This window comes from Acipenser ruthenus, chromosome 5, assembly GCF_902713425.1.
Source record: "Acipenser ruthenus chromosome 5, fAciRut3.2 maternal haplotype, whole genome shotgun sequence".
Lineage (NCBI taxonomy): Eukaryota > Metazoa > Chordata > Actinopteri > Acipenseriformes > Acipenseridae > Acipenser > Acipenser ruthenus.
Window position 1 is genome coordinate 11,496,495 of NC_081193.1, and position 144,179 is coordinate 11,640,673.

At 38.3% G+C, this 144,179-nt stretch overlaps 1 protein-coding gene across 14 annotated transcripts; it reads right to left on the reverse strand.

The window, feature by feature from the left end:
- Window positions 1-26,769: 26,769 nt before the first annotated feature.
- On the reverse strand, window positions 26,770-102,898 carry LOC117402956 (CYFIP-related Rac1 interactor A-like). 14 transcript variants are annotated; one of them, XM_059023637.1, is made up of 14 exons: window positions 102,798-102,898; window positions 102,567-102,654; window positions 58,799-58,854; window positions 47,291-47,370; window positions 47,031-47,110; window positions 43,263-43,384; window positions 38,181-38,286; window positions 37,813-37,949; window positions 36,699-36,776; window positions 36,492-36,608; window positions 36,317-36,396; window positions 30,447-30,573; window positions 29,303-29,373; window positions 26,770-28,849 (listed from the first exon to the last, which is right to left on the reverse strand). In XM_059023637.1, exons 5-14 carry the CDS (start codon window positions 47,101-47,103, stop codon window positions 28,786-28,788), a joined length of 975 nt encoding a protein of 324 aa, XP_058879620.1. In that variant the 5' UTR covers window positions 47,104-47,110; window positions 47,291-47,370; window positions 58,799-58,854; window positions 102,567-102,654; window positions 102,798-102,898; the 3' UTR covers window positions 26,770-28,785. The 14 variants fall into 14 exon arrangements, with proteins under 14 accessions (XP_058879620.1, XP_033860572.1, XP_058879622.1 ...); XM_034004681.3 differs by lacking the exon at window positions 102,567-102,654; XM_059023639.1 differs by lacking the exon at window positions 47,291-47,370.
- Between the last annotated feature and the right edge of the window lie 41,281 nt (window positions 102,899-144,179).

The window sequence follows — 144,179 nt, forward strand, 5'->3', positions numbered from 1 at the left end:
ATTAAGATCATGAAACGGTACTTTAGTGTGGACGCTTTGAGCTAGATTAATTAAACCGTTTTTGAGTATGGTTCTCGAGATCGGTTATATCGTGTGGACAGGACCAAAGCTACATTCTTTAAGATGTAAAACCGAGATCCTATTGTAAGTCACTCTGCAGCAGCAGCAGTTGTTGATGCATAGTACACCCCGTAGTCTCTGTAAGTCGCTTCCTCTAAATTAATGAATTAATTCATTACAGGACTAACAGGTGCTGACTTAGTATCGACAAATACAACTTCCTTCTGTCTTCATACAGTTTTATAACTTATAATTTGGACACACAGCAGCCATTATTTTCTGGCTCCCCCTAATCCTACTGTTTTCCTCTTGCTGCTGATGCCTCCTGTCAGTTTGTCCCGCCTCCTAAGCCCCCCCCCCCCCCCCCCCCCCGATTCCCCTTAATCAGCATAGAGCCAGCTGCTGTCACAGCAGGAAAAATGATAGGATCTGCAATGCAGATGAATCACCAGAGCCAGATTAGCTGCTGATGCTGATGATGAGCTGTCCCCCCCAGGGTGACTGTTCTCTGCAGTTTCTTTTGTCTGCACTGTCTGTGTTTGTGGCAGTCAGATGGTTTCAGCTGGTGCCAGCCAGTTCCATTCCACTCGTAGATGTGATACTGTAGCACCACCCAGAGGCAGGCTGTGGGATAGCCTTGCCTCAGGTGTTACAAAAAGGGGGATGGAACAATGGGGACATTGTTGGAAGAAACAACCAACCAACTGGATGGAATACATTGTTACGGCACACATAACAGGGAGTATAGGAAAAAAGCTGAATGACTGCCAAGGGTTTGACAAGGGTCCCAAATTTAAGAATTTTATTCATACTACATGGGATTTCAAAAAAGAACAGTATGATGAAAAATAAAAAAACAGGTTATATTCTTGACACTGGTCATACTGCCAGACCAATACCCACCCCAAGTAAAATGAGCGACCCAACTAACATTCATTTTCTAGCTGGAGTAGGAGTTTCTTTAATTTCTAACATCTGATAATGCACCTTCGTGGTAGGTGAGATTGGCTTGATCTGATTATAGAGATTTTTGTAATATACATAAACTGGAACGTAAACCAAAGTTGAAGAGCTGACTGCAGGAGGACGAGTAGAATATCCTGTGTAGAATAACTAGGTTTATCTTTGTTTCTGTCTTTGAGAGTTACACAGGTAGGAAGATTAAAGACATTACTGTAGTTGTAGTAATGATTAGTGCTAGCAATCAGTAACAGTGCTTTACAAAGTTGTTAACTCAGAACATGGAAAAGCAGTTTCCATTGAGTTTATTGCACATTATGAATGTGTTTTACCTTCTGTACACTGAACATTAGTGCAGTAGAAATGGAGTGCCTTTTGAAGTCACTTTCTTGATTAATTATCACATCTTGCAGCTTCAGTCATTCTGTCACCATGGGAGCTGTTAGCTGTTTTTAGCACTTACTCTGAATAAAAATAAAATATGTATGACTTAAATTATATATATATATATATATATATATATATATATATATATATATATATATATATATATATATATATATATATATATATATACTGTGCATTCAGGATATATAGGGCTGAAAAAATGATGACAGTTATGATGATAAATCAGGAAATATGCTGGGTTATCTGGGAGGATTCACTTATTTTAATATTTGACAAAACCACAGATATATGCCCATGGGGAATTATTCCTTCTACTGACCAATAAACTGTTTCCTCCTTGCATGTGATAATGAGTTGTACACATCAACGGGTATTATTATTATTATTTATCTCTCAGCAGACGCCCTTATCCAGGGTGACTTATAATTGTTACAAGATATCACATTATTTTTACATACAATTACCCATTTATACAGTTGGGTTTTTACTGGAACAATCTAGGTAAAGTACCTTGCTCAAGGGTACAGCAGCAGTGTCCCCCACCTGGGATTGAACCCACGACCCTCCGGTCAAGAGTCCAGAGCCCTAACCACTACTCCACACTGTATGCACTTTCTTGCTTGTGATAGTGAGTTGTACACCTCAACGGGTATGCACGTTCTTGCTTGTGATAAGGAATTGTACACCTCGACGGGTATGTACTTTCTTGCATGTGAAAATGTAAATAAGTGGTAGATATAGCAGAAGACCATGGGGAAGAGGGTGTTGCTGCATCATGCAAACCAGACCACCCTCTTTATCTGGGCTACAGTGCAGTTTATTGTAACATTTTGCATAATACACTTTATTTTCATGTTATCATTCATTTGGGTTATTATGAAACATGGTGAATAAGGGTGAAACACAATTTAAGTGTAAGGGAAAAGGCAGATTTACTGAAAGGAATACAATGTATAATGGTGTGAAAGCAGGAAAAACAGCTCAGATGCATTCAGTTACAGGTACATTATTCTTCTCAGACATTCCTTGCTAGGTGTGCACAGTTTTCAAATAACTGACAGGGTTGTAATAGAAATATGTTTCTTAAACTGGTAATGCTGTTTTGCAGAGGTGTCAGGTAACACTAACACAACTTTCCTGTCTAGATTATCTCACTTACCGGTACTCATCCACTTGTAAGGTTTATTACACACTTACACAATCACCACACCTAATCATGAATAGGTTTCTTAAAAGTACATTATCTCTGTGTCTTGAAAGCAAACACGACGTTGTAGATACTAGAGACAGGTGCACTGATTAAAAAGGTAAAACAATCCTTTTCAGTTTTGCAGTCGACTGACCTTCATGTTGAGAAATTGTTCTTTTGGGAAAGATTAACCAAAGAAAGGGAAACGTGACATAGTGGATGAATATAATAGGCGCAAAGCATGACAGGTCTATTACACTGAACAAGGGGTTGGAAAATAAATAGGACTATTATGCACAATTGACCCCTCTGAATACTACTAAACCTGATACTTCTATATGTTACAAGACACTTCGGCCATTGGCAGTTTAACTGCAATAAATCAGCCTTTCTTTTACAATAACTTCTGTGGGCCATTGAAAGGCAGCAGCATTTCTTAAACAAAACAATTAACATAAACCCAATGAGTGTGGTAGACATGTACTTTTAACTGGTTACAAGCACAAACAATAATACCATTCTGATGGATGTGTAAGTAGAGTACTAAAGAACACTATATAGGATGTACTGTAAAAAGATATGTATCCATATTTTAATAACGTCCAATACAACTTAGAATCTTAAATAACCTTGAACTAGGATATTGTACAATGCACAGTTCAGGTTTTAAACTTCATATTCTGATATTTCAGAGTTTTTCCTTTACAGTCCCTCCTGACTTCCAAATGATTTTATGTAGTTGGGGAAAGCAATAGTGAGAGTTAATTAAGTTGATTAAACATATACAATTGAAATACGTACACATTATCTAGAGTACTGAATCTGTTATTTAATAATGTAAGCTCTGTTTGTATTAAGGCTTTACCAGAGAGGATAAACAAATCATTATGCCTTTCAAGGGAAACCACTGGCCTATACATAGAACAACAATGTATTTTTATATGCTTCAGATTCAGCCTAATATCATCATTGAATACTAGCAAAGTGCCTGTGTTCATGCTTATTCGTTTTTTTTAGTACTATATGTTGTGCCCTGGTTGGCGGCTTATTTGAGAGGTATTATTTAAATGTGTCTGTCCTCTCCTTAACAAGAATTGAAATTGACAGACACAGGCCATGGGGAAGCTCCCAATTACTCAAATCCCAGCCGTGGAACAATAGAGCCATCGCTTTACAATATTGCTATTGTGTTGCCAACTAGTAGCACATTATTGCCAGTGATTCGCTCTTTTAAAACGGTATCCAAGCATGTTTAATATACAGATCATATGCCCATTAAAACTTACGTTACTTAAGTAACTTGTTCAGTGATTAGCACTCCAGATAACTGTTGAGAAGATCCCTACTAAATGCCCCTTAGAATCTCTCCCATCAAGAGCAGCCAAGCTTGGTTGCCAAAATAACTGCAAAAGAAATGTATGAGGCCTCGTAATGCATTTATTAACACATAGTCCTACTTTAATTTTTTTCCTCATGGACAAAATTGTAGACAAACTGTCTCTATAATACATGTATTGCATGGGCAATTTTCCTGGTCCAGCAGCAAATGTCCGGTCACATCCCTCCAGAGGGAGCACTCAAACACAAACCCCTATAGCCTGGCATCACTGCCAACTTCCACACAGGGTGGCATGCTACAATATCAAACCATGTACAAGAAGACTGTAATCTATATAATAATACAAAAGAGATAACTGCACCCGCTATCTGGCATGACTCTTCATCACGTTGCATGGAAATGACCTTGCAATGGCTCAACTGTGTTATTTATAAACAACTTTAGAGCAAACAGGGTGGAGTTTAACCATTTTAATCTCCTGTTTGATATGATTTTATTTGGTTTAAACAGTGTGACATCTGGTCTGAAGGTTTATCAAAGCCCAGACAGCTTAGCGCACTTTTGATTAAATCAATGGGAATAAGCAAACCCATGCAAACAATGGTAGAATAACATTATTATTATTATTATTATTATTATTATTATTATTATTATTATTATTATTATTATGATTATTATTATTATTATCATCTTACAGGTAAAGATTACCGCTCACATTATTTACACTGTATATTATATTAATTATATTATATTATTATATTATATTATATTATATTATATTATTTCCCGTGTCAGGGCCAAACAATTCTATGGCTGTAAAATGTAGTATAAAGGCTCAAACTACCATTTTTTTTTGTTTGTTTTTTTTGTTTGTTTTATCCACTGTTATTCATTGTGTTGTTGATTTCCATAGCTTTAGACTACTTTCAGCAGCCACTAATGCATTAGCCGGTCTGTAAGCAGTGGGATTTATATGATTATTTATGAGGATTTTGTTAGATGGGTCAGAGAAACAGGATGCAGTTAACAAAATTGGATAAGCTTTTACAAATATTTATTTCTTTTTTTCTGGCTTTCCCTTTTTTGTGTGCTTTCTCGTATCCAAAAGAAAATATAATTTGGATTCCTCATTAATAGCACAGCTGTTGGTCCTGGCAGTACACTGCTTGATGTCAGCTCGCTGTTTGGGAAATGTAGAAACTATATATCTGGATACAGTAGAGGTTCTGGCACATTGCAGTTCCCAGGACAGTAATCCATAGGTTAAATGAGGCAGCAGCTCAGTTCTACTGTATCAGCAGCAGTGATAGGCAGATATTGTCACAACGTATCATGTCTGATCTTTCAGTCAAGTTCAAAGTGTCTAGCCTGTTATGAAACACTTTTGCTTAAATTGTTTTGAAAGCCAGAGGGGATTGCAACATGCACTTACTGATTAGTTTTTTTCTGTAGTTAATGGTAGTACAGTATTACCCTCCAGTAAAAAATAAGTGATAAACAGATTGCTGGTGTGCTGTAAACTAGAACATACCCCAAGACTAGAATTTATACCCAAGTCCTATTTGGTGTCTTAGCACCAGCTATGTTATATCATTAAGACAAATAGTCATTCAGGACAAGCTCTTGCTTGTCATAGTAAGTGTTTTATTCAGTTGAATCCTAGAGGAACACAATGAATTGCTTTAACAGGTGACAATATCATTTTCTGCCTTCAGGCAGCAGAAGCCTTCAAAGATAAAATAAAGGAACATTTTATACTTTGTAATTAGCTGGCCATTCAGAGAAATGACTGTGACAAATCTCATAATAAGACAACTCATCAATACAAAATTATTTCTAGGTGATCTGGCAAGTGAGGTCCTGCATGAAGCTCAAAATGGTTTACATTTGAATCAGTGAGACTTTTTGAGACGCTCTCAGACAAGCTAATATCCTGTTGGTCGGACTTTTGCTTAAGGTTTCACAATGTGATATACTGCCACTAATTATTAGAAACCATCCCATGACCTCTCCTGGGCTAGGTTTTATTTCTAGGCATAGCAATTAGATAAGTTTAATCAATTATTGATTCACACAGGAATGTATTTATACACACCTCGTCCGCTCTCACCTCACCCTCTCTCAACAGGAGTCCCCCAAGGGTCAGCCTTGGGTCCTCTCCTGTTCTTTTTCTCTACACCCGCTCCCTGGGCCCTCTCATCGCATCCTATGGTTTCTCATACCATTTCTATGCTGATGATGCTCAGATTTCCCTCTCCTTCCCCACCTCTGACTCCACCATCCCCTCCCATATCCCTACCTGTCTGTCTGCTATCTCCTCCTGGATGCACTCGCATCACCTCAAACTCAACCTCTCTAAATCTGACCTCCTTTTCTTTCCCTCCTCCTCCCCCTCCTCTGATCTCTCTATCTCCATTCCTCTGGAATCTACCACTCTCACCCCGCAGTGGTGGAATGACCTTCCTACAGATGTCAGGACTGCCCAGTCCCTGACCACCTTCTGGCGCCTCCTCAAGACTCACCTCTTCAGACAGCACCTGTAGAACTCCTCTTTTCCCCCTGGACACTTTATCACTCTTCCTTAATGCGCTTTACTTGCTCTTATCTGCTCCCTATTTTACTGCATTTAATCCTGTACTTTACAGAGTACTGTAATCTGTCACAAGTGTTATTTAATCTGTAATATTTTGTACTTAATTATATGCTGATGTAACTATCACTGACACTTATCTGCTCTGTTATTGAATCGTATTTTGTCATACACTTGTACTTGCTAGAACCGAAGTCATTGTATTTTATCTTGCTCTTAATTGTATTAATTCTTGTACTGTGATTCTTGAAATGTATTTTTGTTTACGACTGTAAGTCGCCCTGGATAAGGGTGTCTGCTAAGAAATAAGTAATAATAATAATACAGTAGCGCTTGAAATGTACTTGAAGTTGGGACTTTAGTTATGACTTTAGCTGTGACATCCACTGTGTTTTAAATGTGTTAAAACAGCATTTTTGTGTTTAGTAAAATGCTTAAAAAGTCAAAGTTAATTGCTGCTAATGTTGCTCAAATGACCATCTGATTCTTGCTCAGTGTTCAGTTAGAAGCCCCCCCCCCCAGGTAATCAGTTAATCAGTTAATCAGTTAATCATTCTTTAACTGTTCTCACTTTTAGGGACTCACTATTCCGCTAATACTGAATAATTAACCATTACACACACACACACACACACACACACACACAATGTGAAACTAATGGGCAGTGAACCGTGCCTTATGCATCTTACATTGTTTACTGTGAAACTGATATGAAAGTGTTCAATAAATTTCCGGTTCAGGCTCTGAACTCAATGAGCCATGGATCTGCATAATGCAGAGAAACTGGATTAGTATAAAACAATTAATTAAATGTATTGTAATTTTCCTTTTTTCGTGGCGCCTTTGTTTCTTATATCTTTATGCATTGCCACAGACGTAATACATTTACTGCATGTGGGCTGATAAACAGACAATATTCAAAATGGCAAGAACAGAGTAAGTGTTCCAAGCTGTGCAAATATGTCACCATAAACACTGTTCCTGCTTTAACAAAACCCTTAGGCTTGTGGATAGGGAACCATCTTTCAACACTGTGGTGTGCTATTGTGTGGGCAGAAATGCTGCTCTCTGATTGGTCAATCACACATTCCACCAATTGAAAATGTTCACAATATCACCACGGCTTAAGCCTCATCACAAAATAGTGATGATTAAATATGACTCCTCCAGCAGTTAAACAAAAAGGAAAGGCGCCGTGCCACATAACGCCCTGTTGTGATATTTCAGCATATCACATTACCATAACTTTGAACTATAATATGGTTTTCTATGACATCCTACACAATTTACATTTATGTTTACAGTATATTTAAAATTCATTACAATGTCCAAATGTATTTGGATATATTTTCAGAGATTACATTTGGATGCATATTTAATATATTTATTCATCTATAATGTAATGAGGCAATCTTTACACTCTCTGCACTTCATGCAGGGTGACACCTGAAGACACCAAAAAGTTGAGGGTCTCATAACGACCCATATAGGCCTGTGTGTTTAAGATTCAGTTTAGCCTTATTTTGTCATGAACAGGTTTTTTTGCAGCACTGGGGGGGGTTAAACCTTTCAGTAATAAATAATTCTTAAGATCACATTTCACTTCAGATTAGAATTCCCATCTAGTCAATGTACATAGTGTACTGTATATACATAGTATTCATTCATTTTAATAGCTGTGGATTCCAGCCCATTACCCTTAACTATGGTTGTGTAATTTCCTTCAGAGTTTAGACCACATTGCACAAACCTTTTTAAATGGTTCTTCCTCTCAGGAACTCATTTGAAAGGATGTATAGCCACTTGGATTCTTAAATCCGTCCGTCTCAATTTCTCTCACTCACTCAACCTCTGATTCTTTTTATATTATAAAACCATTAGGTTTGAATATTCTATCAAGCAGGGGAACTGAGTGTAAAATAAAAACATTGGGATTAAAAGGTATTTGATTTCCACATGTAATTTCTGTTTGAGAAGGCGTGGCTCAGAGCTCGTCCTGAGAGACTCAATTTGACTGGAATCTGGGGGGTAGAACCGACACTGAATATTCATAGGTAAAAAGACATTTGTATTTCAATACTGTAGGAATAAGAGTGCTTTATGTGGTCTAATCTTGTACCCTGCCTCTCACTTTCCTATTTTTTATTTCCTTTCCTGTTTCAATGTACAGGGTATAGATGGGCCTCACAGCATGGCCACCACAGAGCACACTGGTCATATGAAACTGTCAGCACTCCACAGGACTTTACCATTACATCAGTGCAAGGCTGCTCCTGTGGATTTTTGTAAATGAACCTTTATGTGCTGCATGCCAAAAGCTGTCCTACTGAAGGTATGAAACTGGTGGCTTATTGTGTAGTCTGTGTCAGAAACACCTCCTGTCCTTTACTTAACCCTCACTATCTTCAAAACCCTGTGCGATTCCGTTTGGTGCTCTTTTGAACTTGCAGATATTTTACAATCTTCATAATACAGTGATCTTGCTTGAACAATCCAGGTTTTAATAAGAAGAGCACACAAAGTGTGATCAATCAAATGATCAAATCAGACTTACAGCTATGGCCAAAAGTTTAGCATCACATAGAACTTTAGGATTGAGGCATAATGTGTGTATAATATATATATATATATATATATATATATATATATATATATATATATATACAGTGCCTTGCGAAAGTATTCGGCCCCCTTGAACTTTGTGACCTTTTGCCACATTTCAGGCTTCAAACATAAAGATATGAAACTGTAATTTTTTGTGAAGAATCAACAACAAGTGGGACACAATCATGAAGTGGAACGAAATTTATTGGATATTTCAAACTTTTTTAACAAATAAAAAACTGAAAAATTGGGCGTGCAAAATTATTCAGCCCCCTTAAGTTAATACTTTGTAGCGCCACCTTTTGCTGCGATTACAGCTGTAAGTCGCTTGGGGTATGTCTCTATCAGTTTTGCACATCGGGAGACTGAAATTTTTGCCCATTCCTCCTTGCAAAACAGCTCGAGCTCAGTGAGGTTGGATGGAGAGCATTTGTGAACAGCAGTTTTCAGTTCTTTCCACAGATTCTCGATTGGATTCAGGTCTGGACTTTGACTTGGCCATTCTAACACCTGGATATGTTTATTTGTGAACCATTCCATTGTAGATTTTGCTTTATGTTTTGGATCATTGTCTTGTTGGAAGACAAATCTCCGTCCCAGTCTCAGGTCTTTTGCAGACTCCATCAGGTTTTCTTCCATCCATCTTCCCATCAATTTTAACCATCTTCCCTGTCCCTGCTGAAGAAAAGCAGGCCCAAACCATGATGCTGCCACCACCATGTTTGACAGTGGGGATGGTGTGTTCAGGGTGATGAGCTGTGTTGCTTTTACGCCAAACATAACGTTTTGCATTGTTGCCAAAAAGTTCGATTTTGGTTTCATCTGACCAGAGCACCTTCTTCCACATGTTTGGTGTGTCTCCCAGGTGGCTTGTGGCAAACTGTAAACGACACTTTTTATGGATATCTTTAAGAAATGGCTTTCTTCTTGCCACTCTTCCATAAAGGCCAGATTTGTGCAGTATACGACTGATTGTTGTCCTATGGACAGAGTCTCCCACCTCAGCTGTAGATCTCTGCAGTTCATCCAGAGTGATCATGGGCCTCTTGGCTGCATCTCTGATCAGTCTTCTCCTTGTATGAGCTGAAAGTTTAGAGGGACGGCCAGGTCTTGGTAGATTTGCAGTGGTCTGATACTCCTTCCATTTCAATATTATCGCTTGCACAGTGCTCCTTGGGATGTTTAAAGCTTGGGAAATCTTTTTGTATCCAAATCCGGCTTTAAACTTCTCCACAACAGTATCTCGGACCTGCCTGGTGTGTTCCTTGTTCTTCATGATGCTCTCTGCGCTTTAAACGGACCTCTGAGACTATCACAGTGCAGGTGCATTTATACGGAGACTTGATTACACACAGGTGGATTCTATTTATCATCATTAGTCATTTAGGTCAACATTGGATCATTCAGAGATCCTCACTGAACTTCTGGAGAGAGTTTGCTGCACTGAAAGTAAAGGGGCTGAATAATTTTGCACGCCCAATTTTTCAGTTTTTTATTTGTTAAAAAAGTTTGAAATATCCAATAAATTTCGTTCCACTTCATGATTGTGTCCCACTTGTTGTTGATTCTTCACAAAAAATTACAGTTTCATATCTTTATGTTTGAAGCCTGAAATGTGGCAAAAGGTCGCAAAGTTCAAGGGGGCCTGTGGCAAAGCGCCCCGCCCCTGTGTGCATTTGTGTTATGTGTTGTATGTTGCGTGCGTGTGTGTGTTAATGTTGGTGTATAGTCATTGGTACACGGGATATAAACGGGTCTGTGTTTCACGTGTATTTAAAAAGTGTATATTTGTATTTAGGCACGGGATTGCACATCACGCACGTGCATTTAAAATATAATATGTGAACACGGGGTTTCACGTAATTAATTCACGTGCTGGGATTCAAGTGAATAATTAATTAGTAATTGAATCCCAGCACAACAGTATATATAGATGCACGTTTCTTGCACTAAGGGTTGGGTGTTCGGAAGAGGAGAACGGGTGAGAGAGAGAGGAGAAACTAAATAGTGGAAGATCATAAAGATTAGTGTTATCTGCTCACCGTGTTTGTCCGTTTGTCTGTTCACTGTTTAGTCCGTTTTGTTTATATGTTTCTTTGGGCGTCAAGTGCCGTGTCCTGTTTTTTGTACTGTTAAACCCTTTTATTTGTTAAATAAACGCTGAGTGCAGCCATTGCACTCAGCTCCTCATCACCACCGTCTCTGTCTGTGTATTCCTGTCTGGTCTGACGCCACCCACTCTGGCCGTCTTTGTGACACGTGGTGTCATCGTGGGATAACCGCGCCTCCAAGCGTCAGACCAGGAGGGGTTTTGTTTAGAAAAAAAAAAAAAAAAAAAAAAAAAAAAGAGGCAATGGCAGAAGACGCCATCAAACTGCGGGGCTGGTTCCTGGAGAATGCTGGGCTGGAGGCCCAGTCTCTGCCCATGGTCGTCCGGGCTCTGTGGATGATGGACTGTGAGAGATGGGAGGCATATCAGGAGGAACACACCCCAAACACCTTGGAGGAAGGTGTGGAGTTTGTCCTCAGCTACCTGGAGGCAACCATCAACGGAACAGCAGCCCAGGTAGCAGGACCACCAGCAGAGGAGTACCTGCTGTCCCCATCTCCACCAGCAGAGGGTGAGTACCTGCTGTCCCCATCCCCACCAGCAGAGGGTGAATGCCTGCTGGTTTTGCCTCCACAGCCCAAGTGGGAGGAGCCTGAGCGTCCACAGCCCGAGCGGGAGGAGCCTGAGCGTCCACAGCCCAAATGGGAGGAGCCTGAGCGTCCACAGCCCAAACGGGAGGAGCCTGAGCGTCCACAGCCCAAGCGGGAGGAGCCCGAGTGTCCTACGCCTGAGTGGGAGGAGCCCGAGTGTCCTACGCCTGAGTGGGAGGAGCCCGAACGTCCTACGCCTGAGTGGGAGGAGCCCGAACGTCCTACGCCTGAGTGGGGGGAGCCCGAACGTCCACAGCCCAAAAGGGAGGAGTCGGTGCGTCCACAGCCCAAAAGGGAGGAGTCGGTGCGTCCACAGCCCAAAAGGGAGGAGTCGGTGCGTCCACAGCCCAAAAGGGAGGAGTCGGTGCGTCCACAGCCCAAAGGGAGGCAAGTCGGGGCTTCCACAGCTCTGGGACCCAAGCCACCAGCAGAGGGGAAATGCCTGCTGGTTCAGCCCCAAGAGCCGGAAGGGGAGGGGTTACAGGCTCAACCCCCTGAAAATTTTTGGGGGGGAGAAGGGCAGGATGCTGGTGTCCCCCAGCAGCCTCTCGCTATGCTGCTGAAGGCAGCACGGCGCGCACATGCCCAGCCGCCACAGCAGAGGGAGCCAGCACCGCCAGGAGCAGAGGAGCTGGAGCTGCCTCTGCCTCCACCACCTCCAGGAGCAGAGGAGCAGGAGCTGCCTCTGCCTCCGCCACCACCACCGCAAGGAGCAGAGGAGCAGGAGCTGCCTCTGCCTCCGCCACCACCACCGCAAGGAGCAGAGGAGCAGGAGCTGCCTCTGCCTCCGCCACCACCACCGCCAGGAGCAGAGGAGCTGGAGCTGCCTCTGCCTCCACCACCGCCAGGAGCAGAGGAGCTGGAGCTGCCTCTGCCTCCACCACCGCCAGGAGCAGAGGAGCTGGAGCTGCCTCTGCCTCCACCACCGCCCAGAGCAGAGGAGCAGGAGCTGCCTCTGCTGCCCGTACCTCCGCAGGGAGTACGGTGGCCGGAGCCCCAGAAAGGGGAGCTGCCGGCCACGAAGAAGGGGGAGGAGGTCTGGAGACCACTTTCCCCAGCAGCAGTTTCGCTGCAGGAGTTCTTGTGGCCGGAGCCCCACAGGAGGGAGCTGCCGGCTACGAAGAAGGGGGAGGTCGGGGGACCACCTGCCCCCGCAGCTTTTTCGCTGCAGGACGGGACCAACAGGCTGTCGGCCGTGCCACTACCGGCAGGGGTGCTGACAGCATGGCCAGCCATGGGCCCACTGAAGCCTCCCTTCCCAGCCCGAGACTTTGTCCTGGACTGCTGGGTTTTTAAGGGGGGAGGTGGCCGTTGAGGCCATGTGTGCTGCGCACAAGGGGGGGTATATGTGGCAAAGCGCCCCGCCCCTGTGTGCATTTGTGTTATGTGTTGTATGTTGCGTGCGTGTGTGTGTTAATGTTGGTGTATAGTCATTGGTACACGGGATATAAACGGGTCTGTGTTTCACGTGTATTTAAAAAGTGTATATTTGTATTTAGGCACGGGATTGCACATCACGCACGTGCATTTAAAATATAATATGTGAACACGGGGTTTCACGTAATTAATTCACGTGCTGGGATTCAAGTGAATAATTAATTAGTAATTGAATCCCAGCACAACAGTATATATAGATGCACGTTTCTTGCACTAAGGGTTGGGTGTTCGGAAGAGGAGAACGGGTGAGAGAGAGAGGAGAAACTAAATAGTGGAAGATCATAAAGATTAGTGTTATCTGCTCACCGTGTTTGTCCGTTTGTCTGTTCACTGTTTAGTCCGTTTTGTTTATATGTTTCTTTGGGCGTCAAGTGCCGTGTCCTGTTTTTTGTACTGTTAAACCCTTTTATTTGTTAAATAAACGCTGAGTGCAGCCATTGCACTCAGCTCCTCATCACCACCGTCTCTGTCTGTGTATTCCTGTCTGGTCTGACGCCACCCACTCTGGCCGTCTTTGTGACAGGGCCGAATACTTTCGCAAGGCACTGTATATATATATATATATATATAGTAACCGACCGGCACTCACTCGGGTTCGTGCCCCTTTAAAATTACGACCCAGAAACACATAAATGGAGTTTTCAGCGCTGTCGCGCTATTATTTTAATAAATACAAAATTAAAACAAATACAAAACAAACACCTAACTCCGTTTGGAGCGCTTACTAAACAGGTTTTTCCCTCACTAACTTGCAGGACGGCTAAGCCGTTTACCTGCTAACACAAACACAAACTGGTTTAACACCGCACTTACTATTAGGACTGCTCGGAAACAGAGCACGTCTTCTGTCTCCTTCTACTCAGCAGCCACGTACAGCCAAGCTGCACGTCTTATATACCCTGCACCTGACATTAATTTACAATATATATCTGGTGCGGGTGATAATTAAACAATAAACAATTAAACAAAATAATAAAACAATTAAACAAAATGTGCATTCCGCACATGTTTCTCTCGCAGGGAGGTTTTAACCCCCTCCCTGCTGTCTCTCATAACCCGCTATCTCACAATATATATATATATATTGTAACACATCAGGGAGGAGGTTAGTATCCTCCCTGAAGAAAACATGTGTGTATGCACATTTTGTTTAATTGTTTTATTGTTTTGGTAATTTGTTTATTGTTTAATTATCACCCGCACCTGATATATTGTGAATTAATGCCAGGTGCAGGGTATTTGAGACGTGCAACTTGTCTGCACAGGGCTGCTGAGTAGAAGGAGGCAGAAGGTGCGCTCTGCTTCCGAGCAGTCAAAGTGCTGAATTAAACGTGTGTGGTTTCCAGTGTTTTTATGACAGGTAAATGGCTTAGCCGTCCTGCGAGCTAGTCAGGGACCTGCATAAAATGTTTAGTTAGTGCTCAAAACGGAGCTAGGTGTTTTGTTTTGTTTATTTATGTATATTAAAATTAGCGCGTAAGCGCTTGAAAATCCATTTCTTGTGTCCTGGGTCCTGCTTTTAAAGGGGCAACGAACGACCGTGAGTGCCGGCCGGTTACATATATATATATATGTATATATATATATATATATATATATATATATATATATATATATATATATATATATATATATATATATATATACAGTACTGTGCAAAGGTTTTAGGCAGGTGTGAAAAAATGCTGTAAAGTAAGAATGTTTTCAAAAATAGACATGTTAATAGATTATATTTATCAATTAACTAAATGCAAAGTGAGTGAACAGAAGAAAAATCTAAATCAAATCCATATCTGGTGTGACCACCCTTTGCCTTCAAAACAGCATCAATTCTTCTAGGTACACTTGCACAAAGTCAGGGATTTTGTAGGCATATAGTCAGGTGTATGATTAAACAATTATGCAAAACAGGTGCTAATGATCATCAATTCAATATGTAGGTTGAAACACAATCATTAACTGAAACAGAAAAAGCTGTGTAGGAGGAATAAAACTGGGTGAGGAACAGCCAAACTCAGCTAACAAGGTGAGGTTGCTGAAGACAGTTTACTGCCAAGTCATACACCATTGCAAGACTGAGCACAGCAACAAGACACAAGGTAGTTATACTGCATCAGCAAGGTCTCTCCCAGGCAGAAATTTCAAGGCAGACAGGGGTTTCCAGATGTGCTGTCCAAGCTCTTTTGAAGAAGCACAAAGAAACGGGCAACGTTGAGGACCGTAGACGCAGTGGTCGGCCAAGGAAACTTACTGCAGCAGATGAAAGACACATCATGCTTACTTCCCTTTGCAATCGGAAGATGTCCTGCAGTGCCATCAGCTCAGAATTGGCAGAAAACAGTGGGACCCTGGTACACCCATCTACTGTCCGGAGAAGTCTGGTCAGAAGTGGCCTTCATGAAAGACTTGCGGCCAAAAAGCCATACCTCCGACGTGGAAACAAGGCCAAGCGACTCAACTATGCACGAAAACACAGGAACTGGGGTGCAGAAAAATGGCAGCAGGTGCTCTGGACTGATGAGTCAAAATTTGAAATATTTGGCTGTAGGAGAAGGCAGTTTGTTCGCCGAAGGGCTGGAGAGCGGTACACGAATGAGTGTCTGCAGGCAACAGTGAAGCATGGTGGAGGTTCCTTGCAAGTTTGGGGCTGCATTTCTGCAAATTAATGGTCTCCTCAATGCTGAGAAGTACAGGCAGATACTTATCCATCATGCAATACCATCAGGGAGGCATCTGATTGGCCCCAAATTTATTCTGCAGCATGACAACGACCCCAAACATACAGCGAAAGTCATTAAGAACTATGTTCAGCGTAAAGAAGAACAAGGAGTCCTGGAAGTGATGGTATGGCCCCCACAGAGCCCTGATCTCAACATCATCGAGTCTGTCTGGGATTACATGAAGAGAGAGAAGCAACTGAGGCTGTCTAAATCCACGGAAGAACTGTGGTTAGTTCTCCAAGATGTTTGGGCCAACCTACCTGCCGAGTTCCTTCAAAAACTGTGTGCAAGTGTACCTAGAAGAATTGATGCTGTTTTGAAGGCAAAGGGTGGTCACACTAAATATTGATTTGATGTAGATTTTTCTTCTGTTCACTCACTTTGCATTTTGTTAATTGATAAATATAAACTATTAACATGTCTATTTTTGAAAGCATTCTTACTTTACAGCATTTTTTCACACCTGCCTAAAACTTTTGCACAGTACAGTATATATATATATACAGTGCCGTGAAAAAGTATTTGCCCCCTGTCTGATTTTCTGCATTTTTCACATTGTATTGGTCAGATTTTTTTGTAGGTTTTAGCAGTATAGAGAGGGAGTCTGAGAGAAAAAATGACACCAAAGTTTGGTGCTTCTTTCATTTGTTTGGTGTGCAAGGTAATCAAACATGCAATCTTCAGGTGTGAAAAAGTGATTCCCCCCCCCCCCCCCCCCCTAGTTAACTCAACCCAATTAAAGGGATAATTAGGGTCAGCTGTTTGAGTACTTTGGTTAACAACCAGGTCTGATTTGGGCCAGCCCTGCTCAATATAAATCTGACTAACTTTGGCTCTTACCATCAGAGTGAAGTTGTCAGCACACAGGTTCTAGAGGCACATCATGCCACAAACAAAAGAAATTCCTGAAGACCTCCGGAAAAAAAGTTGTTAATGCCTATCAGTCTGGAAAGGGTTAAAAAGCCATTTCTAAGGCTCTGGGGCTCCACTGAACCACAGTCAGAGCCATATTGTCCAAATGGAGAAAGTTTGAGACAGTAGTGAATCTTCCCAGGAGTGGCCGTCCTGCCAAAATCTCTCCAAGAGCAAGGCGTAAAATCGTCCAGGAAGTCACAAAGAACCCTAGAACAACATCCAGGGATCTGCAGGCCTCTCTTGCCTCAGCTAAGGTCAGTGTTCATGACTCCACCATCAGAAAGGCACTGGGCAAAAATGGGTTTCATGGCAGAGTAGCAAGGGGGAAACCATTACTCACTAAGAAGAACATGAATGCTCGTCTCAAGTTTGCCAAAAAGCACCTAGATGATCCTCAAGGGTTCTGGAACAATGTTCTATGGACAGATGAATCAAAAGTAGAACTTTTTGGCCGACATGGGCCCCGTTATGTCTGGCGAAAATCAAACACTGCATCCCACAGTAAGAACCTCATACGGTCAAGCATGGTGGTGGTAGTGTCATGGTTTGGGGACGCCTTGCCATCATTGAAGGAACCATGAATTCTGCTCTGTATCAGAGAATTCTACAGGAGAATGTCAGGCCATCCGTCCATGAGCTGAAGCTGAAGCGCAGCTGGGTCATGCAGCAAGACAATGATCCAAAACACACAAGCAAGTCTACATCAGAATGGTTGAAGAACAAGAAATTTTTGGACTGGCTTAGTCAAAGTCCAGACTTAAACCCCATTGAGATGTTGTGGCAGGACCTGAAACGAGCAGTTCATGCTCAAAAACCCACAAATGTCACTGAGTTGAAGCAGTTCTGCATGGAGGAGTGGGCCAAGATTCCTCCACGGCGCTGTGAGAGACTAATCAATAACTACAGGAAGCGTTTGGTTGCAGTTATTGCTGCTAAAGGTGGTGACACCAGTTATTGAGTCTAAGGGGGCGGTTACTTTTTCACACGGGTACATTGGGTGTTGCATAACTTTCTTTAATAAATAAATGAAATATGTATCAAATTTTTGTGTTATTTGTTCACTCAGGGTCCCTTTTATCTAATATTAGGTTTTGGTTGAAGATTATTGTTATTATTTATTTCTTAGCAGACGCCCTTATCCAGGGCAACTTACAATGGTTACAAGATATCACATTATTTTTACATACAATTACCCATTTATACAGTTGGGTTTTTACTGGAGCAATCTAGGTAAAGTACCTTGCTCAAGGGTACAGCAGCAGTGTCCCCACCGGGGATTGAACCCACGACCCTCCGCTCAAGAGTCCAGAGCCCTAACCACTACTCCACAGAGATCTGATAATATTCAGTGTCAAAAATATGCAAAAATGCAGAAAATCAGACAGACTGTGTGTGTGTGTATATATATATATATATATATATATATATAAATTAGATCTTTTATTTATCATCATGTAATCAAAGAAACTACAAAATGATATTGCAAAAGTCTATGAGAAGCCATGATAACAGTACAGTATTTCATGTTAGATTTAGAAATTTTTCCATTTTGTCAGTTTTTCATTGTGTAATAACGTAACATTATTCAGCAGGCTTCATTCAACTTTATGAAGCACGAGTAGTGAATTCTCTAGGGTGATGCAAAACGTGTGGCCATAGCTGTAGAGGAAGCAGGTGTTCTTGTCAGAGACTGGAGATTACTCAAAATGTATAGCATTAAAACTACGTCACGTTTTACTTGCTTAAGCATGTTACTACCATTTAAAAACCATGCAAGCTGTATTATTAACATGATGCCTACAGTCAGCTAAAATGTAAAACTACTTGTGTTTTCATTTTCATTTCATTATTTTGTAATGAATGTAGTGGAACTCATTTGTATTTCCACTGCATATACTGTATAATGTGGCACACTCAGCAACATGTGTTTTTCATGTTCTTTAAATCTTTATTCTAGTGGGAGTAAAGATGTGCCTAATTATCTTGTGGTTTTGTGAAGGGTCATCACGCAGCTGAAGTGACAGAGGTGAGTATAGTATGTTCTTACTAAAACCCAATATCCATATTCATGCCATAACAAGCAACTTTAACTTCATTATGAAATCACAACAAAAGCACTTTTCCATGGTGGCTTAAGCAATTGCACAAGTATAGTTTATGTAGTTGTGTAAAATATGTTAATGAAGACATCTGTGGCCTGATCTGGCATTGTAATGTCAGCAAACAAAGACAAATGCTGATCAAGACATTACACAATGTTACACAATGTGGTTTTCTGGTTCTTACTTTAAAGAAGGGCACCTTATGATAACAAACATTATACCACATTTAAATTGGTTGAACATTTTGAAAAAAAAGCTGGAACTCTGTAAATTATTTCTAATATTATTATTGTAATTCTTAATAATAATCGCATTAGCATACCTCACTGCAGTGAAAAAATAGCTACAGTATAATACTGACCAGTTCCATCTGCCATTATCTGGAGGATCATGGGGACATCTTTGCTTCTTCTCTTTGTTATTCTGTGGCATTAATTGTAGTTTACACACAACAATATAGCTTCAATAGTTGCAGTTTCAGTGATTGTACTCTCTTGTATTTCTGTGGAAACATGTGTTCTCTCTAGCTAAATGTGGATCTGAATTTCAAATACAAATAATGAGAACCAGAGCAGTTGAGGGAGTGCATTCCATTAACCTGATGTAAAGGAACGGAATTAAAAATATGCATTCCACTTGGAACAGTTTCAATGCATTACATTTAGGAAATGTATTTCAACAACCATCTTAAGATTGCTAACCGGAGGGAAAAAAATCACCTCCAATTAAACATATAATATATGATTGAACTAAAATAACAATGTTTTTCTAATTTGATTCCAACTGGGCTTTAATAGTGCAGGGTGTGAGTAAAAAATGTTTTTAACCAAGAACCTCCAAGGCTACTATACTGAGTATCCTACCACATGCACTGTACCAGTTCAAAATCACTTTTGAAAAAGGGTCTTCAAACAAAGGATTTTTGAGAACCATGAAGTGCTTGGATTCATATTTCTTTAAAAGAACAGCTCAAGAATAACAATCTGCTGAAAAAAAAGGTTACAATCAAATTAAATTATCATGCTGTAACCATAGCAGTAGAATATAAATGAACATAATAAAAAAACATAAATAAACCAAGCATGTGCAGTTATGTTGGGTAAAGTATCTAATGTCCCTGTTCAGTTCTTTGTACACTGGGCCTTGAACACTGAACTATAGAATGGTCAATCCAAGAGTAATACAATCCCAGATACAAACATGAAGATAATCAGCACACGTATCAGCACTTCTTTGTTGGGCACCCACTACAGATAAGTAGGGGTGAGGGATCGAAGTACCAGTGATCTAAATACCAAACATACTGTAGGTTTCTGAGAGCCAAGTGCGACAATGGAAGGGCAGCCCCCCTGTTGTGCATCATGGTGGAATGCAAACATTCGATTATTTTTATTGGAGTCTTGCTTCAAGATGGAACAGCTTATATGTGAACATGATTAATGACTCTTACAACACAAGGGATTTGTTTGTTCTCACTGATAAATGAGGAATCATGTCACACATACTTCCCAGTATTTCCACAAGGCTCTCTTCACCTTGAACGTTCGGTTGGTTGGCTGACATTTTGAATAAAACTATTCTGTATATATTTGTGTGATGGCAATTTGAGCGTGCAAGTCGTTTTGCAGACTAGCAGTTAATCCCAAACATCACCACTAAAAAAATCACATACTTGCAAACCTCCCTTTTATTTAACCCTTGACACTGACATGTGTTTCCGGGAACCTTCCAAAAGTGGTAATTAGACAAAATGCAAAGTCTATTACAGTACACAAGATTCTGGACAAATATCAATATAGTGTAGGGTATGCATTATAATTCCAGAACATTCTAAAACCAATACATTAAATTAATACATAATTCCCTACAATATATTGATTTGCTGCAAGGTTATTGTACCTTATAAATCCAAATTTAAATCAGTCATATTAAAATGAAAATTAACAACAATTCATACTTCTTGAATGTTGCAAGACAAATTAGCTTTAGATGTCTAATAGTTTCTTTTTTTTTTTTTTTTTTTTTTTATATATTGATGAAAGATCAGTTTGTCATTGGTGTCAGATAAAAAAATAAATAAAAAGTCTCGTCTACAGCCCTGTGATTGATTCTAGGCTATTAGGATTCTGTAACCTAAAGGAAAGTGATGCTATTGATCTGAAAAGTGAGAAGGATCATCTTTCTCATGATCAGCATTTGGGATGAAAGGTAATGAATCTGAGAAAGCACTGTCTACTTGAAATGAATCAATGGCAGAGCACTTTTGTTACCATTAGAAATTAGTCAATGCTTTTCAGCTTTAACAAAGTATATTTATTACCATCAAAATATGGTTGAAACTGTAACAATGATCATGTCTAGTTTGCACTGAATAACAGTAGCAATATTTAACTATTTATTCTAATAATATTAACATTATAGTCTTACATTTCAGTTGATTTTATTAATGGACAGTAAATGTGTTTTAAATATGCCACTAATTTGCTCATGTACTGTATATGGGTTTAGATATTTTCTATATCCAGTTCATAAAGTCATACCCATGATGTTTTCTGATAATTTGTAATTGTCAATTATATGTATTTGATATCAAAATTGGATTGTTACCGATAGAACTAGCTTATCCTTATAGTGAAAAAATAAATCATAAGTGGAATAATATCTAATAATGCCAAGCTTCCAATGACTCAGTCAAACAGTTGCCAGTACCTTGAAAAAGTTAGTTGCCTTCACCAACATGAATAGTGCAGTGTTAAAAAAACATTTTGTAACACATAGCTTCCCAAGTGTTCAAATTTTGGTAAGTGATTCCTTAGAAATACTGTTTGTTTACACAGGATTTTCAGAATCTCAAGCAATATTTAATGTTAATACCAAGTTTAATCAAACATATAGACAGATGTTAAAACCTTACAACACCTTTAAAGTCCTCTAGGAGCCATTCCAGTAAGCATTTGGAATACCATTTTTGGACTGTTTTTCAAATCAGATATTGAATAGTTCAATTAAGTAATTGAGAACTCAGTTGGAATGAAAACCAGCAGACAAAGGGGTTCCCCAGGACCAGGGTTGGGAAACCCTGCACTTAATATACAGTATATGTCCTAAAGTTTCAAAGCATTCTGAAATGTGTTCGTATAGACGTCATATTATACCGAAGATGTGGATATTTTGATAATCCTTGGCCTGAAAGTCACATTATGGATATGTAGCTATCAATATCATTTGCTGACCTTGTGATCTGACTGCCCGGCAGTAAATAGAGTAGCTGCCCCCATAGGCCCCTGTGAGTATGTAGACCATTCATTTCTGAAAGGTCACATGGGTGAGAGTCATTCTCTGCTGCTGTTAGTCTTTTCATAAACCAGGCCTCCTTCAGCTTTCATTGACATGTAAGAATGTGTTGGAAGAACAGCTCAACACTTGTTGTGATGTACAGTGTGTAGGAAAAAAAAAAAACCAACAAAGCCTTGTGAAAGGACAGCACACCCCTGAAGGTGACCTTCTGGTTATTTACAGTGAGAAAGATGCCTCAGACAGTATACTATAGACAATGTAAATGACTGATTCCACATGTCCAAATGCCTACCGATGCTTCCCTTAAGGTACATTAGGTAGAAAATCGGAAAATTCTCTCATGAACAACCTTACAGCACTTCAGATTATGAGAAAACTATTAGCATGCATAATAGTTAACGTTAACTGCATTTTACACTAAGTTCACCTTCAGGCCAATAATGATTTGCTGTGAAGATACGAATCAAATGTTGGCACTTAGTGCCAGTTCAGTACAAATGCTTGTGTGCAGTATAATAAAAGCCAGATAATGTAAATGATATACTCAGTGCTGAGGCACATTGTTGTAATTTACCGTGGCGTGTATGAATGCAAGCCCTGCAGCAGTGCTCTTGTGTGTGTAATTTGCTCCATTGCTCCACTGTCTAAATACAGTAGCAGCAGCAATACATGAAGTAATTTAAGTGTAAACACCAAGTACTGTAAATATTAATTGACTGCAAAAAAACACCATAAAATGAAGACAAGCAACAATTACATATACAAATACAGTCCAATCATTTACTGCCACATATGTGCTCTTTAAACCCTATGAGACATTGTGATTTTCTGAAACATCTGTGACATTCTGAACTTCAAGCAAAGTCATTTGGTCAATTTTAATTATCCAAACAGTGATGGATCTTAGTACCAACACTAAAATGAATAGACCTGATTGTCCACATACCTGTATGGTTATAAATAACATACAGTTAAAGAATGGTGGTATATACACCCAGAAAGTCATTACTAAAGCACCAAAGCTTGATATACTTAGCATTATGCAGCAAGTTTTTGTAAAATCCTAATGGTCCTTTGTGTGTTCTTGTACTCACACATAATTTCAATGTTAAAATTCTTATTTTATTTGAAAAACATTTTATCCATGTTTAAATGTGAGTAAAATGCATTTTTTTATACTAATGGCATGCTGTTTATTTGTTGTTTTCTAAAAACAAAGTCCAATATATTAAATATTAAAGAAAAAATGTATACAAATAAGAAAATATATTATTTATATTAATTGTAAATAAAACAATACAACAGCTATGTTTTCTCTTTAAATACACTGATGTTAGAACCCATTTCTGGTTGATTTCTATTTATTTTAATAATGTATGTTGTACAGGAGATTAAGTGGATAATTGTGTTACATAATTTCCTTGTAAACGTTCACGATTTGAATAACAGAGCCATTAGTCCCATGGCTCCTTTAATTAGGAGCTGAAAAGTCTCCATTTTAGCATTGCTACTCAATAGTACTACTGTGCACACATCAGAAACACTCATGCATATTTATAGGGAGCTATTTAGCTTTAATGAGCTGTTGTTTGATGTGAATACATGGCACAGCCAGCCCCAAATTAGCCTTAAAACATTGAGTGGAACCTTCAGTTCTATTCAGATCAGCACTGTTTACAAATTGCATGCACATGGTAAATTGCTGAGGGTTGGGGCTAGATAGCAAAATATTTCATTTTTGCATAAAACTGCCTAATCCTAACCCTAACCCTAACATTAGCAAACCAGGTATTTCAGCATCCCATTAATTACTGTAGCTCTGCCACTGTTATAATGTTTCCAATTGTAACAGCTAATTTCATAATTAAAAAAAAAAAGAAAAGAAAAACATGAGTATGTTTCTACCCAACAAAAAAAGAAATAAATGGTATTATGCTAACTGTTCTGCTTTAATTTAAAACAATGAAAACATTTGTAAATTCAGTTGCATTTATTTTGTTATTCTTTTTTTTAGGATTTTATTGTTCTCCTCTCCTCTCTGAGTTGTAACATTGTCCTGCATGTTTCTTATGTTTGTCATATACAAGACTCAGATCAGCCGTATATAGTGCTTACATTTACATTGCTTTTCCTGTCATACTTGTGCATAAGCAAACTTTCATTAGATTTTCACAATGCATTACTACACTGCTTTTACCATTGGTTACATAACCCATTAAAACGGTGTACTTTTTTGTACCTTATGTTGCTCTTAGAAAATAGCACTGGATTCATTTGAAGCCTATACACAGGACCTATTCCACCCCCTCTTCCAAATGAAAACAATTTTCTACTATGCATCAGGGATTAATAGTAGCATCCTGTTGGTGGCTTTAAACAGCTGATAAAAAGGCAGGTATGCAGGTATTGTCCTCCCCAGATTAAAAGTCGGTTTATACTTCTACATTTTGGTGACACGATCAACAGTCTAAGGAGAGTTGCATTGTGTCTGGGTTTTATTGATCTTCATTTTACCACCCACCCCAACCCATGTGATCTGTGAAATAATTCGAATGACAGTAAGAATGCCCTTTCTTGGTCATCACTTAAAATCATGTTTAATAATCTTTAAAAAAAGAAACCACTAACATCTCGCAGATACTGAACTTTCTGAGCAGAAGCAAAAACAATCTGTCTTTATACAGTTCTGAAAGGGCTATAAACATGCAGTATACCCTTTCCAGTGACTGTTCTTTATTCACTCTGAAAGCTAGTTTCAATCATGGGGTTTCCATGCGGGTCAATTTACACGTGAAATGGCGATGCGCGTGCACGTTTGGGAGAATTACTCGTGTAAATCAGGTTTGTGGCCGAAAAAAACGGCCAGAGAGAGGGGTAGGGTAAATCTCATTTACTTGTGTAAATGATGAAACACACGGGAAAATCCATGCCCAGTTTAGCATGGAAACCCACATTTCACGTGTAAATGTTAATGAGCGTGTTTATCCTTAACTAGAAATATTGCAAGGGATCAGGTCAGTTGTTGCTGTGGATTCCAAGATGGCAGAAAGTAGTGGCTGATGGACAACTTTATGGTTAGCAGTGGAGTAGTTCACCTTAAAAAAAATGCCGCCTGCATTAGCATTATTATTGTTTTTTGCTGCGTCTGGTCTGTCATGTTGTATACACTGTATCTTGTGGGTTTACAGTTCTGTATAAAACCACATACCACGAACTGCGTTAGGCATTTGTTATAGTATTAAAGCAGCTGTTTGAGAATACCCTTGCTGTAAAAACTACGCTAACGTTAAAACACAAAGAGCAAGTGAGCTGCTTAACTGAATTAATTCCCGTCCTTTTTTTGAACTGACCAAATAAAATTGCAAATGAACATACTGTGTTTTATTTGTTTGAATCATTAATATTTAACACAGCAGTAAATCCAACACAACTTAAAAGAAATGAGAGCATCTCTGACAGCACGAGCCTCCTCAAATTGAAAAACAATTTGGTCAAGAGCAGTAAAACACATCATTAACCAAGCAGGCACAGGGTATTTTGCTTTATTTTAGCAGCTTAGATTCACTCATATACCAGTTCTCTGCGCATGGAAACCACATTTTCACAAAATGTCACTAGTAATCTTCAAAAACAGCACTAGCACATTACGCATAGCTAATTTACATATCAACCCCCACCTTTCCCATTCATTTGCATGACGTCAGGTGAAAAGCCCAGTTTACTCGAGTAAAATAAACTGAACGAATGGAAACCCAAAAAAGCATTTTACACGAGACATTTTTCTCGTGTAAATGTCTCGAGTTAAAAAAGAAAACTTGCATGGAAACCCCATGGTTGATGTGATCTCAAAAACAGGAACTGCTCATTGTTGGTACTAGCTTGGTAGTGGTAGAAATTTGGCCACATTTCCATTACCCGCACTGTGCTCATTGAGCCCTTGATTAAAATGAATAGGTCCACCATCTGTAGGACAAAGACGTGCTGAAGTACAGTAGAAACCTGTACTGAAAAGGGGAAATTACATGCAACATCCATGGATTAGCCCAACTACGTAGAACACACTTGAGAAAACACTTAAAATAATGCTCACCAATCAGGGATAAATCTGCCTGCAGAGTAGGAGACCCTTGTCCAGTCGGGCAACATGTCAAATTTAGCAAAACAGCTAAATATACAGTACTTGCATGCCATCAAATAGTGTGATAGCATAGCAGATTCTAACATGTTCCTCAGTATAACTTTACTTGATGTGCTTCATGAATGTGCTGTACCAGTTTCTTTTCCAAGAGATATTTAATATTAAGGGATTCCTAAAAGGCAACAACACTCGCATCCTTTGATCAGGGCTTTTTTGTTGCTTCTATGCTAAATTTTGCTTGGCTGGTTAGATTTTCTTATACGTGTAGCAACTGAATGATTACTGCATACCAAACAGATCACATTCTTCATCAAGGAAATGTACCAGTTTTTATTTTCACTTCACACATACATATAAATGTACAATACAAAGCAAATCCAGTAAAGCAGCCAGGAACAGCTTTTTCAAACTATACAAGACACATTTAAAACAATCCCGTCAGTTAAAAACATGTTTATTAATGTTTATTATAGCTAGCAGTTAGCATTCCCCCCCCCCCCCCCCCAAACTAGGCTTTTAAAAGGCATCACTCAAATATCTAAGACTGAATACTGAAATTGGAAGAACATTAGTTTTTGCTTCAAGTATGCATTGTATTTTCTTGTAATGCTTATCAAAACTGGCTTATTCTTAAATATAGGTAATCTTAACAAAACTTTATATTTGAATCAAACATTCAACTTTAAGGATGTACTTTAGCATTTACAATCACTCTATATAATATGCTAGAAAACTGTTCAGTTTAAACACTTCAACAAAAATGTAAATTCCTGAAGCTTAAAAGAGGAAAATGCTTGAAGCATTTGCTGAAAACACTCATCACAATTTTGCGAATGTTTAATACTGATGTTACTAACTGTACCATGTGACAAGTCTTTCGCTCTTGCGTACACAAGTAAAATCAGCTCACATAATACAAACCTTTAATGCCCCTTTGGTCAAAGACTATCAACAGTAATAATGTTGCAAGAAAACATAATGCATAAAGTGAACATAATCAGGCTCAAATCATTCCCAGAAGAATTCTATGTTCCAAAGTAAATTAAATAGTCTTTATTTCCCATTTAAATGTGTGCTCTAACCACCAAATGCACTAATACACTATAAGTGAATGCTATTTTACTGATTAATAATATTAGAAACAATAACAAGAGGGACATCTAATTTGTTTTGCAATTTGTTGGTGGAAGGATTTATTGGCAATAATTAGGGGCTTAATCTTTTACAGTATTTCCACCTGAACATTTAAGAAATGCATTCCTCTCAAGTCACGTCTCCAGATTTATATGCAGCCATATATTTGAAGTCTTTGTACAAAGTTAGTTAAGTTCATTGTGCAGTCGATTTTATTTTTGAAGTTTTGTTTTACCATGAAACTGCTTTTTCTTGCAGAAATGTATGTGTTGATGTGCTGGTGTAAAAGCCTGGGCAAACTGCTTAGGGCACTTCAGGCTGCTGACGATAGCATCGGCTACACATTAATGCATTTTAAGCTAGCACTTATGAAAATATGCATGTTTTTTTTGTCTGTGTGTGTGTCCGAACTATTACTTAAGCACCACAACATAAATAATTCATCGATTGCAGTTTATTTTAAAAAAAAGGTACTACAAAGATAAAATAGATCACACAAGAAAATATATATTATATATATATATATTTATATATATATATATATTTAAAAGGCCGCTCTTCACATTGCCAATGTAAAACCTTTCACAAAGAGAGAGAGAGAGAGAGAGAGAGAGAGAGAGAGAGAGAGAGAGAGAGAGAGAGAGAGAGAGAGAGAGAGAGAGAGAGAGAGAGAGTTCTAGAACTTTTGGTTAAGATTTTGTGGGTTATAAAATTATCTTATATTTTCATGTCAGTTTTAAGCCTGTTGCTCTCACAGGGAAACCATTCAGACATCCAAACTTACCATCAAAACACCAACATACAAAACCTTTCAAACCTGTGCTACCTTTACCATGCTTCCATGAACAGAGGCATACATGGCAGGACTGCCCAAGTCTAAATCCTAGGAGATCAGTGCCCTTAAACTGTAATTAAACGGTTACACTAAAACAAACAAAAAATATATACTGTATGCCAAGCAGTTTTGCATGTCTCAATTGATAAGGCGGTAAGGTATAATTAAGTTGTGCTTTATGAAATAATAGCATTGGCAATTGAATTCAGAATAATGGTTCTTTTTTATATAAGTTTCAATAACCGGGAGGCAATGGCTATGTAAATACACATGAGTATGAACATCAAGTTGTATTAAATTATGTAAACATATACATCTTCTGAGGTCACAACATAGATCCTCTTGTTATAGAAATTTTTACTGGAGCATAGCCCGGACGGCTTTTGGAGTGGTCTCATCATTCAGGTGCTTTGTGGTGAACCTGGAAGAAAATAAATGAATGATAGTTATTTCTTGCAAATAATAATAATAATAATAATAATAATAATAATAATAATAATAATATCTTCACAGATTATGAAAACATCTATTTGATGTAGTATAAATGACTTTTTGACCATTTTTAGAATCTTGGTTTTCATGTGCATCACCATACAAGATTGCACATATTATACATGTTGTATGTACAACAGTCACAAAAGTAATTGATCTGAAGGAATTAAAACAGCCAATGATTGAGCAATGGTACTGTTTCTCTGGATAATTGAAACACCTTGCTGTCACAATACAGTCAGTGATGTCCTGACTGCCCATACACTCTATTGACCATGTTAATATAGTATCAGCTACTTGCCATCATATTTATTAACCTATTATGTGTTCATGTTCCAGAGTAAAACGTATACATCAGTTGGCAGAACAGAACAAAACCTACTTGAGGGCATTCACAAGACCTTCCACGTTGTCTGCAGGTTGTTCTTTCAGAACTTTAATGCATCCCTTCATCTGTAAGAAAGACATTCAACTATCAAGCAAAGAATATCACAATATCAATATTGTGTCGCCTGAAAGATTGTCTTGGTCAAGGGTATTTTCTTTTACATGTGTCTGAAGATAGAAACAGTTTCTAAAAATGTCTGTCAATTCACATGTCTAAAGGGGACATAACTATTGTAAGGTGAATTTAGGCGAGATGTGCATATTAAAAACAAAACACAAAAATGGCATCAAGATACAAATCACAATCACTTGTATAACATCAATAGTTACTTAAATCTCACTGATAACATTTTAACATGTAAAATTATACACATTTTAACAGCTTTAATTTATAGGTTTGGGTACACTTTTGTAATCAACATAGTGTTTTTTACAGGGAGTCGTGACAGTTCTGCCAAACAGCTAACCATTGATCGAGAGTGAGAAAGCATCAACATGCTTCAGAGCCATGCGTGAGTAACATCCAGTCCACTGAGGTATAAGGGCAATATGAAAGATATTGCTACATTTAAAAAGACACGGCAATCATTTTACAGCCAAATGTAACAACTGTTCCACAATAGATTGTATACATTCAAATAAACTGTGTGCATCTGTTAAATAATAATAATAATAATAATAATAATAATAATAATAATAATAATAATAATAATAATAATAATAATAATAATATATGTATACAGTATACTGTAGTCAATGTCACTCCTTGTGCTACTCAGCACATGTGTAGTACAGGGTGAAAAAGGATTTGCAGAATACAACAAGGGAAATAGGGAAAGCAAAATCCCAAAGGTAGTGTCAACAAATCACATGGTCAGGTAGATGTAAAAGGAGCCATTAATCCAGGATCATTTTAGAGACTGCCAGCAGATGGATTAACAGCTTCTTTAAACCATAGCGACTTTATGATGTATTTGTGACACCCCCTATGGCCATATCAGCCACCCTATGGGATCTCCCTTATTAAATCCTGAAAGCTGTACATTCATCTGATCAGTGCTGCTGCTGCTAGGACACAAGTGGCATACTTACTTACTTTACCCGGTCACCCTATTTTACAAACCAAAAGTTGTTCTTACGTCAATTTTCGATGCTTTTGTGAAGGCACCAGCAGGATGCACATGGTCATACAGGATAATGACCCCCACCATGACCCTCATACAGAAGAGCTGGGTGTCTTCACTGTTGAATCTACTTGTGTAATCCCTAAGGAAACAAAGTGAAACATGCCATTATTATATGTGTTACACTCATAGGGCTCTATGTGTCATTGAGTTCCCTTTCCATTCGAAGATGACCACCAAAACATTATGTATGGGATATGCCTGCCTATTGATAGGTATTTTTTAAGCTCTCTATACTAGAGCTGCCGCTAGGCCTCTTCCTGGGATGACGCCCTCTGTCCTGCCTACAGAGGGATTAAATAGTCAAACCACAGAAGCTATGTTCTCTTTTTGCCTCTCAAGATGGTAAGGTAAGACCCTCTGTGTTGGTATCTGAGCGTGTTGTGAAAAAGAGCTTCAAGTCTGCTGCAGTTCCCTTGCCCTTCAGGCTGAAAGCTGGCTTGCCGCTTTCACGGAATCAGTGACTCCTTATTCAGCCTTTTTCGTTCAATCTTTCTTCAGCAACCTGCGCGCGGTTGCGTTGCAGGCTGCTGCTTTCCTATCTGTGGTACGTGAGTTGACTGCCTGTGCAGTATTGATTTAAAGGAGTGAGTGTTGGGTTTTTTTTCCAGCCTTTCACCGCTGTCGAGCGACTATGCTAGCTGCCGTGTGGCAGTTTAAATATATATAAAAACATATATATTTGTTATTGTTGTTGACAAAAATACCTTGCTGGCACAACTGCAGTGTGCACGTAGTAAAACCATATATACGGTGCTCGGTACAATCGGTGCGCACAGTGGTTGGTGCACTCAGTGCACACAACGACTCAGTGCATACGGCGTTCAATGCACGCCGTACTAGGGACACTCTGTGCGCCCAGTACTCTGTGCACCCCATGTGCATAGTGCCTCGGTGCACGTAGAATTCAATGCACGAAGCGCTCAACCGTATTACAGTACTTGGTGCACTAGGTGCTCACAGTACCCAGTGCGTCTTGTAACTGGGTAGGTTCCAATTATGGGTCTGGCCCCTAGGGCTATCAGACATGGTTGTGGGTACTTTGCAGAGCGCTAGGGCAGACTCCACTAGGTCGCTGTATGCCTATAAGTGGAAGTATTTTCAGAATTGGTGTCTGACTAGAAGTCATGATCCAGATTCTTGCCCCATGCCAGTTATCTTGCAGTTTATGCAGGAACTGCTCGATGCTGGTAGGTCACCTTCTACCTCGGCTATCTCTGCATGCCATGTCCCTGTAGATTCGGTATCTCCGGGTGTGCATTTCTTAGCAACCCGTTTCCTGAAAGGCGCTTGGCGGTTACGCCCTCCCAGGAGGGTCGTTCTCCCAGAATGGAGCCTTGATACTGTACTGGAGACTCTCACGAAGGCCCCATTTGAGCCCATACACCCCATAGTTGAAGCATCTGTCTATGATGACAGCCTTCCTCTTGGCTATCACCACTGTAAAGCGGGTCAATGAGCTACAGACGCTGTCTGCGCACAGCTCCTGTATGCGGATTTGGGACGATGGCAACAGGGTGTCACTGTGTGGTTAAAGAAAAGGGCTTGTAACCAGGAGGTCCTCGGTTCAAATCCCCCCTCAGCCACTGACTCATAGTGTGACCCTGAGCAAGTCACTTAACCTCCTTGTACTCCGTCTTTCGGGTGAGACGTAGTTGTAAGTGACTCTGCAGCTGATGTATAGTTCACACACCCTAGTCTCTGTAAGTTGCCTTGGATAAAGGTGTCCGCTAAATAAACAAACAAACCCTGTTTTCCTCCCTAAGGTGATCACAGTCTTCCACATGAACTAATCTGTGGAACTGGAGTCTTTCCATCCACCTCCAGGATAGGAGCTTGAACATCCTCTGCTCAGTGCGGGCGCTGAGATGTAACGTGGATAGAACAAGAGCTCTGCGTCATTCTGACCAGCTCTTTGTTTGTCATGGTTTACGGACCTTTGGACTGCCCCTCTCAAAACAATGACTGTCCCAATAGATACAGTCTCTATGGCGTATGGCAGTACTGGCTTAACCCCCCATCTTGGGCTCTCTTCAGAGGGGCCTCACTGTCCGATATATGTAGGACGGCTAGCTGGGCTACGCCACATACGTTCTCCAGGTTCTACCGCTTGAATGTGGTAGATCCTTCTTTGCCTTCAACAGGCACAAGGGTTCTTGAGGTTGCACACTCGCACCGCTAACCTTGGGTTAAGCGGTTCTGACGCGTCCCTTGTAAGCTGCCGTTCCTTCTCCCTCATGACGGCTCTGGTATACATTTCCCCATACGTAATGTTTTGGTGGTCATCTTCGAATTGAAAGAGAATGTTAGGTTACTTACCATAACTCTGGTTCCCTGAAAGAGAAGACGACCACCAACCAGCAAAGTCGCATCGGTCGCCCTCACCCCAGGAAGGGGCCTATCGGCAGCTCTGGTATAGAGAGCTCAGAAAATACCTACCAATAGGCATGCATACCCATACGTAATCTTTTGGTGGTCGTCTTCTCTTTCAGGGAACCAGGGTTACGGTAAGTAACCTAACGTTTTCTTTCATATCTTGACTTTTTGTAGGTTTCTGTGTCTTTGTAGACCTACCCGCGATATAGTAAAGTCATTTTCACTTCCGTGACTTAGTTTCATCCCTGCTGTGGTAGTTTTGGTAAAAACGGTTCATTTCAAACTGCTTTCATATGCAAATATACGAATCTCATTATAATTTTCTTTGCTGTCTTCCACAACAAAATCATTATGGTCACGGGCACATTCTTCTGGGTTTTTTTTTTTTTCATATAGCCACAATTTGCAATTCTGTTTTAAATCCTCTGTATCTCAACTGTAATACATCTTTAAATCCTGATATCAAGCCTCCTTTCCTGATTGTAATCTCGTTTTTATCGTCTCCAATAGAAATGTAGGAGTGTGCTGTCACTCAGTAGTTTGGGTGGGTTTAAAGTATTCAGAACAAATCAATAATAGATACAAGTCAGGAAAGCAGGACATTGCCCAGCTGTGCTGGGAAACGTATTTTTTTTATTTGTAGTAGTTTTTATTTTTAATGGGAAAGGGGTGACGTCAACGTGAATTGATTAACCATTTCCAGTTTTTTCTGGTGGTTTCCGGTGTTTATTGGCTATCCACTGATTTAATTTATTTTTTTTATATATCGTGGGTGTTTTATCGTTTTTTAGTGGTAAAAACAGAAAATCAGAAGCCCTAATTATAATATCGAAGTTTCGCGCTTACCCTTGATATATTATAATTTTTTCCTGATTTACGACTTCGGTTTGTGTCTCTTATTTTACACATGCCTCTCATTGGCATAGATTCAACTAGCTGTTTGTATATATTATGTATTTCTTAGCAGACGCCCTTATCCAGGGCGACTTACAATTGTTACAAAATATCACAATACAAAGTATCGCATTATAAAATATCACAGTGTAAAGTATCACATTTCAGAATATCACATTACATATAAGAGCAGTTGCAAAGTACAATAAAATCAGTGCAAAATATCAAATTAAAACAGCAGAAAATAGAGAATACAATAAGTAATTACATTCAAGAGCAGGTTTGACTAAGAGCAGTTAAACTTATATTACAAATATTTGCTTATACGAGTGAGCCTGTAGTAAGTACGATGAATGGATGAGAATGATTTCAAATCAGCGCAATTACAAAAAAGGTAATGGTACAGGAAATAGTTATAATTAAGCGCAGTAGTAGAACACGACAAGGTAGGGAACAGTTCCTGTTTAAACATTTCTAGGCTTTTAGTTACTTTAAAATAAAGCACCTTAAAATATAAAACAAAACAAAAAACTACATTTTGTTTTGGTTTCTTTTATATGTTAAGGTGCTTTATTAATGAAGGGAAGCACAGAAACAAATCATTGCAGTTCTTTAATTAAGCACAAACTGCAATCTTTTCTTATCAGTAATTAATTATGTAGAGCATAGACAACTGAAATACACTGAAAAGTATTTACTTGAGTAGCCTACTGTACGTACTGTACCTTACACAACTAAGACATACATAGACTCAAACAAAGGTTTTCTGTAATATTCTTAAATTAACTTACTTTTGGGATATTAATTTGTTAAGTGTGTCCAAAGAATTAAGTTTTCACTTATGAGTTGTAACGAATACATTTGTATATAAACGTTTTCATACTAAGTTTTGTACTTGATAACATTAATTTAAAAATCCAGTTGATGTTGTGATTAATACGTTGTGACTAATTTGAATATATTAATATGTTCCAATATTAACTAAATCGATTAATATAATATATTAATTAAATTGATTAATCTTGCTACATAATTGCTTTATTAAAATGTCTGGATTGATTATTGTCCTGTTAGAATATGTTTTGTTGAAGAAAAAAAAACAAAAAAAAAAAACACCTTTTTGACCAATTCAGATTTTGCTGTTGATGTATTTATTTTCAGAAGGTTTTCTTTAGGTTGTGCTGCAGCACTCCGCGCTTTTTTTTTTTTTTTTTTTTTGTTACTTCAGTCTTGCACCAGGGTCCAGGATACTGGTCCCAGTGAATTTATTTTGTTAGTTATTTCTTTCTATGTTTTGTTTCTCAATGTTTTTTGACCATGCAAAGTGTTGAATAATATTTCCTGATTTTTTTTCCACCTCACTAACAGGTCAATTTCGTCTTTGTGGAAGTTTGTTTTCCTTTTCTTTTTGGCTGGTTCCATAGTTGCATCAAGGTCGGAGTCTGCAGAAGCCAGAGCTCCATCCTATTATATTTGCCTCCTACTTTCTTTCTATTGCCGACCATAGACGGGTGATCCCCACGCAACTGGCCAAGCGCCAGGGGGGTAGGGGGGGTATGAGTTCTTAGGTAGGCCAGGGTGTCCTCGGCTCAGGTTCAAGCTATAAAAAGGCCAACAAGATTCTCGGATATATAGTGAAAAGTGTTTAATTTAAATCAAGGGAAGTAATGTTAAAACTTTACAATGTATTAGTAAGACCTCATCTAGAATACTGTGTTCAGTTCTAGTCACCTCGCTACAAAGAAAAGCGACCAGAATTAATTTTGATTTAAAAGGCATGTCACATGCAGACAGGCTAAAAGAATTGAATCTATTAAGTCTTGAATAAAGAAGACTACGCAGTGATCTGATTCAGCATTCAAAATTCTAAAATGTATTGACAATGTCGAGCCAGGGGAAAAAAGAAACAAGGACCAGGGGTCACAAATGGAAATTAGATAAAGGGGCATTCAGAACAGAAAATAGGATGCACTTTTTTTTTACACAGAGGATTGCGGGAGTCTGGAACCAACTCCCCAGTAATGTTGTTGAAGCTGACACCCTGGGATCCTTCAAGAAGCTGCTTGATGAGATACTGGGATCAATAAGCTACGAACAATCGTTTTTTACCTTTCTTATATTCTTTATATATATATATATATATATATATATATATATATATATATATATATATATATATATATATATATATATATATATAAAATGAACAGTATAGAGGTGGTAGGGCATAGTTTACACATTGCACTGTATAATAATATAATGGGACAACAAAAAACAGACCCAAAGATTTAGGGGACAAAGTAGCTCATAGTTCCGTACTCAAGTATTGTGGTTTGAAGTGTAACCATTAATCTGGTACTTCCAGACTGCCCCAACATGTTACAGACGACTTACAGTGAAATATAAAACCATGTTGCTAATAGTGAGGGAGTGGTTTTAACAGTTTTTTGCCCCGGCTGGAGCTCATTTAGAATACTCGGGTAATTACTGTCAGCGTTCAAGTGAATGTGTTGCATATTATAGCTATCTATTAAAGTCTTGGACTTAATACTTACGGTGTTTCCAACATAACTTTACAGACACTGGCCATAGTACTCAAGCAATCTGTTGTGTTCTCCAAAGGCAATGTTTTGTTCTAAAAAAAAAAAAAAAAAAAAATAGGTTTATTTTTATATTTTTTCTTTAACTTTTAACAAATGTTGAAAAGAAGCACATGGAAGTGGGAATTACCTCAAACACAAAATTTGTTGTGGCATTGCTGAGAGTCTTTAGCATTGGTGTGGCTTCAGCATAGAACAGGGACATTCTGTTGGCCATTTCATTGTTCACTTCGCTTTCAATTTCTATCTGTGAAAACAAAACCCAATCTCATTATGATTGTGGAACTGAATGGCAATAAATAACATTGCTCTATTTTGAACATATTTAAAAACTTACGTTCATGTTGTTTATCCTGTTGCGACTTATTGTTCGTCTGTAATAACTGAAGTCATTTTGAATGGCTGGATTTCTCATCTGTGAAAACCAAAAAAGAGGAATATTTCACTTTAGGAATGGATAGAAATACTTTCGAGTATTTTGTGAAACAATAATAAGAGGCGAGGTAGCTTAGCAGATTCAAACTGAATACCCATCTTACTACAACTTAAAGTGATGTGCTGAAAGACGTAATTTCCAGCCATAGCTTTTCAAATGTAGAAGACGGGACACATTTGAAAGCCAGTGTGAACAGAGGCTGTGCGACAGACAGCGAAGGAATTCAAGCTGTAAATCTCCCTCCCGACCAGAAAGGTCGCTGTCTAAGGTTAGTGGTACGATTCCTCCTAGATGGGCAGCCTCGATGGTAGGCAGAAACCGGAAGGTGACCATATTAGGGGGAGCGCGTAGCTAGACATACATGGGAGGACTCCCTTGCAATCAGCTACGGGGCAGACAGCGATTGAAAAAACCATGGCGACAGGTTGATTACAGGAAGGAGTTTTGTGGTACAAAGGGGAATCAGCTACGTCAGTACCTGGCCTTGCGCTGAAAACGTAAACATGGCCGGAGTATTGTTGTTGTGGTTACATATTTGTTTGTGTGTTACAGAGGAGGAGGGCGAAACCCAAGAGTTGCCGCCAGAGCCAGCACTAAACCCTGAGCACTATCTTCACTGCACAAGCACAGCACAGACATAAGCACCACTCCCAGACCACTTTTCCGTGGATTTAAAGAGCACAGTTACGTGCACGAAGGATTGTGGTTTGGGAGTGTATTTTGTTTGGGACTGCAACCTGCCATATTTGCTTCCCCTATACCATTGTTGGTATAGGGGCGACTTATTTATTATTTATTGTTTATTAAATACAGACGTTTTTCATCGTGAGTACTGTCTGGACATTCACTTTGTACACTGCACCACTCACATCCTCTTCATAGGCTGCCTGTGCCATATGTGACATGACACTCCACAAGCACGCTAAAGTCATCACAAAATAATAATAATATTAATAATAATAATAATAATAATAATAATAATAATAATAATAATAATAATAATAATAATATTAACCTTGAGCTCATCAAATCGCAGTGTAAAGTGGAGAATCTCTGCAAACTGCTTGGCCAGGGCTTGTTCTCTTTCCAAGTGCTGGGTTGGAGTGTAGGTTGGACATGTCAGGGACTCCAAGAGACTCTGCAAGGCCTTCTCTGTGTGATGGGCACATTGAAAACACTGAATACACTGACCATGTCAACAGACGCATTTCTGACATTTATTAAATTATAGAATATTAGAATAGGTTATATGGAGTTGACTTCCATTTAATCAGCCAGACATAGGTAGAACATTCTTTAATTCAAATAAAATTAACAAAAGCGTTTTCTTAATCTGTTGCAAAGTCCTTAACCTTCCTGTATTTTATGCTGATTCAAGCTTACCCAGTCTTAACGAGAATTCATAGAACCTCTTCAGTTTGATGACTAATGGACAAACAACATTCCATGCTCGTTCTTGGAGTTGGAAGTCACTTGGATTCTGTATTCCCTATAATAGAAAAAAAGAGAAAGAAAAAAAATGATTCATTCTTGATGACTAGAAGTATCCACTATAGCAATGAACCTCAGGGTTGGAATAGACTCGAGACATTACAGTAGGCCCTATGAAGAAAACTTTAAGAACTGCTTAAAAGGACCCATGTTCAACTGTTTTAGTAGTAGGAAAGAAGTTGATTCACATTTGTCTACATCCCTTAACACTCAAACTGCCGTGGTTATACTCATACCTAAAACTACCATCAGCTGTTACATTTTAAACAACATCAATATTAAAATGAAAGACAAACTATTGGATACAACTCAAAAGTTTTATTCAAGCACGTCATATCAAACATCTGCACAGCTGAAACACTATTTAAATGAACAATTAAAACATAAAAGGGTTTATTTTCTAACTTGCCACATAAAAAGCAAAAAATGAAAAACTAATAAATAAAAATTTCAAAAGAAACTAGTGTGTAAACAGGTATACGTACATACAAAACTACACAAACAAAATTATTTAATTTAAAACAAAAGTAACACATTTTCTCTTGCGTGTGTCTTAACTCGCATCTGTAACTTATCTGCGTATTTATGAATGTACAGAAACAACTTGCATGCTATTGGAAAGCAGTTTCAGGCCCAGTTAGAGTTCTCTTGGCAGGTGGAAGTTACCTATGGATGTTTTTGCAACTTAATTACAAGAGTTGACTACCCTTTAAAAGGAAATAAAATAAAAAATCCTGCATCTTGGCTGCCTGCCCAACCAAATGTTCAGAAGCCATTGCAATCAAGTGACTGACATGACAACTTATCTGAAATACTAGATACACTTTAATGAAAACGGTAAAGCATACACATATACATGCTGATGGGTGTTACAGACCAGACTGGAACTTGCACACAACACATTGTCACCCGAGTGTAAAAGTGATTTATAAAAAGCTATACTAAATATAGGGCTGCTGAGTTTACACCCTTAAACAGTGTGACTTTTCAGTGCCATGTGGGACCAGCAGCATAACATTCCATTAACAGAATCATAAAAACACTTGTTTCTTCCTGTGACAGGTTGACTGAGCGGTGACGTCACGGCAGAAGCAGGGACGGGAAAACACTGACACCCAGGCAAGTACTGCAGTTTAAGGTGGCGTTTTTAGTCAGCAAAAATAAATAAAATATTTTAACAAAAAGAACACATGCTCACAGAGCAAAATAAAAGGGTAAACAAAAACAAATCTCGAACACAAAATATATAAAACACAGGTCAGGCTGGGCAGATTGCCTTCACTGTTCCTATGTTTAATTTTTAAGTTTCTTTCTCTCAGTTCTCTCCACTCTCGCTCTCTCCGCTCCTAAAACACCCACCACGAGCTGGAGAGCCGCAGGCTTTTTATATTCAGGTGACCATCTCCCGATTAGCAACAAAATGAATCACTTAATTCGGGAGATGGCCACCTTCTGCACGAGTTTTTCCATTACTCCTGGCAGAGGACAAGCACCAATCTCGCCTCTGCCAGGAACATGTTTTAAAAATAAACAAAACAATAACACGGCGGTACGCCATCACAAATTACAATAAATAAATCATAATACAAAACAAATACAAAATACACTGCACAGGGGCGGAGGGGGAGACCCCGATCTAAAAATAAATAAACAAAACAATGTACAGGGCACCGCACCCTGTTACATATCCCCCCCTTGTGCAACGCACACTTGGCCCCAACGGCCACCTCCCCCCTCAGTCTCAAAGTCCCGGAAAAGGGGGAAGCAAGTTGTTTCTGGGGGTGGCCATGGTGGAATGTCCTCCATCCCCATCTTCGTGGCTGGCAGCTCCCTCTTCCGGGGCTCCCGCCACACACTCACTTGCCGCGAAAGTGCGGCTGGGGGAGCTGGTCTCCTGACCTCCCCCACCTTCTTCATGGCCGGCAGTTCCCCTCCGGGGGGCTCCGGCCACCCAATTTCCGGTAGCGAAACTGCTGCGGGGGGAGCTGGTCTCCTGACCTCCCCCCCCCTTCTTCGTGGCCGGTAGCTCCTCTCCGTGGGGCTCTGGCCACAGTGTTTCCTGCCACGAAAGTGCGGCTGGGGGATCTGGTCTCCTGACCTCCCCCCCTTTCTTCATGGCTGGCAGCTCCCCTTCATGGGGCTCCGGCCACAGTGTAGCGACCCCAGGCAAAGCAGGATCCCCGGAGACCCCAGGCAAAGCAGAGCGCCTGGCGACCCCAGGCGAAGCAGGACCCTCGACGACCACAGGCGAAGCAGGATCCTCGACGACCCCAGGCGACGGCAGCAGCAGCAGACCCTCGGGAGGCGACGGCAGCAGCAGCGGACCCTCGGGAGGCGACGGCAGCAGCAGCGGACCCTCGGGAGGCGACGGCAGCAGCAGCGGACCCTCGGGCGGCGAACTCGGGAGGGGAGCCCCTGGCCATGGAGACGGCAGCGGGAGCTCCACTTCTCCCTCGTACCCTGTACCCTGTGCGGAGCAAAAGGCAGCTCCAGGCGATCCAGGCGTAGCATCCCTGACTGGAGCAGGCGTGGCATCCCCGGGCGGTGCGAGGCTGGCATCCCCGGGCGATGGCGAACTGGCATCCCCGGGCGATGGCGAACTGGCATCCCCGGGCAATGCACGACAGGGCGGCAGCGGTCCCTCAGGAGGCGACGGTGGCAGCAGACCCTCGGGAGGCGACTGCAGGAGGGGAGCCAGGACCAGCGGCGGTGCTAGGGTTGGCCCTCTTCTCAGCCGCTGCGGCCCGGCGGTTTTCCCCCTTGCTCGTTTTAGCAACCTGTGCAAGGGCAGCTGCGGACCGCCAGCCTCCTGTCCCGGTCCAGCCTGTCGTGAAGGGAGAGGCAGCTCCTGCTCCTCTCCCTCAGGTGGTGATAGTGGAGGCAGAGGCAGCTCCTGCTCCTCTCCCTCAGGTGGTGGAGGCAGAGGCAGCTCCTGCTTCTCTCCCTCAGGTGGTGGAGGCAGAGGCAGCTCCTGCTCCTCTCCCTCAGGTGGTGGAGGCAGAGGCAGCTCCTGCTGCTCTGTTCCCGGCGAAGGCAGCAGGGGCTCCTCCCCTTCTGTCTGCGAAGGCGGCAGGGGCTCCTCCCCTTCTGGCTGCGGAGGCGGCAGGGGCTCCTCCCCTTCTGGCTGCGGAGGCGGCAGGGGCTCCTCCCCTTCTGGCTGCAGCGGTGAAACCAGCAGGCATGCTCCCTCTGCTGGTGGTGGTGGGAGTGACAAGTCGTCTTCCCATGGAGGTGGCACCAGCAGGAACTCACCCTCTGCTGGCGGAGGTGGGAGTGACACACAGTCCTCCCAGGGCAGTGGAGGTGGAACCAGCAGGAACTCTCCCTCTGCTGGCGGAGGTGGGAGCGACTCACAGTCCTACCACGGAGGCAGAGGTGGCACCAGCAGGTATTCTCCCTCTGCTGGCGGAGGTGGGAGTGATTCACAGTCCTCCCACAGAGATGGAGGCAGAACCAGCAGGAACTCTCCCTCTGCTGGTGGATACGTGGGCTGTAGACATTCGGCCTCCTCCCTTTTGGGCTGTGGACGCACTGGCTCCTCCCTCTTGGGCTGTGGACATTCAGCCTCCCCCCTCCTGGGCTGTGGACGCACCGGCTCCTCCCTCTTAGGCTGTGGACGCTCGGCCTCCTCCCTTTTGGGCTGTGGATGCACCGACTCCTCCCTCTTGGGCTGTGGATGCACCGACTCCTCCCTCTTGGGCTGTGGACGCACCGATTCCTTCCCCTTGTCTCCTTTGGCCTGTGGAGGTGATGGGGTCTGCTGCTCCAGCAGCCAAAACCACCCAGACGCACAGGACACCCTCCCCATTGAGTAGGCCTTCCAGAAGCAGGGGTCTTCATAAGGGCAGTCCTCCTGGCCATGCCCAAACTCCCTGCAGATGACACACAGGGGGGCCCCTTCAGCTCTCCACTGCTCCTGTTCTGTGTCCCAGTATGGGGGTCCCAGCTGGGTGGGGTCCCGTGACCACCATCTCCTCACACCTCTCTCCTGCTGCTGCTTCTGGCAGCTCTTCCTCCTTCCTCCCATCCTTCCTCTTCTTCCTCCCATCTTCCTTCCTCACCCTCCTTTCTCCACACACAATAATAAAAAAAACGAAAAAAAAAACTGCAGTACCCCACTTCTGCCTGAGTCTAGGAGGCGCTGGTGATCCCACTTCTAAGACCACATGTGACAGGTTGACTGAGCGGTGACGTCACGGCAGAAGCAGGGACGGGAAAACACTGACACCCAGGCAAGTACTGCAGTTTAAGTCAGCAAAAATAAATAAAATATTTTAACAAAAAGAACACATGCTCACAGAGCAAAATAAAAGGGTAAACAAAAACAAATCTCGAACACAAAATATATAAAACACAGGTCAGGCTGGGCAGATTGCCTTCACTGTTCCTATGTTTAATTTTTAAGTTTCTCTCTCTCAGTTCTCTCCACTCTCGCTCTCTCCGCTCCTAAAACACCCACCACGAGCTGGAGAGCCGCAGGCTTTTTATATTCAGGTGACCATCTCCCGATTAGCAACAAAATGAATCACTTAATTCGGGAGATGGCCACCTTCTGCACGAGTTTTTCCATTACTCCTGGCAGAGGACAAGCACCAATCTCGCCTCTGCCAGGAACATGTTTTAAAAATAAACAAAACAATAACACGGTGGTACGCTGTCACAAATTACAATAAATAAATCATAATACAAAACAAATACAAAATACACTGCACAGGGGCGGAGGGGGAGACCCCGATCAGGATTAGGGTGAGCTTTCAGATCTGAGGGGATGCTTTCATGGAACCAACTAGTCCAGGAAATGACAGACTATCTAGCCTAAGGCTTCCATTATGCATCTCAGCAGCTGGGCTGTCTGTATATGCAAGGTTAGGCAGTGACGTTAATGCAAAGAATTCCTGTGACTGAGATTCCTCTACCGAACAATACTCCAGTGAAAAAGAGGATTGGCTAGTATTATAACAGTAGGTGACATACTTCTCTTATCTCCTGACCAGCTCCCTTGTAAGCCTGAAGACCTAAAAGAATGCTTTCCGAATCCTGCAGCACTGCATTGACCTGGTTCCACACATCTCTTTCACAATCTGTAGGCTGTGCATCTAAGAGACAAAACAAGATTTAAAGGGTCTGCTTAATCTGCAACATGAAATGATTAGATTACTTCATATTAAGATGTACAATCAAATTGATGTGCTCCTGTTTAAAAACCCTGTAGTCATGAGCCACAGTTAAGAGACTGTACTATTAATAATTAAATTTAAGTGGTGGTGGAATGGCATGGCCTAAATGGAAGCCATGACCTTATGAAAAGGGACACACTACTGATTAAAAAGAGAGCATTTTATTGATAGAGTAACCCTTTATTTGAATTACGTAAGACAGTAGTACTGTACAGTATTTTTTCAGTATATATACACAGTATAGTACTATTTTCATGTCTTAATGCAGTTATGCCTTTATTAAGCCATTTATGCCCCACCACCAGGTGTTAACATATAACACGCACGTGTATGCGTGTTATATTACATGTATTGTTAAATTACATGTATTGTTTATTGTCTATTTTGTTGACCACCTATTTGAAACACTAAATGGACACTAATTCTTAGTGAGACCAGTCTGCTGTGTGAATGCTTTTTTGTTATCCACAATAGAATAACCCTATGCAGCTATAGGCCTCACTGATTTATTTAAAGTTTTTACTGCAGGACCACAAAACGTGATGTGCCGACATGTCAGGAATAAAAATAAAACTCCCCTGTAATACAGAGGGCTCTGTTTAAACCATAACCAGCTATTCCCTCTTCAATCCACGGACATTTTAACAGCACATGGTAGAGATTTAACAAAACAGACAACCTACATATTCACAATACTAGTATTTATTGAAAAGTGATATCTTTAAGAGCTTATTCATTGAACTTTTCAATGCTGTATATTTAATAATGCAAGTGATTGACAGCAGCATTTTTGGCTCCTAGTTTTTTTTTTGATAGACCTAGGAGGAACTTAAACAAGTGTTGGCTTGTTTTTAGTTGACATTTGTTCTGGATTCACTTCAGCAACGTTTTGATTTGTAACACAGTAGATTCTGACATACCAACTTTTACTTCAGGGTCTGCTATTATACAGCAGACCTATTAGATTTGATGTATGTATATTTATTCATGGGAATAGAACTGCTGTAGGCAGGCAGCACCGCACGGTTACTGAAAGAATGTACTTTGTGTTTTATTAAACTTGTTTAAGTTCTATACAGAAACATTTCAAGCTCGATTACAGTCTACACATGACAGTCATTCTAAAAATAAAAGGTGGCCAATTAGGTTTTTCTGATAGAACTAGTATGAAACTTCACAAAAATAACTAATATCTGTATCTATTTGGCTTCATTTGTTTCTGGGGGATCCCGGAGGCCACAAAACATTTTAATATGTTGTGAGTATGTAGTTTGATCTGCAACCTGCTAAGAAATACAGCCTTTAAAAAATCTAATACACTTTGAATGTAAAATATTAGACTCAGACAACAGCACGTTACAGAATGCATGCAGCAATTCATAGGTAGAAATCCAACACAGAGACACTACACAAGACAGACATTACCAGAAGGAATACATACAGATCACATTTAAAGAGTTTAAAGAGCAAACAGCTTCAAATTCAGGGTTTTTTTTGGTCCCTTTTTTTAAATGTTTGCAATACACAATAATTGGTTCTGCAACTGCTCAAATATTTTGTTTTACACATTGATGTATTGCCAGAAAAACAGGAAAGTTTGATTCAAAGTGGCAGATCACTTGATGGTGCTGGCTCTAACTTCTATAAAGACACTTTGGATAACCTAGTGTATGTAATTCATAACTATGGCAAGTAGCTTGAACTGAGGAGCAGCTCATGAAAGCACCCAAACACAGACTGATAAAAAAAACATCATATTGCATCAGAATGATTATAAACAAGGTAATTCTGAAGAAAAATTGATTTAGCTACTTACTTCTTAGGAAATGAAATCATTTAGCCATAGTGCTGCAACACACAAACTGTATCCAGTGCACATACAGTACATTTTAATAATGGAACATTGGTATTTGACACCAACTACAGTATGATGCTCTACCTTAATGCTAGTTAACAAAGCAAATTACCAATTTCTGAAAATTACACTTTTGGTTGGGATTAAACCTTGACCAGAGTTTGTTACAATAGAACACAACTTTGTTTGTTTGTGTGTTTTCTGGTCAGGCCTTCCTTTCTTTCTGGAGCTGTTAATCAGAAATGTTATAATAAGACGACATCACAGTAAAAGAAAGATGTATTTTATATATACTGTGTATATAAAAAGAAAGATGCATTTTAGAGTCATTTAGTCCAGATTAGGCCAAGCCAAAGCTGCATGATTAATTGGGCTATTCTGTAATAGCCAGCAATATTTACTGTATTAGTAACATACACCTTGAACAGTGGAACCAGAAAATAAATGTTTATACTTGGAAAAGAACATAAAGCTGCAGTGTGTTAACAAAAAGGCATGCAAATTAAGGCAGTGGGGTATGCAAACAGCAAAGAAGATTACATTATAATCCATCTTCAAATGTCTTGAGAAAGGTAATTTATTACAAGGTAGGCTGATGGTCTATCTTCAAGAACAAGCACCTTTACTGATCCCTGTAATAAGCCTTTGGTTCCTATGAATTGCAGCAGACAAGGTACCTTGAACGTAGGGTAGGGTTAATGATGATAAAAATATCGGTCGCAAATAAATCGTTCCTTATTTTATTTTTTGGTCACCTCTTGTACATAACACGAACTGAAAGTATTAAGCTTTTTATACGTGTTGAAAATAAAGAAGTGGTCGGCTGATAGCACACGCTTCGGAGGACAGCATGTGTAAAATAATTTTAAAAAATAATTGGCAACTACTAAATTAAAAATAATAATAATACTTGCATTGCGCATTTTGACAAAGCGCAGCACGCCATCTTGTTGTAAACTGACCCCAATTACTGCCTTTTTCTCATTCATGATGATGTTTGGGACGGAGAATGTTTAAAATATCATGATACATTTTGTGAGGTATATTGCCCACCCCTACATATGTCTTGTTTATTAAATGAAATCATGTTTCTTTTTCTTTTTTTTTTTTTTACGTTATGCTTTAAAACATACCGTTTGCTGACTAATACAGGGCAATATACTACTTTTTTATTTATTTTTTATTTTATTTTTTTTACCTCCACTTAATACAATAACTTTTTGGCAAATAAACCTCTCCAATATGATGCTCTTCATGTTAAAAGTTTTAGTCTGACTACTGGAGTTAAACATCAGCATTTATAGGGAAGCAAGTGACTTATATGCTTTCCTCTCAATATACTACCAATATTAACATCTACCAACACCTTGTGCATTGGAATTTGAAAGCCCCATTCAGCCCTGTGATTGGGTAAAATTCATGGAGGGCAAACACTGACAATACAAGGAGCTTCCAGGTACATACTGTAGGCAGTAAAACTAACACAGGTGGACGGTATAAACAGATGGCTGCAGTGGTAGTGGAAACAGCTCTGTGATCAAATGTACCTAATAAATACAAGTATAGACTATAGTCAGAATATGTCTTGGATAAAATTCTTATTGTAATGAAAATTTGTAAAGCTGTTTGCAAACCCCATTCATCTTCTGACACAGACACATGCATGCAGTTAGTACAAAGCAATCCAAGCCAGGCAAAAGCTCTGCTCACTTTCAAAGTCAAGGAAAAAGTTTGGCCCCTGATCAAGCTCAGTGCAAGTGAGAACTTTTAACAGATTCCCCATTTGGTTCCTGAAAGAGAAAAAGCAAGAAGAAAGGTGTCTTGTGTTGTGAACAATACATCGAAACCTTCCACTGGTCTCTGCAACCACTGGTGTACTAGGATGGAGAGAAGGAGTGTGTGCCAAGTGAATTAAACTAATTCAGTAATTCAGTCCCCCCCGCCCCCCCCAATCCTTCCTTAAAACTTACTTTCAAAGTCCAGGAAAAAATGTGGATAGTTTTCTATATCCCTTGTAAGGACTTTAAGAAGATTACCCATCCCAGCAAACCTAATTAAAATATAACAAGAAATGAAATAAAAGAAAAGAATGAGTCAAAATAACGGTTCACACATTACAAACTAACAAAAAGAGTGTTGCCTTTTACCAGGAAATACACACCTTTCCCTCATGCCAATTTCATTCATGAGAGTGGGTAACAATATACAGGCCTTACATTGGACTCCTTTCTAATGAACTCACTCCTGCCATCTAACCTTTAATTGGGGACCAATCAGGTATTCAAAAGATGTATAGTATTATTAGTTCCTTAACATTTTACAATTAAATTAAGACTGCTGAAATAATTTCATAAATAAATAAATAAATAAATATTCATGGAACATTTTATATTACTATAAATGCAGCCCTGTTTTTTATACTGCACATTTATATTTAATACATGCCTTTTAGAGAAATTGAGTAGAGTATTTAACTTTAGGTGGTTAAACCATTTTCATCTTTTGCATCTTTTCTGGAAATCACAGCCATTTAATGAAATTACCCTGTGGTAGCAATGTAACATGCCTGATAAAGTATAGACTATGCTCCACTTACCTTTATTCTGCAACTGCAGCCTCCAATTCCACCTATTTATGGAACCAATATATGCTAGCGTTTTCACTCCCCTTACTTATTTGTGTATATCACCCGGAGAAGAATGATATGGTTTTAAAATTACTACAACATGTAACTGTGTATAATACTGTATGTGTAAAGCATTTAATTGTACAGTATATGTAAAATGTATATTGAATATGAAATGCATTTGCCTACACGGTACACTAAGGCTACCAACTATATGTGGCACTCCTATTAACCATATTATGATTCCCTATTGGTTTGTTGCATTCCTAAAGATGGGTGCTAAATTCTTTCCCGTATACACCAGCTTTTAAAATGCCTTGTACTACAGCATGAATCTGTTTCACAACTGCTGTTCCGATTCAGGACAAGTGATTTGATCCAACATACAACTTTGCCAAGGAATACACAACCACGTTGGCTATGCTTACACACTGTAACTACTTCCTTCCTACTTTCATACTCTGTGTGAGATGGGGAGCTCTGGACTGTGAAGCTAAAGATTAGCCTTATAGTATATTTCAGAACATTGTAGGGCAATATTTTTGTGTAAATAATTTTACTGGGCAACAGTGTCCCAATCAACATTCTGAACTTTATGAAATATATGGTAGATAACCCAGTATTTCAGTTTTCTGGTTTTGGCTCATATTAATTCACTTAATTTCACTTCATTCAATGTATTATTATTATTATTATTATTATTATTATTATTATTATTATTATTATTATTATTATTATTTATTTCTTAGCAGACACCCTTATCCAGAGCGACTTACAATCGTAAGCAAATACATTTCAAATGTAATTCTAAAGTGGAGATAAGTTTCCAAATGCTAAGTCGAGATAAAAAAAAAATACATCAAATGTTTTACACAATAAGAGGCCCCAGTTGTAAACAGTAAAAAGATCATAATTGGTAGCATACGGCTGAAAGATGTTAAGCCAGCAACATCAAAAGCTGACTGCCAACACTGCTTCCTTGCAATATCAAAGCCCTTAAGCAGAGAATTGCAATGAGTCATTGGGTCATACAGTAAATCTGTCTCCACTGTCTGTCAGCTGGCACAATTCCATGAGCACAAAAAGGGTCTGTGCTACAGTCAATCTATTCAAACAGCAATGCACATAAAATAATTTGAATTAACTGTCTCAAATCAAGATGACACAGGATCTCTCTTCACCCAAAGGTTTTCAATGGGTGGTGTTTGTTTAATGACATGACCAGAAATGTTTAGTATTCTGGTCTTTCTCAAAATATTTTTTAGCATTAAGGTTATACTGGAGTCTATTTTAATGACAGCAGATTCACATACTGGCTTACAGGGATTCTATGAAATACTCACTATGACAACCAGATGCAATCTTGGCTTAATAAATGGGCCCCACAATGTTGCATGATATAACCTAATATACAGAAATTCTGCTTTAATATTAACCATATTAGAGATGTGTAAATTCACACAAATAGCCACTTCGACATCACGGTTTGCACTGTACAGCATACTGTATAAAAACTGTGAAAGAAATAGGATTCAATTTTGGCCCCTGATACTGTACATTTAGGCTTCTTCTTGTGCAGCAGGTACAGTATCACAAACCCACTGAAAACTTGATGCTCACTTTCTAGCACATTAAAATGGGGCTCCTAATACCCACTGCACAGGAAGTGAATCTACAGGGTGGTTGCAGAATAAAACAGACTTCTGAGAGTCCATAAAAAAATGATAAGGGACCAACCGTAACCCTAAAATTGTTTTCCTTTCAACTTAAATCCCTCTCATCAGTTGGGGTACATTTCTTTTACTCAAGCTATACAAGCTATATACCAGGTTATTATGGTCCAATTTTCTTTTTTACGCTATTTTTAATGTGAACTTATATCAAGTTTTCTCCTGTGCGTCTTTAGCAACCCTGATTACTGCAAGTGCTTACTCTGCACATTTCAGAAGAAAATGAAAGACCTTTTTAATATTTCTGAACCAGCATGACGCAGAAAAATCTGGCAGATCGCTGTAGACCTCTTCAGTAGTTTAATTTTAAACATATGGAGACTGCCTCCGTTCTAGTTTTCATTAGCGAGAGAATTTCACTGCATCACAGCACCAGGACACTGGGCAGCAGTAGCACAAAAACATTTAATTCAAACCACACCAGCCCTTTCCACATTGCACATAGTAAATCTACATGGTAATTAATCAAACAAGGAGCACGCTGTGTTAAACACATGCCATTGCCTTTATTATGCAAGAAGCACCCCACTACAGAAGATGCATTGTGCAAAGAAGTCATTGTCCAGTAAGACGGAGGCCAAATACCTACATGAAAGTGGACATTGTACAGTTGTTTTGACAACCTCACATTGCAACTCGTGGATTTCCTGTGCTGTAGACATTTTACACCAGCCTTAGACATGCTCTTATTGCAAGATACTGAGACCGCAGACAGCAGAAAGCTGTTTTAACAGTGATACAAAGTCAAACACTGCCCTCTGGAGGATCTTTGCTGGTATGACATTGGATTAAGACTCACTCAAATACTGCGTGCTTGCAGGCATTTACAACATGTTATAACTACTGTGAGTGAAGCATGACAAAAGCTAGAAACCTAGGGCCCTTTCATACCTTGTTCATTTGGGGAGGACAATTTGCAGTAGAGTTCAGTTAACACCAGAGTTCTATTTGTTTCGGCACTTTTTCCATGTTTTTTATAAAGTAGATATGTTCACTGTATTGAACAGCTGTCTGGTCATCAATAGCCAGACAGCATTTTGTTCAGGTGCACAGATCCAGATGATTAGGTTCACTTGTAAAAAATTCAGAGTGAAAGCAAACAAAGTCTGGTGCAATTACAGTAAAACAAACCGGAATTCACTTGCAAGCGAACTGCAGTCTGTTTGAAATTATCTGGTGTGAAACCAATCAAAACAAAATGGCAACATTTGAGTTTGTTTTCAAGTGAATTGTATGAAAGTGCTGTCTCAGTGCCATCAGAAGGCCTGAACCCAGACTTAAATTTCTCATACAGTGCCTTGCAAAAGTATTCAGACCACTGACCAATTCTCTCTCTCATATTACTGAATTACAAATGGTACATTGAAATTTCGTTCTGTTTGGTATTTTATTTTAAAACACTGAAACTCAAAATCAATTATTGTAAGGTGACATTGGTTTTATGTTGGGAAATATTTTTAAGAAAAATAAAAAACTGAACTATCTTGCTTGCTTAAGTATTCAACCCCTGTGCTGTGGAAGCTCCCAGTTTACACCGATGAAAGAAATTGCCCTAACAAGGACACAATTACCTTACCATTGGCCTCCACCTGTGAACCATTAAAGTTGCTGTCACATTTTCTGGATAAAACCCCCACTGTTGAAGGATCATTGGTCAGGCTGTGAATCTGAAGGACAACGAAGACCAAAGAGCAGTCTACAGAAGTTAGCGATAAAGTAATACAAATGCATAGATTAGGGAAAGGGTGCAAAATAATATCCAAGTGTTTGGATATCCCAGTGAGCAAAGTTGGATCAATAATCAGGAAGTGGAAGCTGCATCACACCACCTAGGCACAGCCAAGAAAAGGCTGTCCCTCAAAACTCAGTGCTCAAACAAGAAGGAGACTTGTGAGAGAAGCCACAGAGAGGCCAACAATCACTTTGAAGGAGCTACAGAGTTCAGTGGCTGGGAGTGGAGTAATGGTGCACCAGTCAACCATATCAAGAGCTCTGCATAACACTGGCCTGTATGGGAGGGTGGCAAGAAAGAAGCAGTTACTCAAAAACTACCATCTGAAAGCACGTCTGGAGTTTGCCAGAAAGCATGAGAGTGACCCAGCTGCGATGTGGGAAAAGGTTTTGTGGTCAGATGAGACCAAGATAGAGCTTTTTGGCCAAAACTCAAAGCGCTACGTGTGGCGCAAACCTAACACTGCCCATGCCTCAAGACACACCATCCCTACAGTGAAGTATGGTGGTGGCAGCATCATGCTGTGGGGATGCTTCTCATCAGCAGGGACTGGGCATCTTGTTAAAATTGAAGGAAGAATGGATGGAGCAAAATACAGGGAAATACTGCAAGAGAACCTGCTTCAGTCCACTAAAAAACTGAAGCTTGGGAGGAAATTCCCCTTTCAGCAGGACAATGATCCCAAGCACAAGGCCAAAACAACATTGGAGTGGCTCAAGAACAAAAAGGTGAATGTCCTACAGTGGCCCAGTCAAAGTCCTGATCTCAATCCCATTGAGAATCTGTGGCACTATTTGAAAATTGCGGTCCAAAAGCGTCGTCCAACCAACCTGAACAACCTGGAGCAAATCTGCCAAGAAGAATGGGCCAAAATCACTCCGACACTGTGTGCAAAGCTGGTACATACTTACCCCAAAAGACTTAAAGCTGTTATTGCAGCGAAAGGTGGCTCTACCAAATATTAATGTGTGGGGGTTGAATACTTGTGCAAAAAAGATATTTCAGTTTTTTATTTTTCTTAAAAATATTTCCCAACATAAAACCAATGTCACCTTACAATAATTGATTTTGCGTTTCAGTGTTTTAAAATAAAATATCAAACAGAACGAAATTTCAATGTACCATTTGTAATTCAGTAATATGAGAGAATTGGTCAGGGGTCTGAATACTTTTGCAAGGCACTGTATATGTGTTATGAACTCCCAGAAATCTGTTGCGTTGCTCAGCCACTACTCTAAGACTAGACAGAAATGGGAGATTGGAAGATTGGAAATAGGCCTGTATTATTATTATTATTTGTTTATTTAGCAGACACCTTTATCCAAGGCGACTTACAGAGACTAGGGTGTGTGAGCTATGCATCAGCTGCAGAGTCACTTACAACTACATCTCACCCGAAAGACGGAGCACAAGGTTAAGTGACTTGCTCAGGGTCACACAATGAGTCAGTGGCTGAGGTGGGATTTGAACCGGGGACCTCCTGGTTACAAGCCCTTTTCTTTAACCACTGGACCACACAGCCTCCCTGTAGTTTTTAAGAACATTGGAATCCAAGGTGGGTTTCTTGAGCAGAGGTTTTACTACAGCAGTCTTGAATGACTTAGGAACAGTACCTGATAAAAGAGAACTGTTTAAAATATTCAAAACTGCAGTGTATTTTGGGGAATACTTCTTTAAAAAGTGAAGTGGGAATAGGGTCTAACACACATGTTGTGTGTTTCATCTTTAACTGTAGTAACCAGATCCAGTTCACAAAGCAAGGAAAAATGCTCTAAAGTTTGTGAAGTTTGTTTGGGTGCTGGATGACCAAGGGTAAGAGTACCATTATTATTGTTAGATGACACATCTAAATTTGGTATGCAGTTAGGTATCTGATTTCTAATGTGACTTTCTTGATTCATAAAGTCATCACAGCATTGATGAGCACTTAATAGAACAGACTCTGAATGTGGATTTGTTAATTTTGCTATAGACTGAAAGAGAAATCTAGGATTGTTCTTGTTTGTTTCAAATAAGGCACTCATCATTTCCATGAAGCAGAGCAAAAAACCATGTACCATCCTTCAGACAAAAAGTGTAGGTGTTGAAAGAGATGGATAATGTGCTCACAGAGTTATCTTCCAGAACAAACCTGCCTGAAGCTTCACTGTCGCTCAACAGCGGACTGAAGACTGGAAGCATTTGAAGTTATTCTACTGTAGCTGTAAAGGCTCTCTGAAGGATAAAGCAATGGTTGCTATTAGCAGCCTCTTGTGGCTGGAGGAAACAGTTTAGAAGAATCAATACTGTCGGGTGGGACAACAATTTATTGATCCTAAAAAATGAACAGCTTTTATATTGTAGCTGCTGTTAGATCATGACAGGCACAATAGATTCAAAGTGCATAACTCAGGCTCACTTAATCTTTTTGTAATGTCCACTCATACCCTACACAATACGTAGGCATGCTGAAGAATGCACAAAGATTTACAAATACTTTTCTTATATGCCTTTTGCACTTCTAGTACAACAATACCTACATACTGTAAATAAATTATATTAAAAAAAAAAACAAAAAAAAAAACTTGATTTCATTTTATACTTGATTTGCTGAACCTGGAGGGAAGAAAATAAATAAATGGGACAGATGGGTAATTTAAGTTTACACTAAAAATGCCACCTCTGGAGGCCTGGGTCCAGCAGAAGGGTGTGAATTATTCAGTTCTAAAGACTGTTTAGTAAAGCACTGGAAGTCAAATACTCCTGGAGTTTGACGGTCATAAAATTACAACAACTTCATATTAGGAGGCTGTGAGGTCCAGATAGGAGGCTGTGTGGTCCAGTGGTTAAAGAAAAGGGCTTGTAACCAGGAGGTCCCCGGTTCAAATCCCACCTTAGCCACTGACTCCTTGTGTGACCCTGAGCAAGTCACTTAACCTCCTTGTGCTCCGTCTTTCGGGTGAGACGTAATTGTAAGTGACTCTGCAGCTGATGCATAGTTCACACACCCTAGTCTCTAAGTCGCCTTGGATAAAGGCGTCTGCTAAATAAACAAATAATAATATTAACCATTGTCTCCAGGACTTGTTACAAATCCCAGAACACCTATAAAAGCATCTGGAAGTTAATTCTGCTATATTTTCTTTCTTTGCCAAAATCAAAATCTATAGGATTCGCTGTTCTACAGTGTGGAAACACTTCCAAGATGAAAGGAGGGAGGGAACTTTGTGTAATGAACATGATTAATTCATGTGTTCTACAGTATGTTGCATATTTTACAGTTTGACAGAATTAGGTTTCTTCAATCCTGAGCTTTGGTGAGCTGATCTTGTTGGTTATGATTTCTTTCTTTAAAACAATGCATTACTTATTTACCGTACATTCACTAAACATGAATTTCAAATGTGGAAAAGGGAATGGTGCAAATCTATAGAATTACGGAACTAATGTTAATAATTTTAAAGAGTTTTTAAGCTTCCACACCTCTGTACAGTATTTAACCTATTCCACTTATGAAAATAACTGTGCTCTAAAGTCAGGCAAGACTGCGATATATAAAAAAAAAAAAAAAAGCTGGTTTACAACCAGGATTACAAGACCTATTAAAACACTACATAAAAAAGGGTCTTAAAAATAATAATAATAATAATAATAATAATAATAATAATAATAATAATAATAATAATAATAATAATAATAATAATAATTAAAACCTGAGAAAATCGTGTTTATCTTGCTGCTCAGGCTGCTTCTGTTGAGTTACAGTACATATGGATGTAAAACTTAAAAATAAAATTAAATAAATAAATAAAATGTAGAAGCAGTTGTGGTCCCAGACTTAAAGGTTACAAGTGGTAAAAAAGTTAAATCAGCTGACAGTAAAAGAGCTAGCAAATTTCCAACGATCAACATACTGTGCACGGTCTGCTAACACAGCTGCAGTCAAAGCACGCATCAGAAGGCGAGATTAGCAACTGCATTTACACACTAGCAAGGTGTCAGTGGATGCTATGCAAACTGCAGATGAAACGTACCGTAAATAGACTGACCACAGTATATTTTATAACTGGTTGTAATGGTGCACATAACAGTATTTTATATTTGTGTAAATATTATTATTATTATTATTATTATTATTATTATTATTATTAATACTCCGGTGAGAAATGTTTCCTGTTAAACGTATTGGAATTAAACAGCCCTTTTGTTCTGAAAAAGCCTAGCTGTCCCTTCCTTATTTGGTCAAGCACACTAAATTGCAACCGGGATATGATAGTGCATCAGATAAATAACACAAATGTATCGCTTAAAGTAGAACAACTAAGATTACATTCCTTTTAATGAGTAGGTTCAAAGAATTATCGACGCGTAAATGTTTCTGATCCCAGATTTAATGTATGATGAGATTGTCTCCTGTAAATGAGGCTTCTGTCTCAAAAGGTTTTTTGGTTTTTTTTTCCTGGTTAAAGAATTAACAAATAAAGAAATAATTTTAAAAAAAGCCAAATCCATTTATGAAAATCTGAACATGTAGTCAAAAAAGAGAAGTTTGTGTCAAAACACTTCAGTGGAGGAATCCTAAAACATTAGTATTCAGTAAATGCCTTCTACATAATGTATCCTGACATTGGATAGAATTAGGACGCATTTAGAACCACAATGGACACAATGGAGTTCTATGTACTGTAGGAGTAGTTCTGTTTTTGTTCTGAGTAGTTTTTTCCACGTTTTATACAAATAAAATGTATTCTACTAAAAATAATGTGCACTCTCTTTTCTCTTAGGAAGTACCCAACACACAATAGTGAGGTAGCAAGAATAATAAAGTGCAATGACAAGTACAGAAGTAAACAGGATGTAATAGTCTGAACCCAACAGGAAAATGAATCCTAGACAGGAAGCTTTATATAGACTTCCTGTGGAGTGGAGTCCCAATGCCCCAGATATCTCCCTCCTATTTAATGCAATAATAAACCACTAAGCTTGTTTCCTGGCTTTTACATTGTATCTGTACAACTATTCTAAATAATTCTCAAGACTTCGGCTTGTTGAAAATCCATTGCAGTAATGTGCACTTGTAAAGTGTTTCTGGAGAGGGCGATTCACTTCCCTGTTTATAAACAAAATGGGTGAAAATCAGCAGCAAAGTCAGTTCTTCAATTCAATTATGGCCCAAAAGTTTAATTCCCTCTACCAATACAAAAACAGAACCTTCCCTTTATTGAATCAACCACTTCATGCGATCAAAATGAAGGTATACTGTACAAACACCATCACATGAATAGCTTCTTACCCTGTTTGCTGTAATACTGTACTATCCCACCAGAGGGTGCTACTGGTTTGCAAAAAGAAATGCATACTTAGTCCTGTCTACTGCAGGTCGTCTAATCTGATGGAAAAAATACTTCAGCAGTTGCATTTTGTGTGGTTTGATAAACACAGAAGATATTATATAAAGCTGTTTCCTGTAAGTGTCTACTATTCATGTCACAAAACATACAAACCTCAAAATATTTTTAAAAAAGTATTGAGACGTACTGTCTGCCAAGGCTCAATAGATGGGTCCTACGGTAGGTTTAATGTTATATAATCCTGTGTATATACCATCCCTTCGGTTTGATTGGAGAACATCATCCCAGAGTTTTCATTTAAAATGTTCAGGTTTAATTTTGAATTTTCAGTTGTGTGGCCAAAGGAAAAACAAAAAGAACCCAGGTTAAATCTAGGCTTGATTTCCAAACATACAGTACACGAAAAAGGAAATACCTGCATGATAAAAAGGTGTTAAATACGGACTTATACTTTCCATATACATACTCAGATTCTGATAATCTTACTAACTTTAACTGCACTTCAGTCCATAGCAATTTCCATCACTATTGCAGTAACTATCCTCACATACAAAACTACTAGACAGACTGTACTTGATGTACTAAAATAAATAAATAAATAAATAAATAAATAAATAAATAAATAAAGGTTTTAAAAAAACAGTTCCATTTAAGGGACAGGAATCAGGCTTACAATTGGAACCTCCTACTTAGTCTTATGACTTGTTTCCCCTGACAAACAACCTCAAACAACTTGGTCTTCAAAAAAGACCAAATCCATGATTTATTCTTACATGATGTAATGGTGTTCTATATTTTGTGACCTCATTTTGACTTCTATCTTTGAATCTGTATTAATTCTAATTAACACTACTTTATATAAACTTATATTTTTATTATATCATGCAATGCTGGCTCTGAGGATCAGTCTAGATTTGGCCTCCCCAGCGCATCAGCATGCACAACTTTTGAATGAATTTTGTTTATTTATTTAAATGTTATATATTTATTGAAGTTAATTAGTTCATTCTTTTCTGTTGAGTCCCGCTGGCATAATCGTGTTCAGTCTATTTATCCATTTACTTTCTTTTATTCTTCTATATGTCGCATTGTCTAATTTGAGCTGTTCTAATACTACAAACTTTACATCATTTATGTCATGTCCTTGACTGGTGAAGTGCTGTACTATTGGTTCATTCATTTTTTTATTTCTAATTAATGAAAGGTGGTTCTGAATTCTTTTATATAAACTAGTTCCAGTCTCATCTATCTGTCTATCTATCTATCTGTCTATCTGTCTATCTATCTATCTATCTATCTATCTATCTATCTATAATCTGGCAGTTTTTTTTTTTTTTACCAAAAAGCTAGTTTACATCGATTTTCTATTCAATGGAGCTCAATGGAGCGGTGTCATATTGCGCTGCTTTGAGCTGATTTTAAATCGCTGTTTAAAAATATAAAAAGAAACTTGGGAAGTCTATTTTACTCTTACCCAGGGTGTGCTGACGAAAAACATAACCCGTGGTAATGATGACATACCTTAAGCTATCCGAAAAACGCACTTTTCTGAACGCAGGACCAGAGATGGCACATGTGCAGAAAACAGAGATGAGCGTTTCATACAGTACAGAGTAGACGGGTGCAATTATAAAACTTGGATTTATTGGTATTGGATGTCAGTTTTTATATGTTTTTACTACTGTAACTTATCTGTAAATGTAAAAACAATACATTAATTAAACAAGCACAATGGAAGTAAGGGCGGAGTTGAGAATCTTGGTAATAGAACATCCTCTGTGTAAGTGTGCGCATGCCTCAGACTCCTCCATTCCATTGTCGTACTGACCTATCCACACTTCACTGTTCCCAGTCATATCACAACTGTACTGGTACGAAACTTGCTCTTGTCTGGGTTTTGTATCGATACAGTTATAGGGTTGGTTTGTTGTAAAAGCTGATAAATTACTAGTGTATTTTACTACAGGCATATTGCTACCACAGGTTTTTTCATTTGTGTTATTGGCATTAACAAAAGGTACATGACAAAACTACACAATACAAAGAGAGGAAAGGGTTACCTTTTTCACTGACTGGAGAACTCTTGCTTCTTATATCATCAGCGTACCCTTGTTTTCTACAAGAAACAATCAAAACAATAGGTTCAGCTGGGTTTTTTTTTAAATTATTATTATTACTTTTAATAATAATCATAATATCAGTTAGGGGTTATGACCTGAAATCTGTTTCAATGTGATACAATTACCAACAATCCTGACAACACTGTTCTGTTTAAAAAAAAAAAAAAATCACAAACATTCAGCCCGGCATCCTGGGATCGGAGAGGCCGCCTCGGAACACATGGAATTAGTAGATCATTCAGGCAAGAGGGAACCAGATCATGTAAGGCTTTGTAAGTTATGAGCAGAAGCTTAAAATCAGCCCGAAGCCAATGTAGGGCTGCCAATACCGGTGTAATATAGTCATACTTTCTTGTTTTAGTTAAAATCCTGGCAGCAGCATTTTGTACAAGTTGCAAACGGAATAAAACTTGACTTGAAATGCCGGAGAATAGATAATTACAATAATCAATTCTAGATGTTACAAAGGCATGCATCAGTCTCTCTGCATCTTGTAGTGAAAGAGAACGTCTCATTTTGGCAATATTTCTAAGATGAAAGAAAGACACTTTAGTTACTCTCCTAACATCGAAAGAAAGAACTGGGTCAGAAAGTGCAACCAAGCTTCTCATTTCAGCCTTCAGAGCAAAGGGAAGATCACAGCAAAGGGAAGATGTTTCCAGCAGATGCACAAAGGTTGGTCTTACTTAATTGTTTTTTTGAACATAGCAACATTACCTCTGTTTTATCTGAGTTTTTTGACATCCATAGCTTAATGTCAGCGAGGCATGTAGTCAGAATATTTACGGCTGCAGTGTCACATGGTTTCACAGATAGGTATAGCTGAGTGTCGTCAAGTGAAAGTTTACAACATGTCTGCGAACAATATTGCCCAACGGTAGCATATATAAAGAAAACAAAATCGATCCTAGAATGGAGCCCTACGGGACACCACATGTGACTTCAGGTAGAAGAGAGGAGTCATCCCCAATTTTAACATATTGAGCGGAGCCCTGCGGGACAGCACGTGACTTCAGATAGAACATATTGTGACCTATTTGAGTGATTTAAACCAAGACAGAACACTTCCAGACAGTCCTGTGAGGTTCTCAAGACGTTCAATCAGAATCGAATGATCAATAGTGTCAAACGCTGCACTTAAATCTAAAACAATAAGAACTGAGGGGAGGGCCATATCTGAAGATAGCAGCACATCATCTTACAAGGGCAGTTTCAGTACTATGAACTGGGCGAAAACCTGACTGAAATTTATCATAAACACCATGTACGGCAAGCAATGAGTTAAGCTGGTTCACTACTACCCTCTCCAAGACTTTAGATAAGAAGGGGAGATTGGCTTTAGTTGTTAATATTGTTTAGGTCTAAAGTAGGTTTTTTAAGTAGGGGTTGTAACACAGCAACATTAAATGAATTTGGAACAAAACCACATGAGAGGGAATTGTTAATAATGCTTAAAATGTAGTATCAATCATAGAGAATGCTTCTTTAAGTAATCTTGTGGGAACAGGATCTGAAACACAGGTAGTAGATTTTGTCTTAATAACCAAGTCAGTTAAATAAGTACAGCTGATTTTTGTAACTTACCTACAGACGATGAGGCAAAAACAGAGCAAATGGTAAACAGCATTTGGAAATATCCAAAAGACAGTCAGGAAATAAACCAGACCTTATTTATACATTAGGTGCTGTGTTGCTGCTACTATTTCATGTATTATGTTACTATCATGTATTCTGCACTTTCTACTGTATTTAATGTATTATGCTTTTTTTTTTTTTTTTACTGTATATCATGTATTAAGCATTTCTCTGTATTTAAAGTATTATAGATTTCTTGTTGTTACTGCATCTTGTAAAGTGATTTGTGATGGTGGTCCACTATGAAAAGCGCTATATAAAATAAGAATTGATTGATTGATTAATTGATTGGTTGATTGATTGATAGATAGATAGATAGATAGATAGATAGATAGATAGATAGATAGATAGATAGATAGATAGATAGATAGATAGATAGATATATTGATTGATTGATAGATAGGGCTTCTGTTTGCAGGATTTAAAGCTGTATTACAGTTAGATAGTGAAAACTTAAAAAAGAATTGCAAAATGTGGCAAAATGTAAAAAAATGCCTACACTCAAAAAACCCAAAAGAATGTGCCCGTGCCCGTGACCACAAGGATTTCATTGTGGAAGACAGCAAAGGAAAGAAGGTACAACTAAGTGTGCAAGTACTGTTGAGATATTACTATTGTAACAGAAAAATAAAACGGCCAAGCATTTTGGAAAGAAACCGAAAACAATCATTTAATATAGTATATAAAATGCGAAAGCCCCGGGAAAAAAAACGATTTACATAAAACTCGAAAACAGCTAAAAATAAGCACCGAAAAATGAAATAAATAAAAACAGAAGTCCTATTTCTAAACCAATAACCACAGGAAAAAAAAAAAAACAACAACTCAGCTGTCATTCCTTGTAATGCTTTATATTCTATACTGTATGTTGCAAATACATAATTAAGATATTCCGTTCAGAATACAACATGAGTTAATAATTAAGATATTCCGTTCAGAATACAACATGAGTTAATAATTAAGATATTCCGTTCAGAATACAACATGAGTTAATAATTAAGATATTCCGTTCAGAATACAACATGAGTTAATAATTAAGATATTCCGTTCAGAATACAACATTTTTTGTTCTTATACAAATTTTGCAGGTTAAAAAAAAAATAATAATAATAAAAAACCACATAAGCCACAATTTGCGTTAGCAGCTACTTACTGTGCTATAGTTTCTGATGCAATATATACATTCTACATTACCATGAATATCCCCTTCTATTCTTCATTGTTCAGCACCAATTCTAATTTCACTGAAAATCTAAAGAAAAAAAGCTGTTCCGACCAATCAACCGACTTGTTCCCATCTGCCAAAACAAATACACCCAACTGATCTCCCTTCCCTTCCCCCCACCCCAATACAACACACATTAAAAACCCTGAAATGGTGTTGGCATAAAAGGATGGTCTGGTGACAAGAATACTACCCCACTGGGACACTCGCAATGAATGGACTTTCCTTATAAGGACATTAACTCTCTCCAATAAGCAATGTGAATGGTCTTTCCTTGTGCTGTCAGCTGACCGATTATACCTTTTCAGTAAGGCATCCTATCACAGTTCCTGGATTTATTACAGGGTGTGAAAGAATGGATGGGTTTACTCATTAACCTCCAGTTTCTAAAGCACTGGAAATATGACACTCCCCATTCAAATATGCATTCAAATGTTGCCCTGGAGATTAACCCACAAATAGGTCTAAATCACAAATGAAACTAATTGTGGATTAGGTTCAGTAGCATGGCTTGTGTGTGTTCACAGTGTATTCAGAATGGAACAGTGACTGAAAAATATATTTTGAGCGCTCTTCCAATTGACCATCAATTCACATGAATGTACTGCAACACTAAAATGCTTTTGCAAACCCCTTTTCAACCAAATGGAAAAAGACACTTTTTGCATAGAGCAAAAATGGTTGACCATGCCTTTCCTTTTAACTGAAAATCGTAATGCATTAACATAATGTCCATTACATGTGTTACAAGAAATTACTTTCAACTCTGTCACAGGAAACATCTCCTAGATCCAGGTCCTTGTGAGATCTAGAGGACACAGAACTCCAAGGACCAATATATAGCTAAATACTGTAACAGTTAAATTATAGAGCAAAGAATGCAAAACTACGGACACAGAACTGACACACAATTGTGGTCTGAATGTAAATCTCCTTGTGAACTGGCAAGAACCTGCCCTGCCCCTGGGATATTCCACGCTTTCCTGATTCAGTAGTACAGTACCTTGGGATTGTCCACCTGCTCACCACTTCTTGCTTACTGTAGTTTGCCCAGTACTCCTCCTTCACCGGAAACTTTTCTCTTATACTGTGTCCTTTTCAGTTTCTCATTCCTCCGCTCATGCCGATAGCTCTCTTGTCTGCCTGCAATTCTCTCGCCAGCCCCATTCTCACAGCAGCCAATAGGACAGAGAGCTGCTTCAGCCAGCCACTGAGCCGCTGTCGTGGTTTCTTTGGTAACTAGAAAGCTAGGTCCCTGCAGACACTGTAAATGTGATTTTACAGTATACAAGGTTGGGCAATAATTATACAACCATTTCTATTATATTAAGAGACACCAAAACCTTACACTGCAGCCTGCAAAAACAAACAAATCAATTGGTCTTTACTGTATTGACACAACAGAGGTTTTCTGCAATATCGTACAGCATGTTTCTAGACTTCAGAGCTCAAATTGCTCAGCATAGCTACCATTTACAATGCAACAAAGCAGCTATGAAAGCTGACACAACAGATGGAAATTAAGGGACGACCAAGCCTTTAACCCTTTGCGATCTTATGTCGGACCAGGTCTGACATTATAATTTTCCCTTTCCGGTCCAATGTCGGACCCTGTCCGACATCAGCAAAAAGACACAGGTCTCTAGTCGTTTTTTTCTCCGGAAAAAGCCGAGAAAACCATTCAATGGCCAAGTGAGACCGATAGGAGCCGAGAGAAGCCAAAAAAAAGGGGCGGATATGAGCTATGATCAGGAGATGATTTATCAGTATGCAAGACTATGAAGAGGTATGTGAAAAATACAGTGAACAAGGGGTGGGGTGGGGCTGGAGATGCAGTACTGAGTGTCCTGTTGATATGCAGTGCCTTTTAAACCTGTTTTACTGTGAAAAAAAATACTTTTAAAACAGCGCGTCTAAAATAAACTGCGCATGTGAAATTAAATTGGACCTGAATAAATGGACCGCAAAGGGTTAAATTGTTTATATTTATGAACTCGTTACAGTAGCAACAATATGCCTGCTCCCATAGTGTAGATATTTTTGTTATTTTAATTTTTACTGTACACTATAGCTAAGCTGCTGCTTTCTAGTACTGTGCCTTTTCACGTCCTGCCTACAAGCATGTAGGGGATGAAAACACTGTATTTTTTAAAATAAAAATAATTAAAAACTTAAAATGGCTACAACTACATCAGACATGAACAAAAAATGTAATTTTTGCTGATCTTTACATTAGTGTGCATTTCATACTGTGATATAACTTTAATGTTACTTCCGATGGTATAAATTAGAGTTCTAGGAATTAATTTCCCTTACTTACCCTCCAGTAGGAAAGACATTCCTTTGTACAAACATTGACTGGAGTTCTACAATGAAAAATGGTTGCCCCAAATTTTGAAAAAAAGTGAGATAGTCGCCAATAATTGTCAACTGGAGGTCATTTTTTCTACCCAAGGGGAATGGTTTTGAACAATAAATGTGAAACCTGCAATCAGTAACTGTTTTAATAAACCTATTTATTAAAACTATTATTAAAAAAATGATCTAATGTTGTGCCAGTTCTGCCATTTTGTTTATTGTGAAGTGGCACCAGATGGCACAACCGACTACTCGGTTACTGTATTAACTGTTTTGGGCAACAGTACAAACTATTTTAGGTCACGTTACCTTGCATTAGCCAACTGGGATACAGGTTTAAATTAAGTTTAATGAACACACTTTGCAAAATGTACTAGAATGTGCAAAAACGACTCTCTGGAGGCCAAACTGTACAGACGCGTTTAACACAGCTGTCTTCTACACAACATCTATTTACCATTGCCATTGCTCCTCTTACCACCACTGTGCTTTTGAACACTTCATCTTAAATATTATCTTCATATTAAAAAGTCACTGAAGCACACAATCACAAAGCAGCAATCTCATCTGTTTGGTCAGCACCATTAGTGCTACCATGCTTCTGGTTCCTTTCACCTTGCACCTCAAAATGGAATTGTCTTTCTCTCCTTTCACGGTCTCCTTGTCTTTTACGATGTTTGCAATTATTCCGGGTGGTTCTATTACAATTACTTTCATACTGTTTTTTTTTTTTTTTTTTGCGTCTGTGTGAAGATGCTTTCATCAGTGTTTTACAGATACTCTTTAGTTCTATATCACATCTAGAATATATTTTTTATATCACTGCTGTTGAAACTAAGGCCTGACCTCAGACAGCATCACCAGAACTAGTCACTCCCCTTAAAACAAGGGAAGAGAGCTTGGTGCTTCCACCAGGGGGCAGCAATCTCCCTGCTATTGCTTGTTGGTGGACAAGACAGCCTAAACTCAGGAGTTAGCTTTCAAGTGTGTAAAATAAACAAAACAAATAAATATAATAGTTACACATATTGCCTTTTGTCAGATGTGTGGAATTGCATATTTATTCCAATAAGAAAACCGGTTGTCATGAGAATTGAACATGTTCCATTTAAGGAATGTTCATAGGCAAAATACACATTTCAAATCTCCTCAGTAATTTAGTAATTCAACACAAACAGATGTCAGTATTATTATAAAAGGAAACAATGTTCCTTAAAATTGATTTATTTACAACACAATATTGTAACACCAAATACGTGTCTTTAGTACAGTAAGCCTAAATCTTAAGAAAACAAAGGGGTAGTGGGCTGATCTGAAGCACGAATAGTGCATTCTGTTTTTCAGTGCCAGAGGACATTTTACAACTACAATATAGCAGATGTGATCCAGCATAAAGCGCTCTTCAGTCACAAAGCTCTTTGAAAAGGTACTAGCATTCCAACAACAAAAAGCTGCTCAGTGTGCTCCCCACCATACCCCAGCATGTGCTGCAGCTTTCTTGTTTAATTGATAGAAAGGCAATCTCGCCATTACATTTTCTCACTGTGGTTTTTGCAACCAAACGCAACGCCTGCTAATTCTTCAAGTTTCCCTTGATAATCGGCTGCAAGCAAGCACACTTTCTTTAATTAATTATTCTGCTATCCAACATCAAGAATCTCCATGTGCTGCATTCCACTCAACCTATTCCCAGGACAGCAACAGCAGGGTAAACACACTCTCCAGGTTGAGTGCCAACATGTACTGTAGGTTTCTTAACTATTGTGCTGTTTTTAAACCTGCGAGGCAATAAACACTTTAAAATATTTAAATGTCACACTGCCTACCACCTGCCACACACTCACTTCAATTGCACAGATCTGCCACAAAGTTACTGCATACTATATACAGCAATACTCCCTAAGCCGTTTCCATTAGGAGTTAATTTGGCTTTCATGAGCTACTGTAACATCTGCCTGATGCTTAGATACCATCAGCTAGTGTAATGAGATGAAAGTCCTATAAAACCCTGCAGACTCAGTACTGTAAAAATGTTAATCCTCTTCAACCTTCCTATTTAAATAGTGCTATCCAGGAGATCATTACTTAAATAGGAAGGTTGCTGTACTGTAAATAAAAAGAAAAGAAACCCTCAACCAGCACTGCTCCGATGTATTTTCTTTAGGTTTGCATGAATTACAGCAATGTATATGTGGGGCTAATCCAAGATCACCAGACTAACTGTACATGTGAACCAAGCCAGTTCCAAACATTTCCATATACAACTTTATTTATTCCAAACATTTTTAAAATAAAATGTTACTTTGAGCTGTTATTAGACAACATTAATTGTGATATCCTGTGCGCACATGCACACACACACACACACACACACACCACACATACACAGACACACACACACACACACACACACACTGACACACACACACACACACACACAACACACAGACACACACACACAGAGACACACACACACTCACTGACACACACACACACAACACCTTTCGAAGGTACAGTACTTTACAGACTGAAAAAATTAGCAGTTACAGTAGCAAAATCACACTAATTTTAAAGTGTGATGTTGGTAATTCTGGGATGACGGCACATTGATTTACAGAGGGCTTTCAGTTTTCTGCATCCATCTACATTGTTGATTGCTAAACTTGCCATTTTTTCTAATATTCCATTGATTACTGGCGTGGGGTGTAGAAGCACAACAGTTTCAATGCAGAAATCAAAGGTTGTTTATTTTGCTGGACACGCATACAATACTGTAATCAAACTCATCCTAGGGAATCATAAAATACAGTTGTACATCGAATGTCATTGCAATGTTGAAACTGATAAGATACCAGTAGTGCCAGAGTCATATTTGAACACAGTACTGTGTGTTTTTATTACGTCAAAACCCCAATAAAGCTAGGTACAGTACATCAATATACTGTAGGACCATTTTTGCTGAATCTACTTTAGTTACATTGTGCACGACTTCAGACTGCAACACTCCAATGATACCTTTTTATTAAATAAATAAATTAATAAAATATAATTACGTGGTAAGAGATATGTTTTACAAATTGCCAGTTGCAATCACACAGAGGGTTGTATGCTTTTCTCTGTCGTTGGAAACACTGGTGTCCTGAAGATCAATGAAAGGCAGGGTAAGTAGGAAGTTGAATGAACTGTGCAAATGATATTGTCCCATGAGAAAATTAGACAGGAAGGAACATGTGAACTTGAAAACTTCGTCTTACAGCTTTCACATGCAAATCAAAAATTTACTTTAGAAACTGAAGTCTGCATACTGTAGTTTCAATGTTTTACAGTATACTGTAGTTACAGTATGGATTTATTATAACGACTCCTCCAAGTATCTTTATTGAACTGAATATTTCAGCATTCTGTAGACTTTTTAAAATAAGTTGCTACTGTATGTACGGTAAATGATGCTTTTTTATTGCAGCCTATACAGTAATATTTGGTGTAATATATTTGACTTAAGTTTAACGCACAAAACTGACTAGGTAAAAAGTCATGCGTCTTATGTGTTACTGTAACAAGTGCGCAATACAATACTTTTTAAAAACTACTGAAATTTCAAAACAGCATTTCAAATCTCATACCCTACTTCCCCAAATCAGTGTCCAAGATAGAATGACAGTATTATACGAGAAGAGGGCAGCTAATAGTACTTCTAAAAGAACACAATAACAAACTTTGGACAAAAAAAAGTTATTGGAACGTTGAAAACGCTCGGTTTAACTTGCTACTTATTCAGAAAACCCAGAAGCTACTAACACTGAGCAGTTGACATGTCTGAATCATTTCTGCTATTTTTGATGTGTTTGTATTGCATTGCTATTACCTTAGGAGGAGGCCCATGCACAGTATTTGGAGATAATGTTGCTTGTCCTTCACATTTAAAAACAATGTCAATAGTATGAAGCTGAAATTCAGATTAGTCTCCACTGCAGTACTGTAGTCTGTGACCAGTCTACAGTACTGTATCTCTTGTGGTAAACAGGCTTTGTTTGTGTTTTGCAACCACTTCAGGTATACCACCACAACCGGACGTGTTAACATTTTAGAACACTTTTTCTGCTTCTGGTGTTCATTCTTGAATGACAGGAAGTTTGCGTTTCACACAATACATTGCACTGTGTTGAAATGTGCATATGCCGATGTGAACTGAGCAAGGGAAAGTTACATTAGCTGTGACAGAGAGCAGACGTAGTCCTCAGACCCCCAATCTTCTCCCATCCATACATTTATTTGAATTCATAAGAATCATAATAAACAGTTTAGTTAAATATAATATGTTACGTCTGTGAAACTGACTGGAAACATATGAAGCCCTACTGTTGTGCAAGCACAACAGTCTGTACAGAAGTATTTTTTAAAAGCAGTTTCTCGCAATAATAAAACAGTACCCTGATCTTTTTCCTGGATGAGCCAATAGTCAGACGTACTGATTTACAGTAATGCCCAATACTTTCTGTTCTAGCAACTAAGTTGCAAGTTAAACTTCTCTATTTGGTATGGTATTACTAAGGGGATCTTTTGAAAGCTATCATTTCTATGACTAAAGTACTGCCAAGTTAGACACTAGTTCTACAGAATTATCCCATATTTATATTTGCACTGCACTGCATTTCAACTTACGACCTTTGTCTGTATGGGTCAGTCTCCCCATCAGAAAGTGATTCCCTGCACAAGAAATAAATCAATTTCACAAAGGACAGGCCATTAACACAATGTGCCCTGCGTACATATGGCAGGTGTTTCCAATATTTTCCTGCAACTTTTGTGTACCCCATTATCCTGCACAGATGGAGAACAAGAGTTGTTTGCATGTTGTTTTTTTTAACTAAACAAGACAAACTTATTGGAATATTTACAATACATAATTAATAAAGATTTCATTTTTCCCTCTTAGACTTAAGCTAATGTGACTAGCAGCTCTATTCAGCACTAAATGAGGCAGTTCAAGTTTTTGCCTTATATGGGCACAGGCACTAGGAAGTAACCGACCACAAGCACAATGGCTGCTTGCTTGTTCATTTGCTTTTCACAGTCAGCTCAGTCGCAGTGCAACAGCATAGGCCACCCACCCCGTCCCCCAACCAGCAAGAAACACATACAATATTGTACAACTACAGTAGGTTCAAAGCAGTTCATACAATTTTAGAAAGCTAGTGATATATTTTGTTAAAATATATATCCTACACAGTATACATACTGAACGTATACACTTGCTTACTTTTAATTCTCCAAAACACCCATGCAGTGGTTGATAAATTGTACTGTATACAATATGGATGAAAACACTCGCAGGAAGCTATGGGCCATTTGTTTTTCAGTGTCCTTTCCCACTGCTGCTGACTCACATTTTTTATAGAACAGACAGTAGTTTGAGTAGTAAAAGCTATGAATTGCATACATTTGTGTGTTTTAATATGCATGCCATTGCTGGCATTTACTGGACAGCCCAGAAGTATAGATGCTGTGTCCTATCAGTGTACCTCCCACATGCTCGCATTGTGAATGGTACTTCTGTTTAAGTAATCTCTGCATCTCAAAGGAACTATAGTGCAACCAAGAGTCAGTTTTTCATGTCCAATAAACAGTTAATTTACCAATGTTTCAAGCGCTCTGTCACCCTGTGTGATGCATCACCCTTGTTTAACATGTTCTCTCAATATGCAATTTAATATGGTTTCTTAGCAACAGTATGCGTATACAGTACAGTGGAGTGTTAACCAGGGTGTGAGGGGAATTGTTCAGGGCATTTATCATTCTCTGCAGGATGTGCAGTAAGGCTGTATCCCATTTTTCTACTGAGAGAGAATTAATTTAATTTAACTGCAAGAAAACACCGATGCCCTAGTTGTTTTTTTTTTTTTAACCATACTGCACATGGTACAGTAGCACTGGAAAAAATATTGAAATATTCAGGAGGAGACATTATCATGTTTACTTTCAGCTAAAGCATCAAACACAATTTATGCAGCTTCTCTGAGCATTTGTTTTTAAAGTTTAAGTAGTTGAGAGCGGTGATAAAACAAACACATAGCCAGGGCTGGCACATTCAGAAGTCTATAGCTGCAGTATAACTGTCCAATGTAGTTTAATTTTTCATGAGTGCAATCTGAATAAAAATGCAAAGGTAAGAACGTGAAACACTGAATGAAGTGGTTAAAAATATTTTTTATAGAATTTATCAGATTATATCCAAATATCCAGCTGTCGATAAGAGACTAAGAGTGTATGGCCACATTTTGGTGAAGATGGGTGCAAAATCAAGGACGCTATTGTGTTCACCATGTACAGCATGACAGACAGACGGACAAACACCATCAGCACATAAGGGCAGAGTCAGGATGAATTCCCATAACTCTGTAATATCATATCGAACACAAGTCGCGATAAATAAGCTTCTTTATAAAAATAATTCTCTTTCAAAACAGCTTAACAAAAAAAGAAAAACACTACAAGTTCAGTATCTACTTGGATATTCTTGGAGAAAATGGAGGTACCCTGTGTGCACAATATGCTACACTAAGGTTATCACACCAACAGAAAACAATTGTGGACTATTTTAGAAAATAGCAGGTGGGCTGTGTGGGTTTTTTTTTTTGCAGACACCACTGTAAACTATTCTATGTAAATTTAAAATTGATTTATTATGTCTTTATTGGGTGCAATGTATGTAAGGTACTGTATGGTGTCATTGCTTGTAAATGTGGCAACATTAACTATTTTGTTTTTTGTGTACTATTAAGTAGTTAGGTAAAAAGAAAGTAGGGCTGTAACAAAGGGTACATTATTGTTGCTAATTTGCATAATTTACCAGTGATATCACCATAGCTACAGTACTAGTTTATATTTGATTGTAATCCTATTAAACTTACAGGTAATCCATATAAATAGAATAAAACATTAGCGTGTTTAAAATGTTATATAGAACAGTGTTTTTATAATTTAAATAAAAATGCATGTTTATGTACATGTAATTGATGCAGCTTGCGATGTATAAAGTAAGCTTGCATTGCAGAAGCACCTTACTGAGGTGGTCTCGAGCCCGGTATTAAATGCTGCATAGTGTGGACGCAAACCGTATTGAGCACTTCTAAGCCAGTTTAAAAGGCAACGAATACGGTTTAAAAGGCATAGTGTTTTTACAGGGCCTTAGGCAAAACAAAGCTTTATTTAACAGTCACATTTTACTACTTTAATACTACTACTAATAAAAATAAAAACAACAACAAGAACAAGAACCAGGGCTTGAATTTCAGCATGGGATCGTGGGGATTGTGGGAATCGCTCATTTTCCAAGTTGCTCCTGCATATCTGCAACTTTCAGTGCGGGAAAATCCTGCATAGATATTTTAAGACATCAAGCTACTGTATTTCACCCAATTTAGAATGCTTGAAACGCTACAACAATCTCTAAGGAAGTGGGTGTCAGTGACGAAAGCACTATGAGCCGCATTTTGAGTAGTTCTGGTTAAAATAAATAAATAAAAGTAGTGCTGGATATTTTAAGTGCCACGAGACTTTATTCTCTCGTACGTGAGTCTTGGATGCTCTCTTTACGAACTCAGTACAATGCAGTAAGTGAACAGTTTTGAAAAAAAGACGATATTAAGTCTATCTAGGTGGTGTTTTGCAAGCGGCGACTTTCGCTTTAATCTTCATTTTGGGGCACCAGCGCACTGAAGGTTACGCACATATTACTCAGGCACCGTAAAAGCCACCTACCTGGTTCATGGCGCGTTTAAAAGTACAGACTCTCCGCTTTCCAAAGACGTATTCAGTATGTGTATGCAGTACTCCTAGCTGGAACTACGATTGCCTGAAGTTAAGCCTCAGTTAACCCTGTGACACAGTTCACAGCTTAGGTTTCGTTTAGAATCTATTGCTCTGTCATTGCAGCAGCTAGACTGAAAGGGGTGGTATCATTAGAAAGCTTAGGTGCTCAGCTTCCCCCCCATGTTCATTTCATATCAGTTCAATGGTGCAGTGCTTTATTTTGAGCCATCTGATAGATTAGATTAGATACATACATACATACATACATACATACATACATAGCAGTGACCAAACATGACTTAGTTTGGAAAAAGCTGGGCTTATTTTCTTAATAGTGTCTCACAGTGATTAACAGCTGCAGGGCTCCTGAAAGCAGCTTATTTTAAAGCAACACCAGTGTGAATGATGATGCAGTAAAATACATTTTACTGTATTTTACGTAAAATACGTCTTGTAGATGTTACTGTGCCTTTAACAATAAGGGTTGATTGTGCTTCTAGCAGACTAGATCACTTGCGCGTTGCTGAGTGAAAAAATAATAATCTTGGAACCACACGACGTCCATTAACAAAATGTTCTGAAAACTTAACATAAAGAAAACAATTTAAATGAAGCAATATGCTCAATAATAATTAAGCTAAAAAGGAAGTGAAAAGGTTACCGTTTTTTTTTTTTTGTGAACTCCAATAACCCTATGTTATCTTTCCCCAGTCAAATCGTAGCGTGCCTAAATAAGCACGGTAATTTACCTTAATAAAAAAAAAGAAAAACAGTAATGAAAAAGAAAACGTAGAACATAAAAAAGAGCAACCAGATATAGTCAACGAAAACAACACATTATGCAAATTCTTTGTCGTATTATATATTTAAGGTAAGGCAAGTTTATTTTTCCATTAGAAGTGCTCCCTGCTATAATGTTCTGCCGCCCGGCCGAACAGAATTCCTGGGGAGGACCCTCATTCATTAACACAAGGCAGATCACAACACAGAATGAATGAGGATTGTTTTGTGGAAACCCATTACAACATGGCCTATGCACAGGATTACCAGGCACGATAATGCCTACACCAGTCTATTACAACAGGAACGTATTTATTGCTGTAAATGATACCCCTCGTTACCACATTATCTTTATACTGAAGTGTATTTAGACCAATGCCACATTCTGTAATCAGGCTGCATACCAATGACACAGTTACAGTATTTAGACCACAGCTGTATGAAACCGATATGAAGACTCCAAAGCAGATTGTGATAGGATACAGAAATGAGTCGATTCCAGCTCTGTCACTACTGCTGGAGGGAATTCTGTGGTGAAATATTAAGGTGGTCTGTAGTAACTGTGCGTCCAATGAACCAGTAGGAAAAACTCACCTAGCTCTACAGGAATTTATAGAAAAACTAGAGCTTAAAATGGTTCCACCTAGTCAACAATCCAATCTGTGGACAGTACAAAAGTTTGCACGATTGCCATTTGTCCATTAATTCACCTACTGTACCTGTACATATATTTTCAGAGGCAGATACTGCTTTCATAACAAAAGCGTGCTCACTGTATGAATTAAAAGTCCCCATTGGAACCTATTAGTTGCAAATTACACCTATAATTTCACAGAGAGTGTAGAGCAATGGTTCTCAAACTGGTTCAGAGTTTGTGTTTTTTTTTTAGTAAATAAATAAATAAATAAATATATATATATTTTTTTATTACAGCGCACATCTTAACCTAGGCTATACCGTATAATGGGCGGATACTTTATTTGGGCTTTATTGGCTATTTTGATTGGATCGACAATAATACTTCCACCAATCAGAGGGTTGCATACAGTACTCATAGCGATCCCGCCCTCTGTCAGACTGGTACACAGAACAGATTAAAGAAGCGCTGTACAAGGGAAATAATGTGTCAGATGTCAAAGAAGATATGAGAATGGCAGTGATGAAGCCAATTTACTTGAAAACATTTAAAAGTAGACTGGGCATTTCCATCAATGGATTTAAGAAACCCAGAGGCAGTGTAAATTGCCTGCTGCTGTAGTAGGAATGTTATTTTTTATGTTAAACATTTTTTTTTCTTTTAATTTTTTTTTACAAGGGTTTAATTAAGTAACAAAATAAAATGTTAAACGTTTTGCACCAGATGAAACTGATTTTGCCAGCGCTTGCTAGTCTATTAACCAGTTTGAAATGATTTTGAAACAAATAAAAGCATGTTTGCTTCGGCTTTATTTTTAAAGATTTCACACGTGGCAATACTGCCCTACAATTACTGCATGGTAGTACTGTGATCGTTCCACTGTGTTATGTTGTGAACCATACAGCAAATGCTTATCATAAACGTGTACTGGTTCTTAAAGGGCCATACAAGAACGATAAATACTGTAACTGATTAGAAGACCTTCTTTGTTCTTCTCCAAGTTGCTGCAGTTACATTGTAGATGCTATAACGAGTTTTAACAGACATTTAAATTAAGTAAACATTTATTTAAATGTTTTTGGAATTAAAAGTATGTTTGTAGGGGGAGGGGGGTGTCAAGTACCACAGACAAGAGGAAGAGGGCGTGACCCAAAAAGTTTGAGACCACGCACTCAGCATTCTAAACGTTTAAACCACAACATGAGCTATAAAAACAGATTAATTTACTAAGTTAATATCATGCTTTGTATGTTATTTATTGATTTCTAATACTGTATGATTTCTAGTACAGTAAGTGTATGGTGACTACCTCTAATCAAGCAGAGAGTGCACTTTCTCTTGCACTTGCGGGCAAAGACGGCGCAAGAAATATGCTCTCAACTTGATTAAAGGTAGCCACCGAGCACTTATACAAGAGTTTGCGCTGCTAAAATGGCGGTCACAAAAGAATAAGCATCTGGCAAAGACAAACCTATACAACAAGCTTCAAATCAAAAGTGTGGAATCATTTTTATCGAAGCACGAGCGTGCCACTACAGCAGCTGATATATAGCAGCAAGTATAAGAAGTGCTCTACAGGCCAAACATGGCCAGTTAGTGTTTCTCAAGAAAACCTTAAGTGAACAATATATGTCTTATAATTTAAAAGGGGCTTAGGTGATGTGCCCACAGCTAACACTGAAAAATGTAAACAACTGTCAACACGATTTTCATAAAGTACAGAGAAGCTAAACTATTTATATTTTATTTCCCTTATTGGCAATATTGAAAGATTTTTCTGGTGAATGTTTTGATTTTGAGGGTGTAAAGCAGGGGTACTCAATCATTTTAGTGAAGGTCCAGAATTCTTGGTTACAGCAAGGCCAAGACAAACAAACACAGAGCTACGCAAATATCGTTTTTACACATGTTGGTTTGAGAGTTAAAGGAGTTTTTGATGGGAATCAAAACTCTGTCTCATTTTTACTAGTCTGCTTTCTTTCCCTGCCATAACCATAGAATTGTATAACTACTGTATTCTTATGTGTCTGTGTTAGGCAAGCCAGTGTTTCACCATTGCAAAAACAAAGCAAACTGTAGCAAACAAACTGAAGCACAAGAAAAAAAAAATTCGCTGTGCTTTATTTTTCAAGTGAATTAAAAATAAAAACACCTTACAAATAATACAGAATACAGTAATTTTACATTCAGTACATTATAAAATCGGCTAAGTGGGAAAAGTGGCTGGTCCTCAAGAGCCTTGAGTTACAGATGAGCTCAGCAAGAACAATACAGAGATGCAATGATTTGCATCAGTCAGAACAGAGCTGTTACTAATATTAATAATGTTTGTCTTGGAGAACGAATATCCGCACACATAATATGATCTGCAGGTACTTAAAGGAAAAATGTAACTGCATGTGTTGTAAGCCTGATTGGATCGCAGAATTTGACAATTTAAATTGTCATCAGCATACTTATTGGTAAGCTTTGCACACATACAGCACATTTTTGGTGGATGGTGGAATGATGCAATATCCTTTGTGGCCGGGTTCTGTCCGTTGCGCTACCATTGCTTGCAAAGTGAAGCTTCGTACACACGGGTAGCACAGGTCGGTACCACATTGTGTGTTTAATTAGCCATAGAGAAGGGATATGTTGACGCTTACAAAACAGACCACAGCAGCCCACGCATGAGTTTCACTTCATTTGAGCTGCTAATACTGTTGACTTGTACATTGTTTCATTCATCGCTCGCACCGAGTATCTGCTACTTGCTATCACAGCGACACCTACCGTACCCTCTCATAAGAACCACACTCCCATAAGAACTATGCTGTCTGAAACTGAGTACCCCTGGTGTATAGTATGAGCATGTTGAATCCTTTCTCTCAAATGTAAACAATTATTTTCATTTATGTGTCATATTTATTAATATGTTTACTGGTAATGTAGATTACAATAATAATTTCATAAACAGATTGTTAAGAATGGCATGTTTTGCGGTTAGTAACTTTTGCATATAAACAATGCTGATATAATGAATGGATTATACTGTTGTATACATTGGAAATGTTTCATACTGGCATATATTCAAGCTATTCCTTACACAGTAGTCTCTGGCTAAGAGAACACACCTCAGGAAGCACTAGACCACCAGACACAATATGCCAAGGCCAACCATGATAAGAATCAATAAATACAAATGTATTTATTATTTGTCATGACACACGTGCATCAACATAGGAAATTAACAGAAGTAAGAGAAAACCGTATGTTAATAAACTATAATAATAAACTGACAAACTAAATGAACAAAACACCCCTACATACAGTAAAAATGCAGCAGAAGCAGCAGCTCTACATTACTCTCATGATAAGTCAGTTTTTAAAACATTTAATAAATTGATGATGATGATGATTACAAAACAGTACTGTATCAGTTTTTAATCGGTTGGCAATGAATCGTTATCCGTGCCAAAAAGGTGTTCTTTTAAGCAAAGTTCCTGTTCCTTTAGCCGAAGCATTTACAATGGGAAATATGTTTCACCAGAAGGTTGTTCCCTAAACCGAAGTGTTCTCTTATGTTGAACAAGTTTACCATTGTGAAAGCATACAAAGTATAATAAGGCATAGTAAAAGCATGGTAAAGCATAGCAAGGTATGGTAAAGCACATTAATAAACATGGCAAACCAAGCCGAACTACAGTACGCATAGTATAACCATGGGAAAAGCGTGGCAAAACTGCAAAGATACCTTGGTAAACGTTTATAAGAGATTATTATAAACGTTAAGCTACTTGAAATATTTCAGAAGCTGATATCACATTTTTTTGTACTTGTTTACATTACTACTTAAAAAAAAAAGAAACAGCAAATAAAACTTAGAATTTATCTTGCAAGTTCACAATAACAAAGACAAACAATTTGCCATGTTTTATTAATTGTATTTCGATACGCATCGTATCATAACTCATGTATCGAGGCAAGGGTGTGCAATTTTTTAAAAATAAAAAATAAAAAAAATTATTCTCCAAGGGAAAAATGCTAGAAAAATCTACTTGCCCCCTCCCCGTCACACAAAACACACACAAAAAAGTAGAATATAACTTGCAGGATTTTGGTTTTATTTAACAGTGAACACAATCAATCAATTAGTGATTAACAGGGGTGGGTCTAGCCTTGTAGCTTGACTGGTTCACTAAATTCTTCAAGATACACAAAAGGTTCCCTGTGACCCCACCTCAGCAAATGTGTGTATAATATACTTTCAGGAAATATTCCTTTCAGTGCAGTTTGGAACACATTTGCTAGTAAATTTAAGTAACATACTAAGAGTACAACTATAATAAGCAATACCTGGGAGTTAATAAAATATAACAGCAGCTTCTTCTGGGGTTTTTTCCCCCACTTTATCTATACGCTGAATCCAACTTCTGATGTACAGGTGTTTTAGTTTGTTGCATCACAGATACAAAATCATTGCCAACTATTATTGCTGCTTAATGGAATTCGGATTTTTCTGAAGTTTTCAGTTTTGTAACCGCTGAACCCCAGATTCTTAAAGGACTTGTGTATAACCTGTCAAGTTTCTCTGCATTCTTTACAGTTTTTCTACCAAAATGCACGCAATATTTACACTCGGCTCCATCAAATTCTGCAAAGACAAAATAGTTTGTTTTTTTTTCTTTTGTTTATTTCTATTATATACATTTTTTTTTTTTTGTAGGGCAACATTCTTTCCTTGCACTACTCTCACTGAAAAATAAATACATAAATAATGGATGAATGAATACTTACACATTGCCATGAAATGTACATGACATGTAGTCACTGTCAGTGTCCATTTCATTAATTATTATTATTATTTGTTTATTTAGCAGACGCCTTTATCCAAGGGGACTTACAGAGACTAGGGTGTGTGAACTATGCATCAGCTCCAGAGTCACTTACAACTACGTCTCACCTGAAAGACGGAGCACAAGGAGGTTAAGTGACTTGCTCAGGGTCACACAATGAGTCAGTGAGTTAGCTTGGATTTGAACCGGGGACCTCCTGGTTACAAGCCCTTTTCTTTAACCACTGGACCACACAGCCTCCTATAATTTAAATGTAGTATCCTCTAAACTACTGCACAGACTACAGTAACAATTCTTCATTCATTTACTTTTTTCCCCCTTTATTGATAATGTAAATAACTGTTCCTATCTTATAGCATTATTAGGTATCCATGGCATACAATAAAATCAATGTATAGTGAAGCAAAAGTACAAACAGTCGAAACTAGTGTAAATTTAAAACACAACTACTGTACCAAGGATCTTATAATGGCAAAGAAATTGGTGGGATAAGAGACAGCTGCATACCCATATCAGTCACTGAACTGTTTCTGATGGATTAGTCTCAAATTCTGATGATTTTACAGCAACAGAAACTATAATCTTTGGCAGCCTGCCCCTTGATGAACTGTAGTTCCATGCCGTCAAAAACATCCATCCATTTTCACTACTGTAGATCCTTAGAGGGAAACTTGGGGGAACACTGTGCTCTTGTTATTGAAGTTGTCTTACCTGTTCTTAAAGTTAATGCTTAAATGTAGAACTCTTATTTGTGATAAGCCATCTTTATCATTTCCTTACAACATACTGCAAGCCCAGCTTAGCGGAAAACAAGTATCTTTGAGCACTTAATTCTGTATTTACTCCACGTGATACCATTCAGCTCCCCAAAGCATGGCACACAGTAAGAAATTAAAGTTTGCCTTGTCTGCAATTTTCAACATCCACTATTTCATTTTTTATAATACCTGCGCTTTGTAAGACTGCAATTATAGAAGACTTACCTTGAAGAATGTGTCTTGTCATTTGATGTTGGCAAAGAAGAGCTTTCTCTTGAGAAGAAAATGCTCATCACATTGCTATATACTACTTCCCACTTCAGATAACTTTTAATGTGCAATATGCATTGGAACACATTATGCATTACTTAGCGAGTATACAGTAACTTAGAAATGTCCAGCTTCAGTAATACCACAGTCAATTCCGTGTCCAATACAGGGTAATAAAGGACCAGGGATCACATAGTTTGGAAGTGGTTAACATTAGAATGGCTGTTTTCAATGAACAGCTTTTAACAAGATGTCCACTTTAAGTAATGATTTTAGATAAAAACAGACTTACCAAAACGAGCAAAGAAAGACTTTGATCAAAATCTGTATGCAGTAACATTTAAACTGTCTTGACGTCTGGCTAAGTTTTATCTTTTTTTTTTTTTTTTTTACTGTCCATATTAATTTTTGATTCATGATAAACAGCTGCATGATTAAGCAATTGTTCCACGGCTCAAAAAGGGGTCCTGTGCACATGACAAAACAAGGGGCCAGCATGATTACTACTGTATCCGTAACAGGAAAGCTGGGTCTGAGAAGACATTTCAAGCTGCTTGATAATGTAATTCTGTGAGCGTATGCCTCTGCTACTACTTAGGGAATGTTGCTGAACATTCAAGCTCTTTTATAAAGTAGTTCAGGAAGCAAGACTGGAAGCAGGAATGTATCGAGAGGATATTTATGATCTTTACAGGAAACAACCTTGATACATATAATCCATTAGATGTACTAGTTACTATAATGAGTACTGCCTGAGAGAAAAGTGTTTTGTTTGTAACTAATATGCAACACAAGAGTTTCAGCTAATGCTGCCTTCAGTGTAGCGGCACACCAATGAAAGCACAAGTGTACATGTTGCTCTGACGTTTGTCTAGTTTCATTAGATTATGTGTATGAAGTTACGGGTGAACATATAATAATAAAGGGACGAGTCCTGCACACTGATGAAGATGGTGAGCACAACCTTACGAAATGCTTAAATACCAGGAGTGTCTTTTATTAACCTACAGTACAGAATGCATAAGCAAAAAGGTCTACATTGGTGACATGTTGGTGATTTGTGAGGAAGACATGCCTTTACTCAAATTGTACCCCAATTTTCACACACATATTTTAGGGCTCCTCATTTTCCCATTCTTGGGAATGGCAAATTCTGTTTTTCAAAATGACCAATTCTGTTTTTTTTTCAGTTTTTCAAAATGACATTTTTCTATGTTTTATTTAAGTTTTCAGGAAAATCCTTCTTTAAGCAGTAACAATGTACTGTAGGTCAGTCAACAAATAAAGGTGTTTTGAAAAAACAGATTATTGCTGGCATTACAATATACAGACTAGTCGATAGTTGTTTTTTTTTCCCCAGGTACTTTTCACTTTTCTGCATATACAACTCCAAAATGACTCCACAGAATAGAAAACTCACAAAAACAGCTAGTTGGTTTTTTAAACAATTCGACTCGCAAAGCACACAGGCAGCGGCGCAGCAGAGACAGACAGTACATCAGCACAACACCCACACCTGTTTTCTCATTATCCAATGATCCAAATAAACATACAATAACGTTTCATACAAGCGTCATCGCTGGGCTTCTGGGTAGTGTAGTTTTCAAAGAAATCCATTATTTTTTATAGGAGAATAACAGCGGTAAAAGACGGTTTGCGCAGTTGTGTTTTTTTTTTTTTTTTTTTTTTTTTTTTTTTTTAAGGTGCAGTTGCAAAGCAGAATTCCATTCCCAAAATGCTAATTCCGTTCCCAATGCCTAATTCCGCGATTCTGCGATCGTGGAAAATCAGTATCCCTATAATATTTGTAAATGAAAAGGAGGCTGTAAAATTAATTACTAACAGGTCAAAGCACAGTAAAGGGAGGACTGTATACATGCCAGCAACAGTAGTTCTTTTGTTGATAAATTGCTCGCTTGCTTTTCACTTCTCTTCAGTCTCAATCCCTCACTTCTGTCCTCTCTGTCGCCTCACTCTAAAGTGTAAACAGACATCATTACGCTTTGTCATGCCAACACAACGAATCCACTTTCTACTGCAGTACAAAATATCAAGAGAAAAAAACTGGGACAGACTGGTTGGACAAGGTGTACTCTAAATTGCAAACCAATTATTTTTAATTATGGCCCAACAATGTGAGCTGTTCTGCTGATGCAGGGGAAGGAGTATTGGGAAATTAGCACTTTGATTCCCTGCCAACCAACTGTGCTCAGCATGCAGGTCAATACACAGTATCAGGTATTGGTTGGCAATAGCTGCAGGCTATAGATCAGTCTGCTATTCTTGCCTCCCTGCAGAAAACATTGCAGAGTTTCTGACTGATCAACAATCTAAAAAGCACTCTAGGTTAATAAATGTTAAGACAGTAAAACAGACCTATATATGCCCACGCCTATAATACACTGCTTATTCATTAAAATGAATACAAAATTATGAATAATATATTCACAAAAAGTCAGAAACCTGGGCACAAAATGAAGTAGCCTATTTGTTACTAAATACTTACGAGGAGCATCATTAAGTGAATAAGCCTGTGGGGGGAAAAGCATCCAGTTTTTGTTGAAGCCATTTAAATAATTTACCAGCGTAACCCACCGAGACCAAGGCATTGTTTTCAGTAGCATCTGGAGGGCAAAGGCAGCATTAAGTTCCATTAATCAGACACTAAACGGTAACAGTAAGCAGTTTGCAGTTACACATGATCAGTCACAGGGAGGAGATCCCATCATCCAGATAGACGTACTCTTAAAGGATCAACTGGTTCAGTAATCCTCATATGATTACAGATCAGATTACAAATGGTAGCCAAACTGTATAGTGGGTTCAGAGAAAGAAAGATCGGTAGCATTCACAACATAATATAATACAGCAAGGATATTTCATGTCTATTCAGTCTCCCAATGTAAATGAAAACATTTCACAGAAGTTTGTAATTTGTATTGCTCTTCCTTAAAATATTCCAATACCTTAATAAAAATGGGGCCTTAATAGAAATGTTTTATTTGTGGGCTCTAGATTTTCTTTTTAAAAGAGTTCATTTAATCTCCAACAAATGGCTTATCTTCACAATCGCAAAATGACTTTTTTGGGCGCCGCAAGCCAGATAATTTCTGGGTGCTTTGACACCTAAGACAGGAACCATTCCATCTCATAAATCCAGCTGAAAGGGGGCGGAATAGCGGACCGATGGAGAACAAGGGGCCACGTCGGAACGAGAACAACCAAAGAGTAACACTCCACGTGGACTCAGGCACCGCCCAAAATAGCCAAACTATCCAATCACAGGGGTAAAGAGGACATTACAAAAGTATGAGTGTGACACTCAAACAGCGCCCCCGACACGAAATCCAAGGTTCTGATACACAAACCAGTCTCTGAACTGTGACAATCTGGAGATCCAGTCTGCGACCAGCTGGAATAGAGATACAGTTTTCGGACACTCTAATACGAGATAACTATTCTAGCGTTTGCCTTGGTGTGGGAGTCCACTGCGTACAGCGTTTAAAATCCTAAAAGTACTTGTAATCAAATCTCTAACTTAAAAGAGTTGGATGAACATTTGAAGTCGACGTAAATTGAAATATATTCAATTTATTGAGCTAGCAGTGCCGGAGTTTGAAGTGGAATATCCCAGACATAACCGGATGAAGAGTACACATGTTGGTGGAGGAATTGCTGTTTCAGTGGAATACCTAAATAGTTATGACTCTTTTGTTCTTTGCAAAAACATTTGTTTCGTACCCTGAAGTGGAGATGAAACGCAAGGAAGGCAGACCCCGGAACCTGGACCTGTCCTTGCCAGCAGGAGAGCCTTCGAGCGCCTGTATGGTTGAAGACACGGATCAGCTGGAGGAGGCAGCGAACATCCGATAAGTATTCAATGAGTAGTGTTTTAATCCTCTCATGAACTCGAGAATAAGCAGACCTAAATTAATGTTTTGTTTTAAGTGGAATGCAAAAAAAGTATTGCTTTCAATTCATGCTTTGAGTTAATGAACACTATTAGTATTTGTTTGTATGTGATTTATACAAATTGGCAATTGTCATTCTGCGTTAGAAGCTAGAATCCAAATTTAGCTGTCTTGATAATAGATCATTCTCGATAGGTTGTCTGGACGCAAAGAGCGTCTATGAACCAAATCTATCTATCTATCTATCTATCTACATTATATATATATATATATATATATATATATATATATATATATATATACACACACACACACACATCTATACATCTATATATATCTATATATACGAGACTGATTTAACGACACTTTGATTACACCGTGTAACTTTTTTTTTTTTTTTTTTTTGGTTCCTGGGTAGTAAGTGTTATTTCCTAATTGCTTATGCCTCAAAAGTATAGAAAATGGCTATTATTCCCCACAAACTTTGCTTTTGTGACCAGGACAGTGATATTTTGAAATTTACCTATTTTTCAGAACATTCCAGATAGATTCAGTGCTGAGTAAATTTGGAGTAACTTCTAGAACTTTCTAGAACTTTCCAGTAATATAAATAGTAGTATAAATCAGGGGCTTTAAGCCCACCAGTTCAGTTTAGTTCCAGCTGCCTAAGTGGATACATATCTGCATTTTTCTGAGATGGCATCAAGAGGCTGCAAACATCCGGCAGACGCATTTTGCTATGTCTGTGGCCAATTTATCAAGACAAGAGCGAAAAAGTACTCCGTGGAAGCATCTGCTAAGATGTGTGAGGCCTACAAGGCATATTTCGGCATGCCTGTCGGGGATCAAGACAAACCCTGGGCACCTCATTTCACCTGCGAGCACTGCAAAAAAACTCTGGAAGGTAAGATGGACGTTGCTCGGAATTTTATGTTATAAAATTTGTTAATTTTTTAAATTGTAAAAGTTTTTAATTTTAAAATGTTTTACAATTTTCAATGTTATTGAAAATATATATCATATATGAAAAATGTTGCGAGAATCTCTTACACATTAGTCATGGGTGAAATAAATGTATTTTTGTAGGATGGTACAGAGGGGAAAGAGAGCCATGAAGTTCACTATCCCAAGAATTTGGCGGGAACCCACTGACCACTCAAGCAACTGCTACTTCTGCATGGTGGACCCTTCCAAACGTCGGACTGGCAAGAATGCACCTGCTATCACGTATCCGGACCTTCCTTCATCCATCGCCCCGGTGCCACACTGCCATGAGCTCCCCGTACCCACTCCTCCGGAGAGAGAGAAGCCGTCTTTAGAAGAGAGCAACAAGTCAGAGAGCGAGGAAGACGTTGTAGATCCAGATGACAATTTCAGAGGTCGAGCTGAGGAGAGACACCCATACTACCCCAACCAAAAAGACCTCAAAGACTTGATTAGAGATCTTGGTCTCACCAAGTCCAATGCCGAGCTTTTGACGTCTAGGCTCAAGCAGTGGAACTTGTTGGATGAAAGTGTGCAAGTCGCAAATCAGAGGAAGCGTCACCAACCTTTTTCCAGCTTCTTCACCCGTCAAGATGGGCTCTGCTTCTGCCACAATGTGACCAGTCTGTTCGAGGCAATCGGAATCGCCTGTAACCAGAATGAGTGGCACCTCTTCATTGACAGCTCATCCAGGAGCCTCAAAGCCGTGCTGCTCCATAATGGTAACAAGTACCCGTCTCTTCCCCTGGCTCACTCGGTGCACCTCAAAGAGGATTACAACAGCATCAAGACCTTGCTGGACGCCTTGAAGTATGATGAGTACGGCTGGGAGGTCATAGGAGACTTCAAAATGGTGGCATTCCTGATGGGTCTCCAAGGCGGTTTTACCAAGTTTCCCTGCTACCTTTGCCTTTGGGACAGCAGGGACACCAAGGCGCACTACCACAGGCGGGACTGGCCACAGCGGACCGAGTTCTCTGTGGGGAGGAACAACGTCAAGTGGGAGCCACTGGTGGACCCCCGGAAGGTGCTGATGCCACCACTGCACATCAAATTGGGCCTTATGAAACAATTTGTCAGAGCTCTAGATAAGGAGTCGGCAGCCTTCAAGTACCTTCAAGACTTGTCTGTCTGAGGCAAAGGTCAAAGTCAGTGTCTTCGTCGGACCACAGATAAAGAAGATCCTGGAGTGCAATGAATTCCCCAAGAAGCTCACTAGTAAGGAGAACGCGGCTTGGAACAGCTTTGTCGCAGTGGTTCGGGGCTTCCTGGGCAATCACAAGGCCGAAAACTATGTGGAGCTGGTTGAGACTCTGGTGAAGAACTACAATGGGCTGTAGGATGTCCCTCAAAGTCCATATCCTTGATGCTCATCTTGATAAATTCAAGGAGAACATGGGAGCGTACTCGGAGGAGCAAGGCGAGCGCTTCCACCAGGATATACTGGACTTTGAACGCCGCTACCAAGGACAGTATAACGAGAACATGATGGGAGACTACATTTGGGGGCTGATTCGTGAAAGTGATTTACAGTATAATCGTAAATCTCGAAAAACTACTCACTTCTAAATCTTTTGTAGTCATTTTTGTATTACTTTAGTATAAATACATGTTAATTTGGATTCATATGTTGTTTTTTTCTGACTTTATGTGAACGAAAAGACACAAATTCGCCCGTTTTCTCATTGGAAATAGGTAAATTTCAAAATATCACTGTCCTGGTCACAAAAGCAAAGTTTGTGGGGAATAATAGCCATTTTCTATACTTTTGAGGCATAAGCAATTAGGAAATAACACTTACTACCCAGGAACAAAAATTGTGTTACACAGTGTTATCAAATATTACTGAAAGTAAATATTTGTGTTACTAACGATACCCGTTAAGACTAACCTTCGTCTTAAATAGCTGTCAGGAATGCAGTTGTAATCTTGAAGGGAACCTCCCATAGATTGTGTTGTATCGCTGATCAACCAGCGGGAGTGGGGTGTCGTTGTATATACTTTCTTTTCTGTACCATTTAGTTTACGCCCTCTAGTCCCGCAGTCGGAACACGGAACTGCACGTAAATATTATATTTCATAACTCATTTTTAATATTATTACAAAAGCAAGAGAGAAAAAAAGCTGACTAGATATCAAAATCGTTGTTTTCCTACCGTCAAACAGCGAAGGAATTTTTCGAATCCGTCATTTCACCGCTGAGATATCCCATTCATAATGTGTCTAGTACCCCCATGCATTCAAAACAAAAGCAATCGACTAGTATGCGTTTTGCTGCTCTGGTCTTACAACATTGATGACGATAAAGTCTCCCTGATCACGTTGTAGGGGAGGTCACAAGCCTTCCATTCATACGTTTACTTTGTTTGTAACCCAATCCATTACAGAGTAATCGATGTGCAAACAAACACGCCCACCTCTTGAATGAGATAAGGGAAAAAAAACAAAAACAAAAACAAAAAAAACCTTTCAAAGGCAAATGCATGTGGCAATGGCTAGCCTGTGAGGTAAGAGAAGAAAACATCCCTTTTAGAACTTAGTATATCAATTGACATAAAGATTTACACAATGTTTATTTTTGGAGAGGTTTGGGGACCCTTGGGCTTAGCTTTGTAAAAACTCCTGTAGAATTTGATCCCTTTGTTCAAACAGTTCCAATTTTTACCCAGTATATTAGACATGTTGGTGAAGCACTGGAAAAAAATCTGGCTCTTTTCATGTGCTACAAGTTGAAAAAATTGCTATAGAACATAAAAAAATGAAAAGCGTTTGTTGTTTTTTTATGTATTTTTTCTGGATATCTCCTTCCAGTGTGGTACTGAGTAAGACTTTTATCACACCTGAGGTTTTAGTCTTGATGCCCAAGGGGTTACCTTGAATTCAAGCCCTGAACCATGCCTGTGCTGTCTATACTTATAGATATTGTGATTTATTTAAGGGCACAGCCCCCAAGGCGGAAATTGTCTGTGAGGGGCTGGGGTTTTGACAGGTTAATTCTTCCTTGTTGTATTATTTTAGTTTAGTTGTTGCACCTTTAATTTTTCCTTTATTTAGGTTTCATTCCTAATAAAACTGTTCCTTTGTTTTCACCAGAAACGTTGTCTAGTCTGAATATTTCGATAGAGGTCGGGTTCTACTGATTTGAATTCAAAACAAGGTATTTTATTATTACAATTTAAAACTAGTCCAAATACAAATAAACCTTGCACACTACATCCAAGAGGCTCTGTTACTGTACAACTAGTTTTACATCAGCTCTTAGATTATTCTATGAAACATCCTGTTTTCCCTTACATGTGTATGGAATTATACAAGAGGCCTTGGTGGATTAACAAAAGATTTGACACACTTGCAGTATGCCAGCTTGATGACTACAGTACAGCAGTCTCACAATACACTAAATGCTGCCAACAGCTTCACAGCCGCTACAGCATTTTGCACTCTTCTTGTCCTTTCACATAGCCTGTAAAGACATTTACACCACAGCAGGATTTCTGGAGTTGCCAGACAAGGCTAAAGCAGCCATTCATTAATTGATTAGAGTCATTACTTAAAGCTTTTAGGCCAGGAACATGAGGCAGGAATGTTTTACAATAAACAGAAAAACAGTTCTGCAATTTAAAAATGCAATAAACCTGAAACACCTCATGACTTAATACAATATGAAACTAGAGTAAATTGAGTAAATTAATTATTTGTATGCCTGCTAATTAAGTGAGATGCACAATTATATAATTTGACTTGAATATTGTACCTTCACGTACACACAGCACAAGGAGAACGACATCTCAGGGCAGCAGTGTGGAGTAGTGGTTAGGGCTTTGGACTCTTGAGCGGAGGGTTGTGGGTTCAATCCCAGTTGGAGGCCAATGCTGCTGTACCCTTGAGCAGGTACTTTACCTAGATTGCTCCAGTAAAAACCCAACTGTATAAATGGGTAATTGTATGTAAAAATAATGTGATATCTTGTAACAATTGTAAGTCGCCCTGGATAAGGGCGTCTGCTAAGAAATAAATAATAATAAATAATAATAATAATAATAATAATAATCATCATAATCATCATCATCATCATCTCTGGACCAGCAGTTAAAACAATATGGTAGAAAGTGATAATTTTAACATCTGTAAAGGAACATGACAGAGAATATGTGTATCAGATATGAAGAAAAAGTATCTTTTGTAGCCTGCAATCACCCAAATGTTCACTAGAATAATCTGATATTAAAACATGAATTAATAAATAAAGCAGATGACCACAGAGCAGCCATACTGGGTCACAGGTCACAGTGGGGTTTCCACAAAAACAAAAACATGTGGCCTTATACGGCTCAAATGGTAAACAAGGTCAAATATGAGTTGTTGATGAAGTTGCTGTTGATTTACAAAAAAAAAAAAAAACCCCAACATGTACCTTGAATGCTCAAGGAACAATTGTTATTTTGCTAATCTACAACCAGACACAAAGGAGGAAACCCCCAGCTGCTTGATCAACAGAGAGCACAGTACAATGCATACAAGGCTTGAGCATGTTGGTAAACTTCATGTCACAAAAATCTGAATTATTTACCCCTTTGTCCTGTAACAAATTTAAAAGCTGTGTTTTTTTGCTACTAAATTATTTAATTTCCTTGGGCAACTTAGACCGACAGGTGACCACACCAAAAATGCTGTCTGTTCTGGTGTAAAGTGGATACAACTAACAATTAGTACAGATTTTAAAGCATTACCTCTATAATTATGCATTAAAGCACAAGAGGGCATGGGTTGTGCCTGCAACCGACCAAGAAGTGACAATATCCAGCACAACCCATGCCCTCAGGTGCCTTACTGCTTTTATAAAACAGATTTATAAACGTTTTATAAAAAAAAGAAGAAGAAATCTATATCGTTTCTAAAGATATATTTTGAGGTATAGCCTTCCACAACAGAAAACAATATGACCTAAAAATAATATTCAAGTAAAACTTTCTTTTTTTTGTTTGTTTCAGTAAAAGCAACTATAAAAACCTTGCTTAGATGTGTTTCAGTTCATTGTTCTGACTTTAAATAACTATCCCTTCCTGCATATTCAAGGTAACGTTGTTAGTAGGTAATTCACTCCCATTGGCTCTAGCGTATACCAAACAGCGGAAGAGTTTAAGGTGCTTTGTTGGCAGGGTTGGCGATTTTTTTTATTAAAAAAAAAAAAAGTTATTTAAATTGATTTTTACTTTTTTTTTTTTTTTTTTTAATTATGGAATTTCTTTTGTAGTACCGTAGTACAGTATCTTCAAACTGTAAATTTAAGAATGTTGGAAATGGTGGTTTGTGAATAGTTACATACCAAACTAAATTACGCCATCTTAAATGAATGCATAAATAAAGCAAATTATTTATCATTGTGGCATCCTCTAAATGTGAACTACAAGAATTTAGCGATGGAGTACGCCAGAGAAAAATCCCCCTCACTCATCCCAGTCATTCTTTTCTTTTACTTTTCTTTCTTTGATTTCCTCTTTCTGTGTCAGTCCAAACACATGCAGTTGTTACTTAGGACTACTTTGATTTTTATAGTGTGTTCAATTGTTAAAGATCCTGATTGCACCACTAAATAAACCTGGTTTCAGCGGGTCTTAACACAGACCCCATTATCATCAGAATCGCTTCTGTGAATATGTTAATGATGGGGCAGGAGCTCTATAACGGGGCAAGACATGTCTTCAGAATACCATTTCAGTGCAGTATTTTTTTTTTTGTCTTCGCTCCATTTATGCGCCACAGAATGGGGGGCAAGTGCCGTTCGCACTTGCACTCGCATTTGCGCTGTGATCAGAATACAGCCCTGAGACGTGGTTAAGACATCAGGTGTATACTGGTTAGCAAAGGTGCAGTGATTTGCCTTTGTTCCCAAGTAGTTCCTAATCGTGACATTGTGCTGGATATTGTAATAGCTTGGAACCCTGACGGACCTATCAGCATGCAGTATTCTAACAATCCATTTTATAATTATCATTCTACTAACCGTTTGTCCTGATAAACCCCCTTCAAAGTTAAACAATTTTCTACAGCTTCTCAGTAACCAGACATAAATCTCATCTTATGGAAAGAAACCATTCCGTTTATGTCCACAGATTCACATTAAAATCAAAACTGTAAGGGGTGGGGGTGATGCAAGCGTGATGGCATTCAATAAGAAAGCATCCAGTCAGTGCTTCCAAAAGTGATGGAATTGAACAGCTTAGTACCAGTGCAACTGTCTGTTTCTTTTGAATGATCAGCCAACAAACGTGAAGTCATTAGAACACAGGTTGTCTCAAAAATGGATTAAGGCTACGATTTTGGCCCGGTGATTTTTAGTACATTTCACGGGCGAAAAAAAACAAGAATTCACAGAAAGGTCACCAAATAATGTAGCTTTAGCTACACCAACATACACAAGAGCTTTTAAATAGTACACCAAAACCAGTATATAAAGACTACTGCTTTTGACTGCAGGCAAGTTTAAATGTTACTTTAGAGTACAAAGCTTAGTTAAAGGTCCTTTCACACCAACGTAACATTTATTTTTTTTTTTTAATAGTGTACGATGCAGGCTTTCACACCGGCGTCCTAGCAAAACAGACGGGATCTGAAATAAACTGTGTTCCTATTTCTCTGTGTGCGTCCGGCGTAAATGTACATATATATACAAAATCAGCATGTCAAATAACTTTTTATTACCGTGTTCAAAATGAAACTATATATTTTTTCGTCAATAATAAGAACAGGACGTTTCAATTGGTTGTTTCGGAGTAGCCTACAGAGCACTGCCCCTTTAAAAATAAAAACAAACAAGAAAACAGAGTTGAAAAGTCACACAGGCAGGTACCATGTCCAAGAAACGGGGCACCACAAAGATCAGAAAAAAAGACCAGAAACAGATAAACCTCTCGTTTTATCTACAGTTTGCAGGAAATAAAACAGATGTTCAATGGCAGTCTAAAGTATTTTCATGAACAATGTTTAGTTTTAGAGAAAGTGAGTATTTATTTTCAACAGACTACTTGGGTAGACTACATTACATGAAAAAAAAGTTAAGAAATAAAATGTAAGTATTAATTAATATTTTTTGAAGATGCAAGCGCACTTTGTTTCAAAAATAAATTAAGCACTGTATGTATGTGAAGCTCACAACCGAGTTTACAGTAACATCCGATCTGTGTTCATTTACATGCTCGCTCAGCTACAAAATAATAATAATAATAACAATAACAATAATAAATAATAATAATAATAATAATAATAATAATAATAATAAAATACAAATCTCATTCACTGACCTACATAACGACACGTAAATGCTGCGTTCATACACAACCAAACAATTTACAGATACTCGCAGATTTGTATTTTCAGTGCATGACACACTGCATTTTTAAAGGAAATAAAGGAAGTGCCTAACCAAATGTGTTTTACATCCATTTCCAAGATTTCACAGACTTTTGTTCAAATTCATGATTTTCATGATTTCCATGACCTCCGTGACAAAATCGTAGCCTTAAATCATAGTATCTTACCGTATTACAGTACAGTACAGATAAGAATGTTAATATGTATAAATGTGATGCTTTATTTGTAATCAATAATTAAGGAAATAATCACTTTAAAAAAATGGAAACGAATTGTATGGGGACATGGTGTTACATAACACTTATTTCCTTCATAAAAATTAAAGGGCAGCCTTAAGATCTTTTTTATAGGCTATTTCTGAAAGACTGAAAATTATATAAAGTAGCCGTGATTATTTAAGAGCGATCACAAATGCATACTGTGACACAGGAAATCTTTTTTTTTTTTTTTTTTTATAGCTGTTGAGAGGCGTATTATATACTGGGCGGTGTACCATCAACACCTTTTCAATATTATACAAACACCAGCTTCATGACAGCAGCAGCTACAGCTGGGCCTGTTGGCAGAAACCTTTCATTGAGCTCTAGCAAGCAATCTCTGCTGGCCTAAGCTTTGAAAAGCAGCTCTTATAATATAGGCTACTCCTTTCGCTCATTTGGATCACAGGCAAAACTGTCGGAAACAAAGGTTTTGGCTAACGACAGTGTGATAACAGCATCAGCTGCCTTTGAACAAAACAGTCCATCATTATACTAACGTTTATTGTATTAAACATCATACAACGTAGCTCATCGCAAGTGCAATATTGTGATACATATGGTGCCATTAAAAATAAACCTGTGGTCTTCACAAATCTGTCAGTATATGACGTGAGAGAGCTTTTAAGCAGTCATACAACAGGTGTAACTGATTTGGAATCCCAATAACTACCAGCAGATTCAAAGGTACTGTACAGTCAGCCAGCTCAATATCTAACTCAATATAAAAGCAGGAAGTCTTGCTACATGAAGATAAGGGGAACTTGGTTCTTGGTTAGATCTGTTTATCAGATATTTGACACCTGGCAATAAATGTAGCACGTTAAAAAAACAACATGTTTTACTGTAGTTTTGACTGTTTATAATCTGTGAACACTGTACCTTTAAACCCTACTGCAATAATGGGAAAGAGGAACCTTCACATAATAACTTCCAAGCTAGAAGCCTATTGTTTGTACAAAAGGGGCGAGTAAACCAACATTTAGCACTAAAACAAATTGACAAAATGACAATAAATGCACTCTCTGCATATACAGATAAACAGCATGTTCACCAACTCAAATGTCAGCATAACTGTCGTTCTATTTAAAATCTAAGAGAAGTCTGATCAAATGTTTGCTGTGGAGTATATTAGAAAAAAAAAAGCTATAAACCAATAACTACTGTACAGTAGGGAGTATCTGTATTTTTTGTTCCTCTTTTCAATTGGAATATGACCAAACAAAAGACAAAGGTACAAAGGTACAAAGGTACAACGGCCGTGTCACAATGAGGCATACAGGAACCATAGGGGCAAAAGAACTTCAAAACACACACAATAATTCTGCCTTTACAAGACGAATGAGGTGAATTTCTTAAAAGGAGTGTGTTCTGCATCTTTAAGTTAAATACAACTGGTGACTGTGATGTTACCCATGTGAACGCACCAGCGAGTGAAGTTTGATGGAATGACCCATTCACTTAACACCAAGCTATGTGTTTCTGGCTACATACTAAAAACACAGCAAGTTTCTGTATGTTTACACTTTTCAGTCGGGCCCTGTACTGTATGTAGCCTACACAGGGTTCTCCCCAGGCCAAGTGACTGCCGCTGCCTTGCTGCAAAACTGGGGGCCGTCTGGCTGAACAACTCGTTTTGCTGTTGCTACTGTGTCTTTAACATCAGTTATTGACAGCACTGCAAGCAGGCTCAGTCCCTCCTTCCCGATGGGAGACAAAAGAGCATGGAAACCGCACTGACTAACAGCTGCGTTGTAGTGTTACGCCATGGTAGGGCAGGTTTCTGTTTTATGCACTTCACAGGCTGAAACGTTAAAGTGACTTATAAAAAGTGAAATTATTATTATGGAAGCAAAAATGTGAAAATGACCATGAAAGTAATCAAACCGAAAAGGGGAACAAAATGTAGAAAGCAAGTAAGAGCAGCCCACTAACCAACACAGCAAAATATAGAAATATATTTTTAAAAAAAACGATCCGAGGAAGCGCAAGAGAGGCCTGTGTGTGAAAAAAGAAACCTGGTGCTGATTAGGGGCGAGTCGATATACCGGTTTTGCGGTTTACCACGGGTTAGGTACATTGTAGTATTAATACTGTTCCTGTTATGCTACTCTGCAATTATCATAATTACGGTATTCAACGGTTAATGCTGTGCTCGTGTTCTTATGAACCAAGTGAAGGAAAAGGTTATTTTCATATGACCGCCTTTTTATTCAACATCCTGTACAAAACAAGTCTGATTACTACTCAGTGTTCTCACCAAGCCTCACACTTGAACATTCCATCCAATTCTACCTTGCTGTCAATCACCACCGTCACAGACGTTCTGCCTTTCCATTTCCCTGCTGCAAACATGCTTAACACAGTGTCTGAGGAAGATCTTTTTGTGAGCCGATACTGTATTTTGATAATGGTTCTGAAGGAAACTGTCAAACGACACAGAATACAAGTTTCAATGTCTCAGTTAGCAGAGTCATGAGACTGCAGCGGGACAGCTTACTTATTCTCACAGTAGTTTTGTTTAAACAGGTTTTTTTTACAGTATTCAAACTTTATGTAACTGAAAAAATCTTTTTTGTACAAACTCCACGTGTAATAATCATTAGTAACTACACTGGAAGCTTACTTGTGCAATGTCGCATGAACTTTAGCATTAAAATACATTTTTAATAGTGTTATATATGTATTTTATTTACCCAGTGCCAAAAATATATAGCTTCTCTCTGCTCTTAAATAATAACCTGTATTAGTAAATGTTTGTATTTTAAGCAATATGACCAATCGTTTCCTAAATCTGTTTACCATCAACCAAACAAAGCACTTTTTTTATTAATTTTTTGTACGTTACAATATTTCTAACAAACAAACGACAGCACCATGTTGTTTTAAGCAGAGGGCAGATCTTAATAATAATAATAATAATACATACATACTGTGGCAGTATAACATATTGTACAATTTCAGGATGTTCTTTTAAAGTATTCAAATTCTATTTCTGATTGACGTTAAAAAAAATTTTTACAGTACAACTTGCAATGCCAACAGCATTTTATACCAGCAGTACTTTTAGTGCTGATGCTGCAAATGCAATCTTTACGTTAAAATGTTCTCTCCAATACCAAACACTTTATTTTGGTTTTACCAAAACTCAGCTGTACGCATGGCAGGATTTAGAGAAAAATATGTAAGTTTAATGCACAGTATGTTATTCTTATTCTTTTAAATTGTCAGCATGCACTTTTAAATATATGTTATAAACATGGAATAAAATGTGTTGTCTATTATTAAAACATTATTTTTTGTAGCAATGTTTTAATAGACAACAAATTTTATTCCAAGATGAAGTTTCTGACGAGTGTGTTACCAAACCTGTCTGAGGCTGTTTGACAAGTAAAAGTAAGAGAATACACACACACACACACACTCCCTCGCTATAACGTGAGTCTCGGAGGACACACAACATCGAAGCAAAAATGTAACTTTCCATTAACCATGCATAACACACCATGTAATCAACGCTATATTTTTTACAAAAAACCCCCCCCCAAAAAAACAAACATTCCCATGTGTGGATAATTTGAATTAGAAGTTTTTAAACTATAAATAGCATGGCTAAACGGCAATCGGGAGTTCAGTTCAAAATGACAGACAAGCAAACCAAGTGCAAGAAAGAGAGCGGGTCGGGAGAGGGGAAGAGGGAATGGGCTTGCCCCAGGTTCGGCTGCCGGAGCGAGGCTGAAGCGAAGCTGAAGCTTATCGTCTCCAGGAGAAAGTCGCAGCTTCTCTCACAGCAAAAAAGTAAATGCATTAGGAAAGATATAGGAGGGCAGTGTGGTCCAGTGGTTAATGAAAGGGGCTTGTAACCAGAAGGTCCCTGGTTCAAATCCCAGCTCAGCCACTAACTCATTGTGTGACCCTGAGCAAGTCACTTAACCTCCTTGTGCTCCGTCTTTCAGGTGAGATGTAATTGTAAGTGACTCTGCAGCTGATGCATAGTTCACACACCCTAGTCTCTGTAAGTCGCCTTGGATAAAGGCTTCTGCTAAATAAAAAATTAATAATAATAACCACGTAATAGGCCTAATATTTATTTAGTTATAAAACAAATGCTGACTAAGATGTCTGTGTTAAAGTGCCAGCGCAGCTTTTCTTCAGTTCAGATACTGTATAAAAAAGGAGAGACAGAAACAGAAGTTAAACTGAGAAGTTGTTTACAGTTTGAACAACACTGGTACTGTATTTACTGTAGAAATATTGCATGAATCACTAGTATAGGGAATTGGGGGACATGCTGAAGGAGCATTATATCCAAGGCGCGTTATAACCGAGAGCCTTATAGCAAGGGAGCACTGTGTATGTATGTGTGTAATATATCTTTATTTTTATATAGCGCCTTTCATAGTGGACCACCATCACAAAGCGCTTTACAGAGGTAGGCTGTGAACTGTGCATTATATGCAGAGTCACTTACAATAGAACATTGATTTAACGTCCCATCCGATGGAGCACAAGGAGGTTAACTGACTTGCTCAGGGTCACACAGTGAGTCAGTCAGTGGCAGAGGTGGGATTTGAAGCATTGACTGTATATATTAGGGGTAAGTCCAAATATTCGAGTAATCTAAATAAAATTACAAGTTTCAAATACTCGTTCACTTCTAAAACAAATAGAAAACTGCCCAAACTTGAGAGGAGGAAGTTAAAAGTGATCAGACACTAAAATTGTCACCTCACTGATAATTGACAGGAAGGCGGGCGCTCTTCATTACCTAGCTCTGCTATTGGCTAAGAGAGTACATCAGCAATGAAAATGGCATCTTACAAAACTGCATGGAAGTACAATATTTTGAAAAAAGTTAAACAAGACCACCGTGCAATGTATGTCTGCAGCACAAGTATTTCATATTGTAAAAAAAAAAAAAAAAGTTAAATGCTCAATCATCTAAAATGCAGGAACCCACCTGCTACTTTGGAAGAAAACACAAAATGTCGCAAAAAACAAACAAGCATTGCATCTTTTAGTTTTACTGTGTGCAGTGGTCGGCAATGTGAGGTGGTTTTATTATTATTATTTTTTTTATTTATTTTTTTTAAGTTAACTAAGTTGGATTTTGACTGCAAACTACTTGGGCAATGTTGAGCCTTTGTTTGAGTTCCACTCTTATTGGTCTACTGACATTGGCATGATTCTGGAATCAGACTTTTTTGAAATTATTATTATATTATGGAATCAGCAAGTACGGGTACAGTACATCTCGTTTTTATGGTATATGCTGTATTATAGCATAGATTTTATTGAGCAAACATATTTTGTTGTGCTTTGTTAGTAAGCTGTATTCTGAGCACAGCGCAAATGCGAGTGCAAGCGCAGATGGTGCTTGCCCCCAATTCTGTTGCGCATAAATGGAGCAAAGACGTAAAAAATTAAATACTGCACTGAAATGATATTTTGTCTTCCCCCATCATTAACATATTCGCCGAAGCGATTGGGGTCCAAAATAGACAAGTGAGCTCTATATTAAGACCCACTGAAACCTGCTGCTTTAGACCCGCTGTCTAAAGCAGCAGCGAAGTGTTCTAGGATTTACCTGATGTTCAGGTAAGCAATGGGTGCACAACAATTTGTCCCTGACAATAATAATAATAATAATAATAATAATAATAATAATAATAATAATAATAATAATAATAATAATAATGTGAACTTACAGTTGTCAAGTACAGTACTGCAGAAAGGACGAGATTAGATAGAATTACTTAATTAAAATTGCAATACTTTAAAATGCAAAGGTGCAATACACATTCTAACTCCTTTAATTTCTTCAGTGTATATAAATTGCTAAGGCCGTAGCCAGGTATGAGGCACCCGAGGCACGGGCCTCAGTTAAAAATCACACTAATAATGATGTATTTATGCTCTCTTACACGTTGCTTAGCCACAAAATAAAATGCATTTCATCCCACGTAGTATGCATACATTTAGTCCCACTGACACCTATGCCTCTGTGTTCTTCAAAATCTTTTACTGTCATTGCAGACTACAACAACACCATACAGCTCAGTTCTACAAGATATCAGCGGGACTCTTCATCTGTGCACACAAGGGATGGAAGACGCTTGTAAAATGCAGTTTAGCAGACCCAGTTTATGCAAATGAAAACGATTCTACACTAGTTTAGAGGACCCAGGTTGTGACTATTATTACATCATTTTTGGTAGGGGTTTGGGGGCTTGCCCCCGATAGACACTGTAACTTACTATGCATAAGTGCCTCTGTGATTTTTCATGGCTGGCTATGGCCCTGATTTCAATGCCCGCTGCTGTTTTGTAATTCAGTGTTATTCCCCCCAAAAACACCAGTGCTAAAAATGAACACACACTAGGTAGATAATTTAGTTTTGCTCAAATTCTTACACCAAAAAAAAAAAAAAAGAGCAAGTAGCTATGACATGGTTTAAGGAGCTGCTCCCTGTGTTATAAGCAGGAGAGATAACATAAATAGTGAACAAAGCACAATGTTGAGAAGTGCATCGATTTGTGTTTTCATTTATTTTTGTGTAATACAGTCTCACTACCTTACGTAGTTCTTCTTTTTAACCAGTAAAACGTGTGCTTTCACGAAAGGGGTTCGAATATGTAGTATGCTTACAAACAGCATACTGTTTTTGTTTGTTTGTTTGTTTGTTTTTCCTGAATCAAGTGTCCAGCAATGCACCATAACAAAACTGTAAATCCTTTGCAACTGTAAATTTCAAGAACCATGAAGCTATATAAAGTCTCTCAAATGTAAACATGTAACATTATGTACATCCAGCTGTTCATCATTGTGATGCAGCGCAATCTCCATTGCCTGACGAAGTTTCTATTTCAATCTTTTAGCAGCGCAGACACTGTAGACCGAATAACTCATTTGGCCACTATCATTATTACACTCCAGCAATGGGTACATCTTGAACCAGTTTGCCTGAAAATCTGTCTTTAACTTTCCCTTCACTTATCACTTATTTGTGCTGTTGTATCACTAAGGCTGTATCTAAGCCTCTAGTCTAATCTATGTATTAGTCAGTGGTGTATGACTGAGTTTAGTAAAAATACTCTCAATGTTTATTTTTTGCCAAAATTACCCTTTGTATTTTTTCATTATGAAAGTTTGTTGTTTTTAAACTATTTTTACTACCATTTGATTTTTACAATGGAAATGTGACCTATATTTTATTTTTGTAACAATTTGGGTGTGAATCACTCAGAAAACATTGACTTGTGTTTATTTGAATTACAATTTTATCAACATAATAGGCTATCTTTTTTGTTGTTCTACGAATGAGTATGAAATCGCCTTGGTGCCCTTGGGTTGGATTTATGTTTTGCCTTTTTGTCCCCTAGAACTGCCTTGGTGCCTCTGAATCTTCACGCCCAACGAAAGCAACACTGCCTTACCCTTCATAACCTTAACTTCATGCCCTGCAATAATCTTCAATAATATTCTACTATAGCCCTCCTCTCTAGTCCATATATATATATATATATATATATATATATATATATATATATATAATTTAATAGTGTGTTTACACAGATGTGTTTAATGTACTTTTTAATATACTAGGTAAGGGTAAAAAATATTTAAAAGCCTAGAAGTACTAGTCTATACTTTTTGTTGAAATGTTAATTTCAAAATGCAAAGACATGTATGACATACATTTCACTAAAAATATTTCATTTGTGTTCAAATGCATTTTTATTAATCATTTTAAGGTAACACATGATAGTGTAGGCAGTAGAGCAAACATTGTTTTTCTATTAAAAGTGTTCCAGGCTACCTCTGCAGAACTACATCCAGAAAGTTCTAAATCACCCAAAGACTTCAATAGCGACAAGAGCTGGACTACTGTAGATAACTCCATACCAAAACCGAAAATTAGGCAATTATGCAACAGCATCATTTTTTTACACCACCTGGAATGGGGTTAGTAAGCAATAAGGCACAACAGGGTGTGTGATATACTCCAATATCACCACACCCCGGGTGCGCTGTAAGTCACGAAGCAATATCACACACCCTGAAGTCCTTTATGCGCTTATAAAATGGGTAAAACTAACTAAATTGAAAATAAAAGTTTAACAAAAGTCATTTCTATTAAATATCCTTCCGCCTAAAACTGAGCTAAGAAAATAGTACCAAAGACTATTTAAAATAATAAATCCAAAAATGCATTTAAAAAAAAAAAAAAGGTTTATAGATGTTGAATTGAACATTGTCTCTGGAAGTGGAGTTTTTCTTTATTTGAATTGTTATACTTCTTGCAATTCTTGGTTTGTTCAGTAAATTTTTAAGTAAAATATTACTGTCCATTTTTATCATGACAAAGTACAAATGAGTCTGCCTTTAAATCACACAGACCCTTCCTCACAAGACCTGCAATAGTATCAGGTGAGATTGCTGTTTTTTTATTTTTAAATCATCCTTCGTTATCTGGGGTAGTGACAGGAGGGGTATCCATACCACATTAGCGCTACCACTTCACAGTGGCGAGAAATACGTTATTTGCATACCCAGGACATACCCGGTTGCTTATCAAACTGACTTTGCAGTTTACAGCTGGACAACGTGGAGACCTACTGGGCCCGTGTTAAGAAACAATTTAAAACAATGCAGGGCACAGCAGACGATGTGGAGAGAAAGGTATGGCAGGAATTGTCGAGATGCATTTCTAAATATTCTGCATCAGATCACACAGCTGCGCAGAGGGTGGAACCGGTAGCAGCAGGCAGGGAAGGAGATGCAACCGACCAGAGGAGGAGTACAGACATCGACCGGGGCCAGCAACAACAAAGCATCCACTTAACCACCAAAGTCTCTTTAGAGGGACCCAAATCTTTCTTAAAAAGCTGAAAGTTTAAGATATATTTTTTTAACTATTTATTTTCAGAATCACCCCCTTTTGAAAAGAAGTGCCAACCCATGGTGATATGCCGTAATAGCAACACCCCCATGTGACCTGTTTTAACCAATCAGGATTTAAAAAGATCAATTTCATAAAATGAGATATTCCACCTTCTGCCATGCCTAATTGATTAATAAGGATTACAACAGAAAGACATCATACGATGGCAGACTTCACAAAATGTATCCTTTAAGTTTTCAATCAAGGAGTATGGAGTGCAATACTAAACAGCAACTTGTTAAAACTGAATTACATTATGCACTCAATTTGCTTTCATAATATTTACAACTGTATATTTTAGCAATTTACAGTGATGTATTGAAGATCTCCTATGACCCGCTAATTGATTCTCTAATGTGAAGCACATGCACAGTAACAATGGAGCAAGACATATTTGCATTGCAAATAATTAAAAACAAAAAAAAAGTACATTATCCAATCCCAGATGTTGCACATTTGATTTTGATAATAGGCTGTTTCAGATCATAGAGATTGCACTGTAAACAGCATACTAATCAAGGTTGTAAGACATGAAATGTGTTTTTGAACAGTGGAAGCTGTACTAACCCATTATGTAAGCCTACTAGGTACAGCAATTTTAGCCTCAGAATAAGTACATCATTAATAAAAGTGCTTGATACTAAAAAAAAAATGCTTACCTCATTAAACTTCTCATTATTTTTGGTTAATGTACACCTTTTTTATTAATATCTCCCAGACCATTTTTCATAATAACACATTCCATTTTTGAAGTTCACTTTGCTGAATGTATGGTTCAGTGCAATAATACATTTACACGTTAATTTTTTAAAAAATAACTATTTTTCATGCAAACAAGAATACACAATGCTCCCACTTTACATTTTAAAATTAAACACATAAAAAAAAACAGTTACCAGTATTGTATTTTTAGACCACTTCCTGTGTAAGCAACATCAGAGTGTTGCCGTTATTTCTTCAAGGTCTTGCACCCAACAGCTCTAAAATCTCCTTTTCACTTCTTCAGTAATGCTGCATTTCTCCTATAGCAATAGGATACCCTGCCTATCTTGCTATGTTATGTTCCCTTTAATTCAGATTGTGAGCTTTAGGGTTCTCAAAGATCATGTCCCATACATGTAGGCTATACTAAAGTGGAAACAAACTAATATCGTGATTGAATAAAATTGTGAGACACATAGTGGACACAAAGTGCATGCTTATTTGTGTTTTACTGTGGTGCAGTACACTTTATTCGGATTAGAAAACACAATGTGAAGCACTGAAGCTGTCACAAGCTCTGCCCATGCCGTTTACAATTGCAACATTGAAGGAACTCTGCGGCCGTACGTCGTTGTACATACCCATCTGAATCGCAAGATACCGATGCAAATATAGCAGATACGTTTATACTGTAACTAAGCTACTTGAAACAGTCGTCAATTTCTCAACTTAGAAACCTTGTCAAAGTTAAATTTTTGATCCATATTACAAATCGCCAACTAGGAATAAGCTGGTTTCCTTAACATCTTGGTCCAAAAAATGTTACAAATTCTATAATCTGAATTATTCAAATGCAGGACAGTACTACTGCTAGGATTATGGTTTAAACCAAACAGGTACTGTAGCCCTGTATGATAGGAACATGAAATAAAAAAAGCTCCAATCTATGAATATGCTGTTTTCTGATGTATACAAAAACAAAAATACAAGGCTACAGTAACTAAGAAGCAGGCATAACCCAGTTCCTCATCGTGTCAATAAAACTGAACCGGTACGATACAGTACAGTAGATAACCAGTTTTAGCAAGTATTTAAACAAATAATAATAATAATAATGTGGTGTTTCATTACTATATCGTATTAACAACTTGAAAAAGCGATTTAACAACAGATTGCAAGATATAAACCAAAGCGTTGACCGACAAAAAAAACGTTTTGTTGCTTACCAGCTAATCACTTCCTGTAACATCCATGTGAACGACTCTCCCTGCGTCGCTACCACCATGCAAATGCAATTTGCATATGCTGGTGCGTCTATAAGACGAGATATTGTTTTAGAATAAATCAGCGGTTTGGAAATTGGAACTTACCGGGATGATCTCAAATTCTGGAATCTGCGTGTGTCCAATAAACAATTCGCAAAGTTTCAATACGCCTTTTTAAAATGCAGAACTTACTGTTTTTCATTCGTAGTTTAACGTCCACACCACAAGCCTGCAGTTCCTTTTTTTTTTTTACCCCTCCCCAGTAGCAAGGCTTGTCAGTCCCGCCTTTGTTACGACATCATTGGACAGCATAGAAGACGAGCATGTTCAATCTACCAATAAAAAATATATAATTTTTTCAACAGATTTTTTTTTTTCGCTCAGACGGATGACGGTGTTTTGTTAGTTGCGGTGTTGACCCAACAACCCCATGAGATTTGACCCAGTAATGGCGGGAGATCGAACCGTGAATGAAATTTCTGTCCAACTACGGCAATGGAACATTTTAATTGAAAGCGATAATAATTAAGATTTATTAAAGTTTACTGTAGTTACATAATAAAAAGCGCAACAACGGTCTGTACAGTGAACGCATGGGCAGTGCTTACAGTATTAATGTAGACTTAGTTATACTAGTCCGGTTCCGCTTGAACAGTTTTACCCTGGTATTTTTTCTACAGTGTCTCAAAAGTTGTAGGAGTTAAACACCTTCATTCATTACAGATACCTATCACATCTCTACGGAGGAACCGGCTGGAGCAAAGAAAACAAACTTTTAAGTATAGTTTGATGGTGCTAATAATTGATTTCAAGTAATTCTCACACAATATAAGGATATTTTTGGAAAATACCAAATAAGCTTAAAAAGTGAGCTTAAAAGTCACATGGTTAACTTCATATCCATATTATTAAAACTGCCTTTAGAAACAATCATTTTCTGCAAAATAGTATCTCTAAATAATGAAGCATGTTATACAATCTATGTCATGTAAAGCCCCAGAGGTTGCACAGGACACATAATTGGGTCATTTTGAAATAAAATTTGAGTAGCGTTGTCCTACTTAGCAATACTATAACATGTGTGCCTGTTTTTCAGAACCAGGGCTGTCTGTATCAGTAATTACCAGGGTCCTCACAGTCTTGATTTGAACATTGCAATTAAAACACAGCAAGGACAATGTAGCACAGCTAGTTAATGTACTTCTATTCACTAGGTGAAGACTACTGTAATCTTACACTGTCCTTTCGAGACTGCCTGAAAAGGTGTCCCGTGCTAACTGTACCATATATATGAATATGTTGATCAAATCCACCCCTATGGACCGGTTTGTACCCCAGGCCCACAATTTGGTGATTTTATTAATTATTATTATTTATTATTTCTTAGCAGACGCCCTTATCCAGGGCGACTTACAATCGTAAGCAAATACATTTCAAGTATCACAGTACAAGTAATACAATGAGAGCAAGAAATACAATAACTTTTGTTCAAGTGTGACAAACCACAATTCAATAATACAGCAGATAAGTGATAGTTACATCAGGATATGATTAAATAGTGATAGTTACATCAGGATGTGATTAAATACAAAGTACTACAGGTTAAACACTTGGCAGATTACAGTATTCTGAATTACAGGATTAAATGCAGTAAAATAGGGGGCAGATAAGAGCAAAATAAAGCACATTTACATGAAGGGTGATAGTGTCCCAGGATACAAACAGAGGAGTTCTACAGGTGCTGTTTGAAGAGGTGAGTCTTAAGGAGGCGCCAGAATGTGGTCAGGGACTGGGCAGTCCTGACATCTGTAGGAAGGTCATTCCACCACTGCGGAGCAAGGGTGGAGAAGGAGCGGGCTCTGGAGGCAGGGGAGCGTAGCGGAGGTAGAGCCAGTCTTCTAGTGCAGGCGGAGCGGAGAGGTCGAGTGGGGGTGTAGGGAGAGATGAGGGTCTGGAGGTAGCTGGGTGCAGTCTGGTCAAGGCATCTGTAGGCTAGTACAAGAGTCTTGAAATGAGCATTTTCCAGGTTCTTTGTATTTAATTCTTATTGTTAAATAACATCAGTAAATGTACATAGAGAAATTGAAGTTGTATACGTTTTATTCTCTCTACCATTTTGCTAATGCCTCATTAGGATATGGGATGTCTGAGGCATTGTGTGCACATACAGTCTGTACATCAGTGGTTTCAAAGCAAATGCCACATTTTGCCTACAAAGAAGCACTAATGCCCTCTAATTTGCTTCATAAATGAGCTCAGTTTAGAAAATGCTGTGTAGTTAAATAAATCAACCACAATGGCTAATTGGACCTGTACTCAGCTTTTCTGGTTGGTTTCTGTCTAAGGTTTGAAAGAGTGCCATCTTGTATGCACAAAGCACATTTTCCTCAGATTCAATGATGATGATGGCTTGTATTATTCAAAGGCGAGGTTAACGTGTGACAATTAGGTTTCTAGTGATATGAGAAAAGCAACTTGTGACATCTAAGTGGCTGATCACTACAAGGCACTGGCTCTTATTTCTAGAGACACTGGCTGACCTATTTACAAATATCGTGTAAATTAAATTTGAAGATACTTACTCTTTAATGCTAGGACGGGGTCGGCAAAGTTCCCTAGTATTGCAGTTTTTGTATGGTAGAAAGTCTGACTGTGATTGGGAAAATATAGTTCTATACAGTTAAAATGTGTCTATAACATGCACTAATAAGTTTAAGCAGACCATGATGTAATATACATTTATCCAGAGACTAAAGGTATAGTGCAATTAGATTACAGCAATAGAAGCTGCTAATTATTCAAGTAAAAAATGTATCCAATTAATAATATATGGTTATCCTGTCTTATACTGATATGGTCCTTGCTGGGTACTGTATGCAAGGGATATGCTCCCATACAGTGGCATCCCAGATTGAAGACATCTGCTATAGGATCACTCTACTCAGGACAATGTATGAGGTTTATAACTGTAAAATACTTCTAACATCAATCAAGCAATCTTTATTTTATATAGTGCCTTTCATAGTGGACCACCATCACAAAGTGCTTCACAAGGTAATGAGGAACAATGCATAATACATTAAATACAGTGAAATACAGGGCATAGTACATTAAATACAAACAGTAAAAAACAATGCAAATACATTACATACAGGCATAATACATTATGCCTGTGTGTAATGTTAATTCCTCAGATCAGGATAGTAAGAAAACAAATCTGTAGGAAATGACTGTGGATGTAACCTTCAAATCACAAGAATAAAATACCTTAGTCCCAAAAGAGCAGGTATGGAAGTGAAAAACTACATTTGTAGACATATCATTGTATGCACCAGACAATACCGAACTGGATTTGTAACGCATTCCTGTTTTACAAATGGAATTAGAATCCTGGTGGCTAGCAACAGTCTCTTTAAATACAAGTCATGAAAGTAAGTGGCTTAAACAGTTGGCATAGAACTAAAGGTTCCTGTGTCAAGGTATCAAACTCCATAACATATTTTTGTATCATAAAGCAAGATTATTATCCCTGTGTGTCACAATTCACATTTTTCCACAGTAAAATATTATTATTATGTATTTCTTAGCAGACGCCCTTATCCAGGGCAACTTACAATTGTTACAAGATATCACATTATTTTACATAGAATTACCCATTTATACAGTTGGGTTTTTAATAGAGCAATCTAGGTAAAGTCCATTGCTCAAGGATACAACAACAGTGTCCCCTGCCGGGGATTGAAACCACAACCCTCCGGTCAAGAGTCCAGAGCCCTAACCACTACTCCACACTGCTGCCCTATCTGGAGGACCACTGGTATTAATGTTATTCAGCATAAGTTACTGAGGATATCAAATTCTAGGGATATGTAGGGGTGTCTGTCCATAGATCTATCCATCTGTATGTCACATTTACATTTTTTGCATATATCCAGAAAACCACTTATCGAAATGTCACGAAACTTCGTATTAACATTATTTAGCACACATTATTGAGAATATCAGATTATGGGGTTATATGTCTGTCTGTCAATACATCTGTAGGAATATAACGTTAATAGGATTCAGCATATAGGTCTGGAGGCAGCCAGAAAGATAAGGAGTGTAGCCTTTTACTCTTTGTGTTTTAAACTAATTTTTAATTGTACTGACTCTGCAACATTTTTATAAAAGAGGTAAAAGGAAGTGAGCCTAGCTTGGTAACCATAGCTACACCAATAAGCAAGGCCCACAGGCTCCACCAAGTTTGACTCCCTAGAAGTTACAGGTGTTGTGGCTAATTCAATATAGTTATTGTGAGCAATGAAAGATATGGTAAGTCTGGAAAAAAGTCAAAGAAAAAAGGAGTGTGCTATGAACATCTAGCAAGTAAGTCAGAAAAAGGGATCTTGCATGTAACACCTTTAACCAACAGCTCCAAACAGCGTGAATGGATAAGTCAGAAATAGAGAGCAGGAATTAACAACTGAACTGCAACCCTGCTGATAACACCCAGCAAATACCCACATGAATAACATGTCAGAGAAATGGAAGGCGGCATGTAACATTTTAAACTGCAAGTCTGAATAACATGTAGAAAACACCCAATAATGAATAAGCTCGAAGAAGGCTCAAAGATTGTTTAAAGGACATTAAAATACAAATAACTTCACTCCCTGGAATCGTCATTAAAGAAGAGGACAGCTAACGATTTAAAGACTCATTTAATGGACTGAATTGACCTGCCGGGAATGGTCAATTTTTCTGGAAGAATTTATGTTTTGTTAAACAAAGACTGAAAGGGGACACCGCTCTACAAGACGTCATACATGGTCAACACTGCATCAGCTCCAATTAAACTAAAGAATAAAAAGATTTACAGAAACTATACTTGGGGAATTAAATAAATGTTTATTTGCAGAAAGTTGATAGTGGCATAATGTTAGTGTTAGAAATGCTAGTTTTAATCTTCCATGAACGTGAATTACAGCTAATAGCTAGAATTGCAAGGCGATCTATGAACTTGAATAAGGGGTTGTAACAGGAATGGCTGATCAGACCAGATTTATTAATAAACAAAAGGTTTGAACATAAAACAAAACACAAACGGCACGATGGCCAAAATACAAAACACAGCGAACACTAAACAAACAAGTATTGTGCTGAGCTATTTCAGCATTTCAGTAATTGTGCATTAGCCGTGCCCAATTACAAATATACATTTTAAATCACTCGTGCTACATAACCCACACTATACCCCATGCACCAATACATACATACATACAATAAGACATAAAAACACATAGGGGTACTGAATCTTTTTTTCCTTAAAGAACAGATGAATGGGTGTTAAAATGCTTTTGTGCCGTGATTCTAATTAAATTATATATATTTAACAACTGATTGATAAAGAATTAAGAACGATTTCGTAATATCCTATTAATTACAATTCACTGAATTCATATGTACAGGTATATACTGACTCGAACAATTATCTTGCTTGCATATTCATATTGTATTTACTGACTTAAGAATATAATTAGTTCTTACACAATAGACAAATTATACACAATTAATGTATTTTGCTTTCGCATGTAATTGGCATTTATATTGAACTGAGATTTTGCCTAACCATTATTGCTTACTGAGATTAATGTGCTTATTTATGCTATTTTGATATTACCCTTTCCTACTTTTATACTGCATTGAATTCACAAAATTTTGATAAAAGCTCCAAAACATATAACAGTGTTGTGTTTTTTTGCTGTTCAATTGTTTCCTTGTGATCTTGAGTTTGTTTGGGAGAAATTTGTAACTAAGAGTGTTAACTGAATTAAACCATTACACACATTCATTATCTTCACTGGGTATTAAACACCCATTCTCCCCCACATGTTGCATAAGTTATTGAGCACGTCAGATTCTGGAGACATAGGGAGGTGTTTGTCTGTCTACATCTGTGCATCTGTATTTCACACTTAGAAGTATGTACATATCTGGAGAGTCATCAAATTGTGATTAAACATTTTGTTTCTAATTCTCATTCTTACATATTGTTGATATATAGTATGGTCATCAACTTTTTCATCAACCATTCATGACAACAGTACTGATTGTTCCATGTAAGGAAGACTGGTGACTGATAGGGGAATACAATAATTGAGAGTACATTGTGACATAAATCAATGAGCATAATAACCCACAAACTGAACGGAAGAAGTGAGCTTTAATGACCATAACAGGTTGAAGGGCATATATGCAGGGTGGATTTTCACCAAGTTAATGATTTCCATTACACGAGAGTAGATGTTAAAACTTCATGCTGATTTGAACTCGGCTCTCGCCAAGATAAGCACCAACTAAGACGTAGCTTTACAGTAAACTAATGTGATCCATATGTGTCTCCCTCCATTTACGTTTCCTTCCATATGATGATGTAGATATCCTTCTGTCTGGTGTTAATGGCTGAAGTGTAATGCTGGCTCCCGGGATCAGCTTATTTTGCCTCCCTGGCGCATCAGCACACACAACGGCTGCGATGCTGGCTCCGGGGATCAACCAAAGTGCGGCCTCCCCAGCGCATCAGCATGACAACCGTCTGGATTGAGCCAAGTACCACCTACCTAATAAAGTGTCCTCATCCTACGAATTGGCTAGTACCATAATGCATCATCCATGTCAAAGGTATCAACGGTCCCTTGGTTGAAAATGTGACTGGTCAGGAGACCTTGAATTGCTGTAAAACAAAAGTTTTAAATCCCATATCATCTCAAATTCAGGCTTTATAATTAAACAGAGAGCATTCACGAGCAAGTGAGATTATAGGCTAACGATCAAGGGAGACTCCTAAACCAGTCTAATTTGAAAATTTAATCTGCAGGAAAACATAAAGCAGGAAGAGTCCCTTTTTAGCACAGCGACCAGCAGGTGGAGCCCCTTGCCTATAAAGCAAGAACATCTTCTCTTGTTTGTAACCTGGGAATCTGAGATGGTGATGCTTCTTCAGTGTCTTTATCGCTTAGAAACTGTGGTAACCATAGATACAGTGACAAAGGACCTTGTGGAAAATGTAGTGTTTATTACAATTATTTTCTGAAGAGAAAGAGCACTTTATGAGAAAGTGAGAAAGCATTTTATTTTTTTTTGGGGGGGGGGGGGTGTTACATGCATATTAGTAGGATCAATGATTTGTAACTGCACTTCTTGTTCAAAGCAGCTGTTTAAAATGCATAGCCCTAAAAAAAAAACAGTTGTGAAGACCTTGTAAAGTGTCCAAGAGAAATCATACATAAATATGCTTGACAGTCTTGACAAGTTTCTCTTTTGTTATGTCTTCTACTGCCAAGACAACAGCGCTGAAGGTCCTAAACTCATTACTGTCTGTGTATTTCAGATTTCTTCCTATGTTATTACCTTAATTAATGTAAATACAGTTATTAGCAGAAATGCCTCTATCTCATCTAAATTGTGAGCCTTGCAACTATGCAAGAGAACAGTGTTGATGGCTATATGGGCTCCCAGCAATGGTTATTGAAACAACTTTCATTATCACCCTGTTTGTGATATGTGTGATGTCTTGTGATGCTTTCATTTTTCCATGTTTTTTTTTTTTTGTTGTCTCAGCTCTTTATAACATGGCAATCTAAGATATTAACATTGCACATTTGCAGTATATGATACTGATGTCCATGTTTTAGACTAATTCTGTCACTGCTATTTAAAAAAAACAATGCTGATGTTAATTGCACTTCAGCAAAAAGATTGGTAATTTCATCCCCCAATCTTAACATCAATACAATATAGCCTATTGTTCAACATACACACAATACAGCACTATATCCAATATAACAAAAAAATAAATACTGTTTGTCATTCCTTTTTTTACCAGCTTTTATTCAGATGTTTGGCAAGAGCTGCCTAAGAGAATCTAGCACAGTGCTGTTAAAGCTCTGACAGCTGTCTGCAGTGAAGAGCTCTGAAAAGAAAATGATCATCATGCAGATCACGTTTCATTTTCATAACAGCCAAAGCTGGCTGTGTCATGTAGGCATAATTGTCCTGTAAAGGAAACATTATTTTCAGCATTACATTATTTGGTGTCAGAAGAACTGCATAAGATTTAACAAGAACAAATCTCTTCATTTGTTGAAGGACAGAAGCATTTATTTATTTTTACTCTACCAGATAATCCAGTAAAAACACCATAACGAGGTGGAATGAAACCTGGCAGGTAGCATCAGTACTGTAGACTATGGTGAATACCTATAGACGTGCCTGAACAATCATGTGTTGTTTTTCTTTTTGCATTAGAAGACCAGAGACATTTACTTTAGGTGAATAAGACACTCGGTTGTTCTTCATCGGAGCCAATAAAGTCTGAATTGGACAAGCGGTTGATTAGATATCTGCAAACATTGAAGTAAAAATGTAAAGTGTCACTTAAACATGCCTGCCTCCACTATATCCCTATCCCCCGGGCACCCAGCAGAGGATAATAATACACCAGACTGTATGTTGGAGCAGCTTGTATACAAATCAAACACCATCCACAATCCTAAAATACACTGGAAATTCAAAGTCTCCCTTTAGGCGTTCACAAAAAACAAATACAGCACATCTGAAAACAGGTCTACAACCACCGTCAGAACTTGTCAGGACTGGTTATTAAGACCTAACAGAAGTATTACAAAATATGAATAATCTTCAGAAGTATGTTGTTAACGATTTTAAAGCATTCCAGGAAAGATGCTTCTAAATTCTTTTTTTTTTCTTAAATAGAACATAAATATATGATTCATTCTTAATTAAACTGTACTAGTTAATAAAAGACTCAATATTGTTCTCAAACTGTAAAACAGTGCACTTTTAAATGAATGATACTGTGAAGTCAGAAATCACTTCCACTTATATTGAATTTCAATAGCCTGTTCAGCTTAGCAGAGGTTACCATATTGGCGACCAATCAGAACACTTTACAATACAATCCATAACTGGAGAAATTGAAAAAGACTTCTAGTCGAAATGTTTGTCATTTAATTCAGGTTTATAAAGAATACAATACTAGTAATAGCATAATGAAGCTAGTTGCATTGTTTTCTTTTATTTTAGCACAGTCTAAACCTTCAGTTTGGGAAGCTTAACAGAACTTGAATTTAATCAATTTATAAAACTTTAATTTATTAGTCTCTAAGGTTTTACCAGTATTTTATTCATGTTGGGTGTCTCTGCAGTTATAATAAGTCTTTGTGTTTTTATTACATTTTTTCTTCATTTATCATTACATTTAACGTAATCCAAAAGAATTACTGAAATGTATTAAAATGTATATTTGTTTTTGGGGACCAAATACAAGTCTGGAACTGGATTGGTGACTAAAAATACAAATCTTGTTCTACAAGAACTGCAATGTGCAAATATCTATACGGTAAAATGTAATTCAAGATACAGATCTGTATCTGGAAAAAGGGAGATTTTTAAGCCATATAAGAACATAAGAATGTTTACAAACGAGAGGAGGCCATTCGGCCCATCTTGCTCATTTTGTTGTTAGCAGCTTATTGATCCCAGAATAGATTTTCTATATAGGCGTGTCAGAGTACTACCATCAAGATGGCACTGAGTACAGTGTACAATATTGTGTCTTTTATACAAAAATAGCTTTGCAGGGGCTCCCGAGTGGCGCATCCGGTAAAGGCGCTCCGCGTGGAGTGCAGGATGCGCGCTATAGCCTGGACATCACGAGTTCGAGTCCAGGCTATTCCATGGCCGACCGTGGACGGGAGCTCCCAGGGGGCGGCGCACAATTGGCCGAGCGTCGCCCGGGGGGAGGGAGGGTTAGGTTGGCCAGGGTGTCCTCGGCTCACCGCGCACCAGCGACCCCTGGAGCTTTGCCAAGCCAAGTAATGCCATTAAATAAACGCAATCAAATTACATCTATAGCTTATGTCTTTTGAATTATTTATTAACAGTAGCTGTGAAACTTCCTGTTATCAGCCGGAAGAGACATACAAGGAAGCTGCAGTTTAAGCACTAGAGTGCACATAACAACTCTAGTGCTTAGTAGGCTGTGTGGCAGTGGCTAAAGAAAAGGGCTTGTAACCAGGAGGTCCCCGGTTCAAATCCCACCTCAGCCACTGACTCATTGTGTGACCCTGAGCAAGTCACTTAACCTCCTTGTGCGTCTTTCGGGTGAGACGTAGTTGTAAGTGACTCTGCAGCTGATGCATAGTTCACACACCCTAGTCTCTGTAAGTCGCCTTGGATAAAGGCGTCTGCTAAATAAACAAATAATAACAACAAATAAACAGGAACAAACAAAACACGGCACAAGGGCCAAAATAAAAGGTTCAAACAAAAAAAAATAAACACTCGTAGGCTGGGCACTCACCTTCACTACCAAGTTACCCCAAACTCCTCCACCAGACAAAGGATTTCTGGTTCCTTTTATACATGTGGCCACTCCCCAATTAGCACCACTTAAGCTACATGTGTGATTGCTGACAGGGACAGGTTAAACCCTATCCCTGCCAACCTTACATTCCCACACAAACTATTTACAGCAGCATTTTTTACATGATTGACCATCCGCTACTCATTCCTTACTTCTTCTGTTTACACCGCTCAGCAGTGATGTAGATTCAAAGAAACAGTTGTTTCTGCTTTGCATTCATTAACCCTTTTCGGTAACGCTTTATATTGCGTGGCATAAATTAATATTAAATAGATATGCAATTGCATATTAAATTAATGTTAAATTAATATTGTAGTTAATAAATATGCAATAGCTGGTTTCTTGCTAAATGTTAACCAAATGTTGATTGAAAATCTAATTGCATATCACGTCCATTTATATTACGTTTTGTTACCCTTGAAAATATGTAATAATTTCCCATTGTTTACGTGTTTTTAATTGAAAATACAGTTAATCTGACTTAAATGTTAATGGAAAGTAACAAGGAATAATTGAACGTAAATTTAATATCAATTGCATATCTATTAAATATTAATTTAACATTAATTTAATATGCAATTGCATATCTATTTAATATTAATTTATGCCACACAATATAAAGAGTCACCCTCTTTTCTAATACAATTTGTAATGTACCCATGTCATCTTCTTCTGTCTGACGGCTGTTTAACCGTGTGGAAAAGTCTGAAAATCTGCTGTCATATTTATTTTAATGACATTTTATCCTGTAATTGTTATTCACTGAGTGTCTGAAAATTACAATAATAATCAACAGTGTATAGGCATATAACTGCTGACAATGTTGCGCACCTACAAGTAAATTCAATCAAATAATACAACCTTGCTATATGCCATGTGATTAGTTTGTTTTATGACACAATTCAATTAGTCCCCTAGACACAGGTTTACACACATTTAAAACGCATCTCGCATTTTTTCTGACACAGAACAGGGAAATAACCTGGGTGTTTTATGTTTTTTTGACCCCTCGAACCTCGAGTTTTATATTAGTGTCCTTCATGATTATTTTTATTACCCTTAAATTGAATTCCATGGTAAACTTATAGGAAACTACAATAACTAGACAGATATTTTGGCAAATGTCTTAACACTGATAACGGCATGAGGCAAAAAGTGTCTAGTTTCACGTAACAAGAGCCAATATTGAGAAATATTGGGCTTTATTCACAAAGCTTTAACTCATGAATTATTTAAAGAATGTTTGATAGTCATTAAAACAGCTCTAGGCTGTTGTTGGCTTCTTAAAAACAGTCTCAAAGTGCTTCTTGAATTTCAGTCTTTTTGTATACTCTTTGAGGTTGAAGCTGCTTGAATGGTTCCTTCACCACCCCTAACCTCATTGAAAAATCTTTGATCATATAAATAAAGTTGTGTATACAAGAAACTTGTAGGATGTTATTTAAGCCAAGCACAGTTTAGAACAGTTGAATATTTTTATCCATAAACATCATTAACATTTCTCATAAGCTTCATAAATATGATAATGTATTCATCCAGGATAAATGGGAGTTTTGTGACAAACAGGAAGTCCAATGGATTTACATAATCACCAAGCTGCAAATGAGCGGTGTTCCACGTGGCACACATCAATATATACTCCAGTGTGAAATTTACTGAAACAAAGAAATGACCTAATGGCAATACCATTGAGTATTCTGAACAAATCATTCAATGTCCTGCATTTGCTATGGTTTCGAGAGCTTTTACACACAAAAAAGATGTCTCCTCCAATTTAAAATAAGCATTGGTATAAACATAAAGTAGCACTGCTTGATCTTCCACACATGGTAAAAGCAGTGTATTTCAGGGCTCATTTTAGGCTGCACTGCAACCCTGAGGCACTATAAATTGTTTGTCAAGGGTATATGTTTCCAGTAAACAAAATCATTTTTGTGAAAACAATCTAAAAGTGGTTCTATACAGTATGAGGTTTTGATGTATATGTTGTATATGTCCATGTCCATTTATAGGGCAGCTATGGAAAGACACAAACAAGCCCATTGGGAATTTGATTTAATTCATAATGGCTTTTGGTCTTAAAAGGCCGATTTGGATTTTTGTAACCTCTGATAAAGAACAAAGTTTTTTTTTTGTTTTTTTTTACATATTATACAAATACAAATTATGGATGAAAAACAAATGAATGTGTACCCGGCTTGAGTGAACAAATAAAACCCATGTTAGGCCTGTGGTAGAAAATGGTTCCTGGCATATTGACAGCAATATAATCTCCCTTAGCGACCTGATTGATCTGGTCTGCAGAGTGGAGTTATACACAGTGAATACTGATGAAGCAGGAAAGCGTTGGCCCTCAGGGCTTCAGTGGTTGTTAAAAACACATCATACCTTTCAGCCTGAAAAGCTGTGAATTCAAGGTATGCTTCAGAAAAAGAACAATATGAATTTAAAAGGTTGGCTCTGCCCACAGAAATTGATAACTTAGCAGGGAGAAGTAAAGCCTGTTCACCATTCAAACAGAATAGTTGAGGCAAGAACAAGAGGTCGATAAATGCTTATTCTGTCCTTCATCCTGACATTGCCATAAATAATTCAATGACATTAATGAAGCAATGTTACCCAACATAACATTAATTGCCAGAGATTATGTTTGGTCAATAATGGGCCTAAACCAATTTAAAAAGGACACTCCCTGTTACGTAAAGAATGTAACTGTTTTTGTTTTCTCTTTTAATAACATTTTAACTAACTGGGCAATGTCCCTTTTTAAGGTCCAAATATTTTCCAACTCAAGTCCTCTCCTTAATTGTCCCTGACTCTATTAGGTCTGACAGTCCATCACAGGTCCAGCCTTTGTGACGGCCTTGAACTTCTCCCAGATCTGGTACGGAATCCAATGTGATGGCCTTCACTGGCGAGATGAGCATTTGGCTGTTATGGTTGGTGCAATGGAGCCTCATCAGAAACAGATGTATGCAGTTTGCACCAGACATGATCTTGGTGTTGTCGCTTACTGAATCACAGATCCATGGACCTGCTGCATTGTATTGCACACTTTCGTCTGTTATACTGGCACACCTGACGTCACCGTCCACTTGCATCATCCCTTTGAAACTGTCTCCCCATCAACAGCTGCGCTGGAGAGTAGCCTTGCTCTAGTGGCGTTGCTTGATATGCCATTAATGCTTTAGAGCAGTGGTTCTAAAACTTTTTTGTTCACGGACCACCTGAATTTTTTTTTTTTTTATCTCGGTGGACCACACAATAACAGTATGGAAAAATAAGCACATCAAAAAATCACTTTAATATTAAGAATAACAGTAGACTTACCTTTGTTTCAATGCATGGGGGGGCCTGTTTCTGTGAGTAAAGTTATTTTAAAATTGGAGTTTTATCGAGAGGGAGAAAAAACAAACTTTTATTTTTAAGTGGATAATTACAGCAGAAATTATGTGAATTAATAATCTGTGATGTTTCAATACATCCATGAGGTTCCAGCACAGTCCGAGCAATGAATGTCAGGCTATAATCATAATTTATAAAACGGAATGTTGCTGTTTGATTACTGTACTGGTGATTGGGGGCATTTTGAATGTCAGGTTACTGTGTGGGAGTTTATACCATCCCTCACTTACTGCGGGTGAATCACGTTAACACAAACGCACCCATACTTTACCATACTAATTCTCTGTTCGACTACACAATACAACATATTATTTAAGTTATGTTGCAGAATGTAATTAGTACAAATGTAATTAGGCCTCAAAGCAAATTGTGTAATAAATTAAAACAGGCTATAGAAAATACAATGACTACAAGGTGAGGGTTAAGGAAATTAAGTTACTTGAAAAATCTTGAATATTTTTGATTGGTTTGCCAAATGCATTGAACGGTAGAGATTTATTAAAACATATTTAAATCCTTTATAGAGTACACTGTAGATGAACTACTTAATTTCCCTTTCCAATCACTTCAAGCGTTTTAAATGTTGGAAAATTAGGAAACCCATTATGATAGTGATATTAAAATGTATTCGATCTTAGTCCTTGGGAGGATATCTATTATCTTAATGATCCTTCCAAATTATACAGTATAGCCAATGTTGGTTCTATGAGAAGATAATAAATCTTCAGTACACCTCCCAATTTATAATATGTTTTCCAGTGTGGCAAAGTGGTTTGCAGTGCGCAGATGTAGTGATGGTGCAGTGCAGTAGAATAATGACCCAGCACAGTTAAACGGTGAAAAGAAGCTTAATTGTTATTTAATTAATAAGACTGACTATACACAGCAATGTGTAAAGCCTAGTCAAAACCCACTGGGTTTAGTCGTGAAATAATACTTATAATAATAACACTCACTTTGAACATATACACAATCACAATTCCAATAGTGAGTGCTCCTAGTGCAAGTGGTGAATTAACACAATAACGGTGACAACAGTAGTGCAGTGTAGTCCGGGGTTGGTGCTGGCTTTTAGCAACAGCTCCCGGATAGTTTACCCGTCTATAAATGACAAACGTGCCAATTTAACAGCAGACAAAACAACACAGGACACTCACGCTTTGTTTTTCACTAGTAGTCCTTTGCAGGTCCATTTGCAACCATAATAAAAGGAACAGATTGCTTTGCCACATCCCCTGATACACCCTCAGTCACGCCCCCTTCGGTAACGAATGTAATCGCTTTTCCTCCAATCCACGATTGCCACATCACCTGCCACATTAAGGCGTTGACTTCTGGTATAGTGACTCCACCCCCTTTCTGGTTGGCTGACTTTCCCTGGAATTAATTGCCAACCCTTCCAGTCCAAGGCACCCTGTTTTTGTTATACAGCGCCCTCACAGGTAGGGAGGGAGATTTATGACTTGGATTCACTCGCTCTCTGTCACACCAGTTTTAATTGAAAATGTTGCTTATTTATATTCTTAACATTGTAACCTGAAAGTAGGTAAATTCTTCAATATCAGATATCAATATCAAAGCTATGGATGTCTTTAACTCTTGTGACATCTGTTGTGACAATGTCTCAGATAATCACTAAGGTTTCCAGGGCTATATCTTTGATGTTTCTAACACGTTAAGACTGTTTTGTATTGAGATTTTAGTTTTTCCACCATGGGCAGCAGCGTGTTTGCTCAGTGTTTATACTGTGTAATAAATAACGTCTTTAATTCCTATAGTGAAGCCTGGTCTTCATAATGGCCCCCACCAGTCATCAATGTTCCTTGTGAAATATCATCAATTTGTACACTCCTGGATATGGAAGAACCTGTCAACTTAAAAAACAGAATGCAGGTGTTTCTAATTTTATATATTATTAAAGCTATGCAAATGAATTTAACTCTGTTTCAAAAGTAATGTTCTTTTTGAAGTTGGAATAATGCTAATCAGTAATAAACCCTAAAGTTGTTTTTTTTTAAATTAATTTCCCTGTCTGAAGTTCCATGTTTACAACATAATTATAGTAGTTGTAGCCTTTCTTTGAAAATTGTATTGGTTTGGAGTTAAGAATTGTATATCTTTATGACACACTGTGGCAGTCTGGCTCGCAGTGGTGAGGGTGATGACGTCACGGACCAGGAAGTAACTGAATCACAAACAGTGGATGGGCGGGTGAAGCTGAGTGCAGTAGCACTCAGCGTATTTATTAACAAACAAAATATTAAACAAACCAACAAAACACAAAACAAAAGGGCACGAGGGCCAAACGAATGAACAAACAAACAAGTAAGTGACGTGCTGGGTAATCCAGCACGTTTTAGCAATTGTTTTCCAAATGTGGCTTTCTCTCCTCTCTCCGCTCTCCCGTACTCTCCTCTACACTCTCAACCCCAAATGCAGAGAGCTGCAGGTTTATATACTCTGGCCGAGGGATTTAACTAGTTGGTAATTATCTTATTATCCCCCGGCCAGAGTCTGCACGCGTTTGGTAAGGATGCATGACTGTCAGCTATTTAAGTAATCAGTAGCTGATCAGCCATGCATCCTCACGGGGTTTTTAAATAATAATAAAAGACGCGGCGCTTTTACCCGCGCCGCAAACAAAAATACAAATAATAATAAATAGGGGCGGGACACTCCGCCACACACACATTTTGTATTAACTTGAAAATCATATTGCAGTGAAGCTATTGATAATACTGGTCTGGTGGTTAAAGAAAAGGGCTTGTAACCAAGAGGTCCCTGGTTCAAATCTCGGCTCACTCACTGTGTGACCCTGAGCAAGTCACGTAACCTCTTGTGCTCCGTCTTTCGGAGTCTCTGTAAGTCGTCTTACAGAGTCGGATAAAGGTTGGATAAAGAGTGATCCAGTTACATCTGTTGTGAACCCAATCAGGTGAGTACATTTGGAATGTTTCTGTATTATCATTCTAAAATCTTACTGTTATTCTAAATACCCTTTTTAATGCAATGCACGTTTCATTTATAGTACAGTTCCGTCAAAACAGGGTCAAGTGTTTTTTTCAGGAATAATAACGCTACTATCATAGCGTGCTGTGTTGTAAAGATAGCCAGTGTAACTGATTCATTAAACATGATGTTTATTGTGATTTAAATGGTGGTATTTCCATCCCTTCTTCTAGAAATGATACTGCCAAGGTACTAATTATTTTGTGATGAGTACGAGCCAATAGCAGGGCATATTGTCATAAAGCCAACCGACTATCAATACACAGCACTGTCAATATTTGTAAACACTGATTGGAGGGATTAGTAGAAGTATAGTAAGCAAATAAATAAATAATCAAAGGAAACCCAAAATGCAAACATTAAGAATTACGATTAAGAATTACCGCAATAGAATCCATACATGTTATAAATATAAAATGTTTTTCAGTGATATGAGCCTGTGGCAGAAAAAAAAACAGAAAATCATAACATTTATTTTTTATTTTGTTCACCAGACAAATACTATTATTTATTAATATTCTTTTATGTTTGTTTGTTTTTACATTAGTGTTCTAAATAATGAATGCCTGATAAAAAAAATTAATAAAAAGATCTGGCTGCAGTGACTGTGACAAAACTGTCAATATCACTGAGTGTGATAGTGCTGATTGCCTGAAGAGCTGGCAAGAGGAACAGAGGACAGTTAAAAAAAAAAATGCAGATTTCTATCAATCTGCTTTCTAAGCTGGAGGTGGGCATCAGACATCTGAGCACTGATGCTGAATCAGCTCTTCTTATTATCTTGAGTAAGCTGCAGATGGTTAGGGGCATTATATACTTGGTGTAAAATGTAATCAGAGAGAACTGCAGAATTTTCATAAACAAATCAAGTACTGATAAAAAATATTTCCATGTCTATGCTAAATTCATCACAATATGAATTGCACAAAACTAGAGCAGCAAATATACTGGCTTATTGGAACTCTGAACCCTTTATTGGTCTCAAATTTGCTTTAGCACATTTTCTTCAGTAAATTACAAGTAGTTTTGTTTTTTGCTTTCTTATTAACAGTCACACGAAAGCAGAATGTACAAAGCATTAAAAAAAATTCTAATGAAACTATTACCATAAATTCAGCATTTTGAGAATATAATTACCATGTTTCAACAAGCAGTAGACTAATAAATACTGTATAACAAGTGAAACATGTGAAATCAAAGAGAACAAAATATGTCTACCAGTAGATGATTAACAGTTGTTGGAAATTGGACTTCACTACCTATTTTCAGTATATGGAAATGTGATGATTATGCTATCAATAATTGTTCTTAATTATGTATAAAGTGGTACTATGTGCTAACAGGTTATCATATTTATATATATATATACACACATACTCAGACTTCCAAAAAACTTTTGACAATGTGCTGCATGAAAAACAAATCCTAAAATCCTAAAGCCACAATCCGTGGGAATACAAGGATGTAGATGCAAGTGAATACATAAATGGTTAAAAGAGAGGACGTAGAGAGTACATGTAAGAGCGGCCTTATTTCCAGTGGGGTGCTGCAGGGCTCCATGCTTTGGCCCCTGTTGTTTCTTATCTACATCAGCGACTTATGTGCAGATGACACACAGCTTGGGGGAGTGGCCAACACGCCTTCAGTCGACCACTTACAGAACTGGGCAGAAACGTTGCAAATTAAATGCAATGTGAGCAGATATAAAGTGTTACATGCTGGTCACAAAAATATAAGATCCAAATACCAACTGAACTGGAACAGGCACACCAAGAGTAAGACCTTGGTGTTGTGATAGACTTATCACTGTCAGCTACCACACAATGTGGGTAAGCAATCAAAAAGGCAAACAGAATGCTTGGGTGTATAGCCAAGAGTATAGAGCACTGGTGAGACTGCGCTTGGAATACTGTGTCCAACTCTGGTCACCACAGTACTAAAGGGACATTGAAGGGCCTTGGAGAGTGTTCATAGAAGAGCAACTAGGCTCCCAGGACTTAAATGACTGAGCTATGAAGAATGCCTGAAAGAACTACATCTATTTAGCCTGGAACAAAGAAGAAGACTCAGGGGGAACATGATTGAAGACATAGTTAACCCAAAGCATTACTTAAAGAGCAGTACAGAAGCCAGTACCAGAGGAAATTAAGTGGAGATAGAATTAGGACGCAGGGAAGGATCCACTTCTTTAAACAGAGAGTGGCAAATGTATGGAATAGTCATGTTGCTGGGGTAGAATTGCTTGGAACCTTTAAGACCCAACTTGACATAGTTTTGAGACCAATCAGTTACTAGAAACTGGAAGAGCTTAGTTCGATCGAGTGGCCTCCTCTCGTTCGTAAAAGACAAACAGACCAAACCACTATGCTTAAGTAAAATACCTATGCATAACAAAACTCAGTAATGGCATAGTATAGTATCAAGATGCATTGTCAGTTTTAAGGACATTCTTTAAATTTACAAAAACTATTTGTGCAAGGGATTGAAAGAGTACAACCATGAACACTTTAACTGTGTGGATGTGCCAATTTAAACAAACCCTAATATCCAATCGGTGTGTACAATAAGGTGTAGTCCCTAAGATTCTGTAACACTTTATTTGGTTCAGTACTATTTCCACTGGTCCCCATATCATTGGGCAGTTTATTTTCAAATACAGTTTCTTCACTTAAAACGTTGGAAAGGAACAACACTGTTCAGCACAGACAGCACTGGGAAATCGCATACAGACATGGAACTGTTCTATACTCTCATGCTTTTTATGGATGTTTCAAAAATAAGAAACTTTTCAGAGATTAAAAGTTTCAGAAGAACAACACAACATAACAGGGGCTTAGAAAAATTCTGGATTTTACGGTGGAAATCTGATTTTCAATGCTACTGTACTATTGTTTATCCTATTGGTGTGAAAATAGGCACAGACGTGGCATACGCTTTGGGGATAGATTCACAGCACAGAAGCACTACATAGGAACAGATGACCAAGCAAAGTGCAGTCTGCTCAACACCCTAGCAGTCAGATCAGTACAGAGGAAGTGCAAGGGAAGCAAGTTATGTGAGGCATGCTATCTGCAGAGAGAAGTATCGCTAGCCAATGAAGCTCCTGGAGTGCACTCCTAAACTGTCAATCAGAGGAAGCGTGATAACAATGGACGGGATTAACAGCCATTGGGCCGTATTTTAACATAAGCCCTGCCAATGCTTACTTGTAATGAATGAATTTCATTTGAAGTGGTCCCCAGTGGTTCATCTACTAAAAGCACTGTTGAATGTAGTGAGTAGCGAGTCACGCGATTAGGAGCTTTCTGGTCCCGTTGTGTTGCTGATCTTGGCTGGAGACCCATAGGGAATGCTGCAGCAGCCTTTGAGATCCCAAGGCTAGGGAGCACAGTTTGCTAGGGTTGGTTCTAACCATGCCACAGTTAGCTGGACAAACATCAGACATGGCTAGGCATAGACCAGTATAATGAAAACAGTTTATATATTTATTAGGAATGTTAGTGAGATTAGGATACCAAGAGCAAAACTGTAGTAGTGTTTGCCTCCTACAATTGTATTCATCTACTAGTTTTAATAACATTCTTCTTCTTCTTCTTCTTCTTCTTCTTCTTCTTCTTCTTCTTCTTCTTCTTCTTCTTCTTCTTCTTCTTCTTCTTCTTCTTCTTCTTCTTCTTCTTCTTCTTCTTCTTCTTCTTCTTCTTCTTCTTCTTCTTCTTCTTCTTCTTCTTCTTCTTCTTCTTCTTCTTCTTCTTCTTCTTCTTCTTCTTCTTCTTCTTCTTCTTCTTCTTCTTCTTCTTCTTCTTCTTCTTCTTCTTCTTCTTCTTCTTCTTCTTCTTCTTCTTCGCTAAATATATGTATAAGTCAAAACATCAATTTGTTTTTTAGTGCACATTTGTTTTTCCCAAATGTTTTTCTTTCCAGTGATTAAGCAGTTAAGATGAGATGAAGTGCTGGAAAGGCCTGAAAGGTGTATAAGTCAGATGGGGGCTGCATGTGTTTTGTCTTCAGCCCACGAATCACGATCCAGAATATATTGACGCACATCCTGACACAAGCAGTGTCAACATTATCCATGCATGGTAAAATGCTCCTGGGTGCCTGTAACTTTCACTGGATGGCATTGTTTGGCCATGCTGCTCTATTGCTGAGATCTGGCAGCAAAAGCTTTTGTCAAAGCCACAGCGCGCTGGAGGATGGCAATCATGCACAATATGACTGTGTGATCTGCATAGCTCTGATCCAACACAGAGCAGCAGGAATGATGACATAAGCTTGTAAGCCATCTGATCTGATAACTCGTGATATTTCTAAACATTGCTTAGACATAATATTGAACCATCCCTCAGGTGTAATGTTTTTTAATCACAGTGTGGTCTTTTCAATTGATCTCAGTGGTGGCAGATCTAAATACACCTGTCATTTAATTTAAAGGGACCCTCCCTGGCATTTTACATATTTCTGACAAACAAACATAAAGAGACACTCTCACACTGTGAGATGATGTCTGATTCTCAGAACCTTGACAGACAAAGGGCTTTATATTCACCCTTATAAAAGTGTAACAAAGTACAGTATAGTGAAAGCATGGTAAAGGATAATGATTTATAATGATTTATAAACCATTTAAGATTTGTAAACAGCTTTAATAAAAGCATTTTTAAAGACAGGTATTATCTTTATTGTTGGCAAGCAAATCCACCATATTAAAATTACTGATTTAATTATATTTAATCAATCTGACAAGTGTAAGTTTCATTATAATTTTCCTTCATGCACAACTTCAGGTCAAAAGGAATGAGTTTTCATTTTGATTTGTCATGCCAGCTGTACATATTTCTAGGGTAAGAATTTGATGTCACTATATTAAGATTGCATTTGAATTTCAGAATACTGAATATGGGTTTCCAGGTTTCCTTTTTGATGCATATTCAGTTTTGCTATCTATCTGTGGGATATTTCTGCGTTAGTAGATCAGATATGTTACCAGGCCAGCAATAACTGCATACAAACAGATGCCATGATGTGCATTTCTTCTGCTTTGATTATCTTAGAGTTTGGAAGGATGTCTAGAGGAAGTAAAGCTGAATGAGGATTAGACTTCTCAACACATCGTCTTTTCAGAACATAAGTACATTAACTTCAAAAGACTCACAGGCAAGCACTGTTAACACTAAATTATTTGTGAAATGTATTATTTTCATATATTGTTGGTACATGTTCCCATGGTCCCACTGAGAGTTACAAATGGGATATTAGCCTGATGAAAAATAACAGACCGCTGGCTGAGAACACAAACTTCAACATCATAGTTTTCAGATATTAGCATTTAGGTTTTAATGTGAAAATATTAATCAGCCATCAGGTGTTTTGAATTTTGAATTCTTCTGGCATAGATTAAAGTTGATACAGAGTAGAATGCCAAATTCACTGAAATTACAGACCAGTGAAATATAATTCAAATCGTGAGCCGCTTCAAAAAATAACAGCAGGTGGGGTGAAGTTAGTTTGAGTTGGAATTGGAAAAGAATAGCTGTTTTTGTAAACCAACAAAGTACAGAACCTGGCAACGCTCTTAGGACCTGTGGTGAGCCTTCTGTGTTGTTTATCGGAAACAACACAGCCTATTCCGTTATTGACCAGGCAATGATGGTGCACCAGTATAAGAAAGTTACAGCACATACCGTATACCAGAATTGAAAAAGAAAGGCTCTAAATATAGGCATAGCTATTATTGCTGGCACATGGAGTTAAAAGTCATTCAGACTTCACGAGACAACATTTAATGTATTACACAAAAGGGTTGAAAGGAGAGTTTAGAAACTTTACTTAGTGCTATCATCACACAATTTGATTATCAGTTAATATTAGTTTTTAAATAAATAATACAGAAAAAAAATGTTGAGACCGTAATATCACAGTAATTGATTATTGTCCCAACGCTATATATTGTACATTTGTACTGGTGCCACAAAATCTTTCATAACTCCAGTAATCTGGAGTTGTATATAACCTCAATTTGCAAAGCAGCAAAACATTGGATAGGTGTGTAGATTGAATATAATTGCATGCATTCAACATGTATTCTTCTAGTTTTTACAGATTCTTTCTTTATGTCTGTAGCTGCTTGGACAGTATAGACTGTTGCATACACAGTCGATTGTGATCTTTTCCAGAATCATGAAGCAGCATTGTCTGGAGGCAATGCTGATCTTCATGTCACTACATGAAGACGTGTTGAAGAAATGAAAGATGCTTCTTTTAGTTTTCATAGATAAATTACAGCTAATATACAGTTATTATTGTTATTTTACTCTTTCCATCCTGTCCAGTTTATTTTCGTTAGTTGGCCTGGCTGATTATTATTGTGCACTGTCCATTATCTCATTCTGTTTCCTTAGCCTAGAAGTATCCTGCTCTTACTACTTAAAACAGTGGACCTACAGGAGTGCTATACAAACACCGATAATTCAAAAGTTGACATCAGACACAGACACAGGAATGGTCACAGCCAAGGAACAAGAATCTACAGAATGTATTCTTAAGAATTTCAAAGTCTAGACATAGCTATTTACTTTTATATCATATGTATTTTTATATATATATATATTTTTGCCTACTAAGTACCCACTTTAATACTTTAATATTTTTGACTTGGCATATTAAAAACAAGTATGAATGATTCTCTATTGCACAGATTATATAATCACTGACAATTTAAAGTCCTACTGAATTACCAAGTCAATGCATAACCCAGGGCTGTCAACTGACCAAGACATAAAATCCTAATTTGTGTCTGTTGATTTACAAGGCATGAGAGAAAATCCTTGTACAGATGCCTAGAATTCCAGTACTGCTTGGGAGACAGCTGTGAATTTGAAAGAGGCCGTGGTAATATTAGGTTACAAAAATGGCCCATTATATGGAAACTGCACATAAAGTATTTGCTGGCAGAATAAATGGTCAACATGCTTGGTGAGCTGTGACGCTTGTGCCATGCTAAGACAGGAAGTAGGACATCCAGCAGAAGGACCCCACATACAGATTTTTAATTATAATTTTAATTTTCAAATTAGACCAGTACGGTTGTTGTGTAAAAACAGGAACGTTCTGGTAGCAAGATAACTACTTGCTCTTTTGCCTTGATAAGAATAAGGATATAGGGGAAAAGCAGTCAGTGTTAGCACTTATTTGGTTGCATTGGAAATTAATATTTGAATTGTGTGGCTTATATATTTCTATCTGAAAATAGGTCTGATTTATTATGATGGATGTTAAACACTGAGCAAGAAAAGCAACTAGCATTCCTACAAAAAATATGTTAGTGAACAGGAAGATAGTTAGATAGATATATGAAAAGGCATGTAGTCTAAATCACTAGTTTGATCAAATATTAAATATGTAATTACTACAGTACTACCTAGTTTATTTCTTTAATTGTATGGACTGAAATATTTAAGACATTACATGGCAATCAACTCATGTTTTTTTGTAATACCTTTTAATAGGATCATAGGACCAGGATAAATAATCTAAATGACACTTTCACTTCTGAGATAACAAAGGTCTCTTCTTCAGATGAAAAGTGGAAAATGACCTGTGGTCAGATAGAGTGACTCACACAAGTATGGTCAGAATTGCTTAAAAGAAAGTTGGATCATTGCCTTGATGATTTTGACTGTAGCCACTAAATAGACAGAAATGGTATTCCAAACAATGGCACAGTTGAACTTACAAAATAAACAGCAGGAAAATCTGAAAAAGTTACAAAGAAATGACAAAATTAGCGGATGCGCCAAGTTACTGGATTTGGCTGGGGGCTCATAGAGACAGCAGCCCCTACTGGTCAGGAACCAGAAAAGGCCATATGAAGACCATCTGAACTCTCCTCCAGAGCAGCTTTATTATCTGGTGCTTTGGTTTGCCCGAAGCAATCCTCTTGACAGCAGGAACAGTTCAGTCCCGCCCTCCCCCCCACACGCTATTTCAGTAGGTTGGTTACAGTAGTGAGGAGGCATTCTAATTGGAGTGAAAGCAGGGGTAAATAACTGATTGGACAATTTCGTTTTTTTAATTTATGATACAAAATTATAATAAATAGTAATAATAATATAAGGAATAATGTACACCCAACTGTGTATAACAATGTAGACTGTAATTCTATGGTTTCTGGTGACATACACTATAAAACCACGATAGAATTTGTCTTTTATGTACAATTTTGGTGTATATTATTTGTTATAATACCTAGTTGTTGGAAAACATGGAACAAGTATTGAATAGCAGTTTGCTACACATGAGGAATGACGGCTGTATTCATGTTATTTTTCTGAAAAGTGATTTAACATTGGATAGAAGAAACTGTTAGTTCCAAAAATGCAAGCACTGCTGTAATAGATGAAGGCTGGCTATATACTCTGGGTATATAGATACTTGCACTGCATTGACTCCGAGCAAGCAAGAAATAATAGCAGCTTCATTGAGCAATGGATCGTAGCAGAGAGCTGAGAAAAACACCAAGTTAACGTATATTTAACTATACTTAAACAACTGCACATTAGAAGTAAATTGAAGGCAATATGGTAGAGAAGTTACCCTGAAGTTATGACAACTGGAAAGGATTCCTTTGTGTCAAAGCAAATGACTGGCCAGCAGCACAAGGCTGTACAAACAAGTCCTTTGACCTCCAGCCTGGACATGAAAGACGTTTGCCCTTCGGGGAGTCCACTGGGGTATAACACTAGTTAAACAGGTTTTTGCTTAGAAAATACAGCTGGTTTATGAGGGGGTCATGTAAAACTTTCTTTTTTTTTAATAATTCATTTAAAACTTCAGTATGTTTTTTATTTTATTAACATTTTTTGGGGGGCGAGGGGGGCCTGGGAAAGTGACATGTATTATTAGAAGAATCGGAGCAGAAAATTCACTTGGCTTTTTTGGGGGTGGAGTTGGATGGTTTCATCGTCACTCAAGAGCCTCTGTTTTCTAAGGACCGTCAGTCTAAACTGCTTAATATTTGATGGAGGGCCTGTGGCTGAAGTAATTTTGAACAAAATTTATGTTACTTATTGTTTTTCCAAGAATATTTACGTTATTCTGCTCTTCCACAAATTTATTTTTTAGATACAACTTTAAATCTGCAGGCCATTGTTTTTTTTTTTTTTGTTTTTTTTTTGTATTGACGTTGTTTTGTTGTGTTCATGTACTGGTGGAAGAGTTTATTTTTTAAAAACAGAGGTTAGCAGTTTTATCATTAACCTTATTATACACAGGCATTCTTATTATACACAGGCATTCTTATTATACACAGGCATTCTTATTATACACAGGCATTCTTATTATACACAGGCATTCTTATTTTATTATACACAGGCATTCTTATTATACACAGCCATTCTTATTATACACAGGCATTCTTGTTATCCACAGGCATTCTTATTATCCACAGGCATTCTTGTTATACACAGGCATTCTTATTATACACAGGCATTCTTATTATACACAGGCATTCTTATTATACACAGGCATTCTTATTATCCACAGGCATTCTTATTATACACAGGTCTTGGCCACCACCGTGTATAATAAAACTATAAAACAATGAAGTTCATATTATAGTTTACCATGTATAATAATAATAATAATAATAATAATAATAATAATAATAATAATAATCCATCCATCCATTATCCGCTTATTCCTTTACAGGGTGGCAGTGAGCCAGAGCCTAACCCGGCATACACAGGGTGCAAGGCGAGACTACACTCTGGACAGGACGCCAGTCCACACACAGAGGGCAATTTAGCATGACCAATCAACCTGGACAGCATGTCTTTGGACTGTGGGAGGAAACTGGAGTACCTGGAGAAAACCCACGTGAACACAGGGAGAACATGCAAACTCCACACAGACAGTACCCTAGACCAGATTTGAACCCAGGACCCTGGCGCTGTGAGGCAGCAGCGCTAACCACTACGCCACCGTGCCACCAATAATAATAAAATAATAATAATAATAATAATAATAATAATAATAATAATAATAATAATAATAATAATAATAATAATAATAATAATAATAATAATAATAATAATAATAATAATAATAATAATAATACTACTACTACTATTATAAGGAAGTGCTATCCATGAATAAGGAAATTGTATTTGACCCAATAGAAATGACCTGTCATTACAATACCGCTGTGTGACAAAGAGAGAGTGAATTCTTGTTTCAGATCTCCCTTCCGACCGGTGAGGGTACTGGGGAGGAGGAGCAGGCGGAGCCGCGGTGCGCAACGTCACAGACCCGGTCGGGAAGCTCGGTGGCAATCACGCATTGGCTGACGGCGGTTGCCCTCGCTGACCAATGGGGACGGGACGGAGTGTACAAAAGGGGGCATGACCCGGGGTTCAGTTCCTTCTGGCAAGGTACCGTGCGTGTGAGAGAGAGAGAGAGAGAGAGAGAGAGAGAGAGAGAGAGAGAGAGAGAAAACAAACTGACAGAGAAACCAAGGAAGGGAGTTGGAAGACGGTTAGTTTGCGTTTGTGGATTACTGTGCTAACCCTTCCACTCTTTTGTATTATAGAGCACTAATGGGACGCTCCGGGATTCCGTCGGAGGAGCGACAAACCCAGAAGTGCTGGGTTTCATTACCCCCCGTGTTTTCCCGGATTACAAAAGAAGACGGATTGTTTTGTTGTTTTTGTTGTTTGTTTATTTTGGGACTGCAACCCCATTTTTCATAACGGTGTCGGGTTACACATTGTTGTGTACCCCGGCTTCCCTATTGTTTATTATTATTATTATTTTGAGTGCGTGCTGGCAAAAGCAATAAAAACCCAGACGCTAAATTGAAAGGACTGGAGTCGATTCTTTTACACCACACAACGCCTATCCTGTCACACGTGGTGTCATCGTGGGATGGATCCAGCCACTTTGGCGGCGGTTCTGGAGGCTTTGGACAGCCGAAGGGAGGCCGAGGAACAGAGGAGGGAGGAGCGATACACAGCCCTCATCGAGAGGGTCTGGATGGGGATGACGGAGGCAGCAGGCCCTGTGATGGTGGCCCCGAAGGCCCGGGCTCAGAAAATGACGGCGGAGGATGACCCGGAAGCCTACCTGGTGGCCTTTGAGCGTCTGGCCACCACTGCCGCATGGCCCTGGGAGTACTGGGCGAGCCAACTTGGCCCCTGCTTGATTGGGGAAGCATAAGCAGCGTACCGGGCCATGACGGACGACAACGCTGCCCAGTACGACCTGGTGAAATAAGCTATCCTCCGTTGTCTCAACATAACGGGGGAGACCCACCGGGTCAGGTTCCGGGAGTTTCGGCGGCCACCAAACACCCGGCCCAGGGTGGTGGCACAGCGGTTGTGCGACCACATGGCACAATGGCTGAACCCTAGTCAGAAAACCGGGGTTCAGATGGGGGAGGCCATTGTTATGGAGCAGTTCTGCCATGTGGTTGGGGCTGACACGCAGGCCTGGATTCGCCGGCACAACCCCACTACCCTGGAACAAGCCGTGGCATTGGCGGAAAATTTTGAGGACATCCTCCTGTCCACCCAGACCACCCTGCTGAACTGCCTGTCCCCCTCCGTTACCAAGGGACCACTACCCAACCCTCCCGGACCAAGACCTGCCAGATCATCAGCCCCGTCGGGCCAGCCGGGCCCCTTACCATGGCGGCAGAGGTTGGCCCCCAGCTGGGGTAGAATGGTTTCCCCCGCCCCGCTGTCATACCAACAGCGGGACAAATATGTACCGCCCTTGCCCTCTGCCCCACCAGTCTGTTTTAGGTGCCAGCAGCCGGGACACATCGCCAGATACTGCCCGGCAGCCATGGAGTGCGACGTGGCTGCGTGTCACCTGGCGTCTGAGACAGGTAGGAAATGGGGAAATGGTCGGGAGGGCCCGTGTATGGTTGATGTTGTATTGGGGAATGTGAACACCCACGCGTTAGTGGACACAGGGTGTGAGCAAACTTTAATTCGAACAGCTCTCCTTGGCGGTATGTCGTGGCAGCCACAAGGCCAGGTGGCAATCTCCTGTATCCATGGGGATATGGCGACATACTCCACTCTAAAAGTATATTTATCGGTAGGCCCGATAAAGCGCCACTCTGGAGAGAGCATGTAATTCGACTTACAGCCGTCCTTCAGTCTCTAAGGGCTGCCCGGCTGACAGCCAACCTAAAAAAATGTGCGTTTGCGAAATCTGAAACTCAGTACTTAGGATTTGTCATGGGAAATGGACAGGTCAAACCCGTAGCCACCAAAGTCCAGGCTTTGGTGGACGTGGCGGTCACCAAAACTAAATCCCAGGTGAGGTCACTGTTAGGATTGTCCGGTTATTACCGCCGCTTTATCCCCGAGTATGCCACCGTGGTCGATCCTCTGGTGAACCTCACTAAGAAAAGTGCGCCAAATTTAGTCAAGTGGTCAGAAGAGTGTCAGGGAGCGTTTGAGACCATTAAGCGCAAACTGTGCCAGGCTCTTGCGCTAATATTACCAGACTTTAGCAAGAGATTCCTCCTCCATACCAACGCGTCAGAGGTTGGTTTGGGGGCGGTCTTGTCCCAGAGGGTTAACGGGGTGGAGCACCCCATTCTTTACATCAGCAAAAAAATGCTTCCTAGGGAGCGCAATTACTCGGTTGTAGAGAAGGAGTGCTTGGCCATTAAATGGGCGACTCACTCCCTCAGATATTACTTACTGGGACATTCATTTGATCTAGTCACGGACCACGCCCCACTCAGATGGTTAAGCACTATGAAGGATAGCAATGCCCGGATAACTCGGTGGTATTTGGCATTGCAGCCTTACATGTATCGTATGGTACATCGTGCAGGGAAAGATCACCAAAATGCGGATTATTTTTCCCGGGAGGGGGGAGTAATGGGGTTGGTAGGTTTGGCCGAGTGTTCCTTCGGCTCCACTCTGAGCGGTGGGATATGTGACAAAGAGAGAGTGAATTCTTGTTTTAGATCTCCCTACCGGTGAGGGCACTGGGGAGGAGGAGCAGGCGGAGCCGCGGTGCGCAACGTCACAGACCCGGTCGGGAAGCGCGGTGGCAATCACGCATTGGCTGACGGCGGTTGCCCTCGCTGACCAATGGGGACGGGACGGGGCGTACAAAAGGGGGCGTGGCCCGGGGTTCTGTTCCTTCTGGCAAGGTATCTATTATTTTTTTTTATCTCGTTTGAATCACGTTTGTTATAAACATTAATTATTATGCATCAATGTTTATTACATTATTTATTATCTCAGGTGCGTTTTCATGACCTGTGGTCATCTTCTACAGTCTAGTAACAAATTCAGCATTTGCACTGCCTGGCCACTTTATTAGGACCTGTACATACTATTGTTTTGTCTTTTACAATCAACAACAAACAGCTAAATACACAGTTGTGTCATATTATTCTAGTTCTGTATGGAGAAAAGGCCCTCTATAGTGTAAATTCCCCCATAAATGACGCTTTGCAGGTTGTCTTTGATAAGCACCGGTATTCATAAAGCTGCACTGCAGTGTAGTGCAGCCGTGTTCTGAATACTAATAAGGGAACCCCAGGATGAGATGGAAGTGCTAGCAGAATGCTGTGAGGTTATCACTGTAGCTAGCAACAGTACAAATGTGTACATCAAAAAGGGCCGCAGATTAAATATCAAAGCTTTGCTTGAATGTATGCTGCAACACACTATTAAAACACACATAGGTTGGTCTTTTTTATCCAGCTGGGGAGAAATGAATAACCCATAGTTATTATTGTTCCCACTGTGTGCTGTATTGGAGTCAGCTATATTTCACTTTAGGCAATGTATTCATTCACTGATGAGTTACAGTCAGTCCCTTAGTGTGCCAGCACAGATAAACTGAAAGATGTCCAATCCTGCCACCATCTTATTTGGTGTTAGTCGACTATTGAATCTTACATGCAATATCATGCACATATCAATTGTTATACAATTAAAATGAGCTTTGTGTCTCTGTCAGCGTGCAATTAACAGATTTCTTTAAGTTAGTAAGAGATGCGTTGACATGCATTAAAGGGCATGTATTGTAGCACAACTCAGTAATTGGCCCACACCTTTCATGAGCTTTTATTTCAATAAGTTATTCCACAAAATATAAATTTTGCACCATATTCTACTTTTTAATAATATGGCACCCTATTGGCTGAGCAGCTGAAGACTGAAAACCGATTGTCCAAATTTGAATAGTTTATCTACAGAATGAAACAGTTTTTTTTTATTCTGACTTGTTTTCAGGCTCCCAATGCTTTGTAATAATCCAATGAAAAATGTATACAAAACAGATGACTGCATTAGCTTGCTACATACTGCTCCTGTGTTTATATTGAAACACAACGATATTGTGCAGTTCTAGTTTAATGCATATTGATTATTTGCTGCAGGCTCCAGTGAATTATTAATTTCAGGGTTAGAAAGGGAAGTAAAGGGGAGCAGTCATGACAACGTGTTTTTTAAGTCTTCTACAAGAAACAGTCAAGGATGCGTGACTGAATGAAACCTCCTTTTATCTAGCGTCACTGGAATGAGCATTCCCTCCAAGTCTTGTATAACCGTATTCCCCCACTGAAATCTCCTGTGAGGGGAAAAAACATGCTTTAAATAACTTCAGACATGAAGCCTTTTTGAAAGTGCAATTCTAGAGCAGGCGTCTCCTCTAAGTTGGTTTGCACATTTTAGAGCCCTTCTTTCTATATAACCCTGTTTCCATACTTTTGACCAGGTTCATCTTTATTGAAGAAAGTACAAATTTCAGATTTTTCATTCCACAGGCTAGTCTAGAAACAGACCTGTCCCCCGTCCCCCATCCCCCCCATTTTCTGAAGTATTTAGAGACAATAATTATTTGGCAATGATCATGTATACCAGAATAATCTAAACACATCTAGTCACATTGAATAAGTGCCTTTTTGACTTCTCATGGCGGCCTTACATAAAGAAAAGCTGTGATTTTTCTCATCGCATACACTGCTGTATATGGAATTTTAGCAAAATCTGTGGTGATTATGCTGGATACACTGGCTGATTTTGCATGGAATAAAAACAATGGAACTTACTGAACTGCTACATAGAATTTATATTATGACAAAGACTAAGACTTAATGGCTAACTCTATATGCCACTGTGAACAGGCAAGCTGTAGGGGTCAGGCCAGAAAGAATCACACACACAGACAGGCAGTACTGGGGTTGAAACTGAGACGCTGCGGCACTCAGTATGTTTAATGAATGAAACAAATAAAAGATTTACACAAAAAAACAGCACACGGCACTTGAGGCCAAAATAAACAGACAAAAAAAACGAATAGACACTAACAAACAGGACGAACGCTAAACATAAAACAAGTACCGTGCTGGTTCTCCAGCACATAGTAGCAATTGTTATTATTTTTGTTTCTTTTAAATAGTTTTTTCCTCCTCTCCAATTCAATTACTAATTAATTATTCACTTCAATCCCAGCACGTGAACTAATTTGTGCAACCCCATGCTCACATACTATCAAATACTTTAAGTGCACGTGTATTTGTGCCTAAATATAACTATATATTTTAAATCACTTGTGCTACACAGACCCATTTATATCCCGTGCACCAATATCTATACACCAACATTAACACACCACACGCAACATATAACACACAAATACACACAGGGGAGTGGCACATTGCCACAGCCACATATACCTCAATAGATATTTGATGCATGTGAATATCTACATTGTAGTTATATTGGGAAAGCAACATTCATAACTTGATGAGTTTTTGCTGATGAAATCGAATTTATACTGTACTGACAAGTGTCATGGCCAGCACATATCAATATGCAATGCAGGTCCAAGGTCAGAATTAATAGATATAATGATTTTGAGCATTTGGACACGTCAGCATTGCCTTGATTAATGTTATCTATTCACTTATGAAACAGATATCATCAACTGATTATACTAACCAGGGATGCATGTGAGCAGAATGCATGAATAAGACATTCTATTTAGCAGCCCTGGCAACCTTCCCCACAGCTGTAGTGGTGCAGCTCACTACAATTTGCAGTTTTTTCAACTTGGTTGGATGCCCTGGAGTTCATGCTGCTTAATAAATGAAATAAATGGTTTATTGAACTGCACGCCTGGGCCTGCAGCAGTCTCGAACGTTGTTGTGTACCGATTTTCTTTAGACTACAAAGGATAAAAATGAATTTGTTAATTCATTTAAAGAAGTATGACAGAAACATACATCCCCTGTCATGGCTGTAAATATGATGAAAAAGATGAATGTGGCTTTGGTAAGCCTGGTCCAACTGACCACATTACAGGTTTTTCAAGTAATGTTATTGTTGCAGCTATGTTTAAAACGACACATTAGCAGTGATATTAAATAATGTAGGTGTTCACGCTTAGGGAATACTGCCAAAGCCTATTCTCTCTCTTTTTCTTTGTATGAAGGTTACATTGATGAGTCATTATATTTGCATACATTATGAATGCAAAAGGCATGATTAAATGTTTCTGAGCAGCGTTTGTCTGTTGAAGTGTGGGAGTCAATCAGTTCCAACACTGCTGTTCTTGTTTTGTACACATGTACTGAACTACACCCTTTATGTAATTATTCCCTGCATTTTGTATGATATTTCCAGGCATTGAAATGTATTTAAAATGTATTAAATCCATTGGCATGAATGATATTTCATGACAAATTAAATTTTCAGGAATTTCTTTCTTTTTTTAATGCAATCCACTTTCTTTCGGTTTGCGTGTTCTAATCTGCTGCTCTTGCAGATTGATTTTTGACAGATTGTCCCCTCTTGCAGAGGCACAGGGTAAGAGCTTGCTATGATGAAAATGTGTGCTCAGTCAGTTTGCAAACCCAGGCGTGAGGAACTCAAGTGAACAGCACAATTTAGGGACACATTCCTGTAACAGTAACAGCTCCTGAGTCCTTACTCAGCTAAACCTTACTCATACTAAAAAAATACCTTGTCTGGTCTTGCTATATGTACACTTAATTAAAAATCAATAATAAACATTGTCAACCGTGGCTCCAAGCAGTTGCTACGGAATTATGTGTTATTCTATGTGTCAGAGTTTAATCAAATCCAAATCCATGTGAGAATATGGAGGTTAAAATGAAATATCCCAAGAAAACACATTTTCTTTTAATGAATGATTAATGTAGGTTGGATGAAGCCAAAGTAAACTTTGTCATGATAATGTGTAATACTATATATATATATATATATATATATATATATATATATATATATATTATTTTCTTAGGAGATACCCTTATCCAGGGCGACTTACAATTGTTACAAGATATCACATTATTTTTACATATAATTACCCATTTATACAGTTGGGTTTTTTATTGGAGCAATCTAGGTAAAGTACCTTGCTCAAGGGTACAGCAGCAGTGTCCCCACCTGGGATTGAACCCACGACCCTCCGGTCAAGAGTTCAGAGCCCTAACCACTACTCCACACTGCTGCCCAATGTAAGTGTACACTAGTAGTATGGAATAAGCGAGTAACATGACATTTTAGAAAACGATTAGTTTTAATACCATGCAGCATTCAAATAGAGTGCACAAACAGGTTATAAAAGATTATAAACTGCTCAGGATCTTTCAACCAATCAGAGGGCACATTTTGCCTTCCTGTATTACACAACACATCATGGAGAAACCTTATTCATGACATCAGCTGCCACTTTCAAATTTTACCGTGCTGTATTCTTCATAGCAGCACAGTTGACGTCACCTGCCTTAAACAATCATACGTGAAGCAGCTTTCTGAATTCCATTCAATGGACAAAATAAAGACCGAAAACAAATATAGATGGATGTTTTATTTGTGGTCCAAATTAGCATTTGTTAGCAATTATTTCTGGAAAACATCTCATATAATCATTACATTTATTTTTATAATAAAAAACAATAATTAAACTCCCCCAATTTCACATAGTAGTAGCCAGCAGTGTGGAGTAGTGGTTAGGGCTCTGGACTCTTGACCGGAGGGTTGTGGGTTCAATCCCCAGTGGGGGACACTGCTGTTGTACCCTTGAGCAAGGTACTTTACCTAGATTGCTCCAGTAAAAACCCTACTGTATAAATGGGTAATTGTATGTAAAAATAATGTGATATCTGTATAATGTGAAATAATGTATAATGTGATATCTTGTAACAATTGTAAGTTGCCCTGGATAAGGGCGTCTGTTAAGAAATAAATAATATATATATATTTTTGCAGAATCTGACCAATTTAGCCAATGATCTTCTATGAAATGATCTCCGTGAACGCACCCTATATTCTTCCTTCCAGTTCTAACCTACATCAGCAAAGCATTATTGATTCGAAGTAAAGCGTTGTATTGGTGGTTTGTGTCTTCTTTTGTAAATATACCATCAAAACGTTTCGATAGTGCACCTACAACACCGTCAGCAGGATTTTACCCCGTGAGCGTGCGTGACTGAACACCCCGATCGCCTGCAGCTTCAGAGGATCTGTAGAACTGCTTGCGTTTGTGTCACGTGATGCATTGATTCACGCGAACCAATTGAACCTTCGATTCACAACACTGTTTGCTTCTAATGGTTCGAGACGGGTTGAAGCGGGTGAGGCTTTGTACCCATCACTATGTTGATTTATTTGTGTTCAATAAATGCGCACCCCAGCGCTTAAAATCGCAGTTCCTGAACTCTGAGTCTCTTTCCTACCTCCTGACCGCCTTAGACACCCGGCTACCCTGTCACATATATCTTATTCAGGTTTTGGGTCTCTACAGTAATGGTTACATTTCGTACTTGAAAGGGAATCTAATCTAAATATGATAAGTAATATGCAATTCACAGTTAAAGACATTTGCCTTCAGAATATTTAAATAACCAGACATGAATTGTTGAAGATGAAGAGCTGAACCAAGGGAAAACAATTTTTTTTACATTTATTTATCAGCATACTTTACATATTCTGTATGATTTGTTAGAAATAATCACTTTTTTCAAAAAAACAAAAAGAAAGATACAAAAAACTGAGCATGCATATGTAAAAGCCTGGTGTCTTCAGAGATGATAGCATACCCAGCAGGCATTTTTTGTTAAGCAACAAAATATCAAGTAGGACAGCGAGGGCTGGGTAAGTTGAAGTAGATCAAATTCACGATACCTTTATGTGGCAGGGTATACCCAGCCCTTGTGCGTATTTTGTTTATCTTTGTATTTTTGTTGTATGGTTATTATTTAAATGTATGTATTTTGTTTTAGGTCAGCAGGGAAAGATTAATTGCCTCCGCTGCCAAATCACTACACGTGTAGAATGTGGCTGAGCCTGAATGAATGATTAACAAGCAATCAAGCTCAGGCACAGCTGTATAAAAGAGGCAAGGATCTCTCTGTTTGCGTTGGGTTGTTCAGAAGAGGAAATGAAGTAAAAAGATCTACGAAATATAAAATAATCTAAACAATTGCACGATAATTGTCTGTTTTGGCCACTGTGCTGTTTGCTTTTGAAACGTGTTTTGTTTTGTTTAAATCTTTTATTTTGCAATCAGTGCTTCAACTCGCAGTATTGTGTCTGTATTCACCACCAAGCCATCCATGTGACACCTTATCTAACCATATCCCAACTAAAAGCCTAAAGTGTTATCTTATCCCAGAAACACCTCATGGAATTATATCCCAGTGGTTAACATGCACCTAAAACAATAGTTGGACTACATGGTTACTGTACTGTAAAAAGGCATGTGTTTAATTTGGTTGTGTGTATGTTTTGTTACTCTTAATAGAATGTTATCTTCTTTATATAATAAAACAGTAGTGCAGATGTAAATATGTAGAATAACAATTATCTCAATCTGTCAAACCTGATAAAAAAATGCAGCAATTTACAGGCATTGCTAGGCAACAGATCCACGCCACTATTTGATGGAAGATAAGAGATGTCACATTAACATAGATGCATTTGTGACTGCAACATTAATCATTAATGTGCTCTCCAGAATCTGAAATCTTTCTATAAAGCATTTACATCCGATACACCACCAGTTCTGTATTACAGCATTAAAGAATGAAGGATCAACAGTAATACCAAGAGATCTCGATTTCTCTTTCAAATATGCAAGTGCTGTTGTCAGTTACACATTGTTTTATTAAATCATATTTCAAGTGTAACTGTGATTCTCTGTTTGTCTCAATCCCTTGGTTATGAAATAACCACACAGCATGGGGAATGTATACTGTACTTAAGTACACTATCTTATGACAAACTGATTGATTGAATTAATTTATTTGCTTGCAATCATTTCAAGGAACATCAGAGCAGTATTGAAGAGAACATAAATGTATTCATTCAAATCATTTAACCATTAAAACAGAGTCCCAAGGTGTAATAAAAACAGTAAATAGAGCATTGGCACAAACAAGCACACACTCCTACATGGTGCATACCAATTAAAACATTTATCTGAGCACTGTGAAACCGCACATAAAGCCTACTTCTCTTGTGTATCTTTTCACACCCACTCACCCTTTCAGAAAGTTTTGAGTTATAACATTTTGTGGGAGGGATGTGAGTGAGCTCAAATTACAGAGGATGGGGGTGGCAGTGGCATAGGGAAGGTAATTTTAGACCCTGGGCAAAAAATCTGTGTGGAGAAAATGAAATCTGTGTACATTTTTTCCTACTGTTTACAAAGGCTACATGTTGCATTACATATGCTATAGACTACTGTAAAGCAAAGCACACATAGGAAAGCTGTAAAGGGCTTTTTTTGGCTTGCATGATCCCTCGCAAATTGATTTTCAATTAAAATAACAATGCACTCTGTACTAAGGTGTGGTGGTAATGAGTGGCCACACACAGATGATATTCTGGATCTTTTTGCAGTAGAGGTGAAATGGGAGAAGCAGGGTCAGTTTATTGCTGGTGCAAGAATCCCAATGGGTATTTGTAACTAGGTAGCATCGGCAATGAGACCAGGAAGCTGCAGTTCAAGTGCTCACAAGCATTTATTTACAACACTTTACAACTACAAAAACCATAAATCACACACAGTCCACCGCACCATTCCTTCACCATCACAATTCTAAACTAACACCTGTGAGCACCTGTTTTAAACTCAATGAATTTATTCAATTCTGGGCACTCCAGCAGTGGCAACGCTGGCAGCGGCAATGTTGACAGCAGCGCTGGCCCCTCCTGGAGACTACTCTCCCTTCCTGGGCGCTGGAGACGGCTTCGCTGCTCGCCTTTGGGAATGGCTACTCCTCCCTTTCTTTGTCACATGGGCTGGCAGCTCTTGGAAGGGGCAGTTAAACACAAAGTGCCCCCACTCCCCGCAAATGAGGCACCAGCTTGAGGCCTTGAGAACGCTGAGGTAGAATGCCCAGCTGCCCTCCTCCTCTGGCACTCAGGCAGGCAGCACCTCCCTCGCTCACCTCCGGGACCAGCAGCTCCTCGTCTTCTTTCCTTTTTGCAGGTGGCAACACCACTTCACCCTGAATGTGGCAGAACCTGGTGTAGTGCCCAGGCTCTGCACAGACGAGACACCATGGAAGCGCTTCCTCCATCTGGCTTCCTTTCTCCATTTCTTTGTTCTTTTCAAATTATTATTATTTTTTTTTTTTCAAAATAAACCTGCAGTTCTGTCTCTGAGTCTCCAGGGCCGCTATCCCGCTCTGACACCATATGTGAACCAGGTAGCGTCAGCAATGAGACTCAGAGACCAGAAGGCTGCAGTTCAAGTGCTCACAAACATTTATTTACAACTACAAAAACAACAAACACACACAGTTCACCGGACCGTTCCTTCACCATCACAATTCTAAACTAACACCCATGATCACCCGTTTTATACACATTCGCACATGTTTTTGCGAATTTAACACCCTCTCTGCCACCCAATATTCCCCACACATACCCACACCTGTGCACCCTGTCACACTGCCACAGTATTGCTGCAACATTGCAAGACTGCGACATGCTAATCAGCATGTAGCATTTCAACTTAGAGTACTGCTGTAAACAATTTTGAATTGTTATAATTTGTGTTGCCAATTGCTATGGTCTGCTAATGGTGCAGCTAAAGTTTCTTGATAGCATTGTACTGATATTACTGTATTCCACTTACAGATGTAACTATTTTCTATAGGATAATTAAATCATCAATGCAGCTGCCAACATGTGTTTGTTTGTTTTGTTTGTTTTTTTACACTTCTTAATTCTTCTCTAAACAAAGTCTATTTAAAATAAGAGCCCATTGTCATGGCAGGTTCTTTGGTTGGTGCTTTGCTTAAATCATAGCAGTCGGATGAGAGTGTGGGTGTTGTTTATGGGAGGATATGGGAAATATTTTCACTGAAGTAGGTACCATACTGTTCTGACAGTAGGCAGCTTAGGGTTAACTTTTAACATCATTCAGGTGCAGTTACTGTATAAACAATCCCTACTTTAGTAAAGGTTAATAATGGATCATAATTCAGTAAATTAGCACCTGTTTCATTGTCCTCGTCACACCTTGAACTCTCAACAAATCTGCATTTTGTTTTGCATAATGAGATTTTGTACTGCAAAACAATGTAAACTGGAAATTAATAAAATCACAATATACAGGGTTATTATTATGACACCCATGCTGAATTAAATAGCCCCATCACAAAGTGTCTATGACGTTCCCCTGGGTTAGGGAGGCAAAACCGTCAGGGACTGTTTCTCCTCATCGCACTACAGCGGACCCTACCGGCCAAACACCCAGTGAGTTCAGAGCGGACACCTGCAGGGCTTGTCCTCCAGAGGCCGGTAGCTCGCTGACATCCGCTCCCAGGTTCCTGGGTGTAGAAGAGGAAGGTGGCTTGGTCGTGGTATCGGAGGACGTTCTCTTGAGCTGTGTGGGGAATTGCTGCAGTGATGAGAAAAAATGATATGATATTCTAAATTGGGGAGAAAACCGAGGATAAAATAATTGGGCACTCAAAATTTGTATTAAAAAAAGAAAACAAAGTGAATTGCACTGACAGTTAAAAAAAATACTCACTGAAAATCTAAAGTTGAATTGGTTTAGGAACTCCATGAGTGAAGGGCAAAATACATTTTCTAGGGGAACTTTTATTGTTTTATAACAAAGTATTATAGTACATGAGGTAACCATCAAAGAACAAACAAACATGAGTGACATTAACTTGGAAATTACTGCAAATAAATAATTGGGAATACAGATAAATTCAAAAAGTTTGGTCAGACATTTCATTCTCTCAGAATCCTACAAGGTTTAGATATGACGCTACCATGTATCATAACAAATACAACAGCGAAATATATACTGTATATTTATGACAATGTATTATACAGTATCTTTTCAGCATTCAGAGGCAGCAGATTGAAACTTTTAATACATTAACTTATAGATTTCATGCTTTAACATATCACCAAACCCCTCAACAGAATTACAGCCGCATTAGATACAGTAGTGTACTTTTTTCATAGATTATTATCTTTTCCCTGTTGGTGGGGAAATTGTTTGCTTTCTGATCTATTACAGATCACAGAGGAATAGAGCAACAAGCAGAAGGATTCTTTCTGATGATTATGGTACGCTGTAGCTTTAATGCACCCCGATTTAAACTTTATTGTAGACTCCTTGATCGGTGCTTGACTTTTATTTTAATTCCCAAATTAACACGTATTGCTTTGCACAGTTAATAAGCTCAAGCAAATTAGATATGCAAAATTAATGCAAATGTTAGCTACAATACCATGGGGTGTGCTTACATAATTAAATACAAAAGCAATGATAAGCCCATGTTTCAAACAGCGGTGTAGTAACACCAATCACAATTTCGGTGAAATGAAAGACAAATGTTAAACTAAATTCCATGAGCACTGAGAAAATATCACCCCCTGTTTAATGATTTGTTATCTGTGTTCTGAAACATTATAATATCTACATTTCTTTAAAGGGCACTGGTCACACAGAGAGGTACTCTGAGAGTTTTAATCTGTCTTGGTGGACAACAAATAACCCTTATTATACAGCTTCTGTACTGGCAATTGTATTAAGATCTTAGTTAAGATTACTCAGTAGCAAATACATCACAAACAAGGTGATGTAGAAGTAATATTATATGTGTTTCAGCAGCTTTGAAAATTAAATCTGGCTTTTTGCATACCATTTGATTGTTTGTGATGTATTTACAAGGAGGCTGTGCGGTCCAGTGGTTAAAGAAAAGGGCTTGTAACCAGGAGGTCCCGGTTCAAATCCCACCTCAGCCACTGACTCATTGTGTGACCCTGAGCAAGTCACTTAACCTCCTTGTGCTCCGTCTTTTGGGTGAGACGTAGTTGTAAGTGACTCTACAGCTGATGCAAAGTTCACACACCCTAGTCTCTGCAAGTCGCCTTGGATAAAGGCGTAACAAAAAAAAAAGAAAAAAAAATTACCTCAAAATCTAACCCTAATTGTACAAAAAGAGGTACACGTTAAGTGCATTATACTCTATTACCAACTCAATTAAAATAGATGTGTAATAAAATCACTATAATAAATTCAGGCAAAATTAACTAAACATATGCCATATTGTTATGCTTACATAGCTACGAACATATGTACAGACATAATTAGGCAACATTACCTTTTTGAGGGATACAGGAAGGCTTGGATTTTTAATAGCTCATTTACTACATGTTGGTAATTAAAGATAGATCAACCAATAATAT

Bases quoted from the DNA above. Each gene is read 5' to 3' on its own strand.
- LOC117402956 (XM_034004683.3), bottom strand. From the start codon at position 47,103: ATGGGGAATCTGTTAAAAGTTCTCACTTGCACTGAGCTTGATCAGGGG. The intron at 37,950-38,180 runs GTAAGCTTGAAT...CCCATCACACAG, and splicing joins TGAATTCTCGTTAAGACTGG to AGAAGGCCTTGCAGAGTCTC. The intron at 36,777-37,812 runs GTTAATATTATT...TGGTTTTCACAG, and splicing joins TGCGATTTGATGAGCTCAAG to ATGAGAAATCCAGCCATTCA.